Raw genomic sequence first — 122,428 nt, 5'->3', positions numbered from 1 at the left:
CTTTTCTTCTTCTTCTTCTTCTTTCTAAAGCGCACACACTGAAGCGACTTTGCCTTTTTCTTCTGATGCACATGTGTGTTTACTATTTTGTCCCTCTATTGTTTTACTACTTTGCTTTTAAATATTTTCTACCATTTTTCTATATGGTATCAGAGCAGGTTAAGGCCTGCTCTGCTTCTGTTGTTAACTTTTTGTTTCTTAATCCTTTCTTGAGGAACAATGAAATTTGATTCATTAGAGACTACTTCCACTATTGTTGCATTGGATCCATGTTTGAATCTCACTAGTCCTTACTACTTGCATCTTAGAGAAAATCCAGGACTTGTTCTTGTCTCACCCTTTCTCAATGAAACCAACTACCATACATGGAGTAGAAACATGAAAAAGGCTCTCTTATTCCAAAATAAACTCAAATTTGTTGATTTGAGTTTAAGCAGCAGGAGTGATTCAAGTTTTGAAGCATGTGAAAGATGTAATGTAATGGTTCTTTCTTGGATATCAAGAATCTTATCACCATAGATGGCAGAAAAGTGTTGTATATATAGATATTTCTCAAAACCTTTGGAAAGATTTGAGAGAGAGATTTCCTAGGGGAGATCATTTTCGAATCTCAGATTTGCTCCAAGATCTGCATTCCACAAAATAGGGACAAAAAATGTTAATAAATTTTTTATAGATTTGAAAATTATTGGGGAAGAGCTAGAATTTGATAGACCCACTACAAGAAAAACGCGAATTACATACAGATTATTACAGGTTCCTTCAGCTACCTTTCAGCAACCAAAGAAAATTTAACCACTACACCAAGCAAATTCATTAGTTTTATTATCATTTTTATTATACTTATTATTATTAATAATACTAACAATATTAATAATACTAACAATACTAATAATACTAATAATACTAACAATACTAATAATACTAATTAACAATACTAATAATACTAACAATACTAATAATACTAACAATACTAATAATATTAACAATACTAACAATATTAATGATACTAACAACATTAACATATGAATCACATTTAATTTATCTATAATCTACTTGAATCTAAACATAATTTATTATATTATCTATTAGTATGAATCACATTTAATATATGTCATACTCATAGTCATCATATTACCTATTACATTAAAATCAATTATCATTTTAATTATTATTTTACGATCATATTGACTTAATTAAGTTCATTATAGGTAGTTGTTACTAAATAACCCTTTCTATTAATATATATATATAATATAAATCATAATGACAAAGTGATTAAATAATTTATAATTTAAAATATTTTAAAAATTATACATTATATCAATTTTAATCTATGTATAAGTAAATATTTGAAAATAAGATTTTTTTTTATCGAAAAAGAATAATATAATTAAAGGAAACATTTTAAGGATATTTCAATCCTTATACAAGAATCTCAAATCGGAAAAGAAGTGTAAGATACAAGCACCTATATAGCCATCTAACAAAAACTTCACAACTACCTATAATAACCTATATTTGAAAATAAGATATCAAATAATTTTATATTAATATATATATATATATATATATATATATATATATATATATAATATGAAAGTAAATTTAAATTTAACCACGAGTTTTAAAAAATTAATGATTAAATAAAAAAATATATTAATCAATATATATGTATTTATAGTATTAAAGTTATATTAATATTATATAATTTCTTCCTTTTTTTCTCTATCTATCTATATCCGGATAAAAGTAATATTACTCAAGTCAAATAAAACTACTATACACACAATAAATATCTCAATGTATATTTATATCAAAATTAATATTAATAATATGAATATAATATTGATAATATGAATATAATATTAATAATATGAATATTAATACTAATAATATTAATAATAATACTAATAATATTAATAATAATACTAATAATATTAATAATATTAATATTAATAATAATATTAATAATAATATTAATAAATATTAATAATAATATTAATAATATGAATCTTAATACTAATAATATTAATAATAATTTAATAATATTAATAATAATATTAATAAATATTAATAATATGAATATAATGTTAATAATAATATTAATTATAATATTAATAATATGAATAATATTAATAAATATTAATAATGTGAATAATATTAATAATATAAATATAATATTAATAATATGAATATAATATTAATAATATGAATATAATATTAATAATATGAATATAATATTAATAATATGAATATAATATTAATAATATGAATAATAATTTATTTTATTATTATTATTAATAATAATTTTATTAATATGTATAAATTATATTAATATGTATAAGTATAATAAAAATGATAATATGACCAAAGAATTTGTCTGGTTTAGTGGTCAATGCTTCCCCTGGTCACTGGAGAGACTTGGCTTGGTTTCGAGTTCTATGGGCATGGGTTCGAGTCCTAGCCAGTGCAGAATGTCTCAAGGATTAATAAATAAAAATAAAGATAGAGATAAATAATAATTAATAATAATGAAAAAATTAAAAAATAAAATTTTTACATTACATACGGATAAATCTGTATGTTTATTACATACGGATTTTTGCCCGTATGTAAGCCTGTTTTATATACGGATTTTGGGTCTTATATATGGATTTTGACTGTATGTAATTCCAATTTTTCTTGTAGTGACCTATCGCTAATTGTGTTTGTCATATTCCTTGTAATTGTATACTGTCAAATATATATGCTAAATATAGAGATTCAGAAGATGTCATCTGCTTCCTAAAGGGTCTTGCAGGGATCTATAATGTTAAGACTCACATTTTTGCTTATGAATCGTCTTCCCAATAAAAACAAAGTTTTTTCTCTAGCTCTCTAGCAAGAAAACTAACTTACAGGTGTCACTACAGACATAAATGTTGTCTTGAATATTAGTGAAAAATATGTCAACTGGAAACAACAAGAACAAAGTTCTTGGAAACCCCAAAATCAGAATTAAAATCAGATTTTTTGGAAGACTCAAGGAAGGAAAATGCATGGCGTGGCCATGGAAGAGGTAGAGGAAGATCAAATAATCAATCAAAATAATGTTTTTACTGTCACAGAACAAATCATACAGTGGATGAGTGCTACTCTAAACATGGGTATCCTACATGGTACAAGCAAAAGAATGAACAGTTCAACATGTAATCTGAATGTAAAGATTGACTCTCTACAAAACAATAATCAAGAAGAATCTGTAAGAAATTCCCTTACTAATGATCAAGTGCAAAGACTCATACAACTATTAGAATCCTCAACAATTCATGGTATCAATCAGATTCAAAGGCATAACAATGAAACTGCTAGAACTAAGATATCAACAAAAGGTAAGAATCCATGGATCCTTAACACTAGTGCTACAAATCATGTGACTTATCTCAAAAATCAATTCACTATTCTTTACAAAATTAAACCTATAAATATAAAATTATTAAATGGATCTCTTATTAGTGCTCCCTATTTTGAAACTATTCAAATTTTTGAACAATTCATCATATTCAATTTTTTATATGTTCCTAAATTTTCATTCAATATTATTTTTGTTCTGACTAAAGACTTAAACTGCAAACTAATTTATTCTCTTTGAGAAATGTCATATTTAGGACAACATTTCATCCAAGAAGATTGGACAAGCTAAGTAGCATGAACCTTAAAAACGTATCTAAATTCTCTTTAATCTTGAATTTCGTTTCTCTTTATGTGACTATCAATTTAAGTATGTATGAATTCATTGTCTACCTTGCAATAATTTTTTTGAACACACTCAACCTTCCTTCGAGAAACTATATCCTAAATAACCGTATTATTATCTGAGTTTCGGATGATGGAAAACAAAGGAGGGACACCATTCTTCTTCTCCAATTTTCCTTTCGATATCAAAGAATCAGATTTGTGGAAGATTTTCCGAAGATGGGGTAGGGTGAGTGATGTTTTTATATCTAGAAGATTAAACATTAAGAAGCAAAGGTTTGGTTTTGTGAGGTTTCAGGGGGTCCAGAATATCAGGGAGCTAGAAAATCACTTGAATACAATATGGATTGGGAGCTGGAAACTGGTCGCAAATAGACCAAAATACAACAGGTCAGCAGAAACAAGGAAGGAATGGAATGTTAAGCTGAAAGAGAAGGCAATAGACTCAGAGAGAGAGGTCAAAAAAGTGTGGAGGGCTAAAGAAATAAAAACGTATGCAAATGTTGTGTAGAATGGTATTAGAAACAGAGTACATACACAAAACAGGGCAAGTGTGAATGCCATACATTTTAGAGTAGAAGAAACATCCAGAGATTGGCTAAAGAAGTGTTACATAGGGAGAGTCTCAAATTTAAGCAAAGTTTCATGTTTGAATGAAAGCTTGATTTTGGGAGGCCTAAGCCACATAAAGGTTAAATTTTTGGGCGGGTTCCATGTGCTATTGATGGGGGAAAATGAAAAGAAGATCCAAGAAGCTATTGAGGAAAATAAACAGTGGTTCGAAGAACTGTTTGATACTATAATCCCATGGGAAGAGCAATTTGTCGCGGTGGATAAACTGGTTTGGGTGAGATGTAGAGGCTTACCGTTGAAGTTACGGAATACAGATTGCTTCAAACATATAGCAGCATTAATGGGAACTCTTATTGAGGTTGATAAAGCAACACTGGAACTGGAGGAACTCAAGTATGCAAGGTTTAAAATTAGAGTGTTTGTGGGTTGTGAGGCAAAGTAAACCAGTTACATGAAAATAAACGAAAATTTATATCAGATTTTGGTGGAGGAAGAATGCACTGTTCCAGAACACAAACTTTGCCAATGTCAGTGGGGCGAAACCTCTGATGGTGTCGAAACAGAGATAGATTCAATAGGGTCTCATGTAACAATAAAATCGGGGACTTAAGATTTTGATGAACCAACGGTGGAAATGTGCGACGAGCAGCCTCCGTCGGCACAGTATTGTCGGAGGTCAGAGCCAATTATGCCGTTACAATGCTATGAGTCTACTATGGCAAATCCCGTAGGAGCTATCGCAACACCTAACTGTTGCACATTCGCTGGAAAGGTAAATCTGGGGGCAGAATCCCCAACGGCTCCAAGCAGGGTTGACGTGGCGAAATGGAATGGGCTTTCAGAAACGGCCCAAATCTCTTATGACATTACTTCATATAATTTTATGATATTGAAACTTACTTTGCTTTTGTTCTCATCACTACAAGAAAAGTAACAATTAGCTTCCAAAATCTTGCGTGGGCGAGTAGCGGACGCTACTCTCGTCGGTCAAAATGGGTAAAAGCCCACGCAAGAATCACATTGGACGCATAATGAAGAATTAGCTTCCAAATTCTTGTGTGGGCCACTTGCAGACGCTACTCTCGTCGGCCAAAATAGCTAAAAGTCCACGCAAGGATGACCTTGGACGCAAAAGGGACGCACAAATGGATTTAATTTATTTTTTTAAGAAAAAATCAGTTTGCGTCGGTCGCGGCCCACGCATATGCGTTGGCTTTGCATCGGCCAAAAGCCCACACATATGCGTCCGCAATGACCCACACATATTTAGGATTTTAAAATTTAAATTTATTTAATGTATAATAAATATTTTAATATTTAATTCTTTATTATATTTATTTTAAAATTATTTCTTTAATATTATAATAAAATATTTAATTTATCAATTTTGAATATAAATTAGTTAAATTAAATTTATTAAATTAAATAAGTGTTTGATTTAAAATTAATTGAGTAAAAGAAAATATATATTTAAATGTTATATAAAATATTTTATTATTTCAAAAATTATTTATTTTAAATTTATTTTATTTATATATTGTTTTAACTATTTTATTTTTGAAATTATGATATAAATTAGTTAAATTACATCTATTAAATTGACGAAGTGTTTAATTTTAAAATTATTTAAAAGAAGTTATCTTAAAAAGTTTATAAAGAGTTGAAAACATGTAGAAAAATAATAATTAATTAAAAAATAGTAAATAAAATAAAAAAAAATGCGTATTTAAATTTTGTAAATATTATATAAAATATACATAAATTTAAGAATAGAAATTCAAGATGAAGTAATTAATTAATGCAAATGGTAATGGATGTATTTAAAAATAGAGAATAAATTTGATCTAAAAATGTTTTATTTAGTTTAAGAAAAAAAAAGTTAGATAAAACTTTTGATTAGTAACTTAAATAAATTTAAATGTTATATGTGTGCAATGGATGAATGAATTAGAATTTTTGTTTTGATATCCATTATAGTTTTGAAGATGTTATTTCTCATAAATGAATCATAAGATCATCTTAATGAATTAGCGAAAATGTATATGATACAAACATATTAAGATTAAGTGCGTGAGTAAGTAACTTATTCTTAATTGTTAGATTGATACAATATCCAAAGTGTTCCAAAGTTGACTACATGCTCTATAAATGTCATTGTTATAGTTACTGAGTATGATTTCAAAAAGAAATTAATGTTTTCCAACTGAAACACATAATAATGTAGTAAGTAACGAGATGATACATATGCAATATTCCTTATAAGTGTGTTAATATAGTTTCCCAATATACTAAATAATAGGTCTTTGACATAGTAAATTCAGTAGACTTAGTTTTTAATAAATGTAACATAAATAAGTAAGTTTCGACTGGGTGTGATATCAAATAAACTTAAAATCATGGAATAGAGTTCATGATTACATATTGTAAAGGCTGAAAGAGAGTATCATAAGCAATTTGAAAAATATGAGTCATTTCGTGATAGTTATAGAATTAACTTAGAATCATGGAATATAGTTGATTATTAGATTTGGATTATAAGTTAGATTTAACCACTACACCAAGCAAATTCTTTAGTATTATTATGATTTTAATTATACTTATTATTATTAACAATATTAATAATATTAACAATATTAATTTTAATAATATGAATATAATATTAATAATAATGTTAATTATAATATTAATTATAATGTTAATTATAATGTTAATAATAATATTAATTATAATGTTAATAATAATAGTAATAATAATGTTAATAATAATATTAATAATAATTTTAATAATAATGTTAATAATAATGTTAATAATAACTAGCGGGCACACAGGCGCTCTCGCGCCTGTGTATCCGCATTTTTTATTTTTTTCATTTATATATATATCTATGTTTAATATTAAAAATTCAAATAAATAATGTTATTATTTGCACACTTATATTAACAATATAAATTTATAGTATATTATGAATAAAAAATATCATTATCATCATTATTATGTAAAATCATTATACCTTGGTGTTAATTGGCTTAATCAATGCGAGTGTTCGATCATCCTTCTAAGTGTTCCATTATTTTACAAATTTTATTCTTACTCAAGAATGTCAATTATGAATAAATTTCAAAATACACACAGACACACACACACACACACACACACACACACACATATATATATATATATATATATATATATATATATGCAATATACATATATTAATAAATTCCTGTTTGTGTAGATAGTAAATGCTTTGTGTTGATATCTCCATTCAACTGCAACGTTTGTATTTTCCTCATATCCTCTCTTTGTATTTTCAATCTTTGGAAAATTCAAGAGTGGACAGTGCACTCACATGCAATTGTGCAATGCTCCTGAGCAAGTCTAACTTTGCAATGTATAATTTTGAATTTAAAAATAGTTTTATCTGTTTTGTTAGTCTCACTTTAAGATATAAAATTAAAACTACTCACAAAAATATCTTCGATCATATTTTTGGAAAATAATAAAATAAAATAAAAATATAAAAATAAAATTGAAATAAAATAAAATGTCAGTTAAGTAGGGAATCCCCTTTATATATAGATAGAAGATATAGAAGTATAAATAACATATATTAAAGTTACACAGGCACTCTTGCGCATGTGAATCCGCATTTTTTTTTATTTTTGTATAATTAAATATAAAATTTAATCAAATTAAATAATATATTATTATTTGTGTTAATTTTTTATTATTTATATTTATATTTATATTTATTTTTAATTAAATATGTTTAAAATAAGATAAATAAAATAGATGAAATATGAAGAAAATTAGCAATACACAATTTCAGAATCTCAACATTAGGGTTTTTGAAGCATTGAGGAGACGGAAGACCGGGTGAAGTAGCGGTGATGAAATATTGAGGAGACGGAAGAACAACAATACAGTTTCTGAATCTCAAAATTAGGATTTTGGAGACATTAACATGTTTTTATATTATTTCTCTCTCACAGTTCTTTTATATATCACCCTTTCAGAATCTCAAAATTAAGATTTTGGAGACATATGTTTTTATATTATTTCTCTTTCAAACAGTTTTTTTATATATCACTCTTTTGCCCACATTTCACCCCTTTCTCTCTCCACTCCCTCCCTTTCCACTCTTCCCTGATAAAATGCACCAATCTCTCCACTTTCCTGTCAGTTAAGTGAGAACAAATAAAATAAAATTTTAAAATTAAAAATATGTTTATTTAATAAAGAATAATATCAGTTTAAAACAGAAAAGTAACAAATCTCTCCACTCTCCTGCCAGGTGATAACAAAAAATAAAATTAACGTGCCAATCTCTCCATTAAGTGAGAACAAATAAAATAAAATTTTAAAATTAATATAAACAAAAACTGAAAATTGTAGTCGAGAATAAAATAAAATAAAATATAAAATCCGATGAGACAGAGTTAGCCAACAATATTTTTTGCAAACTTTAGAATAACATGGGAATTCAACTTTTTTCCAATATTAACAAAAAAGTATGAGATTCAAAATGATGAGAATTAAAAGAAAAGAATACTATTATTGTGGAATACTTTTATTTCCAAACATTCCACGAATATGAAAATACATTAATCAACTGTGGTTGATGGTGCCTTATTGTTAACACTACTTTGTGAGGGTCTCAACATTGTTAGAATGGTCAATCACTGGTTCTTCAGATGCTTCATCATTAGTAGCCAGTGTTTTAGAAGAAGGAAGTTTCCTTGTGAGGCTTTGTTTCCAAATTGTACATCGAATATATAGAAATATCAACCATCATGCCTAACACCTGGAAGACAAAAGATACTAATTAATGGTGAATTACAATCAAACATAATTTTCCAGATATACAATTACATTAATATAAAAGAAAAAACACTTACGCAAACATTATTGAAAAAACAACTATATGAATAAGTGAAACCCCATGATTGATCTAATACTAAATATAAAATAAGATAATAATAATGATTTAATATGACAACAAAAGTGATTACAGTTCTAATGGAGACATTCTCTCTAAACTCATCCAAAAAAACTGCTAAATATCAAAATAATTGTTTTACCTTGCATACACTGAAAAAAAAAACATTCCTGCCAAAACTCAAACAAAACACATGAATAAGAAAACAAACAAATCAATGTTATGTTAATAATCATTTTTCCCCAATTAAAGGGAGTGAAGATGAAGGAATATAGTAGAATGAGAAAAAGAAGAATAAAAGTGAAACCTGCTCCTGGACGGTTCAAGCAAGCGAGATCAGAATCAACCTAGTTGAGATTAATGAAAGGGGTCGCAAAAGATTGGGAAGAACAGTTGATTCTCCTTCACCTAGATCAGCTTCTCCATTTTCCACTACAAAAATTTTTTTTATTAGAAAAGGCCAAAGACGGACACTAATCACAAAAAGCCCACGCAAAGATGCAATTAACGTGGGCTTTTCATTCACACAACTTTGAAGCTAATATCCTTGTCGCAAAAAAAATTGTCGGGTGCGTGGCGTCGCAATAAGTTGGTTTGCGTGGGCTTTGTCTACAAGTTGCCAACACAAAAAATTACAAATGTTAACTTAAGCGGGGACTTAGCCTTGGACAGAAAGTGAGGGCTTAGGCTTAGCTAGGGGACAATAAAATTAGCGTGGGCTTAGCCTTGGATAAGGGGACAATAAAATTAAAAATAAAGCGTGGGCTTAGCCTTGGATATTGGGACAATAAAATTAGAATAAAGCGAGGGCTTGACCTTGGTAAAGTGACAATGAAATTAGAATGGGCTTAACCTTGGATATGTGGACACATAATTTTTTTTTGTATGCACTATTTTTGGTAGCTATTGAACTCCACTTTTAAATAAAAGTTTGGATTTTAAATATTAATATTTTTTAATTTGCTTTTTTTTTTTGCAATAGCATTAAAAAGAAAAAAAACATCAATGAATTGATAAGTTAAAAACTAAAAAACAAAAGTAATGAATAAATTATTATATTGATGAATAAAAAGTGTTTAAGCATGGACATTAATTAGTTAGCTTGGTTATTTTAGTGATTTCATTATTCTTCTTCTTAGGTTTAGGCTTTGTTGAAATGCCTTCCATTTGCGCTGCTTACTAGTTATGTTTTATCGAAACATATGCAATGAAAAAACTATCATTTTAATACATTTAAGAAACTTTGTTCTATAATAAATATTTTTATTATAGAAAGTTATGCACCCGGCTGGTTCTCTAGCTTAAGTTATTCTTAAGTTAGTAATTTAGCTGGATGACCACAGTTGTGAATGAGTAGTTTGATAGGCTGGTTCTCTAGCTTCCATGATCATCTTCTCTGGATTCCATGAATATATTGCTTATCTAAAACTGGGGATCGTACAACAACAACAAAGTAACTTTTATTTCTGCAACTGCAATATTGATTTTAGAATAAAAATACCCTTTATGATCCAAGTTTCAAATTTATCTTGATTTCCAACAAAGTAAACGTGAGGACAGCTCTCAATGAAGAAAGGATCCCTCTCAGTATAAGGAAAGCACCCTAGAAGGCAACAATTAGTAACAGAAGTCAGAATAAATCATTTTTATTTTTTGGAAGAACAACTATGTTTCTTTTCAGAAATAACAGGTAATATAACAAATGTTCAACCTCTGAGCTAAGCAGAAAAAAAAAAAGATTACTGATAATAAAGGTGTAAAAGCATCGAGGTATACATAATGAGCATACCAACAGTATTAGGTGCAGTGGGTGCTAAATGCCTCCACCTTAATGTCCTTTCCATGAATTCAAGTTTATCTTTTGCAAAACGATTTCTCTCTAAAATCTTTTTGTTTTCCTATCTCTCTCTCCTTATACAGGAACATAAATACCTGTCCGTTCTGAGGTATCTCAACTAAATTCCCAGCAAAGACAACTCGAATAATTTTTGACGCAATACTTTGCTCCTGTGTAATTTGTCACTTTTTATTAGTTAAAATGTAATGGTGCATAATTATCAACTTGAGAAGTTGAGAGAAAAACCGGACAAACCTTCTCATCTCCTAAATGCGTTGTGATATAATCAATGAGAAGCTGAAACCAAAGAGAATTAGAGGTGCTGCTCCCAACCCTTAAACCTGACATAAGAACAACGTATTTGTCTTCCCCTGTAGAATCCAAATAAAAGAAAATTCAAGACAATAATTTCACTAAAAATTGAAATTTTAATAACAAATATTGAAGTATGGATGATCAAAGATGTAAAGTTAAAAGGATAAAATGGCAAGTATGTTGCTCATTATCTTTGCATTAAGACAAGCAGGAGAAGCATAGAACAAGCAGCCTATTTGAATTGGGTAACTTATCAAAGTTTTACCATTTAAAAAAGATAAGAAACTAGTTCCGCTAACTTCAGCAAATACAACTAAAATCTTATGCAATCAAATAGAAAGAGACTATGATAAGAAAAGGGAAACAAAAGACAATTTATGATTGGAGACTATGAATAATAAAATTTTCAAACAACTGATAAGAGCCAATGTGTAGTTTTTATGATTGAGAAAATTGAACACTTTAGAACTTAATTGTTGCTTAATGTAAGAAAATTACCCTAATCTGAGAATTATTGAATCTAGTTATATATTTTTTGAACCAAGAAACAAATGAAGAAATTTAATCTCATTTTTTGTGTAAATTGCAGATGAATATGAAGCTTTGAAAGAATGTATTCAAGCTGGCATTGAAAGAAAAAAAAAGTAAAAACTTAATTGGATCACAAGAAGATTTAGCTCAAGCTAGAGGATTTAGCTCAAGCTAAAACTGTCCAGAGTTGATTAAAGGTGCAGTACAATTCTAGCCCAGGCTAGAATTGCTAGCTCAAGCTAAAACTGTCCAGAGTTGATTAAAGGTGCAGTACTGATCTAGCTCAGGCTAGAATCGCTAGCTCAAGCTAAAAATGCACCGAAAGATCTAGCTCAAGCTAAAACGGGATAGCTTGAGCTAAAGTTTATTATATAAATTCTGAAACATAACTCAAAACCAGCGGTGGAAAACAGATTGGGTTTTTATAGAGAGAGACTAGTGAGAGAAAGAGAAGAAACCTCTGTTCTTAGGAGAAGAACTTGCTCAGATCAGCCCTTCTTATGCAATCCAGATCAAGAATGAAGTTTGGAGGAGCTGTCATGAGTGGCTAAGTCTTTCTAACTTGGGATTGAATGTAATTTATCTTGATCAAATGTATTCTTGGTGATATATATATATATATATATATATATATATATATATAAAATTCTCTTTTCTACTTGTTCTTGGTATTTTCGTTTTATGCTTATTGCTTGATTATGTCTGATCAATACAGTATTGATTTTGATCCTTAAATTTAACTGGAAAGTACCTTTAAGGATCTGAAATAAACGAAAATACTTGATAACTTGTAATGCTAGGAATAAATTCCAGGTTATTGATTGCATTATAATTCTGTTCCTAAAGCTAGATGATTTGTTAAATATATGAGGAATCAGTGTTTGAGAAATTATCTTATGAATTTCATCTGTGAGGAATCAAGATGAATGACTTTAAATTAAGCATCAAGAATAAGTAGTTTTGAGTATTATATATTGTATTATTCAAAATATAGATGATTGAGATAAACGCAATTCAATCCCAAGTATCTTTCTCTATAATTGATAAGTTAGTTTTGTATTTGGTTGAATCAAACCCTATATCTCTCCAAGTTATTTGTGAAATCTTTAATTTGGTAATGAACAAGTTCTCAACAATCAAAATTATTGTCTATACTTGATGAGTTTTAAAACAGAACATCTTAATTAGAATTGTTCCCTGTGGGTTTGACATTCGTACTTTAAAGAGTACTATATTACAGTTGATTCGGTACACTTGCCGAGAAATATCAACAACAACACAAATCCTTCTGACCAAATACTAAACAGATAACAGAAACATCACTTTATGCAAGAAAGTGGGATGCCAATTGACCAAATATTCTTCCGTCCTCAAATGGGAAATCATAATCTACCATCTGTAGCCAAGGTCTGGGCAAAAATCCCATAAATGTCACGGGTGTGCTTTATTGGGTTATAAAATGCAAGGGATATAAAAGAGGTACCTGATTTAAGGGGAAATTCTATCTGTGGGGGTAAGCCAACATCTAGTACATCCTGAACCAAAAAATCACCTGCCCTACTTTCCTTTCCAAGTAAAGCAACCACAATTCCTGTTGCAGATAATGTAAGTATAAAATTGTTATGTTTCAAATGACAGTCATTTGTACAGAAGGCAAGTTGCATTGCTATAAAGTAGCCACATGTATTATTCCTAGGTACCTCATATTAAACAAATCTGAAAACAAAGCAATCCAAACAGAACAAGGAAAAATAAAGAAATTGTGGAAACTAAACTTAATGTATTGGAATTAACATGCACATGTTTCATAATTGCCTTCTTATAACAAAATCTATTTTACTAAATCAGGACAAGTTGTTCATCATATAGACCTGTCACATATTCAGAGGGCGAAATGATATTTCCACTGAGCTTAACTCGCCCACTTTCATCTTCCAAAACTAGGTAATCATCCGAGTATTAGGAATATCATCTCTGAATTTGACCCCATCTACATGTGGTATCGTTACTTTGATTGCTACGGTGTTGATATGGTGGTTTTGGAATGCACTCAACTGGATGTGGCTGAGACCTAAGAGGATAGAGAGGCGTCTAAAGGAACAGGGTATCCAAGGGAATTCCTACTGTCCCTTGGTTGGAGACATTAGAGATATGATTAAAATGATTAAGGAAGCCAAATCCAAACCCATGGCTCCTCACTCTAATGACATTGCACCTCGTGTATTGCCTTACGTTGTCCACACCATCGCTAAATACGGCGAGTCACTCACATACCACATGAATTCTGATACTACTCTTCTCTTTATGTAAGCTATCACCTGGATGAAATTTTTGTCGTATCACCTAAAATTGAATAAATTGATACTAAGCAGTTGACAACAAGGGAAAAAAAACAATGTTTAATTAACAGAGAATACATAAAACTATATCATATTTGACTGTATCGGTTATATTAAAAAACTATATCAATGTTTTAAAAGGAATTCATAAAAATGATTAAACGTGCATTTTTTGTGGAACTTTATTTGGCAAAATCAAATAACTTAATCCATTCTTCAGTTGACCACGATGCAACTTAGGGTGAGATGGAAGTTCAGAACTCAGAAACCCCTCTATCCGCTCTAGTTCATTATCATATACACTTGAATCTTGTTTCTCAGCAATACCATCGGGCCAGGTTGTACTTGCTGCATGTGGCTCATCTAAACCTGCTTGACAGAAGAAAATCCATCAACACAAACATAAACTACGCCCAATATCGGATACAAGAGACACTTCTCTAGTCTAATTTTTATTTAGATAATAAGTAGAGTTTTAAAAATCTTAAATGCCAGAGATATAAACGGCTCAGTTCTTATATTACCAACAAACACCACAAAAAAAAGGAAAAAAACTAAAAGAAAAAAAATCAAGATTATCAGATAGAAACGAAGCGAGAAAACTCACAGTAGAACGATGGAGTTTACTGTTAGACAGGCGGAAACAAGACTTGTCGAGAAAAGCTCCAGGCACAAACGTCGCGAGATTGGAACGGCGTTTCCTCGCAAGGCAGCAAGAGGCACAACTCTGTTGCGGCAGTAAAAACGAGGGTTCGCCAACGCCGAAAGCGTGGTCGCGATGCTTGTTCCTCCGCAATCCCAATCCGCCACAAAGATCCTTGAGCCTCCTTCTTTCACTGATAGTGAAACACGAATTACCTACTGTAGAGGTCGAGATGGATCGAAAACGAAAGGAAATGCGAAACTTACTGTGTTAGGGCACAATCAAGAACACGATACTCCGCTCGCAATGCTTGAATGCTCAACAAAGAGAGAGATTCGAATGGAGGGAAGATGTGAGAATGTTGTTGATGCTGAGGAAAAGTGGAGTGAAGTGAGTATTGCGTGGAGAGAATTGCTTCAGAATTGAAAAATGAAAGAAGAAAAAGAAAAGAAGGAATTAAAGTAAAGCAAAAATAAAAATTAATTATTTGTGTGTAATTTGCGTGGGCTTAACCTTCATATTATTTATATTTAATTTTAAAACTTTTAGCCTGGGCCTATAACCTTCAAATATTTAAATTTTAATTATTTTTATAATTTTAGTAGTTGCCATTTCAGTAACGCAACCATTATTTTTTTTTTATTTTTTTTTAAGTTTACGTGAGAATAACTTACGCTTTCCTCACACCTTATTTAATTTATTTTAATAATGAAGGTTTAATGAAGGTTTAATGGACACTATTTAGTGTCCACTTATGGCCTTCAATATTTGTTTGCAGCTAAATTAAGATTTCCTTGTAGTGTTCTACTTCTTCTGCCAACACTTGCTCTTCCAACAATTAAATAATCAAAATTATATAGACTTCTTTTGTGCTTAGAGAGCATTTTGAAAGAGTGGAGGCCGATGAAAAGGCGAAATGGATGTAGTCGACGTGAGACGGGTGAGAGTAGGAGAAGAACACAGAGCGTGAAGGAAGAGGGTTCAAGATGTGTCAAAATTTATGAGCATTTTTTTCTTTGGAGTCGAAATATAAAAGAGAAAATGAAGTGGATGTAACCGGTGAAAACTGCTCCTTCCGAAGTGGATGTAACTAGTCCTTTTCAACTACTCCTGAAACCCACTACTCCTATGTAACCGCTAAGTAGTAATGGAAAATGACAATATACTCAAGAATTTTCAAAATTGCTCACGTTCGACCACTACTCACTACTCACTACTCACGTTTCCTAATATTTATTTCTCTCTCATCAAACAGACACTCCTCTCATTATGCAGTTAATTTTCAAAATAAATTATCTCTTTAAATTCAAAACAGCTGCTCGATTTATTTCAAATATTTTTTAAATTTATTTCTCTCTCATGATTTTAACAGACACTCCCTCTTTTTAGCAATTCATTTTAAAAAATAAACCATCTCTTTTAATTCAAAACCGCTCCTCCATTTATTTCAAATATTTTTAAAAAGAAGGAAATGACACAATACCCAAAATAATGAAATAAAACTAAATATTAATCTAAGGATAAAATAGGAAGAAATTTGAGAGCAGTTAAAGAGGGAATCCCCTTTATATATAGGTATAGATATTATTAATATTATTATTAATAATATTAATAATATGAGTATAATTTATTTTATTATTATTAAAAATAATTATATTAATATGTATAAATTATATTAATAATAATAAGTATAATAAAAATGATAATATGCCCAAAGAATTTGTCTGGTCTAGTGGTTAATGCTTCCTTGGTCACTAGAAGGACTTGAGTTCGAGTCTTGGCTGCTGCAGAATGTTTCCAACATTACTAATTGGTAATAAATAATGGGAAAATTAAAATAAGTTTTTATGCGTCCAATTTTCTGGCCCACACTAATTTATATTTGCTTTCATGTTTTTTTCGTCGAATGCGGAATGGACGATACTCCAACGCATAAGCATCCGTTTTTTCACTTTTGCGTCCGTTTTTGGCCCACGCAAAATGGTTGTTTTCTTATAGTGCGTGTTTTTCTCTTCTACCTGATTCGCACGTTTTTGGACATATGTAAGAACATCTTAAGATATATGTTGGTTCTTAAGCAGCTAGGTATTTGGGAAGGCGGAGAGTGTAGAGTGAGAGAGATGAAGAAACCACACCATTCTCATTGAGCAAGGCCGGGATCGACGACAGTGTTGCCAACTAGATCTAAGGGGTTCGAAGGTGTTTGAAATAAAAATTTTCGTGAAGGAGTTTGTAGCAGTTTTTGGCAATTGAAGATGGCATATATAAGCTTCTTTCTTTTTCACTAATTTTCCAAATGAATTTCAAGAAAAGGATTTATGGAGAGTTTTTCAACGTTGGGGAAGAGTTATAGATGTCTTCATATCTAGAAAGTTAAATGTCAGGAAAAAATGTTTTGGTTTTGTCAGATTTCATGACGTTAAGGATGAGTATGCTTTGGAAAAACAAATTGATTCTATTTGTTTTGGTACATGGAAGCTTCAAGAAAACAAACCGAAATACAGAAGGCAAGAGAAGTCAATGCACACTTTGTGAGACAAATTTATTATTGGAAAGTCTGGAACCAAAAGAATGAACAAGGCTCTTATGCACACGCAGTCAGGGGTGGAAAAGCGAGATCCGATCAGAAGGGAGAAGATGACTTTTTGCCACATGTTAGAGCTAATGTGGAGACGTCTTTTTGGTTGGAGAGATGCTTCATCAGGAAAATCATAAAGGCAACGAATGTGCAAAATATTAAGGAGAGTTTTATTTTGGGAGGATTTAATTTAGTAAGGGTGAGAATCTTAGGGGGGATGTACGTGTTGCTATCATGTGAAGAAGAGGGACAAATTAAGAGGTTGATTGCAAAAAACAAAGAATGGTTTGAAGGTATTTTTGAGTCAATTGTTCCATGGGATGACTCTTTTGCGAATTTTGAGAAGATAGCTTGGTTCCGATGCAGGGGTACTGTTGGCTCTTTGGATTAACCAATGTTTTGAACGCATAGGGGCTCTTGTAGGCGCGCTTGTAGAGGTTGATGAAGGAACAATTTCTAAGGAGGTGTTAGAGTATGCGAGGTTGTGTATTAGAATCCCAGTGGACGAGGAGGTAAGACTGGCGAAAGCAGTGAGGATAAAGGATAGGCTATGTTAGGTTTTTCCTGAGGAAGAAAATTTCCCTGTTCCTTCGTTTGGAAATTTGTTTCACAAGTGCGGGGTGGCTTCAGAGGATGAATCGGAAGCACTACTTGACCCTAGCATTGGTGAAGAATTTTCAGAGTCTGAGTACTCAGATCACGGTGGTAGACAAGGAGAGAGGAGAAGGGAGGAGACGACTGTTCAATTTCCGGCAGAAGAGGAAAAAATTTCAAAAGGCGGTACATGCATTAATGGAGGAATTATTTATGTCGGGAAGAGTCAGAATGGTATGTTGGAACCAAGGAAAGAGGGGATTATTAATGTGGAAAAAGAGGAGGCACGAAATAATCTCTTAGTGGATATTAATAGCGGCGGTGGAACCCGCGATGTTAGTGGAAGGCACGGTGGAGAGGCAGGAGGAGAAGAAAGGGTGGCGACGTTGACGGCGACGCTCGACGCAGTGGAGAAAGTCGGCAACGTCTCACCTCTACCACGGTCAAAGGCGGACGGCGCGGGGACACGATTCACGGCGTCTGGAGCGTTGTCCGAGACGGAAACGATGATGAGCGGTGGTGAGGGAGTAAAGGCTGCGCTAGAATCACAGGCGACAACGATCGAAGCGTACGTCGGAGCCGGTTCTCACGCATTTGCACCACGGTTGTGCGTTGCGACAGACGGTGCTAGCAAGCGTTCGAGGTGGGGCGACGACACAAAGGGGAGAGGCGACGCGAAGGCGAACTGTGACTGTGAGGTGGGAGGGGCATGGCAAATTGATGAGGAAGAAGGTGAGGTGAGGAGGATTGACTATGCAAGTAAAGGAACTATTGTGTGCGAGATAGATGACGAGACAACAAACGCCACAGAAAAGATGAGCACAATGGGGTTAGTACGGAGTGTAAAGGTCGCAGATGTCGACTATAGAGCAGTGGTGGTATTCACACCAAAGAATAAGGCATGTAGGATGGAGACCATTTCTGCAAGTTGTCCGGTGGGGAGGTTGATGGACAATATTGGTGGAGGGGGAGGCGATATGTCGGTTTTGAGAGACGGAAATCCACCGTTGGTTGAAAGATTATCTAAGTCAGTTTCTTTAAAGGGTTTAAGGTCAGAAATTACTATCTCAGTTAGAGATGTGAGAATATATAGGAAAATGGTGCGGTTAAAAGATGAGCAGGGCGAAATCAGGAGGGCATAGAAATTTGGTAAGGAGATGGGTTTCACTTTGTTAAAAGAATAAGATGTCATTTTAAATAGACTTGGTAGTTTGGAGAGTCGGGACTACAAATGTAGTCAAATGGAGAATTGTGTTTCTGATTATGAGTCTAATTAGCATGAATAGAAGGGGGATTGGCGGAAGTACGAAAAGAACATACTTAAGAGACTTGATTAGAAAAGAGGAGGTTGGAATGGTATGTCTACAGGAGACAAAGTTCTCAGTGATTAGTAAAGAGCATTGCTATTATTTGTGGGGCTCAAATGAAATTGAATGGATGGAGAATGGGGCAGTTAATAATGCAGGAGGAATTATTACTAGGTGGAGAAGAAGTAGTTTTGATATGATAAGATACTTTAATGGGAAATCTTATTCGGTTATCGAAGGAATTTGGAAAGTAGGAGATGACGTACTACTTATGATAATGAACGTGTACAGTTCTAGATCGTTGAAAGCATGGAAGGAGGTATGGGATGAGATTAGTGAACTCATGAAGAGTCAACAAAACAGGGTGTGGTGTGTTGGTGGGGACTTTAATTCAATTAGAAGGAAGAAGGAGAGAAAAAGCGCAGTTTCAGTATCAGATTATAGTAGAGAAATCAGGGGTTCAATGGTTTTATCGAAAATGCAGAATTGTTGGATATTCCGATGGTTGGAAGAAAGTTCACTTGGTACAAGCCGATTGGGACGATTAAGAGCAGAATTGACAGGATTCTTGTTTCTAGGGAATGGTTGGATGTATGGCCGAATAGTAAACAATTAGTTCTCAGTAGATCGATTTCTAATCATTGTACTATAGTGCTCAAAACAACGTTGGTAGATTGAAGGTCGAAACCTTTCAGAAGTCTAGACGTGTGGCAAAGAGATGGAAGATTTTTAGAATTTTTTTGGAGTAAATGGCAGAGTTATGAAGTGTTGGGAGGAGGCATGTTTGTATTAAAAGAGAAATTGAAGAGATCAAAATTAGATTTGAAGAAGTGGAATAGAGAGGTTTTTGGGAACGTCAATCAGGAAGGTATTTTATTACAAAATAAAATTCAAGAGTTGGATACTAGAGACGACGAAGGCGTTTTAGACGAGTTTGGGCGAGAGGAGAGAAGACTATTGTTGGTTGAACAAAGTCGAAACTTATTTAAACAAGAAGTGGTTGTGCAACAGAAAGCAAGGAAAAATTTGTTGAAACAAGGAGACTTAAATGTTAGTATGTATGACTTTAAATGAGAAGGGGGGGGGGGGGGTGAATTGTTTAAAGGGGTTTTCACAAACTTTTTAGTCTAGAATGAAATTCTTTACAAGAAACTTGATCTAGAATTCAGTTAGCCAAAAACACAACACAATTTAATACAGCACCAGAAAAACAATCGGTTGTTTCGCAGAAACAATCGGTTGTTTATACCAGTTAAAAATGCACAAACTGAAATTAAAGAGTTTATGGGAGAGAGAGATTGCACAAACAGTTTATACTGGTTCACTCTTAAACCAAGAGCTACATCCAATTTCCCAGAAACCACTGGGGAATTCACTAAGTAATCAAACCTAGATTACATACACACACCACCAAAGAAGTGACCTTGAACCCCTCAAGAAACACACTTCCTTTGGCTCAGCACACACCAAGAATGTTGATCTTGACAACCTCAAGAGCACACAACACTCCTTGGCTTACAACACCAGAATTCACACAATGTACAGAAGGATTTACACTTGTTACATAATGAACTGAAATCAATACAATTGTAATCTTATTCCACTCTCTCTTGAGAAAAGAAAAACTCAAAGTAATCTTCAACTGTTGAAAGCAAAATCAGTGAAAAACTCAAATATGTTTTTCTTTCTTAAATTCTCAGTTGTTGTTTGTTACAAAAGTTAAACAAACTATTTATAGCTTTCAAAGAATGGTCAAAGCATTTAAAGAAGGAGCGCATTAAGTTACAAAATCATTTAAAGCTCATTCAACTAACAAAATAATTTTCTGTTAGGATTTGAAAACAAACAATCGGTTGTTTTGGTTTGAGAGTAAGTCAATCAACGAAAACAGTTTTCAACCTTTTTCAAAACACCTAAGAGTAAAACAATCGGTTGTTTTGACAAAACAACAGGTTGTTTTTCACTTAGATTGAAAAACACTTTCAACTTAAAAGATTTGAAAACTCTTTAGCTTTAGATTCAATCAAGAGTGGATTACACAATCAATCTACCCAGATCCTATCCTAGACACAGCAACAACACCAACCTTTGCATCAACACGAGATTTGGATTCTTCAAAGCAAGTGATCACTCTAGATCAACATTAAATACAAATTTTTTCCACTCATATGTGAAGTGGAGGAGAATGAGAAACAGAATCAACGGGGTAGAAATGAAGGATCAGTGGTGTGAGGAGAAAAAGGTGGTAATGACTAAGGTCAGAGAGTTTTTCGAAGCTAGATTCGTTGGGGAGTCCGAGCCAATGGTTAGGTTGGACAATGTTCGATTCACCTCGTTATTAGAAGAAGATAATGTGTCTCTAGTTGGAGTAGTCTCTGAAGAAGAAATTAAGAACATTGTTTGGAGTTGTGATGGTTCTAAGAGCCCTGGTCCTGACGGTTTTAACTTCAGTTTCATTAAGTTTTGTTGGGGTTGTCTTAAGGAAGATTTTGTCTCGACGATAAATGATTTTATGGTCAATGGTAAGTGGCCTAAGGGATCAAATGCTTCTTTCATCTGTTTGATTCCTAAGAATGATAATCCTCAACAACTTAATGATTATAGACCGATTTCGTTGGTAGAGTGTGTGTATGAAACGATTTCAAAGATTTTGGCTATCAGGTTTAAAAAAGTGACCAGTAGAGTTATCGACGTTAGGCAATCTGCCTTTCTTGAAGGAAGGGGGTTATTGGATAGTATTTTGGTAGCCAATAAAGCCTTAGAAAAGTTGAAGAGGAAGAACAAAAGTTGTGTGTTTTTCAAGGTGGATTATGAGAAGGCTTACGACTCTCTGAGGTGGAATTTTATATATTATATGCTAGAAAGGATCGACTTTTGTGAAAAGTGGATTTCCTGGATTAAAGCTTGCTTGGAATCAACGTCGATGTTAATTCTCATAAACAGGAGTCCTACTAAGGAATTTATTCCAAAGAAAGGGCTGAGGTAAGGTGACCCGTGAGCTCCATTCTTGTTTCTTATAGCGGTTGAAGGGTTAGCCGGGGTATGTAGGGCCGCGGTCGAGAAAGACTTGATTGAGAGCTTGAAGATTGGGAAGAAGTCGGTAAACGTAAATATGCTCCAGTATGCTAATGACACTTTGTTCTTTTGTAAGGCAAAAATCAAAAGTGTATTTAATATAAAGGTTATGTTGAACTATTTTGAATTGGCATCTGGTCTTAAGCTGAATTTCTCCAAGAGTAGACTTGGTGGGATTGGGGTGGAGCAGACAAAGATTCTCCACTTTGTGACAATTCTAAATTGTGAGGTGATGAGAATTCCTTTTAAATATTTGGGGATGCTTGTAGGGGGTGTCATAAGAGGGGTGAGTTTTGGGATGAGCTGGTTAACAGGGTAAAGAAAAGGCTAGGCAGGTGGAAAGGAAGATTTATCTCGATGGCAGGGAGGATATACTTAATTAAGTCAGTTTTGTCGTCAATACCTTTGTTATATCTTTCTCTATTCAAGATATCGTCTATTGTTTTAAAGAAGACTGTGAGTCTGTAGAGGAATTTTTTTTGGGGATGGAGGTCAAATGGAAGGAAGATCGCATGGGTGGTATGTGATAAGGTTTGTAAATTCAAGGAAGCAGGAGGGCTCGGTATTATTAATGTTAGGCAGTTTAATTTGGCTCTCTTGAGAAAATGGATTTGGCGCATGAAAACGAAAATGGGGGGGGGGGGGGGGGTTGTGGAGGGAGGTATTGGAATCTAAGTATGGAGGGTGGAGAGGTTTGAAGGAGCAATGAGATAATAATAGTAAGGTCTCTATGTGGTGGAGAGATTTAAGGAAGGTTTGGAGGTTTGAGGAATGGGGAGGGAAGTTTGAAGATCGTTTGAATTTGGAGGTTGGAAACGGGAGAGATGTTATGTTTTGGTCAGACAATTGGATAGATTAGAAGACTTGAAAAGCAGATTTCCAAGGTTATTTTCTTTGTTTGTTAATAAGGAGGCAAATTTATGTGATTGTAGAATATGAGGGAATGGGACCTGGGAGTGGAACTTAAGGTGGGGAAGGGGTATGTTCACTTGGGAAGAAGAGCAAGAAAATAAACTCTTAGAGATGATCTCTAATAAGCGGCTCGAGATGGAAACTGTGGATAGATGGGTATGGAAGGATAGTGATTTAACAGAGTTTTCAGTTAAGTCCGCCTATGCTTTTTTAAGGGAAGAAGGAAGTGAGGAGGACAAAAGAAGATATAAATTTTTTTCGGAAAGTTAAGGCGCTTCCCTCAGCTCAAGTCACAGCTTGGAGAGTGACTGAAAACAAGGTTGCTTGTAGGGTTAATCTAGAGAGAAGAGGTATCAAGGTCGAGAGTAATTTGTGTTGCTTGTGTAAAAGGTCAGAGGAGTCAACAAATCATTTGTTCTGCGAATGCAGAGTTGCTTGGCTAATTTGGAATCTTTGTTATGACTGGTTAGGAGTAAGATCAATGGATTTTATGGATCCTGGGTCTCATTTTGAACATTTCAAGATTCTGGATGTACCCACTTCAGTTAATCTTATTATGGGCAACGTGTTGATTGCGTTGGTTAGCGAGATATGGAGGCACATGAATAACTATTTATTTAGAGGTGGAGTGGTTGATCATACTGAAGTTTTCTCTAGCACTGGTTAAGGTTTGGTCCTGATCTCATCAAAGATATCGTCAGCTAATTTCTCATTCTCTGATTGGTGTCTAGAACCCTTGGTATGTATGCATTCAATTTAGTATTTTTATAAGGATTGATCCTTGTTATTCTTTTTTTCATTGGTAGAGGCGAGATAGACGGTAGGAGGTGTTTTTTGTTGATATGTAGATGAAAATGTACTCTTTGAACATCATTATGCTGTATAAAGTGATATGTGCCTAACGTAAAAGAGAGAGAACATAATGCTTTCTAAAATAAAAAGTAAAGTTAATAGGTAAATTTAGAAAAAAAGAGAATATAATTAGAAAAAAATAGTGTAATACGTTTTTTTGGTTCAGAGTGGGTGTTGGTCTAACTTCTTAAATGACTAAAGTAAATAATATTGATATATTGAGAGCTTGTTCTAGTATATAATTTTTTTTTGTCTAAAATTTTAGTTTTTTATAAAATAATGAAAAAATATATATTTTTTTTAAATGAAAGTTGTATAATAGAACAAGTTGTAAATATATTATTTTTCTAAAGTAAAACGGGTGCTGCAATTCATGAGCTTCCACGACTATAAAAAAGAAATGTATTAATCTTTGGCTTCTTTGAATGGTTTTCTGTCTTGACTGTGTTGCATTTTTGCTCTCTCTTCTTCTAACCGTTGACCTTCCATGGAATTGGCCTCTTCATCATCCAAAACTTTAATGGAGAAGACATCCAAAGGAAATTTGTTTCTCATCTCGATTCTGCCCTCTCTGCTGTTGCCTTCACCACTTTCCTTCACCACCCCAATGCACACAACCCAATTCAGTTCCAACAACCTATTCTCAGTCTGCTTGGTGTCTTAATAAGCTTCAACAAATCATCAAATGGCACCAAACTTATTGCCGACATGTTCTGCCCGTTTATTACGAAATCCAGCCATCTGATGCACGTCTTCAGATGGGTGGTTTTAGAAAAGCCTTCAAAGCAACTGCACACCAAACATTCTCACCACAACAACTGAGGCATGGCATGTCCAGATGGAGCCACGCACTCACCAAAGCTGCAAATTTCTTTGGATGGGATGAGAGCAATTACAGGTAAATCACTCACGCATATTTTAAGTTTGTGATTTAATTTTGGTAATACGTGACTTGTTCTATAATTGCTATTGAACTTGAAGGAGTGATGCTGAACTAGTCGACAAAATTGTTAAGACTGTTCTTCACTTACCAGTCTTGTCTGCTACTAAATTTCCAGTTGGATTACAATTCCAAGTGGAGGATCTGGCAAAACCACCCTTGCCAAAGTTGAAAAAAACAGACACTCACTCACTCTTTAAATTCTCTCTAAAAGAAACACTCTTCTTTGTAATTCTCTCTATTTTATTTCTTTCTGTGGTGCTTCTTACAAATGAGAGAGCATCCTTTTTATAGGCTTTAGGAAGCTCTTCTAGAAAGATCTACATTATGACCTTAAAATCCCACTAACACCATAATTAAAATCCCACTTACAACTTTTGACCTTTCACCTATCTAAACCCTCATTCTATAATATTCTAGTAACTTCTAATTTTAAAACCCACAAACTAACATTTAAAGTTTATTCAACAAAACTCCCCCATAAACTTAAATGTTTCTACCATCCATCATGCCAATCATCTTCTTGTATTTGTCGAAAAGTACTTTCGGTAGCGATTTTGTGAAGATATCCGCAACTTGTTCCTGACTCGCCACATGCACCAATTCCACACTTCCTTTTTTCACATGATCACGGATAAAGTGAAAACGAACGTCAATGTGTTTGCTTCTTTCATGGTTCACTGGGTTCTGTGCCAACTCAATTGCTGATTTGTTGTCAACTTGAATCACAGTTGCATCTAGTTGCTTTAGCTCCATCTTACTCAACAAGTTTCTCAGCCATATCGCATGACATACACACCAAGATGCTGCCACATATTCAGCTTCACACGTTGATAGCGTCACGATCGGTTGCTTCTTTGAAAGCCAAGAAAATGCTGTGTTGCCCATAAAGAATACATATCCCGATGTACTTTTCCGATCATCTTGGATGTACCGTAGGACTCGCTTCAACGCCTTCCAATGTGAGTAAACTGGTTCCTCCAGGAATCGACTTATGATGCCGACACTTAATGAAAGATCCGGCCTCGTGCATGTGAGATAACGAAGGCTTCCTACCAAACTCCGGTATCTACTTGCATCAACACGTTCTCCTCCATCGAACTTTGAGAGATTTGCACCTGGTTCCATTGGTATTGATACTGGGTTGCAATTTTCCATCTTGTACTTCTTCAAAATCTCCTTTGCATATGTCTCCTCCATTGTTCTTTGCGTAAAGAGCATGCTCGTAAGGACATTGCTTGAACTCGTTCTCCTTGAAGTATGTATCGATATGAGTATTCCTTGCCCGCGGTGCTTACTTCAACCCGTACAGTGCCTTCTTCAATTTTAGCACCTTCTTCTCCTCTCCGATTTTCATGTACCCAGGTGGTTGTTCGATGTAGACTTCTTCTTCAAGCACACCATTCAAGAATGACGACTTGACATCCATTTGAAATATCGGCCATTTAAATTGAGTCGCTTGGGAAATGAGCAATCGAATTGTCTCCATTCTTACAACGGGAGCAAACACCTCATCGTAGTCAATTCCCTCCTTTTGTTTGTATCCCTTCGCAATGAGTCGCGCCTTGTACCTCTCTATCTTGCCTTGAGCATTCATCTTTTTCTTGAATATCCACTTCACACCAATGGGCTGACTTCCCTCTGGCAATTCTATTAGCTCCCATGTGTTGTTGCGGTCAATCGCTTTAATCTCCTCATCCATGGCAGTTTGCCACTTCTTGTCTCGCACCGCCTCTTCAAAGCTGATATTTTCAGCATCTGCCAAAAGACATACTAGGTGTACCTCATTTGTCGAATCATACAAATCATGCAAACTTCGAATTTTAGGTTGTCGTGGTTCATCTTCATCATCGGTTGTTTCGGAATTTATACTTGTCGGTGATGATTCTCCAACTTCAATCATAACCTCTAAAGAATTGTTCCAATCCCACTCGCTTGCTTCATTTATTTGCACATCACGACTCACCGTCACCTTCTTGCTTATTGGATCAAGTAGCTTGTACCCTTTTGTCTTCTCATCATACCCAATAAAAACATACCTTTTGCTTTTGTCTTCGAGCTTCGTTCTTCGTTGATCTGGTACGTGTGCATAAGCCACACTACCAAACACTTTGAGATGAGAAACTGTTGGCTTTTGTCCGCTCCATGCCTCTTGTGGTGTTTGATCATCTAACTTCACATGTGGACATCGATTTTGCACATAGATGGCGCATTGCACAGCTTCCGCCCAAAATTCCTTTGGCATCTTTTTGCTCTTAAGCATTGATCGAACCATGTCGAGAATGGTCCGATTCTTCCTCTCGGCCACACCATTTTGTTGAGGAGTGTATGGTGCAGTTAGAAATCGCCTTATGCCTTGCTCCTCGCAATACTCCATGAAAGTCGTTGAAGTATACTCGCTACCTCTATCAGATCGTACAACTTTGATCTGTTTATCAGTTGTCCTCTCCACCATCACCTTGAACTTTTTGAACACCTCAAATGCCTCGGATTTTTCTTTCAGAAAGTAAACCCAAGTTTTCCGTGAGAAATCATCAATGAAGGTAATGAAATACCTTTTACCGCTGAAGGACTCTGGAGTAATTGGTCCACATATGTCGGTATGAATCAATTCGAGAGGTTGCTTAGCCCAGTATTGAGCCTTCTTTGGAAACGAGGTTCTCACATGCTTGCTGAGCACACATTCTTCACAAAATTTTCCCTCGTAGTCCATGTTGGGTAGCCCGTGCACCATATTCTTCTTCGCTAACTCTTTTAGGCCACCATGATGTAGGTGACCAAAACGGAGATGCCACAATGATGCCTTATCTTCTATGTTGACTTGCAAACATTTTTCTCGTATGCTTCTCAAATTCAGCTTGTACATCAGATTTCTTGCCATCTCGATTCGAGCAACCAAACGCCCTTTCTTGTCCTTCAAGTGTAGTAGCCGATCTTTCAAAAATATCGAGTAACCTTTCTCCGTGAGTTGTCCCATACTTAAAATATTGGTCTTGAGGTCTGGTACGTAATAAACATCTTGGAGTGACCCAATTAAGCCATCCTTTTGTAAGTAGCAAACCGTACCTCGCCCTTTGACCTCCACCTTTGATGCATCTCCAAATGAAACATGACCATCTTCAATCTTTTGCATATCTTTGAATAGGTACTCGTGACCGCACATATGGTTGCTTGCTCCTGAGTCAAGGTACCACAAAGTGTCATTGTTAATGTTGACTTCATCTTGAGCCATCAAGAGAACACCTTCATTCGTTTCGACTTCCAAGGCTAGGTTGGTTGTTTCTTCTATCTTTATATCAGCACGACAATCTTTTGCAAAATGCCCCACTTTACCACAATTGTAACATTTGTCAGAGTTACAATCCTTCGCATAGTGACCATATTTGTGACATTTGTAGCACTCGATGTTGGAATAATTCGATCGGCCGCCTCTTCCTCTACCACGTCCTCTTCCACGCCAATTTGGTTGGCTCGACTATTCCTTCTCCTTATAGTACCCTTCATGGTTGCTGCCTTTTCCACCATGACCGTTTCCACGACTTCCACGACCACGCCCTCTATATTGAGAATTTTGATGATAGAGTACCTTTTCGTCTTTGATTGACGCCTTGGTTTGAAGTGCTTGCTCGAGTGTTTCTTCCTTCTTCTTCTTCTTCCGTTGCTCGTGTGCCTCGAGAGAACCGGCAAGCTCGTCGACTGTGAGTTTCGCAAGGTCCTTTGACTCCTCTATCGCGCACACAATACTCTCAAAATTGTCTGTTAATGTTCTCAAAATCTTCTCCACAACTCGTGCATCGGTCAGCGTTTCACCGTTTCGGTTGAGTTGATTCACCACAACCTGTACACGCGTGATGTAGTCAGATACACTTTCTGACCCCTTCATCTTCATATTCTCCAACTCGCCACGCAGAGTTTGTAGACGCACTTGCTTAACTCGGTCAGCTCCTTTGAACACCTTCTCCAATATGTCCCATGCTTCCTTTGAAGTAGACGCACCAGCAATTTTCTCAAAAATTGCCTCATCAACAGCTCTATACAACATGTACAAAGCTGCCTTATCTTTCGATCGCATCTCTTTCAATGCCTTGGTTTGAGCTGCCGTATAACCCGTGGTATTTGTTGGTTCTTCAAAACCTTCTTCGACCACCTCCCATGAATCCTGAGAACCGAGAAGAGCTTTCATTTGAATGCTCCAGTTGTCATATCTGGTCGCCTTCGTTAACCGTGGTAGCGGTATTTGACCCGTCACATTCGCCATTGGCTCTGATACCAAATTGAAAAAAACAGACACTCACTCACTCTTTAAATTCTCTCTAAAAGAAACACTCTTCTTTGTAATTCTCTCTATTGTATTTCTTTCTGTGGTGCTTCTTACAAATGAGAGAGCATCCTTTTTATAGGCTTTAGGAAGCTCTTCTAGAAAGATCTACATTATGACCTTAAAATCCCACTAACACCATAATTAAAATCCCACTTACAACTTTTGACCTTTCACCTATCCAAACCCTCATTCTATAATATTCTAGTAACTTCTAATTTTAAAACCCACAAACTAACATTTAAAGTTTATTCAACAAAAGCCATCTACCATCAAATTCATGGTACATTCACGGAGAAAAGTTTCATTGAAGGTATTGGGCAATTTAGTGGAATAAGAGGGGATCTTTGTTTACTAGAAAAACTCCTTTTAGATGTCCTAAATACAAAGGTGAAGACAGATAGCTTTGAGATGGGAAGAAGTATAATTCGGAAAAGACTTTCTGGGAAAACGGTGCTCATTGTACTTGACGATGTGCCTGAGTTTAATGGACAATTACTATGGGAATGCCGTCATTGGGTCGGAGGAGGAAGTGTAATAATTATTACAACAAGACCTGAAAACCTAGTGAGGATATATCAAGCTGATTCTGTTCTTCAGGTAAAGTTAATGAACGCAAACGAGTCCCTTGAGCTTCTTAGTTGGCACGCATTTCGAGAAGCAAAACCAAAACAAGAATACCATTTCCTTGCAGAAAGAGTAGTTTCTTATTGTGAAGGACTACCTCTAGCTCTTGAAGTCATTGGAAGTTATTTATATGAAAGGACCAAAGAAGAATGGAATTCAGTATTGCTACTATTAGACAATATTCCCCAGCACGATGTTCAAAAGAAATTGAAAATAAGTTTCGACGGTTTACGCAATCAAATGGAAAAAGATTTATTTCTTGATGTATGTTGTTACTTTGTTGGTAAGAGCAAAACCTATGTTACGAAGATCCTAAATGGTTGTGGAATAGACGCTGATAGTGGAATAAGAGTTCTCATAAAGCATAGTCTCATACAAATTAATAAGAACAACAAATTTGGAATGCATCCGTTGCTACGAGAAATGGGAAGAAAAACTATTCGTCAAATTTCAAGAATTGAAATTGGGAAGAACAGTGAACTGTGGTTTGATAAGGATGCAGAATATGCACTGTGAGAGAATACGGTAAGAACATCCTTTTATCTATGGTTTTGAAACTTCTTTGGGAAGTGGTTGCTTTCTCATGTTCAATATATTTCTTTTTCTTAGCTCTTTTCATCTAATGGCACAAAAGTCATTCAGAGATTGCCTACCGGAAGTGATTTATTCGGACGCTATCATTCACAGGAAAGAGACCTATCAAGACTGCTTAAGAAACTGAGATGGATCAGTTTGCGAGGGTTTTCTTCAGAATACTTACCTAACGACTTTTATCTGTATGATGCAATAGCCATTGATGTAAAACACAGTCTTCTTCGATTCCTTTGGAAAGAACCCCAGGTTTTTATCACGTGCCATTCTCTTGTCAAATTATTATTTGTTTCTGTACCGGTCGGTCACCGGACGACCGCATGGTTCGAATTAAATTATCTAATTAACGTGGTTACACGTGGGATAAACGGTTACAATTCCCGCTGAGCAACAAACACACGTGAGCACTCCCTGGATTTTCGGGAACATCCCCTAGATCCCAGGAAACCATCTAACACGACCCAAGGACCACGAAACACGTCGTGAGCCACCAATGGCCCAAGCCCAAGTAAACATACAAAAGGAGAGAGAAGGAGAAAAGGAGGTACGTTTTTTTTAGATTATCAGAGATTCTCACTGGAAAAGATTGCTGACTTGAGCGTCGGAGCACAATCGCAGGTACCCCCACCGGCCGACCGAGGCACGTGAAGAAGAAAGAAACTCGAAGAACAGGACAGTTAAAAGTGAAGCAGACACCTTGTATCGACGTGGACCAACATTACTCAGTCCCCAATATCCATACAGGTACAATTGGCGCCCACCGTGAGGCCGAGTAATCATTATTCCCAGACCCAAAGATACCAACGCTCGAAGATGGGAACAACAACAATGATATTGCCACGGAAGAACATAGGACGATACTCCAAACCCTCCAGATTCAGATGCAGGAGTTACTCCAGAAAGGAGTCATTGATCAACTACGTCAATATGAAGAAAAGAAAAGACAAGAAGAAGAGCGCCAGCGGCACGCAGAAGAGATAGCTCAACTGAAAGAGCAGAACAAAAGATTGTTGGATAGACTCGAGCAATCTGAGCATGAAGGACATTCACGTGCGCCTTCTACACCACCACTCCAATCGGGAACGAAGACAATAGCCCAAACTTTACCTCCCACATCACTCGTTCAACACACACATCAGAGTGTAAAGCAGGTAACCCCAAACAAGGCAACAAACCCGAAAGGCCATCCGTTCACTGACAATATCATAGCCACTCCTCTCCCTGACAAGTGGAGAGGCCTAACGATAAATCTTTATGATGGATCCACAGATCCGGACGAACATCTGAATATATTTAGAACTCAGATGACCCTTTACACAACTGACCGAACGGTGTGGTGTAAAGTCTTCCCCACCTCTCTCAGGGAAGGTCCCCTTGGATGGTTCTCTGATCTTCCACCCAATTCCATTACAAGCTTCGACGCTTTGGAATTGAAATTCACCACGCAATACGCCACAAGTAGACCTCATCGGACATCCTCCATGTCCCTTCTAAATGTCAAACAAGAAAGGGGAGAATCATTAAGAACATTTATGAACAGATTTAGCAAAGTGTGTATGAGCGTTCGTAACCTTAATCCAGAAATAGCCATGCATCATTTGGTCTCGGCCATACTACCTGGAAGGTTTACTGAAAGTCTTATCAAACGACCCCCATGTAATATGGATGAATTAAGAACAAGAGCGACAAAGTTCATGCAGATAGAGGAGCACATTGATTATCATCGAAAGACTCATGTTGAAAACGCAGACAGGAGCAAAGGGATTCGTCCCCCCACAGTGCCGACCGACCGGGATCGGCATCGCCCAAATAGGGGTCCCCGTTTCCACAACTACACCCCCTTGATTGTACCAAGGGGTAAGGTTCTCGACGAAGCACTACAGATTGAATTGATTCCGGCACTGAAGCAGTCGCAAACCCCTCCCAATGCCGATACCAGTAAACGTTGCCAGTACCATCGTAATTATGGCCACACGACCGAAGGATGCCAAGCACTGAAAGACAAAATCGAAGAACTCATCCAGGCTGGCCATCTCCGCAAGTTCGTGAAAACCACCGTTGCTGCATCCAGGTCACCCCAGCGTGATTATGATCTCTGAGAACGTTCGGGACGAAGAGACGACCAAACCCGCGACAATCATTATCGGTCAAACAGAAGAAAAAGAAGCGAAAGTCCGATCAGACGAACGAGGCCTAAAAGCGAAAGCCCTGAACATAGGAGTCGAACTAAACAAAAAGTTCGCGCAGTCATCAATACAATCGTTGGACCGGTGTCGCTCGGCCAGCCCCCTCAAGAGATTAATTACATTGCAGGTGGTTTTGCAGGTGGAGGATGTTCTAATTCAGCAAGGAAAAAACATTTAAGAGCAGTTCAATCCGTTCATTCGACCTCCACACAACACCGACCGCATATACCACCAATCACTTTCACTGACGAAGATTTCACAGCAATTGATCCATCTCAAGATGACCCCATGGTAATAACTGTGGAGATAGATAAGTTTGCAATCGCAAAAGTTTTAGTAGATCAGGGTAGCTCGGTCGACATCCTTTACTGGGAAACATTTAAGAAGATGAAGATTTCAGAGGCAGAGATACAACCCTACAACGAGCAGATAGTTGGTTTCTCAGGGGAAAGAGTGGATACGAAAGGATTTATCGATCTATACACCACATTCGGCGATGATTACCTCAGTAAGACCATCAACATACGATACCTACTCGTTAATGCGAACACATCGTACAATATTTTGCTCGGTCGTCCATCTATCAACAGATTGAAAGCCATTGTCTCAACTCCTCACCTAGCTATGAAGTTCCCCTCAGTCAATGGGGATATAGCAACCGTGCATGTAGATCAGAAGATAGCACGAGAGTGTTATGTAGCTAGCCTGAAGGTGGAGCCGACCCGAAGGCTTTATACCACGTCAACCGAACGAACCACCGAGCGAAGAGGCCGATAGCCAGAAAGACGCTCTAGAGGAAGAGAATCTAGAAGACACTTGGTCGCTTTAGTTGATCTAGATCCTCGACTGGATGATCCCCGGATGGAAGCAGGGGAAGATCTTCAACCCATATTCCTCCGTGACAAAGACCGAAAAACGCACATGGGAACATCTCTCAAACCGGACGACTGAGAGGCGATCGGTAAAACATTAACAAAGAACGCTGATCTTTTCGCTTGGACAGCTGCAGACATGCCAGGGGTAAAATCAGATGTGATTACCCATCGGTTGTCTGTTTATACAGAGGCCAGGCCGATCGCTCAAAAGAAAAAGAAACTAGGTGAAGAACGACGCAAAGCCGCACGAGAAGAAACAGACAAGCTAATCAAGCTGGTTTTATTCAGAAGGCCCACTATACAACGTGGCTAGCCAATGTAGTGATGGTAAAAAAGGCGAACGGAAAATGGAGAATGTGCGTAGATTACACAGACCTTAACAAGGCATGCCCAAAGGACTCGTATCCCTTACCTACAATCGACCGACTGGTCGACGGTGCAGCCGGTCATCAAATCCTAAGTTTCCTTGATGCTTATTCGGGTTACAACCAAATACAAATGTACCACCGTGATCGAGAAAAGACCGCGTTTAGAACAGATTCCGATAACTTCTTCTATGAAGTCATTCCATTCGGCCTCAAGAACGCCGGAGCCACGTACCAGCGACTCATGGATCACATGTTCCACGACATGATCGGTCGGAATGTGGAAGTATATGTTGACGACATCGTCGTCAAATCAGACTCTTGCGAACAACATATTTCTGACTTAAAAGAAGTTTTTCAAGCCTTGCGTCAATACTGCATGCGTTTGAACTCGGAGAAGTGCGCGTTCGGCGTAGAAGGTGGGAAGTTCTTAGGCTTCATGCTCACCCATCGGGGCATAGAGGCTAATCCAGAAAAATGCAAGGCAATCACTGAAATGCGAAGTCCCAGTGGACTCAAAGAGATTCAGAGATTAGTCGGTCGTCTTACGTCGTTATCTCGGTTCGTACCAAAGCTTGCCGAACGAACAAGACCCATTATAAAACTTTTGAAGAAAACGACTAAGTTTGAATGGACAGATGAATGCGAACAAAATTTCCAACAGCTAAAAACATTTCTGGCTTCCCCACCGATCATCCAGAAACCGAACGCACGAGAACCCATTGTGGTCTACCTCGCTGTCTCCAATGAAGCAGTGAGTTCCATTCTAGTACAAGAAATTGGAGCAGAAGAGCGACCGGTATATTTTGTCAGCCGAGTCTTACACGACGCGGAGACCCGGTACCAAATGGTCGAAAAAATTGCCTTAGCTTTAGTCATTACCGCACGACAGATGCGGATGTACTTCCAAAATCACAAGGTTATTGTTAAGACTAACTATCCCATTATGAAGATTCTCACCAAGCCTGACCTAGCCGGACGAATGATAGGTTGGGCAGTCGAACTGTCAGAATTCCATATCGAATACCAACCCAGAGGGGCCATCAAGTCCCAAGCCCTTGCCGACTTCACAGCAGAACTCACTCCCTATCCGACCGAACAAACTCCCCGATGGACACTATACGTAGATGGATCATCAAATAGTCGTTCGTCCGGAGCGGGAGTTGTACTTGAAGGACCAGGGGAGATTGTTGTCGAACAGGCCATGAAGTTTGAATTTAAAACTTCCAATAATCAGGCCAAATATGAAGCTATAATCGCAGGTCTACATCTGGCGATCGAGTTAGAGATAACAAATATAATTTGTAAGAGCGACTCCCGTCTAGTCGTTGGACAACTCACAGGGGAGTATGAGGTAAGAGAAACATTACTCCAGCAGTATTTTCATTTTGTGCAAAATCTTCTAAACAGGTTCAAAGAAATCTCATTCCAACACGTACGAAGGGAGAATAACACTAGAGCGGACGCTCTATCAAGATTGGCTACCCTAAAAAAGAAAGGTGTCCACCGGTCGGCCATACACGTGACCCTCTCTAAACCAAGTGTTGGTACCGAAGAATGTATGGCGACCGACACTCAACCCAATTGGATGACTCCCATAAAACAATATCTGACCGATGGTGCATGCGATCCACACTTGGAGAAGACAATGAAACTACAAGTCGCCCGATACATACTCGTTGGCCAAGATCTCTACAAGAGAGGGTACTCCCGTCCCCTCCTAAAATGCCTTAGTCCAGAACAGGTCACCTATGTAATGACCGAGTTACACGAGGGGATATGTGGAACCCATTCAGGGGTACGAACTATGTTCGCCAAAATTTTAAGAGCCGGATACTATTGGCCGACCGTACAGGGAGACTGCGCCGAATATGTTCAAAGGTGTGTGAAGTGTCAGGAGTTCGGCACCTTGTCGCACCAAAAACCACAACACCTGCATTATATCCTATCCCCCTGGCCATTTGTGAAGTGGGGAATGGATATTATCGGACCTTTCACACCCGGAAAAGGGCAATGCAAGTTCCTATTGGTTGGCATAGAATACTTTACCAAATGGATTGAGGCTGAACCACTAACAGCCATCACCGCCCGTAACGTACAAAGCTTTGTGTGGAAAAACATTGTCTGCAGGTTCGGCCTGCCTCAGATCATTATCACAGATAATGGTCGACAGTTCACCGACCGTGGGCTAGCTGAATTCTATGAGAAACTTCACATCAAACATATAATGAGTTCGGTCGAACACCCTCAAACCAACGGTCAGGCGGAAGCCGCCAACAATGTTATTCTCAATGAGTTAAAGAAGAGACTTGGCCCGTCCAAGGGAAACTGGACTGAAGAATTGTTAGAGGTTCTGTGGGCTTATCGCTGTACTCCCCAGTCAACGACTCAAGAAACACCTTACAGCCTGACGTACGGCACATAAGCCATGATTCCGGTCGAAATCGGCAAGCCTTCACTGCGCCGACAGACATTGGACTTAGACTTAAACAAGGAAAGTCTACTAGTCGGCCTCGACCCCATCAATGAATTAAGTGACAAATGCAAGATAAGAGAAGAAGCATGCAAGATACGAGCAACACGAAGGTACAACTCGAAAGTGAAGCCACAAAGCCATCAGAAGGGAGATCTAGTTTGGCGCATGCGCAGCGACGCTCGAAAGGACGGGGGAAAGTTTTCAAGCAACTGGGAAGGACCGTTCCGCATCTCGGACACAACAACAGGAGGAGCTTATTACTTAGAATATTTGTCAGGAAAATCTATACCGAGAACGTGGAATGCCACGCATCTCAAATTCTATTACAGTTGATGAATGAATTCAGTGCACTCTTTCCTCGCTCGGTAGTTTTATCCCTAAGGAGGGTTTTCTACCGAGAAGGTTTTAACGAGGCACTTTAAATTACCGACCCTGGCCAGAAATTAATAATTAAATTATTAATTAACCGTTCGTTCGATCAGAATATATAACTAAGGTTATCCGAATTATAACTTAAACGTTATTCACCAATTTTGGTCAGAAATTAATAATTAAATTATTAATTAACCGTTCGTTCGGTCAGAATATATAACTAAGGTTATCTGAACTATAACTTAAACGTTATTCACCAACTTTGGTCAGAAATTAATAATTAATTTATTAATTAACCGTTCGTTCGGTCGGAACATATAACTAAGGTTATCCGAATTATAACTTAAACGTTATCCACCAACCTTGGTCAGAAATTAATAATTAAATTATTAATTAATCGCTCATTCGGTCGGAACATATATATATATATATATATATATATATATATATATATAAAGATTATGAATGACACTTAAACGTTATCCAACGGGATACACATTCCTTAAACATATATCCATACTAATATTAACAATACGAAAACAAAGGTCGCATAATAGAAGATGTTCAAACAAACTTGTCTTTTGCCCACATCCCAGGTCCAGGTAACAATGAATTCAAACGATATCAATAGCATCAGGATTGGTAGACTCCTCCGGTTGTATACCGTCTCCCTGAGGCGCCACAGCGATTGGATCAGCAGTTTGTTCACTCTCTTCGGCCTCTTCATCCCCGAGTGGCATCAGCCGACCATCTACGACGTCCATGTTCGAATCATACCTTACGTCGTCGTCCGGCACCCCGTGGAAAAAGGCGACCTGCCGAACTTACTGCCTGAAGGACTGCTCGTTGATACTCAACATGAACCCTTGAAGCTGTTCAACTTGGGCAGTCAACAATTCTTTCTCCGCAGCCAGTCTTTCCTGCTCCTTAATGGCCTCCGCCCGCCCAACCGCTACTTCATCTAAAGTAATCTTTAAAGCCTCGTGCTCTTTCCTGGCCAACTGAGCGTCAGTCCGAGCCTCATCCACAGCCTTCAAGGCATCCTTCAATGAGACAGCCGATTCACTAAGCTGAGACTTCAATTTTGGAATCGATACTATCTTCACTCTCCTTAGCTCGTCCCCAAGGGCCCTGGTCGCCACAGCCGCACGACATTGCAGCTCAACCGTCTCTTCGACCATATCTAAAGTGGGAATATTGGCAAAAATTTCCTCGGCCTCCGGACGCAAGTCAAACTGTATTGTAGGTGCCACCCTGACGGATGACACCAACAAGCTAATTGGACTGCCCGACGAAGACGGAGCCTCCGTACGAGGCACCTTAGCAGGTCGCCCCCTCTTCTTTCCTTGGGCAAGAACAGGAGCAGCCTCCACCGGAACGACCTCCCGCTCAGTCGGCCGCGGGACAATCCCAGCGATGGTAGCTATCTTACTCTTATTAGCCTGCCTTTTCAAACTATTCATGTACTTCTTCAAACTCGGATCCATGCTCACAACAATATCTGTAAAATAAACACGAAGGTAAGAAACAAATATACTGTTAATCGAACGACTGCAAGAAGAAGGTGCTCACCATTTAGGTCCGCCCACTGCTTGGACGACCCATAAAGGGCTATCAGTTCCCGCGTAGGAAGCCTACACGGTAGTTGATTCACGACCATCAAAATTTCTTGGTCGATGGGAGACAAAGATTCCCAAAGCCGATGGTCAAGGGAGGTGGGATTCTCCGTCCAATGGAATGGAAATTTTGTGCTTCCATCGGCATTATAGAATAGATCCCGGCCGTCCGGCTCGACAAACACTTTAAAAAAGTAGTCCTTAAAGTTCTTATAAGAGGTAGTAAAAGCAGCAAAGCGTACATTCCCCGGATGACTGGATAACGACAACCAACCTACTGGGGTACTCGGGTAAGTGTTATAATAATATAAAAATGATTCGGCGGTCGGAATAAGTCCAAATATCTGACAAATAACTCGAAAGGCTTGTAAAATGGCCACTAGTACAAAATTTGAAAACAACGACCATTTATTTAGTGCGGCTTTGCGTTTAAACGCATTTGTAAAAAACGCGGTGACATTTTTGTAATTAAATTGATTTACAAATGCGGTTCTAGGGTAAGACCGCATTTGTAAATCAATTAAAATGAATTACAACTGCGGTCATAGTAAAGACCGCATTTGTAATTCATTTTAATTGATTTACAAATGCGGTCTTACCCTAGAACCGCATTTGTAAATCAATTTTACCCTAAAAATTGAAGCGCGCCACTGGTTTTCACTTTCACTTTCGTCTTCTCCGCTCTTCGTTTCAACGTTCTCAGCTCTCTCCGCTTTGCATTGTAAGTTTCAGCTCTCTCTGCTTCAACGTTTGTTTTCGTTTTCGTTTTTGTCATTGTCATTATTCACTTCCTTGGCATTGTCATTTCGTTTCCTTACTCGTTTTCTGCATATAGGTGGTTACTATTCTATTGGTTCGCTGGTTTTTTCTGCTCCGCCACCGCCACTGCTTCTGCCACCGCCACTGCTTCCGCCACCGCCTTCGCCTACGCCTTCGTCTTCGTCTCCGATCACTATCAACCTAAAGGTTGGTGTTGTATTTATTTAATATTTTGAATTTATATTTAAAATTTTGAATTCATATTTAATATTTTGAATTTTTATTTTTCTGTATTATAATATATATTTAATTAATAACTAATACAACTTGGAATGTATAACTAATAACTAATAATTTATATATTTGTGTGTATTTTGAATTTTTGTATTATATAATTTCTATTTTCTTAAATTTATATTATATATAAATTCTATTTTTGTAATTATTTTTATTTTTTGCACTTTCTCTTTGCATATCTTTCTTTTTTTCCCTGGCATCATTTATTTTTTATAATTGTCACTTTAAACTACTTTTACTTAAATAAAAATGAATATGATATTAATCTTTATGGAATTATAATTCTATAGTGTATTAAACTTTGTTCTAGAATTTTAATTTTAGAAGTGAAATATTTAGTTAGTTGTTAATTACATTTTAATAAAAGTTTTATGTTATGTTAGTTATTGTTACTTTTAGAATAGAAATATCGTGTTTGGATTGAGTCCGGGGGTGTTCGACCCTCGGCAAATGTGTGAGATTGAAGAGAATACTAATTATTAGAAAATCCTAACTATATTCCAGAATATATAATGGATCGAAGTTGGATTAATGCTGTTCGCATAAGTGATGAGTACGAAAGGGGAGTAGAGGAATTTATACAATTTGCGCAGCGTAACGCGATTATTAGTGGTCATGATGGAGCAAAGATCAGGTGTCCGTGCGTTAACTGTTTGAATGGAAGGATACTGGATGTGAATATCATGAGGGAACACCTGCTATGTGATGGGTTTCTTCGATCTTATACAACTTGGACATGGCATGGTGAATTATTAAATTTACCACGTGTTTCCGTAACTGAAGAATATGTGGGTTCTACCATGGATGAAGCAGTACACGATGATGGAGATGATGATCGATTGGAGGACATGATTCGTGATGTGGGAGCTGAGTGTTTTGCAAAAGCGCATGGATATGAAAGTATGTCAAAAGATGCAGAGACTCCTTTGTATCCTGGATCAACTAACTTCACACGGTTGTCGGCGGTGTTAAGATTGATGAATTTGAAGGCAATAAACGGATGGACTGATAAAAGCTTCACGGAATTGCTCCAGCTGTTGAAGGATATGCTTCCAGAGGGAAATAGTCTACCTAATCGTAATTACGAGGCAAAAAAGATTCTTTGTCCAATGGGTATGGAGTACAAAAAGATACATGCATGTCCTAATGATTGTATATTATACCGGAAAGATTTTGAATTGTTGAAAAGTTGTCCGAGGTGTGGGTTATCACGTTATAAGTTGAAACAAAAAGATGATGATTCTATTGATGACATGGAAAAGCATGGACCCCCAATGAAGGTTATGTGGTATTTTCCCATCATTCCAAGGATGAAGCGTTTGTTTGCAAACCCAGACGATGCTAAGAATCTTAGATGGCATGCAAATGAGAGGAAATGCGATGGCATGTACCGACATCCAGCTGATTCTATTCAATGGAAGAAATTTGATGATGACTTTCCAGAATTTGGTAAAGAATCAAGAAATATCCGACTTGGTTTAGCTACAGACGGAATGAATCCGTTTGGTAATATGAGTACAAATCACAGTTCATGGCCTGTATTACTAGTTATTTACAACTTACCTCCTGGATTGTGCATGAAGCGAAAATACATGATGTTGTCTATGATGATATCCGGTCCGAAACAACCAGGGAATGATATTGATGTTTATCTAAGTCCCCTAATTGAAGATTTGAAGTTAATGTGGGACCAGGGTGTCGAAGTATTTGACGGATTTGCTAATGAAACTTTCAAGCTTCATGCCATGTTATTTTGCACCATCAATGACTTTCCGGCATATGGTAACTTATCAGGTTATAGTGTTAAGGGTCACAAAGCGTGTCCAATATGCGAAGAAGACACTGCTTCTCAACAATTGAAACATGGAAGGAAAACAGTATATCTTCGGCATCGGAGGTTTCTTAGAAGTCATCATCCTTACCGGAGGTTGAAAAAAGCCTTTAATGGACACCAAGAGGGTAGTGGTCCACCAACTCCATTAACCGCTGTTGAGGTTTACGAAAAGGTAAATAACATAGACCACACCTTCGGCAAGTCCAAAAAAAAGTCATCTGTGACAAATATTTGGAAGAAGAAATCAATCTTCTTTGATCTTCCGTACTGGTCGAGGTTAGAAGTCAGACATTGTATAGATGTAATGCATGTTGAGAAGAATGTGTGTGATAGCTTAATTGGTACACTTCTTAACATTAACGGGAAGACGAAGGATGGTCTAAATGCTCGTTTAGATTTGATTGAGATGAACATACGCGGCGAGTTGGCACCCATACAAATGGGTAAGCGTACATATTTGCCCCCAGCCTGTTACACAATGTCAAAAGATGAAAAAATTAGTTTTTGTCAATGTCTAAAGGGTGTGAAAGTGCCACAAGGACATTCCTCAAATGTGAAGAGTCTAGTGTCAATGCAAGATTTGAAGTTAATTGGGTTGAAGTCTCATGATTGTCACATCTTGATACAACAATTGTTGCCGGTAGCTATCCGTGGGATCTTACCAAAAAATGTTAGACACACCATAACCCGTTTGTGCTCATTCTTCTCTTCCATCTGTTGTAAAGTCATTGATCCCTCAAAACTAGATGAACTTCAAAATGAAATTGTTGTTATCTTGTGTGAATTGGAAATGTTTTTTCCTCCGTCTTTTTTTGACATCATGGTTCATCTAGTGGTGCATCTGGTAAGAGAGGTTAGATTGTGTGGACCAGTGTACTTAAGATGGATGTATCCTGTTGAGCGGTATATGAAAATTTTGAAAGGTTATGTGAAAAATCATTATCGTCCAGAGGCTTCAATGATTGAAAGGTACATAGCTGAAGAAAGTATTGAATTTTGTTCAGAGTACATGACAAAAGCAAATCCAATAGGTGTTCCAGCTAATTCATGGCACCACAGGCGTTCTACAAGTAAATGTTTACGTGGTGTGAATATTGTAAGCAAATCTCGATCAGAAGTCTTGCAAGCACATTTGTACATATTGAATAACACAGATGAAGTTGTACCTTACATAGAAGCTCATAAAGCCATTGTGAAGGCAAATAACCCAAGACAAGCAGAGAAATGGGTCTTGATGGAACATAATAGAACTTTCATGCCTTGGTTTAAAGATGAGGTGTTCAAGGATTCAACGGCATCAGAGACCTTGACTTGGTTGGCTGCTGGATTGAAGTTTGATGTCATTTCATGTACAGCGTACGAAGTGAATAATTGTATATTTTACACGAAGTCCCTGGATGAAAAGAGTACAGTTCAAAATTCTGGTGTTACTCTTGAAGCCGAGTCAATGCAGTTTTCGACTTCGAAAGATACAAATCCAGTACTTGGATCAATGGCATACTATGGGTTTATAGAAGAGATATGGGAGATTGACTACACTAAGTTTTCCCTTCCAGTTTTCAAGTGTAAATGGGTTGATAATAAAAGTGGGGTTAAAATTGATGAATCAGGATTCACACTAGTGGACTTTCGAAAGATAGGGTATCGAGATGAGCCATTTATAATGGTTCAACAAGCATCTCAGGTTTTCTATGTGAAAGATCCTACGTCAGAACATTGGTATGTCGTTTTACACGGGAAAAAACAAGGGGAAGCCATAGATGATATTGAATATGGCGAAACTCGTTCATTCACACCAATGATAACTAATAAAGATGACGATGTACTTGATGATGTACATGCAACCCGTAAAGACCACAGTGAAGGAATTTACATATAAACATTCAACCCACATGCAACATGTAAATAAACATTTATAATTTTATGTATTATTTTTATATGATTTTAATTCGATGCACATTAACTAATGTTTGTTACCTAATTTTTTTAACAGAGACATGGATGACGACCAGACTCCAGTCAGACCTCGATCTGGGCGAGGTAGTAGAGGACCTACTAGATTGAAGCGTCTTGCATTGAGACGTGCTGCTGGTGAGAAGACACATGTTGACATTGACGTCAACACTGGAGTGGCTTTTGGTCCTAAGGCAGATGAGTTTATGAGCTATCTTGGAGTTGTTTCTCGTGAGAGGCTCTCCATTTTGATTAATTCATGGGATGAGGTTTCAGAGGTTGATCGGAACATGCTATGGGAGGATGTTCTGGTAAGCTTTACATTATTATTGTTATCATATAATGCTTTTTAATATTGATTAATTAATTTTAATTTCATGATGTTATTTTGCAGGCAAACTTTGACATTCCTGATGTGGAACCGCTTCGATCAAAGATATTATCCAATATCGCACTTAAATTTCGTACCTTTAAGTCAAGACTGACATCGAGATACATTTTTGGCGACCTTAAAGACGAAAATCCATGTTTAAAGTACCAACATATTGATGAAGAGACATGGCGTCTTTTTAGAGAAAGCCGTGAAAATGAGGCTTGGATGGTAAGTGAAGTAACTTTTTTGTTTATATAACATTAATAAGTTTATCTTATTTACTTCAGTTGTTTATTTCAATTATGACAGGATCGTCGGAAGAAAGCTCAAGAGATAGCTTTGAAGAATCTTACCCCGCACGTTATGTCTCGTTCGGGGTATAGAAAACTTGAGCAAACACTGATGGTGGAAAAGGAGAAATCTCAACAGGGGACGTATTCTGAGAATGTGGAAACAGGGGTCACTTCTCCTCCACCACCTTTTCGCCATGAAAAATGGAAGAGGGCCCGAATTAAAAAGTCCGGTGCACCAAGTTCCGAGCAATCCGGGGTTATAATCGAAAAAATTGTAAGTTATTTTTGTTATTTTCAATTTTTTTAAAGCATTAATTATATTAATGATTGAAAATATGATTTTTGTGTACTCTTGCAGGATTCCTTGGAATCCGACGGTACATTTGTTGCTGAAGGTCGTCACGATATCCTGGTTGAAGCAATTGGACGACCTGAACACTCTGGTCGTGTTCGTGCCGCTGGACAAGGGGTCGGAATTAAACTTTATTTTGGAGTTTCAGAACGACAGCCATCCTCCTCCTCCAAGAAGGAAACTCAAATGAAGACTAAGTTACGTGAAGAAATAATGGAGGAGATGAGAAAGGAGACTGATTTGATGTGGCTGGAGATGAAAAAGGAGAATGATCGAATGCGACAAGAGTTTCTATCGCAACAAGTTTGTGCTGAGCCGATTGAAACCCTTGTTAGTCCCACTCCCAAGAGCACAAAGGGGAGTTGTGCGGCTCCTCCAACATCAGGGGATGATATCAATGGGCAGACAGAGGATTGTGAGCTACTGGTAGTGGGCGGCAAACTTCCTCGGGTGGTGGCACTTGGAAAAGTCTATAAAAACGCCACCACCTTACATAACGTTCCTCTCTCCCCTGATGTGGCGAAGGTAACTGTTGAAAAAGTACGATTTCCTGATGCTCGTGTTCCACTACCTTCAGATGAGGTAACCACTGTGGCCGATGCATTTAAGACATTCGTTGCCTGGCCCAGAGAGCTCATTCGATCTATGCCCGAACCTCATGTAATAATTTCGTTTCATTATATTATTTTTTATTTATATTTATATATTACATATAATTTAATACAAATGTTGTTTATCTTGTAGGAACCTTTTCAGCCACCAACTCCGAAAAAGAAGCGTGAGGTTCCAGTTGACGATCCTATGGCTTCCCTACGTCTCATTGCTAGTCAGATTGGCAATGATCCTTTTCCAGTTCCGTGGGATAATACATTTTTTCAAATCAACACTGAACTGCCACTGATGATTTACAACACAGATTTATCAGAATTTATATCTGGGAACCAGAAGCTCAATATAAGTATAATTCAATTTTTTATGATGTAAGTATCTTTACCTATTATTCAATTTACTTTATGTTAAATTATTATTGATTATGCTTTAACTAAAAACTTGTAGGTTTTTGCATAGAGTCTGTATCACTGAGGGGAAGGAAAATATGTATGGATTCGTAGATCCTGCATATACTAATCCCGTTGGACCAAACTCAACTGAGACTCAAGCATACATCACTAACATCCTGGAAAAAGAGGGAAAACAAATTTATTTATGCCCTTACATTAATGAGTAAGTTTAATTATATGTCATCAATTATTATTATTTTATGTTTTAAATATTTACTAACTCTTTTCAATGATCATATAGGCATCATTGGCAGTTACTTGTCTTATCAATGGTTGATAAGACTGCTGTGTGGTTCTGTTCCCTACACAAGAAGATGCCCACAAAATTTAAGGATATCATTGATACGTAAGTATAGTATAAACTTAACTTTGTATATGTTACTAATTAACCATCTACTAACGAGGTTTTTTGTATTAACCAGTTCATGGCGTGGATATAACATCCTAAAAGGTCGATCCAATTCAAATAATTTGAACTACATAAGAGTAAAGGTTTGTAATTTTTTTCTTTCTCTATTATCATTGTTTATCAATATACTAATATATTACTTTTTATTGAATTATATAGTGTAATAAACAACCAGGAAGCTATGAGTGTGGCTATTACATTATGCAATGGGTGATTACCATTATAAGACTAGGTGTTAAAACTGGTTGGAAGGAGGTATATGTTAAATCATTTTTATAATTCTTGAACATATATATATCTAGAAACTAATTTATGTCAACTTTGCAATGCAGTTATTCACAGAAGAAACACCAATGAGTGAGGAAGGCATTTCATATGTTAGAGATTCTTGGTCCACATACTTCATTAATTTTTATAACTCTAGCATAAGTAAACAACATTAGTGGTTTTATTATATGTAATTTGATCACTTGTAAATGTACATTTTGATGATTTCAATTGGTTACTACATTTTTGTATTTGTCTGGCTGGGTTTAATCATTATGCAGGTTATTTAAATATATGGTTTCTGCACAAAACAGGATGTACCAAAAAAAAAAAAGCACTATTTACAAATGCGGTCATTTACCAAGACCGCATTTGTAAATAGTGAATTCGCATTTACAAATGCGGTCTTAGTAAATGACCGCATTTGTAAATAGTGATTTATGAATGCGGTTTTTACCAAGACCGCATTCATAAATCCTAAACCCCAAACCCACTCCCTAATTCAGAATAATATACAAATGCGGTTACCTAAAATGACCGCATTTGTAAATGTGATTTATGAATGCGGTCATAGGACCGCATTTGTAAATTCCAGATTTACAAATGCGTGTTGATCAAATGCGGTTCTATGACTGCATTTGTAAATTTAAAATAGCCGCATTTGTTTTACTTATCTGCACTAGTGGGCCCACGAGTTAGGGTGCAATTGTGTCTGCGCGACGTTGAGAATCCGAAGGATACTCATGGTAAAATCATCAAAAGGTAGACTTACGTGCAAATGGGAAAACAAAGTGCTATACACAAAGAAAAAGTCGTGCGGAGCATTCTCCCGACCGTGACACACGCGGTCGGTTATACCACATATATCGACATATAGCGCCTCGGCCGGACAATCTGGTGTTAGAAAGTTTTTATGGGTAGCTAGAAATTGATCTAATTTATCCGAGGACTTTATTTTACTGGGAATTCGAAGGACGGCAGGATCGACCCAATTGTAACTTGGGCCGTCCGATGCCTGACTCGCACCGCGAGTCAAAGACGAACCCACGACACTCGAAGACCCCTCAGAGGAAGGCATGACTAACCTTGAAATGAAGGAGAGGACACTGACAGCAAAATCGGCACCTGGCAAACAAAGCAAGCGACGCGAAACTCTGAGCAAGAGAAACGAAAAACCCTCAACTCCACAAATGAAGCACTATTTATAGGCAAAGAGGTGAGAAGCAAAACCCCTGCGTTCGTCTAGCACCATCAGATCAAATCTAATCTAACGATCATACACGCTCGGCATATGAAACGGCACGTAATCCTCACCATTCAATCGATCTAGATGTGACAGCATCCCCAAACGGCAGCTCTGCCATGCGTCACATCTCTGCCACGCATTAATGATGCCAGCTATCAAGCATTGTCTCAAAAACCCCCTGCGTCTTATACGACTCTTCGTCCTTCCATAACCTCGAGCCTGGGGGGCAAGTGTACCGGTCGGCACCGGACGACCGCATGGTTCGAATTAAATTATCTAATTAACGTGGTTACACGTGAGATAAACGGTTACAATTCCCGTTGAGCAACAAACACACGTGAGCACTCCCTGGATTTTCGGGAACATCCCCTAGATCCCAGGAAACCATCTAACACGACCCAAGGACCACGAAACACGTCGTGAGCCACCAATGGCCCAAGCCCAAGTAAACATACAAAAGGAGAGAGAAGGAGAAAAGGAGGTACGTTTTTTTTAGATTATCAGAGATTCTCACTGGAAAAGATTGCTGACTTGAGCGTCGGAGCACAATCGCAGGTACCCCCACCGGCCGACCGAGGCACGTGAAGAAGAAAGAAACTCGAAAAACAGGACAGTTAAAAGTGAAGCAGACACCTTGTATCTACGTGGACCAACATTACTCAGTCCCTAATATCCATACAGGTACAGTTTCCACTTATAACTATTTCGTTTTCTCTTTTTCTTCTCTTATATATTAGCAAAAATTATCTTCTTGAAGGTTTTGACGTGGCTAAAAGTTCTTAATCTTAGTCACGCCAAGTACTTGATAGAAACCCCTGACTTTTCCGAACTACCAAGTCTTGAACATCTCATTCTTAAAGATTGTCCAAGATTGCGCGAGGTACACCAATCTATTGGATATCTCTGCAATCTTACACTGCTAAATTTGAAGGACTGTAGAAGTCTAAGCAATCTCCCTGAAGAGATATATAAGCTGAAATGTTTAAAAACTCTGATTCTATCTGGTTGTTCGAAAATTGACGTAACGGAAAAAGATATCGTGCGAATGAAATCCTTGATAACTATAATTGCTGAAAATACAACTATGAAACAATTGCCTTTTACAATTGTAAGCCCAAAAAGTATTGGATATATATCCCTACGTGGATGTGAGGGATTGTCACATAATCTTTTTCCTTCTATCCTTCGGTCTCGGATTTCGCCAACAAGGAATCCCCTATCTCATATTCATTCCTTCATGCATATGGAGGACAATAGTTGGGATGATATTGCACCATTTCTTAGCAGCCTTGCGAATCTTCGAAGTGTTCTGGTGGAATGTGACGCCGAGTTTCATCTATCAGAGCAAGTAAAAAGTGTAGTGGTCGAATATGGTGGAAATATTACAGAATCAGCAATTTCAAAGAATCACCTCAAGTCTTTTCTGACTGGTGTTGGAAGATACAAAGAATTCTTCAATACTATAAGCGATATCATACCTAAGGTGATGTATACACAACAAAACTATTAACCAAATTTGTTTTAATCGTGTATAACATTTTTGTTTAACTAAATATGCCTTGTTTATGACATGATACAGGAATTTGCAAGCAGTGAGTCATGTGATGTTTGTCTCCCAGGTGACAATGATCCTTATTGGTTGGCCCATATGGGTGATGGACATTCTGTTTCTTTCACTGTGCCACAACATCGTGTCGTGAAGGGAATGGCTTTGTGTGTTATGTATTTATCAACCTCCAAAATCATTGAACGTAAACTTAGTACTGTCTTAATTGTTAATTACACGAATTGCACATGCCAAATACACAATCATGGCTCGGTAATTTCCTTTAATGATGAAGATTGGTCTGGCATTATGTCAAATTTAGGATCAGGAGACAAGGTGGAGATTTTTGTGAGTTTTGGTCACGATTTGATGGTTAAGAACACAACTGTCTATCTGATATGTAATGAATCAAATGACTGAGAGAAGGAGCCTGTGCCAAAGGAAAAATCTCTCGTTAAAGTTATAAAGAAAACTCTAATGTGAGTTCTAGTAAGTCATTATCTTCTTTGAGAACTGAGTTATGGAATTAATCCTTGTGTTCTTCATTGCAATTTATCTTTTCTGATCCTTTCCTTGTTTTTCTTTGAGTATAGCTCGTAGTTATGAGATTCATACTCATTTTACCTGTTTCTCAGTTCTTGCTTCCTTGGCTTTACTTGAACTGTTTATTGTATTTGCTTTGTAGTTTTTACTTTTGTCCATTCTTTTCCCTTTTTAGCATATAATATTGCATTCAGAAATTCTCGTAAAAACAATTGCATTAGGTGTTTCGCCTTGCTATATGCTATGTACTCTCTGTTTTTGTTTCAATATAAGAAGCACCGTAGCCTCATTCCTTTATTTAAAGACTAAATTAAACAAAGTTTGATTTCATTTCTCTTTATTTACACTGATTATATTTTTTTTATGTCTAATTTAAAAATATTTATTTATTTATTTTACATTTATAAGTTTCATTATAGTTTTCTGTGGCGTAAAGTCACCTAATTATTTTAAATTTTCAATTTTCAACTAATTTTTTTCAAATATAGTCATGATCTTACAAATTATTTTAATTTGTTATAAATTGTTTTAAAATTAATTCTTATCAATTAATTCTTATAAATTAATACTCATTTTATATGTCCAAATATAGTCCTTCAAAAATTCAAAAAATAACCATGTCGACAAATACCGCTAATAGTTAAAAAATTACAAATGTGTACTTTTTATTGACAATTATTTAGGCTTTTATGTTTTATATATAATTTTTTATGACAAAAAAAATTAAAAAATATGGACTATTTCAAGATTTCAATCCTATTACAAAACAAAAACCGATTAAAATAAAAAAGATAATCATAGAAAACCTATACCTTATGCTTGCAAACCCATGAAAACTAAAAAAGCATCATGCTATGATCCAAACGGAAACCAAACGAACCCCATCCATCTAGAGAAATCAGTGCAGGAGAAGCGAAAACCAACAAGACTCAAACATGACATAATTAACAGATACATCTTGTTGGGTTATGGGCCTTGGGCATACCTTGGTCATTTAGGTAGGAAGCCGATGTAAATGAATAATGTAAAGAAAATAATATAGGACGGGGATTTAGATTAATTAGCATTAACCAGACAGTAAAAAAAGAATCATAACGGCAAACACGAGATTAAGAATGACTCCATATATACTAGGTAAAACCTCACAGATGGAGAGATCACAAATTAGGTTAAGAGCACACTTGTTCTTGACTACCTTGAATGTTCTGGATTTTGGTCTCCTATTGGCCTGTCTAGAACATTTTGGCGCCCACCGTGGGGCTAGGTAAAACTTTTCCTACCTCCACAATATATATTTAAAATTTTCCTTATTTTATACGTAAGTTAAGTTGAGTATTTCGTAGAAATTTTTGTTGATTGAAAATAAGAGTGTTTATTCAATATACTATATATGGTGTACAAGTTTGAAATTTATAGGAGCACGATCGGTCCAATACAAAAAATCCATGTTGATCATGGTGCCAAGCTAGATGCTTGGTCCAAAGAAAATCCATGTTGATCATGATGCCAAGCTAGATGCTTGGTCCAAAGAAAATCCATGTTAATCATGGTGCCAAGCTAGATGTCTAAATGTTTGGTCCAAATAAAATCCATGTTGATGATGGTGTCAATCTAGATGCTTGGTCCAAATAAAATCCATGTTGATCATGGTGTCAAGCTAGATGCTTGGTCCAAATAAAATCCATGTTGATCATGGTGTCAAGCTAGATGCTTGGTCCAAATAAAATCCATGTTGATCATGGTGCCAAGCTAGATGCTTGGTCCAAATAAAAATCCTTAATCAGGTGAAGAGCCTGATAAGGTACTAAAAAATCCTTATTCAGATGAAGAGCCTGATAAGGTAGCAAAAAATCCTTAACTAGGTGAAGAGCCTGGTAAGGTATCAAAAAAATCCTTAATCAGGTGAAGAGCCTGGTAAGATACCAAAAACTCCTTAATTCAAGTGAAGAGTCTGGTAAGGTACCAAAAAATCCTTAATAAGGTGAAGAGCCTGGTAAGGTACCAAAAAATCCTTAATCAAGTGAAGAGCCTCATAAGGCACAAAAAAATCCTTAATCAGTTGAAGAGCTTGGTAAGGTACCAAAAAATCCTTAATCAGGTGAAGAGCCTGGTAAGGTACCAAAAAATTATATTTTTTGCAGGTGAAAGAAATGGCGATCTATTAGATGAAGAAAATCCCAACAACGATCGGTCCGGTTTAGGAAGGAGATGCCGATTTAAATTATATTTTTTGCAGGTGAAGGAAATGGAGATCTATCAGATGAAGAAAATGCCAACAACGATCGGTCCAGTTTAGGAAGGAGATGTCGATTTAAATTATATTTTTTGCAGGTGAAAGAAATGGAGATCTATTAATACGAAGAAAATGCCAACAACAATTGGTCCAGTTTAGGAAGGAGATGCCAATCCCGCTCTAGTTTGACGACACGTGGGTCTGGGAAGACGAAACTGTCAGATGATGGGACGCAGAGCAGAACACATTTAATGAGGGGTTGTGGAAAAGGCGCGAGCTCAGAAGCCGATAGTGAAAAGCGATCTATAATATCCTTCTTTGGCTGCGTAGAAGGTTGGGGGCATGTTGGGTTATGGGCTTGGGCCGACCATTGACAATTAAGGAAGGACGCCGATCTAATTATCATGTGTGTAGCCCAACCTGGTGATCAAGTACAACTTTAAGCCAATAGTAGCTTTATTTGCATGCGCATAAGGTTGAGGGAATGTTGGGTTATGGGCCTTGGGCCGACCCATGGTCATTTAGGTAGGAGGCTGATGTAAATGAATAATGTAAAGGAAATAGCATAGGACGGAGATTTGGATTAATTAGCATTAACCAAGCAGTAAAGAGAGAATCATAATGGCAGACACGAGGTTAAGATTGACTCCATATATACTAGGTAAAATCTCACGGATAGACGGATCTTAATTAAGGTTAAGATCACACTTGTTTTTTACTACCTTGAATGTTCTGGGTTTAGGTCTCCTATTGGCTTGTCTAGAACACATATAATAAACCATTCTTTCTACCAAAAGTTTTTCAAATAACGTAAACAACTTGTGCCAAATAGTGAGTCAGATTTGAGCCTGCTGCCCAAGTTCCTCACTAGAAAAAGCCATTGAAACATATGATCCTCGATGCCCTTTCTTTTCTTAAATCGCCACCATGTTGATAACACTTGATCCACCAACACCAATCCTGCTACAATGTCCATACCTTCACTACTACAATGTACTAGGCACGTACCTGCATCAAACCACCCCTCTCAACCATATACTGTATAACTTACCATAATTCTTCTTTCCTTCATAATCCAATAAACCATTGCCCGTTATATTTCACAACACTTATTAAGAACATACCCGTACTAGCCAAAAACTCTACAATTAAAAAATAAATGCATGTTGTCATCTTCCTCCCCACACATACAATAAATATTACTGAACATAATTATCCCACATCTTTTCAAATTGGCCTTATAGCAATTTTATTTTCCAAACGCCCCATGTTGTGGTTGTGTTGAAGGCAGTGTCTTAATCCTCCAAAAAATCTCATACGTGGACATGCCTTTCCCCTTTACTTCGCCCTTTAAGATTCTAGAGGCTAATTTAACCGTATAATTTGATGTCTCTCCTTTCTTCCATACCCATTTATCGTCTTTTTCCATGTTTAAACTCATGTCTTCCAAAATTTATGCCAGTTCCTTCCATACCCACGTATCGTCTTTTTCCATGTTTAAACTTGTCTTTTCCCACTCAAATAATTCCTTCTCCATTCTAACTTCTATAACCAATTGTTATTATTTCATTCCTTAACGTGATACAACTTAGAATCTCTGTTTGTGCTTAGAGAAAATAATCTCGAGAACTTATATTTTAGTTTTTCATTATCCGTCCATTTATCTTCCCAAAAACTAATCTCCATCTCATTTCGTACCTCCCAAGTTATATTATCATCAAATTTACTTCTCCATTTCTCTGATTTTCATAACTCCTCCATATCCTTCCACCAAAGTCAATCCTTACTAGTCTTTCCTTGGCCTTTAAATTCCTCCACCTTCCATACTTTGATTCTAAAATCTCTTTCCACAAGCCACATTTATCTGTACTCAATCATCAAATCAATTTCCTAGGAGAACGACATTAGAGAATCTTATATCTATAATTCTAAGTCCTCAAACTTCTCTTGATTCACAAATTTTTTTCCATGAATTGCATGCTATTTTCCTACCCTCCGAACCTGAACCCGATAAAAATTTTCTTTTCAATTTAACTATCTCCTTCATTACCATTATTGGCATTCTATATAAAGATAAAGAAAACAATAAATAAAACAGAGGGGGAGATGAAAACACTGATTTAATTAAGCATATGATACAAATTTACCTTTTCATCTTCCTAATTTATTCCTCATTCTTTCCACCACACCCTCCCAGAAATTGCCTCTTTGGTGGCACCCCCGAACTAACATTCCCAGATATTTAAACGAGGTTTTCATCACATTACAATTAAGAATTGCCGCAAAACATTGAATCAAATTGTGGTTAACTCCTACCCCTCCAATTTTACTCTTAAAAAAATTTACCTTAAGGCCAGATGCTGATTCAAAGCAGTTAAGGATTACCTTTATAACAAACGCACTTTGAATATTAACTTTAAAGAAAAATAGTGTATCATTCGCTTATTGTAACATATTCACCTTAACCAACTTATCCCCAGTCCCCATACTTCCTATCATATTTTTCTCAATTGCTTTTCTTACAACCCCTGTTAATCCTTCTACTGCTATAAGAAAAGGGTCTCCTTGTTTCAGCCCCTTTTGTGGTTTAAATTCCTGAGTTTGACTCCCATTCACTAATACTGACACCGAATATGATTCTAAACATGCTTTTACCCATGTTAACCTAACCTTCCTAACATATAGTAGATGAACTCCTATCTTACTAAGTCATAAGCCTTCTCGTAATCCACTTTAAAAAAATATGCAACTATTATATTTTTCTCTTGAGTTCCTCTAGATTTTCATTAGCCACAAGCACACTATCCATTAACCCCCTACCTTCTAAGAAGGTTGACTGCCTAAGATCAATAACACTTTGTGTCACTATGTTCTTCTTGATCTCTTTCTTACAAAATTTTATAAAACCAAAATTAAAGTTGTCACAACATTTTATTATCTTCTCCAAAAATAGTATTAAAATTTGTATTATCTAGACCTGTTGCCATTTTCTCCCGTTGAACACATGTCCTTAAAAAATTCTCTAACCCTTTCCTTAACAACCACCTGATCCTCACACCATTGACCATTCTCTAGCAAACCATTAATCCCATTTCTTAACCTCCTCCATTTAATTATAGAGTGAAAAAAATCTTATATTAAGATCACCCTGCTTCAACCATTTCTGTCGCATTATAACTTCTTGTTTAAAATTATTTCTACTCTCCTTAGCTAACAAAAACTTCTTTTTCTCTCTTCCTTCCTCATCTAACTCGCTCTCGTCATCTCTTGCATCTAGCTCTTGAATTTTCTTTTGTAGTTCTCCCCCTAACTGATTAACATTTCCAAAGACTTATTTGTTCCAGATTTTAGTTTTTTCAAGTTTTCTTTAAAAATAAACACCCTACTACACTGCACCTCATAGTTATTCCATTTATTTCGTATGAAGTCTTTGAACCTGCCATCTCTTTGCCATATATCCAAACACCTAAACAGTTTTGGAGCCCAATCCACACTTGTGTCTTTTAACACCAATGTACAATGGTCAGACACTGATCTACTTAAAACAAATTGTTTTCTATCTGACCACTTTTCTAACCATTTCCTTGATACTAATACCCTATCAATTCTACTCTTAATTGACCCGTTTGGTTTGTACCATGTAAATTTTCTGCCTACCAACAGAATATCTTCCAACTCGGTTTTTCCAATAAAAGCATTGAACCCTCTAATTTTCCTATTATAATCAACTATTGTATTCACACATCTCCTTCCTTCAAATCTCCTATAGCACTACTCACCCTTCTATTGTCCTTAATTCCATTGACTGTAATCTACCAATAATAACATCATCTTCACCCGAAAATCCTAGTTCCTTATCTAACAACCTGTTAGAGTTTTTAACAGCACTATCAGAAATAAAATTATTGAAATTGTATGAGTGTAACCTTAAATGAAGCTGTTGATCAATTGAAATATTCTGAGTTAATGCGCCCGAAGGTTGACTTCTCCGGCTCTCCTACTTGATTCACCAACCAAGGATTACTTTCCGTTCCTATTTCTCGAATCTGCTTCCTCGGGACGCACTTCGACAACCTCCTCTTTAATCTATCACCATGGTCAAATAGCTTGAATATTTTTTCTCCCTTTCTACAATTAGTTTTTGTTATTCTTTGTATTTACTTGATTTGTTTCTGGTGTGCTACATAGTTGTTTCTTATTATCAAGAGAAGCGTTAAGAGATGCAGTGCTTTAACAAAAAACCAGACACTATTCAATCTGTTGAAGGTAAACTTTTTAATTCCGAGTTTAATATTTCTATTTCATGTAAGAAGTGATAATACATAAGCTTTTAACTCCTTTTCTGCCTTTTTATTTTCCTTGTTATGATATTTGTTTAGAATTTACTTTGAAATCAAAATATAATTATTATCTTTTATTGCTGTAAAGTGTTGGTCAAGAGTCCACTCTGGATGTCTAAGTGTTACTTTGTCAAATACTTAATGCTGAGCATAACAGAAAAACAAGACACGCATTGCACTTGAAAAAATAAAAGCACTTTCAAAATTAGTTTCAAAATCATATAAAGAATGTTCTTACACTATTCTCTTTCCATCTTTTGTAAAACAAGCAATCACTCACACTTGAATTTTCTCTAAAGGAAACACTCTTCTTTGAATTTCTCTCTATTGTATTTCTTTCTTTGGTGCATATTACAATTGAGAGAGCATCCTATTTATAGGCTTTAGGAAGCTCTTCTAGAAAAATCTTCATTATGACCTTAAAACCCCACTAACAACATAATTAAAATCCCACTCACAACTTTTGACCTTTTACATATCCAAACTCCCATTCTACTATTTTCTAGTAACTTTTAACTTTAAAACCCACAAATTACATTAAAGTTTATTCAACAAAACTCCCCCATAAACTTAAATGTTTCTACCATCCATCATGTCAATCATCTTCTTGAATTGTCGAAAAAGACTTTCGGTAGCGGTTTTATGAAGATATCAGCAACTTGATCTTGACTTGCCACATGCACCAATTCCACACTTCCTTTATTCACATGATCACGAATAAAGTGAAAACGAACATCAATGTGTTTGCTTCTTTCATGGTTCATTGGGTTCTTTGCCAACTCAATTGCTGATTTGTTGTCAACTTGAACCACGGTTGCACCTAGTTGCTTTAGCTCCATCTTGCTCAACAAGTTTCTAAGCCATATCGCATGATATACATACCAAGATGTTGCCACATATTCAGCTTCACACGTCGATAGCGTCACGATCGGTTGCTTCTTTGAAAGCCAAGAAAATGTTGTGTTGCCCATAAAGAATACATATCCCGATGTACTTTTCCGATCATCTATGTCTCCGCACCAATCGCTGTCAGAGTAACCCACCAACTTGTAATCTTCTGCTTTTGAGTAGAACAATCCGAGTGATACAGTACCTTGGATGTACCGTAGGACTCGCTTCAACGCCTTCCAATGTGAGTAAACCGGTTCCTCCTTGAATCGACTTATGATGCCGACACTTAATGAAAGATCCGGCCTCGTGCATGTGAGATAACGAAGGCTTCCTACCAAACTCCGGTATCTACTTGCATCGACACGTTCTCCTCCATCAAACTTTGAGAGTTTTGCACCTGGTTCCATTGGTATTGATATTGGGTTGTACTTTGCCATCTTGTACTTCTTCAAAATCTCTTTTGCATATGTCTCCTGTGATACAAAAATACCCATCTCTTTTTGTCTAACCTCCAAGCCAAGGAAAAACTTCATCAATCCCAAATCTATCATCTCAAGTTCTTGTCTCATCGTGCCCTTAAACTCTTCTATCATCTCATTATTGTTACCCATAAAAATGAGATTATCAACATAAAGAGCAACAAATATCATGTTACCTCCACTGTTCTTTGCGTAAAGAGCATGCTCGTAAGGACATTGCTTGAACCCGTTCTCCTTGAAGTATGTATCAATACGAGTATTCCATGCCCGTGGTGCTTGCTTCAACCCGTAAAGTGCCTCTTCAAAGCTGATATTTTCAGCATCTTCCAAAAGACATACAAGGTGTACCTCATTTTTCAAATGATACAAATCTTGCAATCTTTGAACTTTAGGTTATTGTGGTTCATCTTCATCATCGGTTGTTTCAGAATTTATACTTGTCAGTGATGATTCTCCAACTTCAATCATAACCTCTGAAGAATTGTTCCAATCCCACTCGCTTGCTTCATTTATTTGCACATCACGACTCACCATCACCTTCTTGCTTATTGGGTCAAGTAGCTTGTACCCTATTGTCTTCTCATCATATCCAATAAAAATATACCTTTTGCTTTTGTCTTCGAGCTTCGTTCTTTGTTGATCTGGTACGTGTGCATAAGCCACACTACCAAACACTTTGAGATGAGATACCGTCGGCTTTTTTTCGCTCCATGACTCTTGTGGTGTTTGATCATCTAACTTCACATGTGGACATCGGTTTTGCACATAGATGGCGCATTGCACAGCTTCCGCCCAAAATTCCTTTGACATCTTTTTGCTTTTAAGCATTGATCGAACCATGTCGAGAATGGTCTGGTTCTTCCTCTCAGCCACACCATTTTGTTGAGGAGTGTACGGTGTGGTTAGAAATCGCCTTATGCCTTGCTCGTCACAATACTCCATGAAAGCCGTCGAAGTATACTCGCCACCTCTATCAGATCGTACAGCTTTGATCTGTCTATCAGTTGCCTTCTCGACCATCACTTTGAACTTTTTGAACACCTCGAATGCCTCAGATTTTTCTTTCAAAAAATAAACCCAAGTTTTCCGTGAGAAATCATCAATGAAGGTAATGAAATACCATTTACCGCTGAAGGACTCTGGAGTAATTGGTCCACATATGTCGGTATAAATCAATTCGAGAGGTTGCTTAGCCAAATATTCAACCTTGTTTGGAAACGAGGTTCTCACATGCTTGCTGAGCACACATTCTTCACAAAATTTTCCCTCGTAGTCCATGTTGGGTAGCCCGTGCACCATATTCTTCTTCGCTAACTCTTTTAGGCCACCATGATGTAGGTGACCAAAGCGGAGATGCCACAGCGATGCCTTATCTTCTATGTTGACTTGCAAACATTTTTCTCGTATGCTTCTCAAATTCAGGTTGTACATCCGATTTCTTGCCATCTCGATTCGAGCAACCAAACGCCCTTGCTTGTTCTTCAAGTTTAGAAGTCGATCTTTCAAAAATATTGAGTACCCTTTCTCCGTGAGTTGCCCCATACTCAAAATATTGGTCTTGAGGTCTGGTACGTAATAAACATCTTGGAGTGACCCAATTAAACCATCCTTTTGTAAGTAGCAAACCGTACCTCGGCCTTTGACATCCACCTTTGATGCATCTCCAAATGACACATGACCATCTTCAATCTTTTGCATATCTTTAAATAGGTACTTGTGACCGCACATATGGTTGCTTGCTCCTGAGTCGAGGTACCACAGCGTGTCACTGTTAATGTTGACTTCATTTTGAGCCATCAAGAGAACACCTTCATTCGTTTCGTCTTCCATGGCTAGGTTGGTTGTCTCTTCTATCTTTATATCGGCTCGACAATCTTTTGCAAAATGCCCCACTTTACCACAATTATAACATTTGTCGGAGTTACAATCCTTCGCATAGTGACCATATTTGTGACATTTGTAGCACTCGATGTTGGAGTAATTTGATCGGTCGCCTCTTCCTCGACCACGTCCTCTTCCACGCCAATTTGGTTGGCTCGACTGTTCCTTCTCCTTATAGTATCCTTCATGACTGTTGCCTTTACCATCGCGACCATTTCCACAACTTCGACGACCACGCCCTCTACTTCGAGAATTTTGATGATAAAGTACCTTTTCGTCTTTGATTGACGCCTTGGTTTGAAGTGCTTACTCGAGTGTTTCTTCCTTCTTCTTCTTCTTCCGTTGCTCGTGTGCCTCGAGAGAACTGGCGAGCTCGTCGACTGTGAGCGTCGCAAGGTCCTTTGACTCTTCTATCGCGCACACAATACTCTCAAAATTGTCTGTTAATGTTCTCAAAATCTTCTCCACAACTCGTGCATCGGACAGCGTTTCACCATTTCGGTTGAGTTGATTCACCATAGCCTGTACACGCGTGATGTAGTCAGATACACTTTCTGACTCCATCATCTTCATGTTCTCCAACTCGCCACGCAAAGTTTGTAGACGCACTTGCTTAACTCGGTCAGCTCCTTTGAACACCTTCTCCAATATGTCCCATGCTTCCTTTGAAGTGGACGCACCAACAATCTTCTCAAAGATTGCCTCATCAACAGCTCTATACAACAGGTACAAAGCTGCCTTATCTTTTGATCACATCTCTTTCAATGCCTTGGTTTGAGCCGCCGTATAACCCGTGGTATTTGTTGGTTCTTCAAAACCTTCTTCGACCACCTCCCATGTATCTTGAGAACCGAGAAGAGCTTTCATTTGAATGCTCCAAATGTCATATCTGGTCGCATTCGTTAACCGTGGTAGCGGTTTTGACCCGTCACATTCGCCATTGGCTCTTGATACCAAATTGTAAAAAAACAGACAATCACTCACACTTGAATTTTTTCTAAAGGAAACACTCTTCTTTGAATTTCTCTCTATTGTATTTCTTTCTTTGGTGCATATTACGATTGAGAGAGCATCCTATTTATAGGCTTTAGGAAGCTCTTCTAGAAAAATCTTCATTATGACCTTAAAACCCCACTAACAACATAATTAAAATCCCACTCACAACTTTTGACCTTTTACATATCCAAACTCCCATTCTACTCTTTTCTAGTAACTTCTAACTTTAAAACCCACAAATTACATTAAAGTTTATTCAACATCTTTTACCTCATCTGAAACCATAATCGACTCTTATCGACTTTTATAAAACCACGTTCTATGAGAACTGTTACTCCAATATCAGCATGTAGTCCACGGTCATTTAGTATATGTGACATAGCCTCTTTACGAAAAGGAAAAACATATATCAAGAAATACATCCTTTTCCATGTGATTACGTAAACCGTCGAAACTTATTTTCAATATGTTTTGAACTTGATCCATGGGAATTATTTTTAGTTTTGACGATACACTTTCCCACTCTTTCATTGTCTTATCACATAAAAAGGAACCAAGGACCTTAAGAGCTAGTGGTAGTCCTCCACAATAAGCAACTGTGTTTCTTGCTAGTTCATTAAAGTAAATCACAACCTTAACATATGCTTCATTCAGTCTCAAACAAAGTACGAAGAATTCATTTGTTTACCTGAAATCTTTGACATCCCAACCACTAATACCTGCAGAAGTGGTGAGTGCACACCTCCACCTAGACAATGCATGTTCCAGTTGCTCTCCTGAATAGCTTTTGTGTGCAGCTTCTTCCAACGCTTTTCCCAAATCATCCTTCTGATCGCGTACGTCTAATGGGTCAATCTCGTAAAATATGGGCAGAACTATTTGGCCAAAAGTTTCGTGGCATTCAATGATTTTTTCAAGCTGAAGAAGACAGCAGGTAAAAATTCAGTGTATGACTTGGAGAAAACGATTATTGCAATCTTAGAGGCTGCTATTGCTTGCATGTGTTCTTCCAGCTCCATTCCCTCCTGCAGATTCTCCTCCTTAATCAAAGTTTTGACTTGAGCTTGTAAAAGGAGAGAATGGAGATGAGAAACCAACTTTCTACCGATTTCTTTTCCCCAAGAGTTAATGAACACATCGTATATGAACTGGATTCTGATTTTAAGAAGGATGAAGATGATGACGACGAAGAAGAGAACTCCATCAAAGGAATTGAAGTCAACTCTTCAAATGTAAAGTAATAATGTTAAAAGATGTTAAAATTACAGTTGTTTGTGAACTTATTATCTCATTTGAGTCTAAAAGCAAATTTTATGATAAAATAACCTATATAATTTTTTTTTGGTCGGCACCTATATAAATATTGTGTATCAAAATTTACATAAAAAATTATAAGCTAAAATAAAACAAAAAGTGCTGATGAAAACAAAGTTGAAATACCATAAAACATTTAACTTTTGTTTTAAGAACCAAAAAGAGTGGGAGAAAAGATAATTATATTAAAAAAACCAGGTTAGTGCTGCAAAGATTAATCTTCTTCCATGGAATCGTCATCTTCATCATCAAATCTGCCACGGATGTACGATGTGCTTATCAACTTTAATGGAGAAGACATCCAAAGGAGATTTGTTTCTCATCTCGATTCTGCACTCTCTGCTGTTGGCTTCACCACTTTCCTTCACCACCCCAATGCAGTGAACCCAACGCACATCCAACAACCTATTCTCAATCTCTGTCGGGTAGCAATTGTTGTTTTTACCAAATCCTATTCTCAATCTGCTTGGTGTCTTAATCAGCTTCAACAAATCATCAAATGGCACCAAACTTATAGCCGACATGTTCTGCCCGTTTATTACGAAATTCACCCATCTCATGTACGTCTTCAAAAGGGTGATTTTGGAAAAGCCTTCAAAGCAACTGCACAACAAACATTCTCAGGACAACAACTGGAGCATGGCATGTCCAGGTGGAGCCACGCACTCACCAAAGCTGCAAATTTCTTTGGATGGGATGAGAGAAATCACAGGTAAAACACTGACTCAATCAACCGTATTTTAAGCTTCTGATTTTATGGTGGTACTACATGACTTCTTCTTTGATTGCTATTGAACTTGAAGGAGTGATGCTGAACTAGTGGACAAAATTGTTAAGATCGTTCTTCATTTACCAATCTTGTCTGCTACAAAATTTCCAGTTGGATTACAATCCCGTGTGGAAGATGTGATTCTAACCATAAAAAGTAAATCCACCCAAGTTTTTACTATAGCGATATGTGGAATGGGAGGATCGGGTAGAACCACTCTTGCCAAAGCCATCTACAATCAAATTCATCATACATTCACGGAGAAAAGTTTCATTGAAGATATTGCACAAGTTAGTCAAACAAGAGGGTATGTTCATTTACAAGAACAACTTCTTTCAGATGTACTAAAAACAAAGGTGGAGATAAGTGACGTTGAGATGGGAAGAACTATGATTCGGGAAAGACTTTATGGGAAAAGGGTGCTTCTTGTACTTGACGATTTGAATAAGTATGGCCAATTAGACCTCTGGGGAAGTAGTTCACGATTCGGCGAAGGAACTGTAATAATCATTACAGCGAGAGATGAAGACCTACCGAGTATGCTTCAAGTTGATTCTGTTTTTCGGATGATTCCAATGAACAGAAACGAGTCCCTTGAGCTTCTTAGTTGGCACGCATTTAGAGAAGAAAAACCAAAACTAGAATATAATTTCCGTGCACAAGAAGTAGTTGCTTATTGTGGAGGACTACCTCTATCTTTTGAAGTGATTGGAAGTTATTTATATGAAAGGACCAAAGAAGAATGGAATAGAGTACTCTTAAAATTAAAGAAAATTCCCAAGCTTAAATTTGATCAGATATTGAAAATAAGCTTCGACGGTTTAGCTAATCAAATAGAAAAGGATTTATTCCTTCATGTATGTTGTTTCTTTGTTGGTAAAAGCAGAGCCAATGTTACGAAGATCCTAAATGGCTGTGGAGTAGACCCTGATAGTGGAATAAGAGTTCTCATAAAGAGTAACCTTATAAAAGTTAAAGAAAACAGCAAATTAGGAATGCATCCGTTGCTACTAGAAATGGGAAGAGAAATTATTCGTCAAATTTCAACAAAGAAACCTGGGAAGAACAGTCAACTGTGGTGGTTTGATAAGGATGACAGATATTCATGGTCAGAGAATACGGTAAGATCATCCTTTATGTATGGTTTTGAAACTTCTTTTGGAAGTGGTTGCTTTCTCATGTGCTACATTGAAATTAAGGACACAAAAGTCATTCAGAGATTGCCTACCGGAAGAGATTTCTTCGGACGCTATCCTTCAGAGGTAAGAGACCCATCAAGACTGCTGAAACTCGCTGGAGATTCTGAGGTACCATTTTAAGAAACTGAGATGGATCAGTTTGAGAGGGTTTTCTTCAGAATACCTACCTAACGACTTTTATCTGCATGATGCAATAGTGATTGACTTAAAACACAGTCTTCTTCGATTCGTTTGGAAAGAACCCCAGGTTTTTATCACGTGTATTATCTTTTAAAATAATTATTTGTTTCCACTTATAACTATTTCATTTTCTCATTTACGGTCTCTAATATTTTATCAAAAATTATCTTCTTGAAGGTTTTGGCGTGTCTAAAAGTCCTGAATCTTAGTCACTCGAAGTACTTGACAAAAACCCCTGACTTTTCGAGACTACCAAGTCTTGAAGAACTCGTTCTCAAAGATTGTCCTAGATTGCGCCAAGAACACCAATCTATTGGATGTCTCTGCAATCTTATATTGCTAAATTTGAAGGACTGTACAAGTCTAAGCACTCTTCCCAGAGAGATATGTATGTTGAAATCTTTGAAAACTCTCATTATATCTGGTTGTTCCAAAATTGACCTATTGGAAAAAGATATAGTGCAAATGGAATCCTTGATAACTCTAATTTCTGAAAATACAGATGTGAAACAAGTGCCTTTTTCAATTGTAAGCTCAAAAAGCTTTGCATATTTATTTCTACCTGGATTTGAGGGATTATCACATAATCTTTTTCCTTCTGTGATTCGGTCTCTGATGTCGCGAACAATGAATCCCTTATCTTATATTCATTCCTTCATGGATATGGAGGATAATAGTTGGGATGATATTTCACCATTGCTTAGCAGCCTTGCAAATCTTCGAAGTGTTTTGGTGCAATGTGACGCCAAGTTTGAACTATATGAGCAAGTAAAAACTATATTGCTCGAATATGATGCAAATATTACAGAATCAGGAATTTCAAAGAATAATTTCAGGTCTTCTCTCACTGGTGTTGGAAGATACAAAGAATTCTTCAATACTGTGAGCGATAGCATACCCAAGGTTCTTCTCTAGCTTTCCCTTTGTTTATTACCTTCACCATCATTTTAGCTATTATTTCTGAGAACATAAAATAATCCTAATGAAGTATTAGTAGAAACTACACTACTGAACTTTTAGCACCCTTCGCTTCTATAGCCCCACGACTTCATCTAAAAGTATTTTAGTTGAATAGTCAAATAACCAAGTGATTATGCTTAGCCTAAGTACATGCAAATTGTTTTCCAGTTACTTGTTTACTTCATGGTTTTTTTATTCCCAATGATCGTATAAATATAAACTAAGAGAGACAAAAATAGAAATGCAAAATGATGGTGATATATACAAAACAAAACTATTAACCAAATTTGTTTCAATCATGTAACTAAACATGCCCTTGTTTATGACATGATACAGGTATTTGGAAGCAGTGAGTCATGTGATGTTTCTCTCCCAGGTGACAATGATCCTTATTGGTTGGCCCATATGGGTGATGGACATTCTGTTTCTTTCACTGTGCCACAACATCGTGTCGTGAAGGGAATGGCTTTGTGTGTTGTTTATTTATCAACCTCCGAAATCATTGAACCTGAACTTAGTACTGTCTTAATTGTTAATTACACGAAGTGCACATGCCAAATACACAATCATGGCACAGTAATTTCCTTTAATGATGAAGATTGGCATGACATATTGTCAAGTTTAGGATCAGGTGACAAGGTGGAGATTTTTGTGAATTTTGGTCACGATTTGGTGATTAAGAACACAGCTGTCTATCTGATATATGGTGAGCCAAGGAAAAATTCCGTCATTAGATTCATAAAGAAAATTGTAATGTGACTTTTCTGGTATGTCATTTATGTTCTTTTTTGAATCATGTTTATTTTACCCTGTTTCTCAGTCCTCAGTGGTGCTTCCTTGGCTTTGCTTGAGCTGTTTATTGTATTTTTTTTTTTCTGGATTTTACTTTTGTCAATTATTTTCCCTTTTAGCATATAATATTTCAATAGGAATCCTCTTAAAATAAGACATTGCATTATGATATAAAGACAGCTGCTGTTTAATCCTTGTGTCCTTCATTGCAATTTATCTTTTCTGATCCTTTCCTTGTTTTTCATTGAGTATAGCTCGTAGTTATGAGATTCATACTCATTTTACCTGTTTCTCAGTTCTTGCTTCCTTGGCTTTACTTGAACTGTTTATTGTATTTGCTTTGTAGTTTTTACTTTTGTCCATTCTTTTGCCTTTTTAGCATATAATATTGCATTCAGAAATTCTCGTATTTTTCAACATAAGAAGCACCGTAGCCTCATCCCTTAAAGACTAAATTAAACAAAGTTTGATTTCATTTCTCGTTATTTACAATGATTATATTTTTTTATGTCTAATTTTAAAATATTGCCAATTCTTGTTTCCTGCATAATCCAATAAACCATTGCCCATTTTATTTCACAACACGTATTAAAACATACCACCCCGTACTAGGCAAACCACTCTACACTTAAAAAATATATTACATGTTGTCTCATCTTCTTCCCCACATATACTGAAAATATTACTCATCATAATTATCCTACATCTTTTTTCAAATTGGCCTTTGTAACAATTTTATTTTCTAAAATCCTCCATGTTGTGGTTGTGTTGAAGGGCAGTGCCTTAATCCTTCAAAGATGATATTGTTTCTTAAAAATAAAACTGCTATATGTGTTATTACATTGTATGGTGCACGTTATATATAAATTACACAATACAATAGGTTGGGCTTTAGCCCAAGATACAGAACTGAAAGGCCCAAAACTCAATAGATATACAAGAAGAAACGTAAAAAAAAAAAAACACGAACAGGAAACCATGAGAAAAAACGCAGAATTCACTTCACCAAGTAAGCTTCACTGCCTCCAACAGAAAGTGGATCTTCAAGAGAAAAGAAGGGATCCCTTTGAGAGTACAAGGAATAAAACAAGATTTGTTGTAAGAGGTTTTTGATCAAGAGAAAGGTATTGTCTTTAATGAAGTATTTTCTCCGGTTGTTCGTCATACTTCAATACGTATATTACTTGTTTTAGTTGCCTTGTATGATTTGGAGCTGGAACAATTAGATGTGAAAACTGTTTTTATTCATGGTAATCTTGAATAAAAATGCCGATAAAAAAAATAAAATAAAATAAAATTCATGGTAATCTTGAGGAAGAGATTTACATCCAGCAGCCTGAGGGGTTCGTTGTTCCTGGAAAGGAGGACCCATGTATGTCGTTTGAAGAAATCTCTACGGCTTGAAGCAATCACCAAGACAATGGTATAAGAGGTTTGATTCTTTCATGGTTGGACATGGCTACTCTAGAAGTAGCTATGATAATTGTGTCTATTTTCAAAAGACATGTGATGGGTCATTTATATACTTGTTGTTATATGTTGATGACATGTTGATTGCCGCAAGAGATAAATCTTTAGTTATCAAGTTAAAGGCCCAGCTTAATAGTGAATTTGATATGAAGGACTTAGGTTCTGCCAAAAAAATTTTAGGAATGGAGATCAACAGAGATCGTCAACCAGGAACAACAAGTATCACTCAAGGACTAAGCACATTGAAATTAAGCACCATTTTATCCAAGACATTATTGATACGGGAGATATAATTGTTGAAAAAATTCATACGGCCGAAAATCCTGCAAACATGTTGACCAAGCCACTTCCACCAACTAAGTTCGATCATTGCCTAAACATAGCTGGTATTATCCATACTTAATCAAGGCTTCATGCCGAGAGAGTGTTCCAGTCAAAGGCAAGTCAAGGTGGAGATTTGTGGGCTATGACTTACCTTTTTCATTTGGGAGGTTACTTACTACAATTAATTGGGAGGTTACTTACTACAATTAATTGTAATCAAAGGAGGTTACTTACGACAATAATTAATTGTTATCAAAGGGAGATTACTTACCATTAATTGTTTTTATTATTGTTGTCTCCTAGAACCACTGTATATAGTGACTTCCTTCAAGCAATGTAACACACAACAAAATAACAAGATACACTTGCTTTCTCCCTACTCTGTATTTTTTCTCTTGGGTGTAAGTGTTTAACCCATATAGAGAGAATTTGTGTTTGGGGCTATTTATCTATTAGCCTGAGAGGAATTCATTGTACTCCTATTACCATTATAGTGGAAGTTTTGACTCTCTCGCCGATGATTTTTTATCTCTATTTAAAGGGGTTTTCCACCTAAAAATTTCTGATATCATTCTCTTTTTCTTGTTACTTTAATTTCTCATAATCTTTGGTTGAAATTATCACGCTTCCACACACGATCGATATCCCTACAATAACTAAATAACATGAGCAAACTAGATGAAAAAAAAGTTAAAATGAGATAACTTTTCATGTTTTTTTTTAGTTTAGACATACTAGACCAGCAAACTATAATTCCAAGTGAATATAAATGAAGATTTTTTTTTTACTACGTAGTATAGGGAAAGATATAACAGTTAATATCCACCCACAACGGTGAGAATTAACTAGTACCAATTATATCTCTAGTACTGGAAAATAACCACTCCACACCTAATATCCGATAACAATGACACCACTCCACACCTAATATCTGATAACAATGACACTTATTGATATAAGTTACATGTCCAAAAGTTTATAAATATTATCTTGAAGAATATTCTTAATTAATTTAATATTTTTTCATTACTTGCTCATTCATTCTTAATGCTTACGGACTTGACAATTCATCTTATTTCCAATAAAAATATGTTTGTTTAATAATTCTAACGTAATGACATTGAAATAATGTTATAAAAATATGCAATATAATTTTGTATTTCAAATAAAGGAGAAAATTACATTCACTTTGTCTTCTTAATAAAATCAATTACACTCACCTCATTTTGTATTTTTAGTAATTGATAATAAACTTCCTAAATTTTAGTAAACTGACGTCCAATTCTTTTATTTTATTTATTTAAAAAATAAATTCAGGTGTAGTGACGTCTATCTAAATTGTATTTATACTTTCTATTTTTTTACATTATTACAGCGGCCTCTTTAAATATATGTGGAAAGAAAATGTATTATTTTTTATTCTTTTAAAATTTAAAGTGATACGTGCCTAACGTAAAAGAGAGAGAACATAATGCTTTCTAAAATAAAAAGTAAAGTTAATAGGTAAATTTAGAAAAAAAGAGAATATAATTAGAAAAAAATAGTGTAATACGTTTTTTTGGTTCAGAGTGGGTGTTGGTCTAACTTCTTAAATGGCTAAAGTAAATAATATTGATATATTGAGAGCCTGTTCTAGTATATAATCTTTTTTTTTTGGTCTAAAATTTTAGTTTTTTATAAAATAATGAAAATATATATATTTTTTTAAATGAAAGTTGTATAATAGAACAAGTTGTAAATATATTATTTTTCTAAAGTAAAATGGGTGCTGCAATTCATGAGCTTCCACGACTATAAAAAAGAAATGTATTAATCTTTGGCTTCTTTGAATGGTTTTTTGTCTTGACTGTGTTGCATTTTTGTTCTCTTTTCTTCTAATCGTTGACCTTCCATGGAATTGGCCTCTTCATCATTCAAAATCCCACTGATGTACGAAGTGGTCATAAACTTTAATGGAGAAGACATCCAAAGGAAATTTGTTTCTCATCTCGATTCTGCTCTCTCTGCTGTTGGCTTCACCACTTTCCTTCACCACCCCAATGCAGACAACCCAATTCACATCCAACAACCTATTCTCAATCTCTCTCGTGTAGCAATTGTTGTTTTCACCAAATCCTATTCTCAATCTTCTTGGTGTCTTCATCAGCTTCAACAAATCATTAGATGGCAAGAAACTTATTGTCGACATCTTCTGCCCGTTTATTACGAAATTCAGCCATCTGATGTGCGTCTTCAGATGGGTGATTTTGGAAAAGCCTTCAAAGCAACTGCACACCAAACATTCTCACCACAACAACTGAGGCATGGCATGTCCAGATGGAGCCACGCACTCACCAAAGCTGCAAATTTCTTTGGATGGGATGAGAGCAATTACAGGTAAATCACTCACGCATATTTTAAGTTTGTGATTTAATTTTGGTAATACGTGACTTGTTCTATAATTGCTATTGAACTTGAAGGAGTGATGCTGAACTAGTGGACAAAATTGTTAAGACTGTTCTTCACTTACCAGTCTTGTCTGCTACTAAATTTCCAGTTGGATTACAATTCCAAGTGGAGGATCTGATTCGAACTATCAAATATAAATCCACGGAAGTTTGTAGGATAGCAATATGTGGACAGGGAGGATCTGGCAAAACCACCCTTGCCAAAGCCATCTACCATCAAATTCATGGTACATTCACAGAGAAAAGTTTCATTGAAGGTATTGGGCAATTTAGCGGAATAAGAGGGGATCTTCGTTTACTAGAAAAACTCCTTTCAGATGTCCTAAAAACAAAGGTGAAGACAGATAGCTTTGAGATGGGAAGAAGTATGATTCGGGAAAGACTTTCTGGGAAAAGGGTACTCATTGTAATTGACGATGTGCCTGAGTTTAATGGACAATTACTATGGGAATGCTGTCATTGGTTCGGAGGAGGAAGTGTAATAATTATTACAACAAGACCTGACAACCTAGTGAGGATATATGAAGCTGATTCTGTTCTTCAGGTAAAGTTAATGAACGCAAACGAGTCCCTTGAGCTTCTTAGTTGGCACGCATTTCGAGAAGCAAAACCAAAACAAGAATACCATTTCCTTGCAAAAACAGTAGTTTCTTATTGTGGAGGATTACCTCTAGCTCTTGAAGTCATTGGAAGTTATTTATATGAAAGGACCAAAGAAGAATGGAATTCAGTATTGTTACTATTAGAAAATATTCCCCAGCTTGATGTTCTATGGAAATTGAAAATAAGTTTCGACGGTTTAAGCAATCAAATGGAAAAAGATTTATTTCTTGATGTATGTTGTTCCTTTGTTGGTAAGAGCAGAAGCTATGTTACGAAGATCCTAAATGGCTGTGGAATAGACGCTGATAGTGGAATAAGAGTTCTCATAAAGCATAGTCTCATACAAATTAATAAGAATAACAAATTAAGAATGCATCCATTGTTACGAGAAATGGGAAGAGAAATTATTCATCAAAGTTCAACAAAGGAACCTTGGAAGAACAGTCAACTGTGGTGGTTTGATAATAATGCAGAATATGCACTGTCAGAGAATACGGTAAGAACATCCTTTATCTATGCTTTTGAAACTTCTTTTGAAAGTGGTTGCTTTCTCATGTGCAATATATTTCTTTTTCTTAGCTCTTTTCATCTAATGGCACAAAAGTCATTCAGAGATTGCCTACTGGAAGTGATTTATTTGGACGCGATCATTCACAGGCAAGAGACCCATCAAGACTTCTTAAGAAACTGAGATGGATCAGTTTGCGAGGGTTTTCTTCAGAATATCTAGCTCACGACTTTTATATGCATGATGCAATAGTCATTGATGTAAAACACAGTCTTCTTCGATTCGTTTGGAAAGGATCCCAGGTTTTTATCACGTGCCATTCTCTTTTAAAATTATTATTTGTTTCTACTTATAACTATTTAGTTTTGTCGTTTTCTTCTCTAATATACCAAAAACTATGTTCTTAAAGGTTTTGACGTGGCTAAAAGTCCTTGATCTTAGTCACTCCAAGTATTTAATAGAAACCCCTGTCTTTTATCGAACACCAAGTCTTGAACAGCTCATTCTCAAAGATTGTCCAAGATTGAGACAAGTACACCCTTCTATTGGATGGCTCTGCAATCTTTTACTGCTAAATTTGCAGGACTGTACAAATCTAAGCAATCTTCCCAGAAAGATATATAAGTTGAAATCCTTAAAAACTCTGATTCTATCTGGTTGTTCGAAGATGGACCTAATGGAAAAAGATATAGTGCGAATGAAATCCCTGATAACTATAATTGCTGAAAATAGAGTTATGAAACAATTGCTTTTTACAATTGTAAGCCCAAAAAGTATTGGATATATATTCCTACGTGGATTTGAGGGATTTTCACATAATCTTTTTCCTTCTATCATTCGGTCTCGGATGTCGCCAACAATGAATCCCCTATCTTATATTCATTCCTTTATGCATATGGAAGATAATAATTGGGATGAAATATCACCATTGCTTAGCAGCCTCACAAATCTTCGAAGTGTTTCAGTGCAATGCGATGCCGAGTTTCAACTATCTGAGCAAGTAAAAACCATAGTGGCCGAATATGGTGCAAATGTTAGAGAATCAGTGCTTTCAAAGCATCACCTAAGGTATGCTCTGACTGGTGTTGGAAGATACAGAGAATTCCTCAATACTGTGAGCGATATCATACCTAAGGTTCTTCCCTTGCTTTCCCTTTGTTTATTACCTTCACCATCATTTTAGCTATTATTTGAGAGAACTTAAAATAATCATAATTAAGTATCTTGTAGAAACTACAATACTGAACTTTTAGCACCACGACTTCATCTAAAAATATCTGGTTTTAGTAATCAACTAACAAGTCATTATGCTTATACTACCAAATAGATCTCACTTTCTTGCTTTACTAGCTTCATGATTGCTTGATTCCCATTGATCGTACGTAGAAATATAAACTAAGAGACAAAAACACACTAAATCACTAAAGAAAAGCTGGGGATGTATACACAACAAAACTATTAACCAGATTTGTTTTAATCATGTATAACATTTTTGTTTAACTAAACATGCCCTTGTTTATGACATGATACAGGAATTTGCAAGCAGTGAGTCATGTGATGTTTCTCTCCCAGGTGACAATGATCCTTATTGGTTGGCCCATAAGGGTGATGGACATTCTGTTTCTTTCACTGTGCCACAAGATCGTGTCGTAAAGGGAATGACTTTGTGTGTTGTTTATTTATCAAGCTCGGAAATTATTGAACCTAAACTTAGTACTGTCTTAATTGTTAATTACACGAATTGCACATGCCAAATACACAACCATGGCTCGGTAATTTCCTTTAATGATGAAGATTGGCCTGACATAGTGTCAAATTTAGGATCAGGAGACAAGGTGGATATTTTTGTGAGTTTTGGTCACGATTTGGTGGTTAAGAACACAACTGTCTATCTGATATGTAGTGAATCAAATGACTTAGAAAAGGAGCCTGTGCCAAAGAAAAACTCTCTCCTTAAATTCATAAAGAAAACTCTAATGTGAGTTCTTGTAAGTCATTTATCTCCTTCATTGCAATTTATTTTTTCTCATCCTTTCCTTGTTTTTCTTTGTATAGCTCATAGTTACGAGATTCATACTTATTATACCCTGTTTCTCACTCCTCACATTGTGCTTCCTTAACTTTACTTGAACTGTTTATTATATTTACTTAGTCGTTGTTACTTTTGTCAATTCTTTTCCCTTTTTAGCATATAATATCTCATTCAGAAATCCTCTTAAAAGATATTACATTATGAAATAAAGATAGCTGCGGTTCGATAATTTGTTATGTGTTTCGCCTTGCTATATGCTATGTATTCTCTGTTTTTGTTTCAACATAAGAAGCTCCGTAGCTTCATCCTTTATACTAAGGTAATGGCACCGTGGTTTATTAGAAATATTTTGCTGCATAAGAAATTAGAATAGTGCAGTTTTGCTGCACTACCAATTTGAAGAATTTATGTTGCTGCAGTAGAATTTTGCACATTTCATGCATAGTGCAGTTCAAAAATTGGTACCAAAGTACAAGCTTTGTCCAATCTTTTCAATTTTGTTTGTGGCTTTCGGCTATGTAGTGAGCTTTGATTCCCTGAAAGTAAAATAGTCAACCAGTCCACCATTAAATGTCGAGTGCAAAATAGTTTTAACCCAGTTGCAGAACTTATCATGAAAATAAATTTATGCAAAATAGAGAGTAGGAAGTCCCAATTGAGAGTGTCAAAAAGTCTTCTTTATATCATTGGCCACATTACTCCTTTAGCTTTAGAATAGGGCATATTAATACCCTTGGAGGCAATGCAAATACTATCACTAATTCACCTTCCTTTAACAAAACTATTTTAATGAGGGTACATAATACAACTAGCAATATTACTTAGTCTATCGGCCAAAAATTTAGTAATGATTTTAAAACAAAAATTAGTAATAGTTTTAGGATATGAAAGTCTTTTAAGATTCTCAACGCCTAACACTTAAGAAAAAAGAGAGATAACACTAGAGTTCTTATTAGGGAGATCCAATTTTGAGAGAAAGATTACTTGATAACTTTATAATTGTTATTGCAAACTAAATCCTAGTAAGTTTTAAAAAAGAAACCTCCAAAAAAGACAAAGAACAACATTAAGATTGAAAATCAGAATCTTTATCTCTTCGTTAGTAGGATCAAGAGTAATTAAATCATTTCCAAAGTTAGAAACCATAAGAGTACACAAAACTATTCATAGCAATCAAATTATGATTAGTGCCAATGCAAATAAGTGAATCACTTTGTTATTTTTCAGTCAAGATAATATTATACTCAACCAACATTGAAATGTGACGACCCTTCTATATTTAAAAGCAGGGTGTTTCTTTCTATATCCTATATTTTTTTGAAATACCTAAATTACTCTTAGACAATTTTGGATGATTTCGAAATAGGAAGTGTTAGGTAAATAAAAGGTGTTTTCGGAATAGGAAATTCAGAAAACAAAAAATCTATTAGGGGACTAATTTTTTTTACTTCTAAAATGGTAAATCCGAAATTCATAAAATTGTTCCAAAAAATATGTTCCAAAACATTTTAGAAAGAGTAATTTAAAAGTCATTTTTAAAAGGTAAAACAAAGTTTTAAAAAAATATGAGGTGCAGAGAAAAAGTTGTTAGAATGTAGAAAGAAACACCCTTAAAAATAACATGAAAAAAAATTAGTACCTCTATCACCATCATTGTACCAACAACACAAGCTTTCACTTGCCAAAGTTTTTATTGTATATCTAACGCCAAAGTTAGATCATAAAGATATCAAGTCAGCCAAAACACAATCACTTTGTGCCACAATTTATTTTGAATGCCAATAAGAACAACTTGTTTATCAAGAACAAATTTTATTAACATCACCAAACACACTTTTGTTTCAACATTTCAAGGCCACCTTGACACTTTTGAGCTTTTGTCACAAGTTAAATGTGGAATAACTCAAATAAGAACATTGTTAAACATCTTTAATGATTTTAGAGCAATCAACATGGTCATTCCAAACTTTGAGGAACACAAAAAGAGAGGATAAAACTGTTTTTTTTTATAAGCAATGAATAAATAAAATTAAGGGATACTTCAGGAGTATCCCAACCCATATACAGTAACCCAGAAGTGGACTTCCTATATCATCTACAAAAGAGACTCTCCTTTATGGTTGGGGCAGAGCAACCTTAAAGTGAGAAAACCATACTCAAAAAACAGCCAACAGGTTACCTTAAGCAACATACAACTCGAGACGCCCAAAACCGAGGCCCTCTACATTCACCTCGCCACGCGACGAGTTACCCATGCACATTGCCTTCGGCGACCACCGACTACACCCATATAGAGAACGCCACTTCCTCGACCGGCGATCATGTTGACATTTGCATAACTTCGACGATCACCGACTACGCACGCATGGAGATCGCCGTTCGTCGACCGGCGATCATGTTAACCTTTGCATCACTTCGACATCCACCGACTACGCACGCATTGAGATCGTCGTTTCAACGACCGGCGATTCTGTTGACCTTATATAACTTTGGCGACCACCGACTACATACATATGGAGAACGCCGTTTCAAATAACTTCGGCGACCACCGACTACACACATATGGAGAACGCCGCTTCATAAAGGAGAATAACTAAATGACACGAAGACAAAAGTTAAAATGAGATAACTTTTCATGTTTTTTTTTTTTTTGAGTTTAGACATACTAGACCAGCAAACTACAATTCCAAGTGATTATAAATGAAGAAAAAAAAAGAAAATGTTTTGTACTACCTAGTATAGGAAAATATATAGCAGTTAATATCCACCCATAACCATGACAACTAACTAGTACAACTTATATCTCTAGTACTTGAAAAGTAATCACTCCACATTTTCCTAACAATCGGCTTAGTAGTCATTATTGAAATAAGTTATAGGTTCAAAACTTTATAAATATCACCTGGGAGAATATTCTTAATTTAATTCAATATTTTTTTTTTTATTTGCTCATTCATTCTTAACTCTTACGGATTTGAATGTAGAGATCATCACTCAATTTCAACCATAAAGTTCGACAATCCTTTACCAAAAATGTAAACTTAGCTAAACAACTTGTCATCCATTTCAGCTTATTTCCAATAAAAATGTGTTTAATAATTTAACATAATGATATTGAAATAATGTTATAAAAATATGCCATATAATTTTGTATTCAAATAAAAGGGAAAATTACTTTTACTTTGTCTTCTTAATAAAATCAATTACACTCACCTCATTTGTATTTTTAGTAATTGATAATAAACTTCATAAATTTTAGTAAACTGACGTCCAATTCTTTTATTTTATTTATTTAAAAAATAAATTCAGATGTAGTGACGTTTATCTAAATTGTATTTATACTTTCTATTTTTCTTTCATTATTACAGTGGCCTCTTTAAATATACGTTAATAGGGAAAGAAAATTTATTTTTTATTCTTTTAAAATTTAAAGAGATACGTGCCTAACAGAAAAAGAGAGATAACATAATGCTTTCTTAAATAAAAAGTAAAGTTAATAGGTAAATTTAGAAAAAAAGAGAATATAATTGAAAAAAATAGTGTAATACTTTTCTTTTGGTTCAGAGTGGGTGTTGGTCTAACTTCTTAAATGGCTAAAGTAAATAATATTGATATATTGAGAGCCTGTTCTATTATATAATCTTATTTTTTTTGTCTAAGATTTTTGTTTTTTATAAAATAATGAAAATATATATTTTTTTTTAAATGAAGGTTGTATAATATAACAAGTTGTAAATATATTATTTTTCTAAAGTAAAAATGGGTGCTGCAATTCACGAGCTTCCAGGACTATGAAAAATAAATGTATTAATCTTTGTCTTCTTTGAATGGTTTTCTGTCTTGACTGTGTTGCATTTTTGTTCTCTCTTCTTCTAACCGTTGACCTTCCATGGAATTGGCCTCTTCATCATCCAAAATCCCACTGATGTACGATGTGGTCATAAACTTTAATGGAGAAGACATCCAAAGGAAATTTGTTTCTCATCTCGATTCTGCTCTCTCTGCTGTTGGCTTCACCACTTTCCTTCACCACCCCAATGCACTCCACCCAATTCACATCCAACAACCTATTCTCAATCTCTCTCGTGTAGCAATTGTTGTTTTCACCAAATCCTATTCTCAATCTGCTTGGTGTCTTCAACAACTCCATCAAATCATTGAATGGCACGAAACTTATTGTCGACATGTTCTGCCCATTTATTACGAAATTGAGCCATCTGATGTACGTCTTCAGATGGCTGATTTTGGTAAAGCCTTCAAAGAAACGGCACAACACACATTCTCAGGACAACAACTGGAGCATGCCATATCCAGGTGGAGCCACGCACTCACCAAAGCTGCAAATTTCTTTGGATGGAATGAGAGCAATTACAGGTAAATCACTCACCAAATGAACTATTTAAGCTTCTGATTTTTGTTTTGTAATACATGACTTCTTCTATAATTGCTATTGAATTGAAGGAGTGATGCTGAACTAGTGGACGAAATTGTTAAGACCGTTCTTAATTTACCAGTCTTGTCTGCTACCAAATTTCCAGTTGGATTACAATCGCACATGGAGGACCTGATTCGAACTATCAAATACAAATCTACGGAAGTTTGTAAGATAGCGATATGTGGACAGGGAGGATCTGGTAAAACCACCCTTGCTAAAGCCATCTACCATCAAATTCATGATACATTCACGGAGAAAAGTTTCATTGAAGATATTGGACAAGTTAGCAGAATAAGAGGGGATCTTCGTGTACTAGAACAACTCCTTTCAGATGTCCTAAAATCAAAGGTAGAGATAGATAGCTTTGAGATGGGAAGAACTATGATTCGGGAAAGACTTTCTGGGAAAAGGGTGCTCATTGTACTTGACGATGTGCCTGAGTTTAATAGAGAACTACTATGGGAATACCGTCATTGGTTCGGAGGAGGAAGTGTAATAATCATTACAACAATACCTGAAAACCTACCGAGGATATATGAAGTTGATTCTGTTTTTCAGGTAAAGTTAATGAACGCAAACGAGTCCCTTGAGCTTCTTAGTTGGCACGCATTTAGAGAAGCAAAACCAAAACAAGAATACCATGTACTTGCAGAAAGAGTAGTTTCTTATTGTGGAGGACTACCTCTAGCTCTTGAAGTCATTGGAAGTTATTTATATGAAAGGACGAAAGAAGAATGGAATTCAGTATTGTTACGATTAGACAATATTCCCCAGCACGATCTTCAAAGGAAATTGAAAATAAGTTTCGACCGTTTACGCAATCAAATGGAAAAAGATTTATTTCTTGATGTATGTTGTTCCTTTGTTGGTAAGAGCAGAAGCTATGTTACGAAGATCCTAAATGGCTGTGGAATAGACGCTGATAGTGGAATAAGAGTTCTCATAAAGCATAGTCTCATACAAATTAATAAGGACAACAAATTAATAATGCATCCATTGCTACGAGAAATGGGAAGAGAAATTATTCGTCAAATTTCAGGAAAGGAACCTGAGAAGAACAGTAAACTGTGGTTTGATAAAGACGCAAGATATTCACTGTCAGAGAATACGGTAAGAACATCCTTTATCTATGCTTTTTTAAACTCCTTTTGGAATCTCATGTGCAATATATTTCTTTTTCTTAGCTCTTTTCATCTAAGGGCACAAAAATCATTCAGAGATTGCCTACCGGAAGAGATTTCTTCGGAAGCTATCCTTTACATGTAAGCGACCCATCAAGACTGCTGAAATTAGGTAGAGATTACCATCTTAAGAAACTAAGATGGATCAGTTTGCGAGGGTTTTCTTCAGAATATCTACCTAACGACTTTTATCTGCATGATGCAATAGCCATTGATGTAAAACACAGTCTTCTTCGATTCCTTTGGAAAGAACCCCAGGTTTTTATCACGTGCCATTCTCTTTTAAAATTGTTATTTGTTTTCACTTATAACTATTTCGTTCTCATTTACTTCCTTAATATTTTATCAAAACTATGAAGGTTTTGGCGTGGCTAAAAATCCTTAATCTTAGTCACTCCAAGTACTTGAGAGAAACCCCTCACTTTTCCGGACTACCAAGTCTTGAACAGCTCATTCTCAAAGATTGTCCAAGATTGCGCAAAGTACACCGATCTATTGGACGTCTCTGCAATCTTATACTGCTAAATTTGAAGGACTGTACAAGTCTAAGCAATCTCCCCAGAGAGATATATAAGCTGAAATGTTTAAAAACTCTGATTCTATCTGGTTGTTTAAAGATTGACCTAATGGAAAAAGATATAGTACGAATGAAATCCTTGATAACTCTAATGGCTGAAAATACAGTTATGAAACAATTGCCTTTTACAATTGTAAGCCCAAAAATCATTGGATATATATCCCTACGTGGAAGTGAGGGATTGTCACATAATCTTTTTCCTTCTATCATTCGGTCTCGGATGTCGCCAACAATGAATCCCCTATCTTATATTCATCCCTTCATGGATATGGAGGATAATAGTTGGGATGATATTGCACCATTTCTTAGAAGCCTCGCGAATCTCCGAACTGTTCTGGTGGAATGTGACGCCGAGTTTCATCTATCTGAACAAGTAAAAACTACAGTGGTCGAATATGGTGGAAATAATACAGAATCAGCAATTTCAAAGAATCACCTCAAGTCTTTTCTGACTGGTGTTGGAAGATACAAAGAATTCTTCAATACTGTAAGCGATAACATACCTAAGGTTCTTCTAGTTTTCCTTGTGTTTATTACCTTAACCATCATTTTAGCTATTATTTCTGAGATCATAATATATTCCTAATGAAAGTATCTGATGTTAGTAATCAACCAAGCAAGGCATTATGCTTATAATATCTACTACCAAATTTATTTCCACTTTCTTGGTTTACTAGCTTCATGATTGCTTTATTCCCATTGATCGTAGAAATATAAACTAAGAGACAAAAACAGACTAAATCACTAAAGAAGAGATGGGGATGTATACACAACAAAACTATGAACCAGATTTGTTTTAATCATGTATAACATTTTTGCTTAACTAAACATGCCCTTGTTTATGACATGAAACAGGTATTTGCAAGCAGTGAGTCATGTGATGTTTCTCTCCCAGGTGACAATGATCCTTATTGGTTGGCCCATATGGGTGATGGACATTCTGTTTCTTTAACTGTGCCACAAGATCGTGTCGTGAAGGGAATGGCTTTCTGTGTTGATTATTTATCAACCTCCAAAATCATTGAACCTAAACTTACTACTGTCTTAATTGTTAATTACACGAATTGCACATGCCAAATACACAACCATGGCACGGTAATTTCCTCTAATGATGAAGATTGGCCGGGCATAATGTCAAATTTAGGATCAGGAGACAAGGTGGAGATTTTTGTGAGTTTTGGTAATGGATTGGTGGTCAAGAACACAACTGCCTATTTGATATGTGATGAATCAAATGACTTGGAAAAGGAGCCTGTACCAAAGAAAAAATCTCTCCTTAAATTCATAAAGAAAACTCTAATGTGAGTTCTAGTAAGTCATTTATGTTTTTTTGAGAACTGAGTTATGGAATTAATCCTTGTGTCTTTCATTGCAATTTATTTTTTCTAATCCTTTCCTTGTATTTCTTTGAGTATAGTTCATAGTTACGAGATTCATACTTATTTTACCCTGTTTCTCACTCCTCAGATTGTGCTTCCTTGGCTTTACTTGAATTGAACTGTTTATTGTATTTGCTTTGTCGATGTTTCTTTTGTCAATTTTTTTCATTTTTAGCATATTCATTTGATATGTCCAAATATAATCTTTAAAAAATTCAAAAAATAACCATGTAGACAAATACCGCTAATGGTTAAAAATTACAAATGTGTACTTTTTATTGATTAGGCTTTTATGTTTCATATATAAAGTTTTTATCCAAGTAAAAATTAATAAATATAAACTATTTCAAGAATGTTTCAATCATGTTAAAATCGAACTTAGAAAAAAAAAGATAATCATAGAAAACCTATAGCTTATGCTTGCAAACCCATGAAAACTAAAAAAAGCATGATGTTGTGATCCAAAGGGAAACCAAACCAGCAGCTGTAAGGCTACAATAAAAAAGTAACACAAGGCTACCAAACCAACCTGTAGGGATACCATGAGCGGAAGCGTAATAATTTCAACCAAAGATTATGAGAAATTAAAGTAACAAGTAAAGTGAGAATGATACCATAATTTTTAGGTAGAAAACCCCTTTAAATAGAGGTAAAAAACCACCAGCGAGAGAGCCAAAACTTCCACTATAATGGTACTGGGAGTACAATGAATTCCTCTCTAGCTAATAGATAAATAGCCCCAAAACAAATCCTCTCTATATGGGTTAAACACTTACACCCAAGAGATGAAATAGAGAGTATAGGAAAAGAGAGAGGAAGCAAGTGTGTGTTGCTGTATGTTGTGTGTTGCTGTATGTTGTGTGTTACATTGCTTGAAGGAAGCCACTATATATAGTGGTTCTAGGAGACAACAATAATAAATTCAATTAATGGTAATTAATCTCCCATTGATTGCAATTGTTTGTGGCAATTAACCTCCCATTAATTGCAATTGATTGCGGCAATTAACCTCCCATTGATTGCAATTAAGTGTGGCAAGTAACCTCCCATTAATGCCAAGATAACAATAAAGGTGAGTCATAACCCACAAATCTCCACAATAAAGATGAAGCCTTGATTAAGTATGGATAATACCAGCTAAGTTCAGGCAATGATCGAACTTAGCCGATGGAAGTGGCTTGGTCAACATGTCTGCAGGATTTTCGGCCGTATGAATTTTTTCAACAATTATATCTCCTGTATCAACAATGTCTCGGATAAAATGGTGTTTAATTTCAATGTGCTTGGTCCTTGAGTGATACTTACTGTTCCTGGTCAAGTGGACAACACTCTAACTATCACAAAATATAACAAGAACATCTTGTTGAAGACCAAGTTCACTTACCAAGCCTCGAAGCCATATAGCCTCCTTCATTCCTTTTGTAGCAGCAATATATTATGCTTCAGTGGTGGACAAAACCGCAATGGCTTGAAGTGAAGAATACCAACTGATAGCAGACCCACATAGGGTAAAAATGTAGGCTGAAAGTGACCTTCTCCGATCTAAATCACCACCATAGTCAGCATTAACATAGCCAACTGCTCCTCCGGGATCGGCTCTATGTTGATCAAATACCAAACCAAGATCTGGAGAACCTTTCAGATAATGAAGTATCCATTTAACGGCTTCCTAGTGTGCCTTGCCTGGATTATGCATGAACCTGCTAACAATGCTAACAGCATAAGCTAAATTAGGTCTAGTACATACCATTGCATACATGAGACTTCCAATTGCATTTGAATACGGGACATGTGACATGCGTCTTTTGTCCTCGTCTGGTTTTGGACACTGATCTGATGACAACTTGAAGTGGGTGGCAATTGGAGTATTAACAACTTTGCAATCTCGCATTCCAAATTTGTCAAGCATCTTAAGAACATACTTCTTTTGTGATAGAAAAAGTTTTCCAGCTAGTCGATCTCTGTTGATCTCCATTCCCAAAATTTTCTTGGCAGGACCTAAGTCTTTCATATCAAATTCACTGCTAAGTTGGGCCTTTAACTTGTTAACTAAAGATTTATCTCTTACGGCAATCAACATGTCATCAACATATAACAACAAGTATATAAATGACCCATCAGATGTCTTTTGAAAATAAACACAGTTATCATAGCTACTTCTGGAGTATCCATGTCCAATCATGAAAGAATCAAACCTCTTATACCATTGTCTTGGTGATTACTTCAAGCCATAGAGAGATCTCTTCAAACGACATACATGGTCCTCCTTTCCAGGAACAACGAAGCCCTCAGGCTGCTGGATGTAAATCTCTTCCTCAAGATTACCATGAAGAAAAGCAGTTTTCACATCTAACTATTCCAGCTCCAAATCATACAAGGCAACTAAAGCAAGTAATATACGTATTGAAGTATGACGAACAACAGGAGAAAATACTTCATTAATGTCAATACCTCTCTCTTGAACAAAACCTCTTACAACAAATCTTGCTTTATTCCTTGTACTCTCAACACCAGGGATCCCTTCTTTTCTCTTAAAGATCCACTTGCAACTAATGACTCGTTTTCCTTCTAGTAACTTCACCAATTCTCATGTTTCGTTTTTTAGAAGACTCTCAACTTCTTCTTGCATAGCAGCAATCCACTTTGTTTAGTCGTCACCAGAGATAGCTTCAGAGTAATTATTGGGTTCACCTTCTTCACCCATCTCTTGTGCAATAGTTAAAGCATAAGCAATGTTGGCAAATTCTGCAATTAATCTTTGAGTTGGTTTCTTGGTCTCTGTTGTGGAAGTTCTTGAGCCATAGACCACGACTGTGGTAATCCTCGTCGTTTAGGTGGACATTGCTCATGTGGACTCAAATGTTCACTTGTACCATCAATAGTAATGACTTGATCATCTTGGGTACTGGAGGAATTGGGAACGTCTTCCTCATGAGCGGGTGTTTTAATCTCAAACTCCACTTTCTCTCGAGCCTCTTCCTGGCCACCTGTATCAATTGAGGAAATGACAGTATCTTTTACAGAAGAGAGCATAGCATTTTCATTAAAGGTCACATTCCGACTGTGAATTATTTTGTGAGATTCTGGGTCATACAAACGATAACCTTTAACCCCTGAGCCATAACCCAAGAAAATGCACTTCTTAGCACGAGGTTCTAATTTTCCCTCGTTTACATGAAAATAAGCAGGGCAACCAAATATTTTAAGATTAGAATAATCAACAGGGTTACCTGACCAAACTTCTTTTGGAATGTTGCAATCATTTGATCTGTTAGGAGAGCGGTTTATCAGATAGCATGTCGTTGAAGCTGCTTCAGCCCAAAAAGATTTGCTCAAACCAGAATGGGAGAACATGCAACGAACTCTCTCCAGGATAGTTTTATTCATTCTTTCTGCAACCTCGTTCTGTTGTGGAGTACTTGGGATGGTGAAGTGTCTAGAAATGCCTTCCTTCTTGCAGAAATCATTGAATTCATTCGAACAGAACTCAAGGCCATTGTCTGTCCTTAGCCTCTTTATCTTCTTGCCAGTTTGATTCTCAATCAATAATTTCCACTCTTTAAAAGTGGAAAATGCTTCATTCTTATGTTTGAGAAAATACACCCACAGTTTTCGTGAGAAATCATCAATAATTGTCATCATATAACGACATTTACCTCTGGAGGGAACTTTTGACGGACCCCAAAGATCCGAATGAATATAATCCAAAGTACCTTTGGTTCTGTGTATGGCTTTAGAAAAACTAACCTTTTTTTTGCTTACCAAAAATGCAATGTTCACAGAAATCAACCTTTCCAGTACAGTGGTTACCAAGGTGACCCTTCTTCTTGAGGATTAGAATTCCCTTCTCACTCATGTGACCTAATCTCATGCCACAACTTGGTGTTATCTTTGTTGGGTGAGGCAACAGCTACAGAACCTGTAACTGTTGAACCCTGCAGCACATACAAACTATCACATCGAATTGCCTTTAGTAACACAAGAGCTCCTTTAGACACTTTTAAAACTCCACCTTCAGCTGAGTATCTACACCCATGAGATTCAAGGGTGCCTAAGGAAATGAGATTCTGTTTCAACTCAGGGACATATCTGACACCTGTTAAAGTTCTAACAATTCCATCATGTGTCTTGATTTTGATTGTTCCTTCACCAACAACTTTGTATTGAGCATCGTTTCCCATCAAAACAAGACCATTATAAATTGGTTCATATGTGGTAAACCAATCTCTATTGTAAGACATGTGAAAAGTACAACCAGAATCAAGAATCCATTCATTTTTAGACCTTTGTTCAGTGTTGAAAGCTACAAAACAATCCCCATCAGATTTAGTTTCAACAATACTAGCTTCGGCAAATTTTTCTGGTTGTTTACCATTTAGTTATCTTCTCTATCTTGCTTATTTTTCAATTTATAGCATTCAGAGATCTCGTGTCCCTTTTTCTTGCAATAACGACAATATTTGGAGTTCTTGCCTCTAGATTTTGACCTAGATTTATATTTATTGTTCCTACCTTTCTCTTGGTTTCTCCCTCTAACTACTAATCCTTCACCAGAACTTTCAGAATGAATTTGAGTATCAAATTTTTCTTTGGCTAGTAAATTAGTCTTGACATCATCAAAGCTTAAGGTAAGATAATTACCGTATAACATAATTTCTTTGAATTGTCGATGCGAGGGTGATAGAGAAACAATAAGTAGAACGACTTTATCCTCATCATCAATTTTAACATCCAAATTTTCCAAATCAATTATGATGGAATTAAATTCTTCAAGGTGAGATTGGATGGGAGTACCTTCAGACATTCGGAGTGTAAAGAGTCGCTCCTTTAACTGGAGTTTTTTTGCAAGACTTTTGGTCATGTATATAGACTCCAATTTACTCCATATGCCTGCTGTACTTTTCTCGTTGATGACCTCACGCAACACCTCACGGGACAAGCATAACTGGATTGCAGACAATGCCTTTTCATCCATCTCATCCCACTGCTCCTCCGTCATAGTGGTTGGTCTCATCATTTTACCTGCCAGAACATTCTTTAAACCATTCAGTGAGAACAGCTAGCATCTGGACTCGCCAGATAGCAAAGTTGATTTTACCATCAAATTTCTCAATATCCAATTTCGACATTATTGAACAACAGATCCTGGTTGAATTATCGAAAAAGCTCTTATGCCAATTTGTAGGGATATCGTGTGCGGAAGCGTGATAATTTCAACCAAAGATTATGAGAAATTAAAGTAACAAGTAAAGTGAGAATGATACCAGAATTTTAAGGTGGAAAACCCCTTTAAATAGAGGTAAAAAACTACCGGCGAGAGAGCCAAAACTTCCACTATAATGGTACTGGGAGTACAATGAATTCCTCTCTAGCTAATAGATAAATAGCCCCAAAACAAATCCTCTTTATATATGGGTTAAACACTTACACCCAAGAGATGAAATAGAGAGTATAGGAAAAGAGAGAGGAAGCAAGTGTGTGTTGCTGTATGTTGTGTGTTACATTGCTTGAAGGAAGCCACTATATATAGTGGTTCTAGGAGACAACAATAATAAATACAATTAATGGTAATTAATCTCCCATTGATTGCAATTGATTGTGGCAATTAACCTCCCATTGATTGCAATTGATTGTGGCAATTAACCTCCCATTGATTGCAATTTAGTGTGGCAAGTAACCTCCCATTAATGCCAAGATAACAATAAAGGTGAGTCATAACCCACACAACCCCATCCATCTAGTGAAACCAGTGAAGGAGAAGCGAAAACCAGCAAGACTCAAGCAGGACATAATTAACAGATACATCTAATTAACCATTCTTTATACCAAAAGTTTTTCAAATAATGAAAACAACTTTGTGCCAAATAGTGAGTCAGATTTGAGCCTGCTGCACAAGTTCCTCACCAGAAAAAACCATTGAAACATATGATCCTCGATGCCCTTTCTTTTCTCAAATGGCCACCATGTTGATAGCACTTGATCCACCAACACCAATCCTGCTACAATGTTCATACCTTCACTGCTACAATGTACTAGGCACGTACCTGCATCAAACCACCCCTCTCAACCATAAACTGTATAACTTACCACAATTCTTCTTTCCTTCATAATCCAATAAACCATTGCCCATTATATTTCACAACATATATTAATAACATATCCGTACTAGTCAAACAACTCTTCACTTAAAAAATAAATGACATTGTCTCATCATCCTCCCACACATATTGCAAATATTACTCACCATAACTATCCCACATCTTTCTAATTAACCTTTGTATTAATCTTATTTTCCAAAACCCTCCAAGTTGTGGTATATGTTGAAGGCAGTGCCTTAATTCTCCAAAATTCTCGTACATGGACTTGCCTTTCCCCTCTACTTCACCCTTTAAGATTCTATATGCTGATTTAACCGTATAATTTGATGTCTCTCCTTACTTCCATACCCACTTATCGTCTTTTTCCATGTTTAAACTTGTGTCTTCCAAAACTTGTGTCAATTGATGTGCTTGGTTCTTTTCCCACTCAAATAAATTCCTTCTCCGCTTCTATAACCAATTGTTATTATTCCACTCCCTAACATGATACAACTTAAAAATATCTGATTGTGCTTAGAGAAAATAATCTCGGGAACTTATTTTTTAGTTCTTCATTATCCGCCCATTTATCTTCCCAAAAACTAATCTCCATCCCATTTCCTACCTCTCAAGTTATATTATCATCAAATTTACTTTCCCATGAAGCCCATGCTATTTTCATACCTTCCGAACTCCAACCCCATAAAAATTTTCTCTGCAATTTCATTATCTCCTTCATTACCATTATTGGCATTCTATATAAAGATAAATGAAACAGAGGGAGAGATGAAAGCACTAATTTAATTAAGCATATCCTACCTGCCATAGATATAAATTTACCTTTCCATCTACCAAATTTATTCCTCATTCTTTCCATCACATTCCAGAATTTATCTCTTGTGGCACCCCCCAACTAACATTCCCAGATATTTAAATGGTGTTTTCATCACATCACAATTAAGAATTTTCGCAAAACATTGAATCAGATTGTGATTAACTACCACCCCTCCAATTTTACTCTTTAGAAAATTTACCTTGAAAATTTACCTTAAAGTCAGATGCTAATTCAAAGCAGTTTCGAATTACCTTTATAATAAACACACTTTGAGTATTGATTTTACAGAAAAATAGTGTATCATCCATGTATTGTAGCATATTCACCTTAACCAACTTATCCCCATTCTCCATACTTTCTATCATATTTTTCTCAACTTCTTTTCTTAAAACCCCTACTAATCCTTCTACAACTATAAGACACGAGAAATGTGTTAAGGGGTCTCCTTGTCTCAGCCCCTTCTGTGGTTTAAATTCCTGAGTTGGACTCCCATTCACTAATACTGACACCAAAGATGATTCTAAACATGCTTTTACCCAGACTATCCATCTTTCACAAAAATCTAACTTTCCTAACATATAGTAGATGAACTCTCATCTTAGTGACTCTTAAGCCTTCTCGTAATCCACTTTAAAAAATATTCTTTTTTCTCTTCAGTAGAACTTCGTTGGCCATAACACTATCCATTAAACCCTTACATTATATGAGTGTTGACTGCCTAAGATCAATAACTTTATGTGAGTATATTATTCTTGATCTCTTCCCAACAAATTTTATAAAACCAAAATTAAAGTCGTCACAACATTTCATCTTCTGTAATACTTCCTACCAACATTTCATCTTCTCCATGAATAGTTTTAAAATTTGTATTATCTAACCTGACTTGTTGCTATTCTCTCCCTGAAAAAATTGTCTAACCTTTTCCTTAACAACCACTTGATCCTGACACCATTGACTATTCTCTAGCAAATCATTAATCCCATTTCTTGACCTTCACTATTTAATTATAGAGTGAAAAAAGTTTAGTTAGTGTGGTGAGTTGTTCCACTGTGTAGTGTAAGAGAAAGAGAGAGATAGTGACTCTGATTCACTCGCCAAACCATCTGCACAACCATAATTCATTATACAGATCCCTCTTTCCTCATTTCTCCCTTAACGGACAAATATACCCCTCCCCTCTCCATTTCATTTATATAATTCATTTATATTAAAATAATAATCTACATCTATATCTACACTTAATAATCAGAATTATCTTATAATAATTAGAAATGTTAGACAAATCTCTATAACATTTCTAATCCAAAACATCATGATAATCACTGATAAATCATAAAAATTATATATAAAAGAATAAAATAATATTTCTAATCTGAAATTTTAAGATAATAAGTTTATTTGTCTTGTTTTATATACAATGTTAAAAGACAAATATATTTTGATACCAACTTTATCAATTTCATATAAAAAAAATTATTATTTTATTATAATATAATATTTATTATAGTTATGGAATGATTATTTTTTTGTTATTACAGTGTGAAAGAAATTCTATTCCATAATTAAACCTGGAACCAAACTCCTAGTTAAAATTTAAAAGAAAATTAACAAATTTCACATTTGTTGTTTAAATTTATTTTAAGAAGATATTTATTTGAGAGAAAATAATAATGCATATTTATATTTTAACTTGAAAAAGTCGAATCTAATAACTGGAGTTATGGCATGGGCAATCTATAATTGTAGTTGAGTCTAGAATTCTCTAGAAGTTGGTCACATGGGTCATCTGTGTTGAAAATTCTGTTTTTTAACTGCAAGTACATAAGTACATGTCATATTTTATTATTCTGTTTTAATTGTTAATTTAATATCTTTAGGTAACTGCTCATTAAATTAGTTAAGAATTTATTACTGTAAGTATTATAAATATAATTGTCATATTATAAATATAATTGTCAGTAAAGATAATAAAATATCTTCTTCTGAATTATTTAAAAAACTAAGGGTGGGCAATCCTTTATCTTCATCATCTTCCTCTGTCAGATTGCAGATTTTACCCTATTTTCTTATTCCTCTCAACAACTCCACCTTTCTCTCTCCTCACTTACTCTCTCTAACATCTTCTCCATTTATGCTTACACCCTCACCATACTCTTCCACCACACAACCACACAATGGGACAACTCAACAAATTAGCTAAACTTTTCTTCAAACTCTTCCACCACGCAACCATAAATCCCAAACGCTAATTACTCCTCCCCTGTTTCTGTCAACATCCTCGTTTATGTGAAGAAGCCAGCATTCAAAACGTTTCTCTCAATCTCATTATTTCAAACCCTAAACATTAATCTGACGTGTTTTTACTTTACAATCCACGTAATCACTTTTCTCTGGTAATCACTTTTCTCTGATACATAAACATCTTTACTAAATTAACTATTTAACTATTAACTCTAATGTAAAAGACGAAAAAGGTAATTAAACTAACAAATTTTATTAACATCACCAAACACGCTTTTATTTCAAGATCATTGACACTTTTGAGCTTTTGTCACAAGTTAAATATGGAACAGCGGAATAAGAACCTTGTTAAACACTTCAATGATTTTAGAGAAAAAAAACTTTGAGAAACAAAAAAGAGAGAGGATAAAACTGTTGAGTATAATAACTAAATGACATGAGCAAACTAGATGAAAAAAGTTAAAATGAGATAACTTTACATGTTTTTTTTATTTAGACATACTAGACCAGCAAACTATAATTCCAAGTGAGTATAAATTAAGAAAAATAAAATGTTTTCTACTACCTAATATAGGAAAATATATAACTAATATCTGTTAACATATTTAATATTTAGTTTTTTTTTAATTTATTACACTTTGTTTGTTTGACCCAACTTTTCTTTTCTGTTTCTCTTAATCTTTTTTCTTATATATACACCATGTATTTTACTCTCTCATAAGTAAATAATTTTTTTTTGTATTTTCTTTTATCTATTTTTCTCTCTTTTATGCTTAAGTCATTGTCTCTTTTTCATTTGCAATTAGGGTTCTTATTTGATGTGCTCTATTTGATGCACCACATCAGACAAGGAATATTCATCTTCATTGATTATAATATGGTATCAGAGCTCTTCGAATGAAGAGTTCTACTACACTTATCTCTTATCTTTATTTCCCCATTTGTTGTTCTTGGTTATCTTTTCTGTTCTCTTTCAAAATCTTGATTGTGTTTCAAAATCTCTTAGACAATGTCTAATGAAAACCCTAGTCTTCATAGTCTTAATAGTAGTCACACTATTACATGCAATTTATGTGGTAAATACGGTCATACTGAGGTTGTTTGTTTTTGCAAAGTGGATTTTCCTTTTGGTAATGTTAAAACCTCAAAGTTTTCTTCTACTAGAAAAGTTTGTTTTTTTTGTAATCATCTTGGCCACATTGTCGACACCTATTATAAAAAGCATGGGTTCCCTCCTGGCTACAAATTCACCAATTGGACATCCCAAGCCAATAATATGATTACTACTGACACTTTTTCTGAGTTTTTTTTCCTAAAAAACAGGATGTAAAGGGGATTCAACTTACATCACAATAGTGTCAGTGTCAATTCCTGACCAACATTTTGCGTCAGCAAAATCTTGAGGATCCTTCCCCTCACACTCAAATTAATCAAGTTGGCACCTTCTCTGCGAATGAAATCTCCAATACTGAGCAATCTTCAACAGGTAAGTTTCTTTCTTCACTATCTGCTATAAAAGAATCTTGGATTATTGATTCTGGTGCCACCGATCATGTTTGCCACAATTTGAACGTTTTTACTACTTATACTAAAATTAAACCTGTCTTAATTAGTCTTCCAAATGACCAAACTGTTTATGCCACATATTCTGGTTTAGTACGTTTTTCTGATAAGTTTTATTTGTCTGATGTGTTATATGTGCCTCATTTTCAATTAAACTTAATATTTGTTTCTAAACTCACACACCAACTTAAATGTACTTTAACTTTCACTTCAACCCACTGCATTATACAGGACAATCTCACCCAAGAGAGGATTGGTACAATTAAAGCTACTGCTGGCTTGTACCTTGTCACTACCTTGCCTACTTCTAGCTGTTCTAAACCGCATTATTTTTCTCCTTTTATTAATTGTAATATCACGGAAAAAACATTTTGGCATTATAGACTAGGACATCCTTCACTTGAAAGATTACACGTCTTAAGCAAACAATACTCTTTTTTTATTACAGTTGATACTCATCATGTATGTGACACTTGTAGTCGTGCAAAACATAGAAAACTTCCTTTCACTTTAAGTAATATTGTTACCTCTGCTATTTTTGATCTTGTACACTTTGATATTTGGGGACCATGTTCCATAATTTCTATGCAAGGTTTTCGTTATTTCTTGACTATTGTTGATGATTACTCATGTTATACTTGGGTTATTCTTTTGCATAACAAATCTGAAGTGCGTCAGCACAATATTAACTTCACTGTTTTCGTTCAAAATCATTTCAAAACTAATATCAAAACAATTCGTACTGACAATGATGTTGAGTTTGCAATGTCAAATTTTTATGCTTCAAAGGGAGTTATACATAAAAAATCTTGTGTTGAAACACCACAACAAAATGACATTGTAAAACGTAAACATCAACACATACTAAATGTAACCTGGGCTTTACTTTTTCAAGCAAATCTTCCTCCTATTTTTTGGGAATTTGCTGTAAATCATGTTGTTTTCTTAATAAATGTTATTCCTACTCTATTACTTAATAACATCACTCCTCATGAAAAGTTGTTTGAAAAATCGTATGATATTTCCTTTTTAAAAGTGTTGGTTGTCTCTGTTATGCTAGTACCATTACTGTACATAGAAAAAAATTAGATGATAGATCTATCAAAGGTATTTTTCTTGGCTTCTCGCAAAATACAAAAGGTTATATTATCTTAAATTTAAAGTATCATAGCATAGAGATATCAAGACATGTAATCTTTCACGAAAATCACTTTCCATATAAATTGGACAGTGGCTTGCCTAGGAACCCCAACACTTTATCTCTCCCTATTTCTAATGCATATAATTCTGCTTTTGATTTTTTTTTTTTCTGATACTGCACCTCCTGTCGAGCCATGTGTCTCTACTCCTGCATCCAACATTGCACCTCCACTAGAATTATCACCGCCTGCACCTCCAGGAATCACCTCACCCTAATTTTCAAGAAGATCAACTTGTCCTCACCGACAACCTGCCTATCTTGTGGATTTCCACACTGCAACCAACACTGTAAGTAGTAGATATCCTATTCATAATTACTTGTCTTACAATTCCTTATCTTCCAATTTTAGAAATATTATTTCCTCTATCAATTCTCATCATGAACCTCAGACCTATAACGAAGCCTCCAAACATGCTTATTGGCAATCTGCCATGCAAGATGAGCTTCAAGCTCTTGCTGCTAACAATACTTGGCAACTTACCCCTCTCCCTCCAGGAAAGAAAACAATTGGTTGTAAATGGGTATATAAAATAAAATACCATTCAGATGGCACTATTGAGCGCCACAAAGCTAGAGTTGTTGCCAAAGGGTTCACCCAACTTGAAGGACTTGATTTCTTAGACACTTCTGCACCTGTTGCTAAACTTACAACCCTTCGCCTTCTCCTTGTTGTTGCCACTACCAAAAATTGGATTTTAAAACAACTTGATGTCAATAATGCCTTTTTTCATGGTGATCTCCATGAAGAGGTATAATGGACTACCCCACCTGGCCGCTCTCTTCCTTCTCCCCAACATGTTTGCATGGTTCAACAGTCTTTGTATGACCTTCGTCAAGCTGGTCGCCAATGGTACGCCAAACTTTCTACTTTTCTTTTATCAAATAATTACTTTATTTCTGCTGCTGATTACTCTCTTTTTCTTAAATATAATAACGATAAACTCATTGTTATTCTTGTTTATGTTGATGATTTGGTCTTAACTGGTGATGACACGGAGGAAATCAATACAATTACTACATCCCTTCACCATCACTTCAAGATAAAAAAATTTAGGTCATCTCACTTACTTTTTGGGACTGAAAATTGCTCGAAATAGTTCTGAACTTCATTTAAGTCAACGCAAGTATACTCTTGATCTTCTTCACGAAACTGGCATGCTTGACTCTGCACCTGTGGCCACTCCTATGATTCACACCTCCCGTCTCTCTCCCGACCAAGGCTCCCCTCTTGATGCTGATTTAACTTCCCAATACAGAAGACTCCTTGGATGTCTAATCTACTTAACCAACACGCGACCAGACATCGCCTTCGCTGTTCACAATTTAAGCCAATTCATATATGCACCCACAACTCATCATCAACAAGCTGTCTCACGTCTTTTGCATTACCTCAAGGGCACCCCTGGTGAAGGACTATATTTTTCTCATACTAGCTCACTTCACCTCTTTGGTTTTAGTGACTCTGATTGGGCAACATGTCCTACCACACAGAAATCTATCACTGGATATTCCATATACTTAGGAGATTCCCTAATATAATGGAAATCAAAGAAGCAACCAACTATCTCCCGCAGCTCCTCTGAAGCCGAGTATAGAGCCCTTACCACCACCACATGTGAGCTACAATGGTTGTCTTACCTCCTTCAGGATTTACATCTTCCTCTCTCCCATCCCGCAACCCTGTATTGTGACAACAAATCTGCCCTTCAAATAGCGTCCAATCAAGTCTTTCATGAACGCACCAAGTACATCGAAATTGATTGTCACCTAGTTCGTGATAAACTTAACTTTGGTCTCCTCAAATTGCTGCCCATTACTTCGCCATGCAAGTTGCTGACATATTCACCAAGCCTCTTGCTTTCGCACAGTTCTCTACTCTCAAATCCGAGCTGGGCCTGACGAATATCTACTCCCCAGCTTGAGGGGGGTGTTAACATATTTAGTTTTTCTGTTTTAAGTTATTGGACTTTGTTTGTTTGGCCCAACTTTCCTTTTCTGTTTCAGCTAGGTCTTAGTCTTTTTTCTTATATATACACCATGTATTTTACTCTCTAATACAGAAGTAAATAATAATTTCTTTTGTATTTTATTATCTCTCTTTTATGCTTAAGTCATTGTCTATTTTTCATTTGCAATTAGGGTTCATCAGAACCTCCCTTTCTTCATTGCGATTACGTGCGATTACATGTGCTCCATTTGATGTACCACATCAGACCATGAATATTCATCCTCATTGACTATAATAATATCCACTCAGAACAATAAGAATGATTGAGATAAGTTATCTAGTTTAGGGTTTAAAGTTTACACATCACTTTGGGAAATATTTTTAGTTCAATTTAATATTTTATTATTATTTTGCTTTCATTCATAACTCTTATGAACTTGAGTGTCTGAGAGTTTTCTGCAGTTAAATTATTATTTAGTTTTCAACTATAAACTCGACAACTCTTATTACAGTAAATGAAGATGAATATTCCTTGTCTGATGTGATGCTTTAATGTAGCGTACGTAACCGCACGTAATCGTAATGAAGAAAGAGAGGTTTTGATGAACCCTAATTGTAGAGAAAAATAAATATAAAAGAAACTTTTATTCACTTGTATATTAGAGAGTAAAATACATGGTGTATATATAAGAAAAAGATTAAGACCTAGCTGAAACAGAAAAAGAAAGTTGGGTCAAACAAACAAAGCCCAATAATTTAAAATAGAAAATTAAATATATTAACACCCCCCTCAAGCTGGGGAGTAGATATTTTTCAGGCCCAACTTGGATTTGAGAGTAGAGAATTGTGCGGAAGCAAGGGGCTTGGTGAATATGTCAGTAACTTGCATTGCAGAAGTAATGGGCAGTAGTTTGAGGAGACCAGAGTTAAGTTTTTCACGAACTAGGTGGCAATCAATTTCGATGTGCTTGGTTCGTTCATGAAAAACTTGATTGGAAGCTATTTGAAGGGCAGAGTTGTTGTCATAGTATAGGGTTGCAGACTGGGAGAGAGAAAGATGTAAATCTTGAAGGAGGTCAGACAACCATTGTAACTCACATGTGGTGGTAGCAAGGGCTCTATACTCGACTTCAAAGGAGCTGCGAGATATAGTTGGCTGCTTCTTTGATTTCCATGATATTAGGGAGTCTCCTAAGTAGATGGAATATCCAGTGATAGATTTGTGTGTGGTAGGACATGTTGCCCAGTCAGAGTCACTAAAACCACAGAGGTGAAGTGAACTAGTGTCAGAAAAATATAGTCCTTCACCAGGGGTGCCCTTGAGGTAACGCAAAAGACGTGAGACAGCTTGCTGATGATGAGTTGTGGGTGCAGATATGAATTGGCTTAAATTGTGGACAGCGAAGGCGATGCCTGGTCGCGTGTTGGTTAAGTAAATTAGACGTCCAAGGAGTCTTCTGTATTGGGAAGTGGCATCAGCATCGAGAGGTGAGCCTTGGTCGGAAGAGAGACGGGAGGTGTGAGTCATAGGAGTGGCCACAGGTGCAGAGTCAAGCATGCCAGTTTCTTGAAGGAGATCAAAAGTATACTTGCGTTGACTTAAATGAAGACCAGTACTGTTGCGAGCAATTTCCAGTCCCAAAAAGTAAGTGAGATTACCTAAATTTTTTATCTTGAAGTGATGGTGAAGGGATGCAGTAATTGTATTGATTTCCTCCGTGTCATCACCAGTTAAGACCAAGTCATCAACATAAACAAGAATAACAGTGAGTTTATTATTATTATATTTAAGAAAAAGAGAGTGATCAGCAACAGAAATAGAGTAATTATTTGATAAAAGAAAAGTAGAAAGTTTGGCGTACCATTGGCGACCAGCTTGACGAAGGCCATACAAAGACCGTTGAAGCTTGCAAACATGCTAGGGAGGAGGAAGAGAGAGGCCAGGTGGGGGGCTCATGTATACCTCTTCATGGAGATCACCATGAAAAAAGGCATTATTGACATCAAGTTGTTTTAAAATCCAATTTTTGGTAGTGGCAACAACAAGGAGAAGGCGAAGGGTTGTGAGTTTAGCAACAGGTGCAGAAGTGTCTAAGAAATCAAGTCCTTCAAGTTGGGTGAACCCTTTGGCAACAACTCTAACTTTGTGGCGCTCAATAGTGCCATCTGAATGGTATTTTATTTTATATACCCATTTACAACCAATTGTTTTCTTTCCTGAAGGGAGAGGGGTAAGTTGCCAAGTATTGTTAGCAGCAAGAGCTTGAAGCTCATCTTGCATGGCAGATTTCCAAGAAGCATGTTTGGAGGCTTCGTTATATGTTTGAGGTTCAGGATGAGAATTGATAGAGGAAATAACATTTCTAAAATTGGAAGATAAGGAATTGTAAGACAAGTAATTATGAATAGGATATCTACTACTTACAATGTTGGTTGCAGTGTGGAAATCTGCAAGATAGGCAGGTTCTTGGTGAGGACGAGCTGATCTTCTTGAAAATTGGGGTGAGATGCTTCCTGAAGATGCAGGCGATGATAATTCTGATGGAGGTGTAATGTTGGATGCAGGAGCAGAGGCACTATTTGTTGGAAGATCATAGGATAATGAGGTTGGTGGAGGGACAGTATTGGGTGCAGGAGTAGAGGCACATTGCTCGACAGGAGATGCAGTATCAGAAAAAAAAATCAAAAGCAGAATTATATGCATTAGAAATAGGGAGAGATAAAGTGTTAGGGTCCTTAGGCAAGCCATTGTCCAATTTATATGGAAAGTGGTTTTCATGAAAGATTACATGTCTTGATATCTCTATGCTATGAAAATTTAAATTTAAGATAATATAACCCTTTGTATTTTGCGGGAAGCCAAGAAAAATACCTTTGATAGATCTATCATCTAATTTTTTCATATGTGCAGTAATGGCACTAGCATAACAGAGACAACCAAACACTTTTAGAAATGAAATGTCATATGGTTTTCCAAACAACTTTTCATGAGGAGTGATGTTATTAAGTAATGGAGTAGGAATAACATTTATTAAGAAAACAACATAATTTACAGCAAATTCCCAAAAAATAGGAGGAAGATTTGCTTGAAAAAGTAAAGTCCGGGTTACATTTAGTATGTGTTGATGTTTAGTTCTACAATGTCATTTTGTTGTGGTGTTTCAACACAAGATTTTTGATGTATAATTACCTTTTGAAGCATAAAAATTTGACATAGCAAACTCAACATCATTGTTAGTACGAATCGTTTTGATATTAGTTTTGAAATGATTTTGAACGAAAACAGTGAAGTTAATGATGTGCTGACGCACTTCAAATTTGTTATGCAGCAGAATAACCCAAGTATAACGCGAGTAATCATCAACAATAGTCAAGAAATAACGAAAACCTTGCATAGAAATTATGGAGCATGGTCCCCAAATATCAAAGTGTACAAGATCAAAAATAGCAGAGGTAACAATATTACTTAAAGTGAAAGGAAGTTTTCTCTGTTTTGCACGACTACAAGTGTCACATACATGATGAGTATCAACAGTAATAAAATAGTATTGTTTGCTTAGACATGTAATCTTTCATGTGAAGGGTGTCTTAGTCTATAATGCCATAGTGTTTTGTCTGTGATATTACAATTAATAAAATGAGCAAAACAATGCGGTTTAGAACGACTAGAAGCAGGCAAGGTAGTGACAAGGTACAAGCCAGCGGTGGCTTTAACTGTACCAATCCTCTCTTGGGTGAGATTGTCTTGTATAATGCAGTGGGTTGAAGTGAAAGTTAAAGTGCATTTAAGTTGGTGTGTGAGTTTAGAAACAGATATTAAGTTTAATTGAAAATGAGGCACGTATAACACATCACACAAATGAAACTTATCATAAAAACGTACTAAACCAGAATATGTGGCATAAACAGTTTGGCCATTTGGAAGACTAATTAAGACAAGTTTAATTTTAGTATAAGTAGTAAAAACGTTCAAATTGTGACAAACATGATCAGTGACACCAAAATCAATAATCCAAGATTCTTTTATAGAAGATAATGAAGAGAGAAACTTACCTATTGAAGAATGCTCAGTATTAAGGATTTCATCCGTAGAGATGGTGCCGACTTTAATTTGAGTGTGAGGGGCAGGATCCTCAAGGTTTTGCTGACGCAAAATGTTGGTAAGGAATTGACACTATTGTGATGTAAGTTGAATCCCCTTTACATCCTGTTCTTTAGGAAAAAGTTTAGAAAAAGTGTCAGTAGTAATCATATTATTGGCTTGGGATGTCCAATTGGTGAATTTGTAGCCAGGAGGGAACCCATGCTTTTTATAACAGGTGTCGACAGTGTGGCGAAGACGATTACAAAAAGTGCAGACTTTTCATGTAAAAGAAAACTTCGAGGTTTTAACATTAACAAAAGGAAAACCCACTTTGCGAAAACAAAAAGCCTCAGTATGACCATATTTACCACAAAAATTGCATGTAATAGTGTGACTACTATTAAGACTATGAAGACTAGGGTTTTCATTAAACATTGCCTAAAAGATTTTAAAACCAATCAAGATTTTGAAAGAGAACAAAAAAAATAAAAAATAACCAAGAACAGCAAAGAGGGAAATAAAAATCAGAGAGAAGCGCAACAGAACTCTTCATTCGATGAGCTCTGATACCATATTACAGTAAATGAAGATGAATATTCCTTGTCTGATGTGATGCTTTAATGTAGCGTACGTAATCACACGTAATCGTAATGAAGAAAGAGAGGTTTTGATGAACCCTAATTGTAGAGAAAAATAAATATAAAAGAAACTTTTATTCACTTGTATATTATTGAGTAAAATACATGGTGTATATATAAGAAAAATATTAAGACCTAGCTGAAACAGAAAAGGAAAGTTGGGTCAAACAAGCAAAGCCCAATAATTTAAAATAGAAAATTAAATATATTAACAAACTAACCTAAATAACTTGTCATGCATTTAAGATAATTCCAACTTATTTTCAATAAAAATATATTTTTTTTTATCAGCAAAAAGGATTGAATAACAGGAACCACTTAAGGGGTGGTTCAACCCTTATAGATACATAAAAAAATATGAGACAATTTCTCTGGTCTCCCAAACCAACAAATAGAGAGACAAACAAATCTACCACTAAAACCCCGTACAGCCCGTACACTTTCAAGACTAACCCGTACAAATTCAAAACTAACCCGTACAAATTCAAATCTAACCCGTACAAACTCAAAACCAAACCCAATACAATCTCTTTGCAACCATATCAAGGGGCAAAAAGAACAACAGAAGCTTAGAACAACAAACAACCCAATTGAAGGAGTAACTCTTATAAAAGCTCACTTTATTGAAAACATACAATCCCTAGGATCAATGCGCCACTCAGAGTAAGTAAAACTAGCAGAAACAGTTTTAGAAGTTACCCAAGACCAAACATTTAATTGTGCCAAAGTGAACACTTTCGAAGGATCGATCACCCCCTCCTTGAAAAATATGCTTCCATAATTTACTAGGTACAGCAATCCAAACACAATTCCAAACTACATTAACTTGGACAGGAGCATTTAGCAAAATAAAATACAAGAAGTGAGTTGTTGGGACAACATGGCCAACCGACGCAATCCCTAAACATGTATAGCACTGATTCCAGACTAACCAAGCAATCCTGCAATAAAAAAACATGTGATTTGTCGACTCCACAGCCATCCTGCAAAAACTACATAGATTGGTATCCACCAAAATCTCACGCCTCTCCAAGTTAGCTTTTGTGGCAATCGAATTAATCAACACCCTCCAAGTGATAATCTGTGCTGAGGGCAAAGCAGGAGTCTTCCAGAAGAAGACAAACACACTTTTTCCCTCAACAGGGCCTCTTAAAAGAGCATAGGCAAATTTTACCGAGAAACCACTATCCTTACCAGCCTTCCAAACTCGACTATCTGCAGAATCAAGATAGGGGTCTTTCCATGCACTTCTTGTAACAGATGGACTTCCTGGCATATATTTCCCGATCAAACAGACCTCTCCTCCAAATAAACTTCCACTCCCATCTATCATTAACCTACTCCCCACAAGACTGTAAACTACCTTCTTTATTACCACACAAAGAGAACAATCTTCGGAATTTACTTTTCAAATCTTCGTTGCCCACCCAAACATCTTTCCAAAACAAAATATCCTTCCCGTCTCCCACTCTCCACTTGCAACAATTCTCAAAGGATTTACCCCAATCCTCCATCCCCCAAACCCCCTTCAAGTCTCTCCACCAACTGGAATCCTTAGCATTACTTCTTTGTTCTTGTAAATTTCTCCAGCCTCCGTATTTAGATTCAAGAATTTCTTTCCACAGACCATCATTCTCAGTCTCCATACGCCAAATCCACTTTCCCAGCAATGCTGCATTGAAAAACCTTAAATTCAAAATTTCAAGACCACCAGCTTCTCTAGGCACTCACACACCTTTCTCCACGAGACCCACGCTACTTTCCTTCCTTCGTCTCCCCATCCCCACAAAAACCTTCTCTGTACCTTTTCAAACTCCTTTAACACAGCAACAGGCAGTTTGTACATGGATAAATAAAACAACGTAATGGCAGAAAGCACCGACTTAATAAGACACACTCTCCCTGCCAACGAGAGAAATCTGCCTTTCCATCTACCCAACCTGCTCTTAACTCTTTCTAATACACCATCCCAAAACGAGATTCGCTTGTGACTCCCCCAAACGATCAACCCCAGATATTTGAAGGGAGTTTTCATCACTTCACAATTAAGGATTGCAGCATACTACTGAATCACAGTATGATCAACCCCCACCCCTCCAATTCTACTTTTTGAGAAATTAACCTTCAAACCAGAGGCTAATTCAAAACAGTGCAGAATAACCTTCAGATTGCAGACCGATTTAAAATTCGCTTCACATAAAAACAGAGTATCATCCGCATATTGAAGCATGTTCACCTTAACCTTTTGTGCCCCAACCTCCAGACTTTCCACCAAATTCTTCTCTATAGCTATCCTTACAACACCTGCCAATCCTTCTGCCACAATGAGAAACAAGAAAGGCGCAAGAGGGTCACCTTGACGAAGACCCCTCTTTGGACAAAATTCTGGACTCCCATTTACAAGCACCGACACAGAGGAAGAAACCAAACAAGATTTAATCCATCTGATCCATTTTTCGCAGAAGCCTAGCCTTCCAAGCATGTAGAATAAGAACTCCTAGCTTACAGAGTCATAGGCCTTCTCGTAATCAACTTTAAAATAAACACAACTCTTCTTCCTTCGCTTCACCTCCTCTAAAACCTCATTTGCCACAAGGACACTATCCAATATGCCCCTTCCTTCCAAGAAAGCTAATTGCTTGGGACCAATTAACTTACTCATCACCTTCTTCAACCGGAGAGACAAAACCTTCGAGACTATTTTGTATAAACAACCTACCAAAGAAATAGGTCTGAAGTCGCTTAGCTGCTGCGGATGTCCATCTTGGGAACCAAACAGATGAAAGACACGTTTGACCCCCTGGGCCAACTTCCTCTATCTGCAAACTCATTCACTGCCTTCAGAACATCCTCTCTAAAGATCTCCCAACAGAACTTTAAAAAACCAAAGTTAAACCCGTCAGGACCGGGACTCTTCGAGCTTTCACAACTCCAAATTGCAAATTTAACTTCTTTTTCAGAAATATCTTCTACCAGCATTCTATTTTCCTCCCCAGAAACTGAACTGAAAGCAACATTATCCAACCTTATAGGAACCCCCTCAACTTCATCAAACCGAGATTTAAAAAAATTCCTAACCTTATCCTTTACCACCTCTGTATTATCACACCACAGGCCATCCACAAAAACTCCATTTAAGCCATTTCTCGCCCTCCTCCACTTAATAACCGAATGAAAAAAGCTTGTATTGAGATCCCCATGTTGCAACCACTGATGACCAGCAACACCCGCCTCTCCTCCCTACCCTGCTCGTCTAGATCACTTTCATCATCTCTTTCATCCAGCTCTTGAACTTTCTTGACCAGCTTATCCCCTTCAAGGTTCACATAACCAAAGACCTCCCTATTCCATATTTTTAAATCAGCCTTCAGCTTTTTCAATTTTTCTTTAAACACAAACATGCCTCCCCCATGTACCTCGTAACCATGCCACTTGCTCTTGACAAAATCTTTAAACCTCCCGTCACTCTGCCACGCATCCAAACTTCTGAACGGTTTCGGACCCCAATCCACTTTTGAGACCTTAAGCACTAAGGCGCAATGATCAGAAACAATTCTGCTTAAAACAAATTGTTTACAATCCGGCCACACATCCAGCCATTCCCTGGACACCAAGACCTTATCAATTCTACTTTTAACTGACCCATTTGGCTTGTACCAAGTAAACTTTCTCCCTACCATCGGTACATCCACAAGCTCAGAATTTTCAATAAAGTCATTAAACCCTCTGATATCTCTGCTGTAATCAGACGTGGAGAATAAACTCCTTCTCTCTTCTTGTCTCCTAACAGAATTAAAGTCTCCAATCACGCACCACACCCTATTGTTCTGGCGTCGTCTAAGCTCACCGATGTCTTCCCAAAGAACCTTCTTTTCCCTCAACAAGCTTGGACTATAAACGTTAACTATAACAACCTGAACCCCTCCACCACCCTTCCACACCCCTTCTACAGCAGAGAAATTGTTACCTCTGACAAAATTGACGAGTTGGAATTGGTTGTTTCTCCACATAGTTATGATCCCTCCTGCATTATTTCTAGCACCAACTTCAATCCACCCAATATCATTAGATCCCCACAAATGAAAAACCAACTCCTTACTAACCTTGTCGCATTTAGTCTCCTGTAAGCATAACATATCTGCCTGTTCTTTGCTGATCAGATCTTTAATATATTTTCATTTAATACCCCCTCCTATCCCTCTTATATTCAGACTAACAACCTTCATCATCTGAAACACTGCTCTCCTTCTCAACAACTTCCTGCATACTGCTGTCTCAGTTTTCCAAAGGTTTTAACTTGCTAATAATAATTTCCTCGTCACCAATAAAGGAGAACCCGAGTTCCTTTCCTATGCTCCACATTCTAGCAGCTTCAAAGTTATCGTTTTTCAACCGATTAAGCCTAGATCCATATTGGACAGCACTGTCGATGCTTCGGCTGAGAGGAACATAGGACTCACGACTAACATTGATGTCCAACAAAGCTCGAGGTTGTGAGCCTGTTCCTCCAAAACTGACCAAAGGGACACGGTTGAACTCGCGACTTACAAAACTTCCATCCACTTGACGGGTCGCACCATTGATTGAATAAAAAGGATTCAAGACCTTGTTTTCACTTCCATTTAAACTCCTCTGACCGTCCGCCACCGCACTACTAAACTGGTGACCTACTTCATCTTCCCTCCCATTCACCAGACTCGCACCCTCACAACCTCCTACGTCTCCGCTCCATCCCAATCTTCTGACTTCGTCGATGGAATTGGCTCCAATTGCCGACGACGGCGTGGACACAAGACTGCCACTTGCCGCCGCACTCAAGTCCACATAAAGAACTCCACTGCTGGAAAGCGCCGCTCCGCGAACGCCCCTATCGGACGGTGATAACCTTCCGTTTAGACAGGCGGAGCATCCACCAGAACCGCCACCAACCAGTGCAGGCCGCGACACCTCTTCGCCGCCAACCACTATAGGTCGCGACACCTCCTTACCGCCAACCACCGCAGACCGCATCGCCTCTACGCTTGCAAGCTCCCCTGCGACAACGCACGTGGCAGCCGCCGCCACCGCTGACTCAGTCCCAACCCTAGACGCGTTTCTTTCTTGGGCCAGAATAGGCACAACACAAATTAGGTCATCAAACCATTCCTTCTCCTGAGAAATTAATGTGTCATTAAGACCAATATTCTTTTCTGCACAACCATCTGACTGGGCCCCACTAACTTTATTACTCTGCTCTACCTTTTTTGAAGAAACTGTGGGGTTACCAAAGTGGGAAAAATCATAACCCAAGTTGGACAGATTTACCCCAAAATTAATATTGCACTTAGAATTACACATAACACTTACTCCACCTAGCATAGACTGACCCTTTCCGCAATGATTGTATTTGCATGCGCCACCTTCACCATCTAGCAAGCTTCCATTCACCTCCACAGGATACTGAACCGTTTCCTCCTCTCCTTCTTTTGGTTCAAATCCTTCACCAAGCTCCGAGTCTAGAGAATTGACAGAACCAACTCCTTCGAATTCAACTAAGCTTGCTTCGGATTCTTCCTCACAAACCACTCCCCATTGACGATCAAGGAGCCTCTGCATGGCAACCGGAACCTGTAACTCTTCTTCAAAGGATACGTTGCATAACTTGCCATTAATCTGCACTTGCTTTACCAACTTTGCCACACTTCCTATCGGGATTCTGACACGCAACCGAGCAAACTCAACCACCTCCCTTGTTATCGTGGCGTTGTCAATCTCTACTAACGAACCAACAAGAGACCCAATAGATTCGAAACACTGGCAACTCCAAAGTGCCAGTGGGACACCCCTACATCGGACCCAAACGAATTTTTCATCAACCACAAAACTAGCATCCCAGGGGACGAGAGACTCGAAAATTCCATCTAACAAGTCTTTGTTTCCAACAACTATCTTCTCTAACACTCCCACTTCATCAGAGGATAACAACACAAACTTCTCCCCTAAGGACCTCAACTTCACTGAATTAAATCCACACAACATAAAACTTTCCTTAATGGACATCACATTTTTTAACTCAATAAGTCTCCCTACAAAACACTCCTCCAACCACTTTGTAGACTCTACTGCAACTTGGAAGCAATCCATGCTCGCGTTCTCGACCTTCTTAGAGGCAGACTCATCTCCGTCCCTAACCACCTGAGCAAATGTTCTTTGTTGATTCTTCTGCCTCCAAGTCTTCCTTACCTGTTCATGCTTCCTTATGCCACCCACCTCAGGTTTGAGTGTTTCCTTCCTGCTAAACATAGGTAGATTTACCCACAACTTCCACATCCCAATCCAAATAGCATCAAGCCTCCTCTCTAAAGCGTGTGCATCCACCACCCCTTGAAAACTCACAAACCCGAAACGCCCGTTTCCGGAGTTGAGTCTTCTTGAGATAAAGACGTCGGCAACCCTTCCCCACCTTTGAAAAATCTTCCACATGTCCCTCTTCGCGTACTCATGAGGAAAATTTGTGAAAAAACACTTCACTTCCGCCATTGTGCGTAAAAGTACAATAATTGCTTGGTTGCACTTGCAGAATAGAAACTAGAGAACCATTTTCAAACCCTACCCTGCAACCTCTAACTTTTCAATAAAAATATATTTGTTTAATAATTCTAACATAATGATATTGGAATAATGTTATTCATGTGTACGTGTGGAAGTTAGGTGTAGGTGTGGACTGCAGGTGTATTATTCATGCAGATTGGGTGCCTAATGGAGTCAAGGTTGCAGGGTATTTGTCATGTAGCAGCTGAAGTGTGGTAACTATTGGCATAGTGTATAGGTGGTTGAAAGAAGGTTTCTAACCTTGCCATCCTCCGTACACACAGATGATTTCTCTTTGATGCATAAGCTGAAGGAACTAGCAGGCTCGATGTTGAAGGTTGCTGCATGCAAGGGTAAGTGGCCATGAGCAAGTCAATTGGTGGTATTGACCTGCTGATCTACACAGCAGAATTTAGTGCTAGCAAAGCTGTAGGCCAAGTTAATTGTTGCTGCATAACTTAATTGGGTGATTGCTGTTTTTCCTATCTGGTTTGGTTGAGGCCACTTTTTCTCCAAACTTTTCTAAGATGTTTGGCGCACCCTATGGTTGCTGCTCCAAGTGGCTGGTACATGCTTGTAGAATAGGTGTTGTGTGGATGTAGTTAAGTGTACACTGTTTGGGGTTGTAATGAAGTAAGTTAAGCCGCATATCGGGGTTTTGTTTAAGCCATAAAGAAGAGTAACTAAGAGACTTTATATACCGGTTGGATACCTTAAAGTATCTTTTTTTTATTAATTTATTCATTGTTGATAAAAAAAAAAATATACCATATAATTTTATATTTCAAATAAAAGGGAAAATTACATTTACTTTGTCTTCTTAATAAAATCAATTACACTCACCTCATTTGTATTTTTAGTAATTGATAATAAACTTCTTAAATTTTAGTAAACTGACGTCCAATTCTTTTATTTTATTTATTTAAAAAATAAATTCAGGTGTAGTGACGTTTATCTAAATTGTATTTATACTTTCTATTTTTTACATTATTACAGTGGCCTCTTTAAATATATGTGGAAAGAAAATGTATTATTTTTTATTCTTTTAAAATTTAAAGAGATACGTGCCTAACGTAAAAAGAGAGATAACATAATGCTTTTTAAAATAAAAAGTAAAGTTAATAGGTAAATTTAGGAAAAAGGAGAATATAATTAGAAAAAATAGTGTAATACTTTTTTTTGGTTCATAGTGGGTGTTGGTCTATTTTCTTAAATGGCTAAAGTAAATAATATTAATATATTGAGAGCCTTTTCTAGTATATAATTTTTTTTTTCTGTTTAAAATTTTAGTTTTTTATAAAATAATGAAAGTAATTTTTTTTTTAATTGAAGGTTGTATAATAGAATAAGTTGTAAATATATTATTTTTCTAGAGTAAAATGGGTGCTGCAATTCACGAGCTTCAACGACTATGAAAAATAAATGTATTAATGTTGGGCTAATTTGAATGGTTTTGAGTCTTTTTGACTGTGTTGCATTATTGCTTTCTCTTCTTCTAACAGTTGACCTCATCAATTTCTTCTATGGAATCGTCATCTTCATCATCAAATCTGCCACGGATGTACGATGTGCTTATCAACTTTAATGGAGAAGACATCCAAAGGAAATTTGTTTCTCATCTCGATTCTGTTCTCTCTGCTGTTGGCTTCACCACTTTCCTTAACCACCCTAATGCAGACAACCCTCTTCACATCCAACAACCTATTCTCAATCTCTCTCGTGTAGCAATTGTTGTTTTCACCAAATCCTATTCTCAATCTACTTGGTGTCTTCATCAGCTTCAACAAATCATCAAATGGCACCAAACTTATCGCCGACATGTTCTGCCCGTTTATTACGAAATCCAGCCATCTGATGTACGTCTTCAGATGGGTGATTTTGGAAAAGCCTTCAAAGCAACTGCAGAGCAAGCATTCTCAGGACAACAACTGGAGCATGGCATGTCCAGGTGGAGCCACGCACTCACCAAAGCTGCAAATTTCTTTGGATGGGATGAGAGCAATTACAGGTAAATCACTCACTTACTAAGCGTGTACTTCAATTTTGGTAATACATGACTTGTTCTATAATTGTTATTGACCTTGAAGGAGTGATGCTGAACTAGTGGACAACATTGTTAAGACCGTTCTTAGTTTACCAGTCTTGTCTGTTACTAAATTTCCAGTTGGATTACAATCGCACATGGAGGATCTGATTCGAACTATCAAATATAAATCCACGGAAGTTTGTAGGATAGCGATATGTGGACAAGGAGGATCTGGTAAGACCACCCTTGCTAAAGCCATTTACCATCAAATTCATGGTACATTCACGAACAAAAGTTTCATTGAAGATATTGGACAAGTTAGCGGAATAAGAGGGGATCTTCGTTTACTAGAACAACTCCTTTCAGATGTCCTAAATACAAAGGTAGAGATAGATAGCTTTGAGATGGGAAGAAGTATGATTCGGGAAAAACTTTCTGGGAAAAGGGTGCTCATTGTACTTGACGATGTGCCTAAGTTTGATGCGACATTACTATGGGAATGCCGTCATTGGTTCAGAAGAGGAAGTGTAATAATCATTACAACAAGACCAGAAAACCTACCAAGGATATATCAAGCTGATTCTGTTTTTCGGATGATTCCAATGAACAGAAACGAGTCCCTTGAGCTTCTTAGTTGGCACGCATTTAGAGAAGCAAAACCAAAACAAGATTATCATTTCCTTGCAGAAAGAGTAGTTGCTTATTGTGGAGGACTACCTCTTGCTCTTGAAGTCATTGGAAGTTATTTATATGAAAGGACTAAAGAAGAATGGAATAGAGTACTCTTAAAATTAAAGAAAATTCCTAAGCTTAAATTTGATCAGATATTGAAAATAAGCTTCGAGGGTTTATGCAATCAAATGGAAAAAGATTTATTCCTTGATGTATGTTGTTCCTTTGTTGGTAAGGGCAGAGCCTATGTTAGGAAGATCTTAAATGGCTGTGGAATAGACCCTGACAGTGGAATAAGAGTTCTGATAGAGCGTAGTCTCATACAAGTTAATAAGAACAACAAATTAGGAATGCATCCGTTGCTACGAGAAATGGGAAGAGACATTATTCGTCAAATTTCAAGAAAGGAAACTGGGAAGAACAGTCAACTGTGGTTTGATACGGATGCAGAATATGCACTGTCAGAGAATGCGGTAAGAACATCGTTTATCTATGGTTTTAAAACTTCGTTTGGAAGTTGTTGCTTTCTCATGTGCAATATATTCCTTTTTCTTAGCTCTTTTCATCTAATGGCACAAAAGTCATTCAGAGATTGCCTACCGGAATAGATTTCTTCGGACGCTATCCTTTAGAGGTAATAGACCCATCAAGACTGCTGAAACGAGATTCTGAGTACCATTTTAAGAAACTGAGATGGATCAGTTTGCGAGGGTTTTCTTCAGAATACCTGCCTAACGACTTTTATCTGCATGATGCAATAGCCATTGATGTAAAACACAGTCTTCTTCGATTCGTTTGGAAAGAACCCCAGGTTTTTATCACGTGCCATTCTCTTAAAAATTATTACTTGTTTCCACTTATGATTATTTCGTTTTCTCGTTTTCTTCTCTAATATATTACCAAAAATTATCTTCTTGAAGGTTTTGACGTGGCTAAAAGTTCTTAATCTTAGTCACTCCAATTACTTGATAGAAACCCCTGACTTTTCCGGACTACCAAGTCTTGAACAACTCATTCTCAAAGATTGTCCGAGATTGCGCGAGGTACACCAATCTATTGGATATCTCTGCAATCTTATACTGCTAAATTTGAAGGACTGTACAAGTCTAAGCAATCTCCCTGAAGAGATATATAAGCTGAAATGTTTAAAAACTCTGATTCTATCTGGTTGTTCGAAGATTGACTTAATGGAAAAAGATATCGTGCAAATGAAATCCTTCTTAACTATAATTGCTGAAAATACAACTATGAAACAATTGCCTTTTACAATTGTAAGCCCAAAAAGTATTGGATATATATCCCTACGTGGATTTGAGGGATCGTCACATAATCTTTTTCCTTCTATCATTCGGTCTAAGATGTCGCCAACAATGAATCCTCTATCTTATATTAATTCCTTTATAGAAATGGAGGATAATAGTAGGGATGATATTGCACCATTTCTTAGCAGCCTTGCGAATCTTCGAAGTGTTCTGGTGGAATGTGACACGGAGTTTCATCTATCTGAGCAAGTAAAAACTATAGTGGTCGAATATGGTGGAAATATTACAGAATCAGCAATTTCAAAGAGTCATCTCAAGTCTTTTCTGACTGGTGTTGGAAGATACAAAGAATTCTTCAATACTGTAAGCGATATCATACCTAAGGTTCTTCTCTACCTTTCCCTTTGTTTATTACCTTAACCATCATTTTAGCTGTTATTTCTGAGAACATAAAATAATCCTTTTGAAGTATCTAGTTGAACCTCCAATACTGAACTTTTAGCACCACGACTTCATCTAAAAGTATCTGATTTTAGTTATCAACTAACAAGTCATTATGCTTATACTAAGTACTACCAAATTGATTTCCACTTTCTTGCTTTACTAGCTTCATGATTTCTTTATTCCCATTGATCCTAGAAATATAAACTAAGACAAAAACAGAAATGCATTCTAAATCACTAAAGAAAAGATGGGGATGTATACACAACAAAACTATTAACAAGATTTGTTTTAATCACGTATAGCATTTTTGTTTCACCAAACATGCCCTTGTTTATGACATGATACAGGTATTTGGAAGCAGTGAGTCATGTGATGTTTCTCTCCCAGGTGACAATGATCCTTATTGGTTGGCCCATATGGGTGATGGACATTGTGTTTCTTTCACTGTGCCACAACATCGTGTCGTGAAGGGAATGGCTTTGTGTGTTGTTTATTTATCAACCTCCGAAATCATTGAACCTGAACTTAGTACTGTCTTAATTGTTAATTACACGAAGTGCACATGCCAAATACACAATCATGGCACAGTAATTTCCTTTAATGATGAAGATTGGCATGACATATTGTCAAGTTTAGGATCAGGTGACAAGGTGGAGATTTTTGTGAATTTTGGTCACGATTTGGTGATTAAGAACACAGCTGTCTATCTGATATATGGTGAGCCAAGGAAAAATTCCGTCATTAGATTCATAAAGAAAATTGTAATGTGACTTTTCTGGTATGTCATTTATGTTCTTTTTTGAATCATGTTTATTTTACCCTGTTTCTCAGTCCTCAGTGGTGCTTCCTTGGCTTTGCTTGAGCTGTTTATTGTATTTTTTTTTTCTGGATTTTACTTTTGTCAATTATTTTCCCTTTTAGCATATAATATTTCAATAGGAATCCTCTTAAAATAAGACATTGCATTATGATATAAAGACAGCTGCTGTTTAATCCTTGTGTCCTTCATTGCAATTTATCTTTTCTGATCCTTTCCTTGTTTTTCATTGAGTATAGCTCGTAGTTATGAGATTCATACTCATTTTACCTGTTTCTCAGTTCTTGCTTCCTTGGCTTTACTTGAACTGTTTATTGTATTTGCTTTGTAGTTTTTACTTTTGTCCATTCTTTTGCCTTTTTAGCATATAATATTGCATTCAGAAATTCTCGTATTTTTCAACATAAGAAGCACCGTAGCCTCATCCCTTAAAGACTAAATTAAACAAAGTTTGATTTCATTTCTCGTTATTTACAATGATTATATTTTTTTATGTCTAATTTTAAAATATTTCATGTTTTTTTTTTCAATTTACATTTATAAGTTTCATTATTGTTTTCTGTTGCGTAAAGTCACCTAATTGTTTTAAATTTTAAATTTTCAACTAATTATTTTCAAATATAGTCATGATCTTACAAATTATTTTAATTTGTTATGAATTCTTTTAAAATTAATTCTTATAAATTAATATTCATTTGATATGTCTAAATATAATCTTTAAAAAATTCAAAAAATTAACCATGTAGACAATTACCGCTAATAGTTAAAAAATTACCCATGTGTACTTTTTATTGACAATTAGTTTAGGCTTTTATGTTTTGTATATAATTTTTTTTATGACAAAAAAAATTAATAAATATGGACTATTTGAAGATTTCAATCCTATTAAAAAAAAAAAACGATTAAAAACAAAAAGATAATCATAGAAAACCTATACCTTATGCTTGCAAGCCCATGAAAACTAAAAAAGCATCATGCTATGATCCAATAAACTGTATAACTTACCATAATTCTTGTTTCCTGCATAATCCAATAAACCATTGCCCTTTATATTTCACAACACGTATTAATAACATACCACCCCGTACTAGCCAAACCACTCTACATATTACATGTTGTCTCATCTTCTTCCCCACATATACTATTACTCATAATTATCCTACATCTTTTCAAATTGGCCTTTGTAGCAATTTTATTTTCTAAAATCCTCCATGTTGTTGTGGTTGTTTTGAAGGCAGTGCCTTAATCCTTCAAAGATGATATTGTTTCTGAAAAATAAAACTGCTATGTGTGTTATTACATTGTATGGTGCACGTTATATATAAATTACACAATACAATAGGTTGAGCTTTAGCCCAAGATACAGAACTGGAAGGCCCAAAAGTCAATAGATATACAAGAAGAAAACGTAAAAAAAAAACACAAACAGGAAACCATGAGAAAAAAAAAACAGAATTCACTTCACCAAGTAACCTTCACTGCCTCCAAAAGCCAATAACCACTCACAAATACCCACCACAGTGAATTAGAATCTTCAAAATGAAGTACTATTAATCTTGAAACAACCAGAGAGGATTAAAGTTCTTAAAGATTTCAACTTATATACCTCTATGGGCAGATTGCTTAGACTTGTGCAGTCTTTCAAATTTATCAGTACTAGATTCTGGAGATCTCCAATGGATTGGTGTACCTTGCACAAACTTGGGCAATCTTTTAGAATGAGCTTTTCAAGACTTGGTAGTCCTGAAAAGTCAGGTGTTTCTCTCAAAAACTTGGAGTGACTAAGATTAAGGAATTTTAGCCACTTTAAAACCTACAAAGATAGTAATTTTGGAAAATATTAGAGAAGAAAATAGAAGAATGCAATAGTTATAACCTGAACCAATTATACTATATCTATTTTAATTAACATGTGAGTTTTAAAAGAAAAAAAGCATGTAATAAATACCTGGGGTTGTTTCCAGACGAGTTGAAGATGACTATGTTTTAAATTAATTGCAATTACATTTTCCATATGAAAGTTATTTGGTATGTACTTGGAAGGAAACCCTTGCCAAGAAATCCATCTCAATTGTTTAGAAAAGTATCCATAATCTCCAATAAGTTGTACATAATCCAGTTGTAGCAGTCTTAATCTCTTCATTTTCTTGAAAGCATGAGCTTTGAAGCTATCTCTGCTGGTTGAATGCAGTTTCAGGGACAGTCCCTGGATAGCTTCTGTCCCCTGTGATGAATATAGCGAAGAGATACAATTGAGAAATCTCTCAATTTCTTTTGATCATTGAAACTGAATGCTGAGTCTAACAAGGTAACAACAGATGCATTGAACTTGAAAATGAAAACACTTTGAAAATAAGTTTCAAAATAATATAAAGAATGTTCTTACAGTATTCTCTTCCAGTACATGTTCTACATCATTCTGAAACCATAATCGACTTCTTTTCCCCGGTTCATTTGGCCAACTCTGATGAATAATTTCTCTTCCCATGTCTCGTAACAAAGGATGCATTGAAAGTTTGTTGTTCCTTTCAAATTTTATAAGACCACGTTCTATGAGAACCGTTATTCCAATATCAGCATATAGTCCACACCCGTTTAGTATCTCTGTCACATAACCTCTCTCTTTACCAATAAAGAAACAACATATATCAAGAAATAAATCCTGTTCCGTGACATTGTATAAACCGTCAAAACTTAATCTCAAGTTCTCTTGAATTTTATTAGTGGGAATTACTTCTGCTTTTAACGATAGACTTTCCCACTCTTTTATTGTCTTATTACATAAAATGGAACCAAGGACCTCAAGAACTAATGGTAGTCCTCCACAGTGAGCAACTATGTTTCTTGCAAGTTCATTGAAGTCTTTTCTTGGTTTCGCTTCTCTAAAGGCATGCCAACTAAAAAGCTCAAGAGACTCATTTTCATTCATATGATCCATTTGATAAACATAATCAACTTTGAGTCGGTTCAGTAGATAAACATCTCTAGTTGTAATGATTATCAGAGTTCCTTGACCGAACCATTCACGATTTCCGCATAGGTTTTCTAATTGGCCAAACTCAATCACATCATGAAGCACAATCAGCAACTTTTTTCGAGAAAGTCCATTCTCGAACATAGTACTTCCCATCCCAACGCTTTCCACCTCGAGCTTGGGTTTTAGGATACCATAAAGAAAATTTTCTTGCAAATCAACATGCCTTTTATCTACTCGATCCCAAACTTCTCTAATATTTTCAATAAAACTCTTACCAATAAATTGACGATAAATTCGATTATAGATGGCTTTGGCTATGGTAGTTTTACCTGATCCTCCCATTCCCCATATCCCTATCATACACACTTTCCTGCAATGATTTTCAATACCTCCAATCACCATTTCCATCCGGGAGTCTAATCCAACAGGAAATTGGGTAATAGACAAGTCTTTATAGTCCAGCAATTCAAGAACGCGGAAAACAACTTTCTCCACAAGTTCAGCATCATGCCTTGAAGATGAAGGGTAATGTATTACTAAAACCTTAGCATATGCTTCATTCAATCTCAAACAGAAGAAAGTACGAAGGATTCATCTGTTTACCTGAAATCTCTGACATCCCAACCACTGATACCTGCAGCTGTGGTGAGTGCACGGCTCCACCTGGACAATGCATGCTCCAGTTGCTCTCCTGAATAGCTTTTGTGTGCAGCTTCTTCCAACGCTTTTCCCAAATCATCCTTCTGATCACGTACGTCCAATGGGTCAATCTCGTAAAATATGGGAAGAATTATTTGACCAAATGTTTCGTGGCATTCAATGATGTTTTCAAGCTGAAGAAGGCAGCAGGTAGATTCAGTGTATGACTTGGAGAAAACGATTATTGCAATCTTAGAGGCTGCTATTGCTCGCATGTGTTCTTCCAGATCTATTCCCTCCTGCAGATTCTCCTCCTTAATCAAAGTTTTGACTTGAGCTTGTAAAAGGAGAGAATGTAGATGAGAAACCAACTTTCTACAGATTTCTTCTCCCCAAGAGTTGATGAACACATCGTATATGAACTGGGGTCCTGACTTTGAGAAGGATGAAGATGATGACGACGAAGAAGTGAACTCCATCAAAGGAATTGAAGTAAACTCTTCAAAGATCTAAGATCTGATAAGACATTTGTGGATAGAAAAACTATATATTTCGTTTCAAAATTTAAAATTACTTCACGAATTACAAGTTCTCATAAAACAAAACAAAAAAGGATTGAAGAAGATGATGATGACGAAGAACAGAAGTCCTTCAAAGGAATTGGAGTCAACACTTCAAATGTAACGCAATAATGTTAAGGATATTAAAATTACAGTTGTTTATGCACTTATCATCTCATCTCTGAGTCTAATAAAGAAATGTCATGATAAAAAAATCTTATAATTTTTTATTCGGCACCCTTTTTTTAAAAAGGGTGGGGACACTTTATTTTATTTATTATAAATAAAAAAACACTTTATAAAAATTTTGTACCAAAAGTGTTGATGAAGACAATGTTGAAATACCATAACACATTTAACTTTTGTTTTAAGAACCAAAAAGAGTTGGAGAAAAGATAATTATATTTAAAAAAACCAGGTTAGTGCTGCAAAGATTAATATTTTTTATACGTAATCTCGAAGTGCCCAATGACACACACCCACAATCACTCTACATTAAATTCCATATATCTTTTATTGATTAAAGTGCTTAGCTGAAGTAAAATTATATTTTCAGAAGATATGAAAGTTTTAAGAGGGGTTTATTAGTAGAGGTTATAATAACCTCTAGTAAGATAATCAAGTAGAGGTTTTTTAAATTCCAGTAAACATCAAACAGTTTTTCTAATAAATCTCAGTAAAGTGTTTTTATTATTTTTTTAATTAAGTCCATCTCTTATTTTTTATTTTGAAAAACTTTAATACTTTATTACTGCAACATGTTCACTCTTCTCCTATAACTTCTCAAATTCTAAAGAAATTCCATCCAGTAAATTATTCTAATTCGATGCTCCTTCACTCTCCTCGATTTCAATCATTCATCCTCTTAAACCACTGATTTAATTCTTTTTATAGTTGCATTAACTCCCAAATGTCCCCCACTAGCTTAAGCATACAACCACTACAGAATTTTTGTCCTCAACAGGAAGTCGTTTCCTACCACCAATCTTCCTTTTCTCCTCAATTCATCATGCTGTCAAGTATATGCTTATGGGTACTCACATTTTTCTACACCTCTGAAATTAATTTCTGTAAATTTGAATCGGTAGTCTAAGATTGTTTTATTCTAGTTAGCAGATGTGACTTAAGGCTTTTGCATTCCCCATTATCCAGTCTAGAAAAGGCATCAACTACAACATTGTCTTGCCCTTTTCTGTACTCTATTGAGAAGTCAAATTCCATCAATTTCACTAACCAGTTTTTTGCTGAAAATCAGTGGTCTCTGGTCCAGGATGTATTTTACGCTGTAATGATTTGTTTTGATAATAAAATGCCTATTTAATTGGTAATGCATCCATCTTTGTACAACAAAGACTACTCCCAACAATTCCTTTTCTTAAATTGAATAAGACTGTTGTTGCTTGTTAAAAGCATCTACCTCAATAACAAAATTTTGTGAGAAGTTTTGGAAGTGTCAAAATTGGTGTGCTACTCATTAATGTTTTCAGCTTGTCAAAAGCTTGTACAGCTATATCAGTCCATGTAAAATTATCTCTTCTTAACATATCAGTTAAGGGTTTAGTGATGACTCCATAGTCTTTAACAAATCGCCTATAATAACCAGCTAACCCCAAAAAAAACCCTCAACTGCTTTAGGGTCTGAGGTAAAGGCCAATTGACAATGGCTGCAATTTTATTAGGATCAGTAGAAACACCTTTCTCCGATATGATATGTTCCAAGTATTCCACATTATCCACTGCAAAATAACACTTAGATCTTTTAGCAAATAAAGAATTGAGTCTAAGGGTTACTAGGATTTGTCGCGGTTGTTGATGTTCTATCAAATTCTTACTATAAATGAGAATATCATAGAAGAAAACCAATAAAAATGTCCTCAAAAACTGTTGAAATATTGTGTTCACAAGTCCCTTAAAATGAGCAGGTGCATTCGTGAGGCCGAAGGGCATTACCAAGTATTCATAATGCCCTGAATGTGTTCTGAATGTATTTCATATATCTGCAGGGTCCATTCTGACTTGATTGTATCCTGCTCTCAAGTCAATTTTCAAAAAGATTGTGGAACCTTTAGGTTCATCTAACAAATCATAGATTAGGAAACTTGTTTTTCACTGTACCCTTGTTTAACTGTTAATCCACGCATAACCGCCATGATCCATGTTTCTTTCCACCAGAACTACTGGACTCGCATAGGGGTTATTGCTGTTTTGAATTATTCCAAACTTCAAATATTTCTGCATAAGCTTGTCAATAATGTCTTTTTTATTTTTAGCATACCTATAATTCATGTTGCAAGTCATGACCTAGTAGCATGCATTTTGACAAAAGCCTCTACCAACAGTTTCTTTTTTTGGTCAGCGATAATGTTTTGAAAAATTGAAGGAGATGATTGGAATGAAAAATAGAAAATGTTCGAGTTTAAAGGAGGAATTTGTTAAGGATTAAATTCAAAGTTGCCATTAGTTTTGTTTTTCTCTACAAATTTTAAATTTTATTTATAGTATAATTTGAAATATAATTTATAGTATAATTATTATCATAGAACAAATGAATTGGAAAGTCTATTGTTAGACTATGTAGTAATATTGTACATCTATTTGAAATGCAGTAAAAAATTAAAAAAACATTGTCTTTGTTAACATCGGTTAGGTTTGGTGCTCAATTGTTTCTAAGTTTGGTTTGACATCAAGATTTACTGGTAATTGTTTCATTAGCATTCATAGACAGATAGAAAGTCAAACATTTTCAGATGATACTGATGATAAGATTCATCTGTAATGTTGTACCGATAATCACTAATAGATATGATTTGAAGTATCACCGTCAAGAAGTTTCTGCATCTCAACTGCAAAGATCCAAGTTGTATTCTACAGAGAAAAGAAAAAGCATAAGACCATTAGCATAAATCATTTTATAGGAAAACATGGTCAATTTGAAAATTTAATAACATTCCAATTGCACAAGTACTCAAAAACATATACCCAACTGCTAATTTTTGAATGACCAAAATTTGCAAACAGTCATAGAAAAAATAAATCAATAAAATTCTGCAAGTTATAGGACCATTATCATAATTTTCAATATCAAATATTAAGGAAATATAACAACATACTTTTTTTTATCATAAGATTTTCCTCCTATTTAGATAAATTCTTTTCTTTGATATCCAAATTTATTTTAAAAGAATTATATTCCTGCATAAGAGGAGATGGACCAATAAATTCCTACCAACAAAAAAATAGAATAAAGGTAAACAATATCACATAAGCAAATATCTTCAAAACAAATGAAATTTCCATTTATCCTCAATTTCTTTCTTTGTCTTCTTTCACTCGAGATCATTGAGTTCAAACACTAGTCACTCCAAAGTATATCAAAAGAAGATATACCCATAAACTTTACCACGGAGCGAAATGGATAAGAATAAATAGTTCTTCTTTATATTATTTTTTTTTTATCAGCAATGAATAAATAAAATTAAAGGGGATACTTCAGGGGTATCCTAATCCATATACAGTAACCTGAAGTGGACCTCCTATATCATCCACAAAAGAAACTCTCCTTTATGGTTGGAGCAGAACAACCTTAAAGTGAGAAAGCCAAACCCAAAAATATAACCAGCAGGTTGCCTTAAAGCAACATTCAACTTTACCGAAACACCCAGAACCGAGACCACCTACATTAACCTCGCCATACGACGAGTTACCCATGCACGTTGCATAACTTCGGCGATCATGTTGACCTTTGCATAACTTCAACGGCCACCGACTACGCACACATGGAGATCGTCTTTTCATCGACCGGCGATCATGTTGACCTTTGCATAACTTCGACGACCACCGACTACGCACACATGGAGATCGTCGTTTCATTGACCGGCGATCATGTTGACCTTGCATAACATCGGCGACCACCGACTACACACATATGGAGAACGTCGCTTCTTCGATCGGCGATCATGTTGACCTATGGAGAACGCCCCTTCATCGATTGGCTATCATGTTGACCTTTGCATACCTTCGACGACCACCGACTACGCACGCATGGAGATCGTCGTTTCATCGACCGGCGATCATGTTGACCTTTGCATACGGCCACCGACTACGCACGCTAGGAGATCGCCGTTTCATCGACCGGCAATCATGTTGACCCGAACGCCGCTTCATCGACCGGCGATCATGTTGACCTTTGCATACCTTCGACGACCACCGACTACGCACGCATGGAGATCGCCTTTTCATCGACCGGCGATCATGTTGACCTTGCATATCTTCGGCGACCACCGACTACTCACATATGGAGAGCGCCAATTCATCGATCGGCGATCATACCTGTTCCTTGTTACATCATATCAGGTTCAATTGATACACATAAGGCACTAATTAGGATTCAAATGGCAATCAGAAAATGAATATGAGAAAGAACTTGCCCTATATTTCAACCATAGCCAAGAGAGAAGCTGAGCCGCTTGAAAGATTTCCTCAGAATCGGGGACCCCTTTTCTAAAAACACCCTATTTCTATGCTCCCATATACAACGTACAATCGCTGCCCACACTCCTTTCCATACCTGATTCTGTTTCTCGGTCATGTGGACAAGGTGGAAGTTCTCAAAATGGCTGCCAATATCCTTATTATTTGGTCCCAAGATACCGTCTAGAAAGAGGTGCTGAGTGGTTTCTTCTGCCATGTTATAGAACACACATAGAGCTGAATTTACTATAATGCCCCGTGATTCCAGGTTCCTTTTAGTTGGTATTCTGTCCCAAAGAATTCTCCACGCAGTAATCATAACTTTTGGTAAAGCTTTGGTCTTCCACAACAAACTAAACACATCACTATTCGGTCCAGTGTCTTGGTTGGTCAGTAGGTTGTATGCAGATTTCACAGTGAAAATCCCCTTGGTATCCCCTCTCCATGTAATAAAATCCTTTACATCTTTATGTAAGACTTCCTTATCTAGAATTTCCAATAATTCCTCCTCCTGGTCCATTTCCCATTGGAACCTCTCCCTCCTCCATTTTAAGTTCCATTGCCATCCACCTTTTCCCCATAAACCGGTCTCCCCCACTATCATGCCTGGATGTAGGGACAGAGCGTATAATCTGGGATATAAATCCTTGAGCTTACTGTGACTAACCCAGTGATCTTCCCACATCCTAATTGAGTCACTAGACCGGACTTTCCATTCTACGGCCTTTTGAAACCACCCTTCGCCCTCACCTTCTCTGCAGATTTTAAGTAGATCACTCCACCACCTTGATTGTTTTTTCATCTGGCCATTGGTATTACTAGACACCATTACATATTTAGACTTCAAAATATCTTTCCATTTCCCTTCTTCTTCACTCATCAACCTCCACTTCCATTTCGCCAATAGAGCAGAGTTGAATTTCCTAATATCTTTGATTCCTAACCCACCTTGTTCAAGAGGCTTACAAATGTTCTCCCAGCTTACCCATGGTATAGACCTGTTGTCTCTACCCCAGGCCCACAGAAAACTCCTTTGTATACTCTTAATCTTGTTACAAACCGAAACCAGAGCTTTAAAGAAAGACAGGTAGAATAAGGGAATGGCTGTGAAGACTGATTTAATCAAGCAGATTCTTCCTGCCATAGACAAGAATTTTCCTTTCCAAGAACTCAGTTTAGCATTAATTCTATTGATGACAGGCTCCCAGAATGAAGCCTTACCAGGGTTACCACCTATTTCAAGACCCAAATACTTGAAAGGAATCTGCATAGTATTGCAATTTAAAGTCTTCGCATAGGTTTCTAATGTATATCTATCCACATTTACACCTGTCAGCTTCGATTTATGGAAGTTAATTTTCAGCCTTGATGCAAGCTCGAAGCATCATAGAATTGTCTTGATAGAGAAGATATTAGAAAAAGAGTCTTCACACATAAATAGGGTGTCATCTGCAAATTGTAGCATACTGCACTCTATGCCCCTCCCCACCTTCACACCTTTGAGCATATTGTGCCTAGACGCTTGCCTCACTAACCCAGCTAAGCCTTCAGCAACTACAAGGAATAAAAATGGAGCCAGAGGGTCTCCCTGCCTCAACCCTCTTGAGGGTGTAAATTCCTCAGTCGGGCTTCCATTAACTAGCACTGAGATAGAAGACGGTTTCAAGCACCCTGTGACCCACTTTATCCATTTGCTATGAAACCCCAACCTGTGTAGCATATCAAGTTAAAAGTTCCACCTTACTGAATCATATGCTTTCTCATAGTCCACCTTAAAGCAAAGTGCACACCTCCGATTCCTCCTCACCTCCTCTACTACCTCGTTTGCTATAAGGACACTGTCTAATAAGCCTCTGTTACTCAAGAATGCGGATTGATGTTCATCAATAACTAGAGCCAACACTTCCTTTATACGACCTGCTAACACCTTAGTAACAATCTTATAAAAGACTCCTACCAGAGAAATGGGTCTGAACTGCTCTAGGGATAGGGGATCATTCACTTTAGGTACCAGCGCTATGAAAGAGGCATTACACCCCTTTGGAATATCCCCCGTTTCTTGGAAAAGGTACACTGCTTCCATAATATCAGATTTAAGGTAATCCCAGCAGTTCTTAATAAAGGTAAAGTTAAACCCGTCCGGTCCTAGGCTTTTTGATCCTTCACACTGCCATATGGCTTCTTTCACCTCTTCCTCTGTGAAATTATCCACCATTCTTGTACTGATTTCTGCTGGGAGGGATTTAAATTCCACCGAGCCTAGATTAACTCCAAATTCTTGTGTAGCCGTGAACCTTCTTTCGAACAGAGCCTCAGCTTCTCTATGTACTCCTTCCGATTCCTCACACCATTCGCCCCCCACTTCCACTCCTTTGACTTCATTTTTAAGTCTTCTCCATCGGATGGTTGAATGATAGAATCTGGAATTCATGTCCCCTTATTTGAACCAGCTTGCTCTTGCTTTTTGTTTGGCAAGGGAATCGAGCTTATTATCTATCATCCTCAATTGACTAAGTAGTTCCATTCTTCTCAGCCGATCATTCTCCTTAAGATCTTCGTTATCATCCTTCACATCAAGGTCCTCGATTTCCTTTAGAATCCCGTTCTGTTTTGACTGTAAACACCCAAACACATTCTTATTCCAGTCTTTAAGATCGCTCTTCAGAAGTTTGAGCTTATCCTTGAGTTTAGATATGCTATTTCCTTGAACACTATATGTACCTCATTTCTCCTTCACAAAGTCCTTGAACCCTGGCTCCATGAACCAAGCATCTAAACAACAAAAGGGTTTAGGGCCCCAGTCTATGACCCAGGACTTCGCTACAATAGCACAATGGTCCGACACAATTCGTGGTTGCACATATTGTTTGTGAAAGGGCCAT

At 36.3% G+C, this 122,428-nt stretch overlaps 9 protein-coding genes and 2 pseudogenes across 18 annotated transcripts; 7 read left to right on the top strand and 4 right to left on the bottom strand.

Moving 5' to 3' along the window:
• Positions 1-28,648: 28,648 nt before the first annotated feature.
• Positions 28,649-29,442, bottom strand: LOC150024176 (uncharacterized). Its single transcript, XM_090296610.1, has one exon. The coding sequence runs from the start codon at positions 29,429-29,431 to the stop codon at positions 28,649-28,651; it is 783 nt and encodes a 260-aa protein (XP_090152736.1). The 5' UTR covers positions 29,432-29,442.
• A 460-nt stretch (positions 29,443-29,902) lies between these two features.
• LOC150024175 (disease resistance protein RUN1-like) lies at positions 29,903-30,634 on the top strand. Its single transcript, XM_090296609.1, has one exon. It carries the CDS (start codon positions 29,903-29,905, stop codon positions 30,632-30,634), a length of 732 nt encoding a protein of 243 aa, XP_090152735.1.
• A 956-nt stretch (positions 30,635-31,590) lies between these two features.
• On the top strand, positions 31,591-32,808 carry LOC150024174 (uncharacterized). Its single transcript, XM_090296608.1, has one exon. The coding sequence runs from the start codon at positions 31,591-31,593 to the stop codon at positions 32,806-32,808; it is 1,218 nt and encodes a 405-aa protein (XP_090152734.1).
• Positions 32,809-48,186: 15,378 nt separating this feature from the next.
• Positions 48,187-49,534, top strand: LOC137818767 (uncharacterized). Its single transcript, XM_090296288.1, has 2 exons — positions 48,187-48,926; positions 49,023-49,534. Exons 1-2 carry the CDS (start codon positions 48,489-48,491, stop codon positions 49,407-49,409), a joined length of 825 nt encoding a protein of 274 aa, XP_090152414.1. The 5' UTR covers positions 48,187-48,488; the 3' UTR covers positions 49,410-49,534.
• An 11,502-nt stretch (positions 49,535-61,036) lies between these two features.
• LOC137818773 (TMV resistance protein N-like) lies at positions 61,037-61,583 on the bottom strand (annotated as a pseudogene).
• On the top strand, positions 61,583-65,757 carry LOC137818299 (disease resistance protein RPV1-like; annotated as a pseudogene). The gene is made up of 4 exons (XR_016516223.1): positions 61,583-62,378; positions 62,470-63,881; positions 63,992-64,717; positions 65,111-65,757. The product of XR_016516223.1 is annotated as a disease resistance protein RPV1-like (transcript).
• Positions 65,758-69,187: 3,430 nt separating this feature from the next.
• LOC137819044 (disease resistance protein Roq1) lies at positions 69,188-72,954 on the top strand. Of its 2 annotated transcripts, none has more exons than XM_068622766.2 (5): positions 69,188-69,736; positions 69,897-70,906; positions 70,990-71,220; positions 71,328-72,053; positions 72,451-72,954. In XM_068622766.2, exons 1-5 carry the CDS (start codon positions 69,664-69,666, stop codon positions 72,898-72,900), a joined length of 2,490 nt encoding a protein of 829 aa, XP_068478867.2. In that variant the 5' UTR covers positions 69,188-69,663; the 3' UTR covers positions 72,901-72,954. The 2 variants fall into 2 exon arrangements, with proteins under 2 accessions (XP_068478867.2, XP_068478864.2); XM_068622763.2 differs by having other exon boundaries at positions 69,820-70,906.
• Positions 72,955-76,735: 3,781 nt separating this feature from the next.
• LOC137819397 (disease resistance protein RUN1-like) lies at positions 76,736-80,664 on the top strand. Of its 2 annotated transcripts, none has more exons than XM_068623231.2 (5): positions 76,736-77,324; positions 77,489-78,495; positions 78,570-78,824; positions 78,926-79,630; positions 79,999-80,664. In XM_068623231.2, exons 1-5 carry the CDS (start codon positions 77,135-77,137, stop codon positions 80,446-80,448), a joined length of 2,607 nt encoding a protein of 868 aa, XP_068479332.2. In that variant the 5' UTR covers positions 76,736-77,134; the 3' UTR covers positions 80,449-80,664. The 2 variants fall into 2 exon arrangements, with proteins under 2 accessions (XP_068479332.2, XP_068479330.2); XM_068623229.2 differs by having other exon boundaries at positions 77,412-78,495.
• A 20,507-nt stretch (positions 80,665-101,171) lies between these two features.
• LOC137819214 (uncharacterized) lies at positions 101,172-103,245 on the bottom strand. The gene is made up of 3 exons (XM_068622994.1): positions 102,354-103,245; positions 101,920-102,204; positions 101,172-101,575 (listed from the first exon to the last, which is right to left on the bottom strand). Exons 1-3 carry the CDS (start codon positions 103,243-103,245, stop codon positions 101,172-101,174), a joined length of 1,581 nt encoding a protein of 526 aa, XP_068479095.1.
• Positions 103,246-107,128: 3,883 nt separating this feature from the next.
• Positions 107,129-111,076, top strand: LOC137818836 (disease resistance protein RPV1). 5 transcript variants are annotated; one of them, XR_016516365.1, is made up of 6 exons: positions 107,129-107,687; positions 107,767-108,850; positions 108,934-109,188; positions 109,298-109,420; positions 109,828-110,023; positions 110,431-111,076. XR_016516365.1 is itself a non-coding variant. In XM_068622463.2 (5 exons), the coding sequence occupies exons 1-5, from the start codon at positions 107,203-107,205 to the stop codon at positions 110,851-110,853; spliced, it is 2,952 nt and encodes a 983-aa protein (XP_068478564.2). In that variant the 5' UTR covers positions 107,130-107,202; the 3' UTR covers positions 110,854-111,076. The 5 variants fall into 5 exon arrangements, 3 of the variants coding, with proteins under 3 accessions (XP_068478564.2, XP_068478563.2, XP_068478565.2); XR_016516366.1 differs by having other exon boundaries at positions 109,828-110,002; positions 110,431-110,901; XM_068622463.2 differs by having other exon boundaries at positions 107,130-107,687; positions 109,298-110,002.
• A 968-nt stretch (positions 111,077-112,044) lies between these two features.
• On the bottom strand, positions 112,045-115,265 carry LOC137818834 (disease resistance protein RUN1). 3 transcript variants are annotated; one of them, XM_068622460.2, is made up of 5 exons: positions 114,481-115,241; positions 113,287-114,388; positions 112,849-113,124; positions 112,507-112,713; positions 112,045-112,181 (listed from the first exon to the last, which is right to left on the bottom strand). In XM_068622460.2, the coding sequence occupies exons 1-5, from the start codon at positions 114,993-114,995 to the stop codon at positions 112,143-112,145; spliced, it is 2,139 nt and encodes a 712-aa protein (XP_068478561.1). In that variant the 5' UTR covers positions 114,996-115,241; the 3' UTR covers positions 112,045-112,142. The 3 variants fall into 3 exon arrangements, with proteins under 3 accessions (XP_068478561.1, XP_068478562.1, XP_068478560.1); XM_068622461.2 differs by having other exon boundaries at positions 112,045-112,168; positions 114,481-115,218; XM_068622459.2 differs by lacking the exon at positions 112,045-112,181 and having other exon boundaries at positions 112,199-112,713; positions 114,481-115,265.
• Between the last annotated feature and the right edge of the window lie 7,163 nt (positions 115,266-122,428).

This window comes from Phaseolus vulgaris, chromosome 10 (genome assembly GCF_051622355.1).
Source record: "Phaseolus vulgaris cultivar YP4 chromosome 10, ASM5162235v1, whole genome shotgun sequence".
In the NCBI taxonomy this organism is placed as follows: Eukaryota; Viridiplantae; Streptophyta; class Magnoliopsida; order Fabales; family Fabaceae; genus Phaseolus; species Phaseolus vulgaris.
The sequence above is the reverse complement of the archived record's forward strand: the minus strand, read 5'-3'. Positions and strand labels throughout refer to the sequence as shown.

Coding starts and splice junctions, on each gene's coding strand:
- LOC150024176 (XM_090296610.1), bottom strand. CDS start 29,431: ATGGCGAATGTGACGGGTCAAATACCGCTACCACGGTTAACGAAGGCG.
- LOC150024175 (XM_090296609.1), top strand. CDS start 29,903: ATGGGAAGAAGTATAATTCGGAAAAGACTTTCTGGGAAAACGGTGCTC.
- LOC150024174 (XM_090296608.1), top strand. CDS start 31,591: ATGCAGGAGTTACTCCAGAAAGGAGTCATTGATCAACTACGTCAATAT.
- LOC137818767 (XM_090296288.1), top strand. CDS start 48,489: ATGAAATCCTTGATAACTATAATTGCTGAAAATACAACTATGAAACAA. Junction 48,927..49,022: donor TAAGCGATATCATACCTAAG/GTGATGTATACA, acceptor GACATGATACAG/GAATTTGCAAGCAGTGAGTC.
- LOC137819044 (XM_068622763.2), top strand. CDS start 69,252: ATGGAATTGGCCTCTTCATCATTCAAAATCCCACTGATGTACGAAGTG. Junction 69,737..69,819: donor TGGGATGAGAGCAATTACAG/GTAAATCACTCA, acceptor TTGAACTTGAAG/GAGTGATGCTGAACTAGTGG. Junction 72,054..72,450: donor TGAGCGATATCATACCTAAG/GTTCTTCCCTTG, acceptor GACATGATACAG/GAATTTGCAAGCAGTGAGTC.
- LOC137819397 (XM_068623229.2), top strand. CDS start 76,840: ATGGAATTGGCCTCTTCATCATCCAAAATCCCACTGATGTACGATGTG. Junction 77,325..77,411: donor TGGAATGAGAGCAATTACAG/GTAAATCACTCA, acceptor ATTGAATTGAAG/GAGTGATGCTGAACTAGTGG. Junction 78,496..78,569: donor ATTCACTGTCAGAGAATACG/GTAAGAACATCC, acceptor TCTTTTTCTTAG/CTCTTTTCATCTAAGGGCAC.
- LOC137819214 (XM_068622994.1), bottom strand. CDS start 103,245: ATGTTATGCTTACAGGAGACTAAATGCGACAAGGTTAGTAAGGAGTTG. Junction 102,205..102,353: donor AAGTGATCTAGACGAGCAGG/GTAGGGAGGAGA, acceptor GTGATAATACAG/AGGTGGTAAAGGATAAGGTT. Junction 101,576..101,919: donor TGAGTTTGCAGATAGAGGAA/GTTGGCCCAGGG, acceptor TTGGAAGGCTAG/GCTTCTGCGAAAAATGGATC.
- LOC137818836 (XM_068622462.2), top strand. CDS start 107,203: ATGGAATCGTCATCTTCATCATCAAATCTGCCACGGATGTACGATGTG. Junction 107,688..107,766: donor TGGGATGAGAGCAATTACAG/GTAAATCACTCA, acceptor TTGACCTTGAAG/GAGTGATGCTGAACTAGTGG. Junction 109,189..109,297: donor TCGTTTGGAAAGAACCCCAG/GTTTTTATCACG, acceptor ATCTTCTTGAAG/GTTTTGACGTGGCTAAAAGT.
- LOC137818834 (XM_068622459.2), bottom strand. CDS start 114,995: ATGGAGTTCACTTCTTCGTCGTCATCATCTTCATCCTTCTCAAAGTCA. Junction 114,389..114,480: donor TGGGATGTCAGAGATTTCAG/GTAAACAGATGA, acceptor TTCATCTTCAAG/GCATGATGCTGAACTTGTGG. Junction 112,714..112,848: donor TCGTCTGGAAACAACCCCAG/GTATTTATTACA, acceptor CTATCTTTGTAG/GTTTTAAAGTGGCTAAAATT.